General features: G+C 39.7%; 2 protein-coding genes across 9 annotated transcripts; one reads left to right on the top strand and one right to left on the bottom strand.

Annotated features, from left to right (window-relative positions):
- Window positions 1-30,193: 30,193 nt before the first annotated feature.
- DTL (denticleless E3 ubiquitin protein ligase homolog) lies at window positions 30,194-96,627 on the bottom strand. 8 transcript variants are annotated; one of them, XM_059675293.1, is made up of 16 exons: window positions 96,423-96,627; window positions 90,061-90,186; window positions 88,833-88,931; window positions 87,528-87,589; window positions 87,325-87,445; window positions 85,213-85,278; window positions 83,324-83,436; window positions 82,174-82,247; window positions 80,257-80,360; window positions 79,849-79,953; window positions 74,564-74,676; window positions 66,627-66,716; window positions 64,279-64,411; window positions 55,037-55,869; window positions 52,787-52,897; window positions 30,194-30,844 (listed from the first exon to the last, which is right to left on the bottom strand). In XM_059675293.1, exons 1-15 carry the CDS (start codon window positions 96,472-96,474, stop codon window positions 52,799-52,801), a joined length of 2,190 nt encoding a protein of 729 aa, XP_059531276.1. In that variant the 5' UTR covers window positions 96,475-96,627; the 3' UTR covers window positions 30,194-30,844; window positions 52,787-52,798. The 8 variants fall into 8 exon arrangements, with proteins under 8 accessions (XP_059531276.1, XP_059531275.1, XP_059531274.1 ...); XM_059675292.1 differs by lacking the exon at window positions 30,194-30,844 and adding an exon at window positions 30,938-34,186; XM_059675291.1 differs by lacking the exon at window positions 30,194-30,844 and adding an exon at window positions 50,905-52,684.
- Window positions 96,628-96,805: 178 nt separating this feature from the next.
- INTS7 (integrator complex subunit 7) lies at window positions 96,806-140,610 on the top strand. The gene is made up of 20 exons (XM_059675270.1): window positions 96,806-97,021; window positions 99,730-99,859; window positions 101,081-101,227; window positions 103,120-103,257; window positions 107,157-107,203; window positions 107,834-108,033; window positions 108,999-109,121; window positions 112,198-112,315; window positions 114,677-114,811; window positions 116,425-116,522; window positions 119,167-119,406; window positions 121,097-121,234; window positions 122,153-122,359; window positions 123,979-124,173; window positions 124,713-124,816; window positions 125,563-125,631; window positions 128,577-128,709; window positions 134,369-134,467; window positions 135,740-135,925; window positions 139,167-140,610. The coding sequence occupies exons 1-20, from the start codon at window positions 96,928-96,930 to the stop codon at window positions 139,452-139,454; spliced, it is 2,889 nt and encodes a 962-aa protein (XP_059531253.1). The 5' UTR covers window positions 96,806-96,927; the 3' UTR covers window positions 139,455-140,610.
- The last annotated feature ends 3,569 nt before the right edge of the window (window positions 140,611-144,179 follow it).

Here is a 144,179-nt window from a genome sequence, read left to right as displayed (position 1 = left end):
TTGCTTTAACTTTTTCACATGAGTATATTGAGGGTCAGAGTATTTAAATAACTTGCCCAAGATCCCATAGCCAACAAGAGGCAATCCTTTTCCTCTGAGTCCAGATCCTGTACGGTTCACCCTCTACCAGCCTGCCTTGTCCCCTTCTCTACTCATTGGAGTATTTTTGTGTCCTGACGTTCAGGGCTGAGTTCTAAATTCCTGGAAAGGGCTATAGGGAGTGGGTCATCTGTAGGCTCCTGAAAGCATACACACACACACACTCTCTCTCTCTCTTAAGGGGACCTTACTACACTTATATCCCACCATTCTTTATATTAGGGTACAGTTCCCAACTTCCTGGACATAAGCAGCATTTCTTTCTCTGCCTGATAGGCTCCTCTGTTGCTCCCAACATGGCAGGCCTTCTCCATACCAATGAAAATATGGTCAGATGTGTGCCTTCATCAGGGAGCAAAAGCACTGAGCCCTTGAAACCCCCAGGGCATGTGGAAAGTGAATGGGACATCTTTGGCCAATGTCAATGTAGAACACATGTTTTTTGGTGGGGTTTATTTTTTTAGATATGTTTTTATTGATTTCAGAGAGGAAGGGAAAGGGAGCGAGAGAGAGACAGAAACATCAGTGATGAGAGACAATCATCCATCGGCTGTCTCCTGCACACCCGCTACTGGGGATCAAGCCTGAAACCCGGGCATGTACCCTGACCAAGAATCGAACCGTGACCTCCTGGTTCATAGGCCAATACTCAACCACTGAGCCACACTGACCAGGTGAACACATTATTTTATAAAATGCCCCACTGTCTCCCCTCCTCCCACCCACCCCCTGTACTCCACCTCCAGAGCTGTCTATCTAATTAACCTGGGATGATGGAATGCCATTTCTTTCTCTCATTACCCTAAATTAAAACATCATTAGGAAGGTAAATGCTCTGCTAAAACAAACAAATCCCCTAACACATACCAGAGACAAATTTAAATTATTTTAAGATAATCTGTGCCTTTGGATCATCCAAGTAAGTATGGCAGGAGTAACTAAGAACTGACACAAAAAGAAACTCAACTGAAGCCCAAAGCCAACTCACAGACCAGGTGTAAAGCCTGCTGTGGGAGGGAGGCTACAGTGAGAGCATCTGGGAGAGTGTGTCATGCCGAGGCACAGAGGCTCATGGTGGTAGTCATTTCAGCATTTGTGAGCTGTGACTCATAGCAGAGCATGCTGCATTGTGGGGATAGACCCAGCTGCGGATTGGATGGCTTCCCAAGGCAGAGTCGCTGAACAGGCCCGGGGAGCTCGTTAATCCTCACCAGGGTGTGATTACTGTTGCCAACTGAAGCCCTCACTGAGCACAAATGCCCTGCTGAGATTCCCAGGCTAGGACGTGTGGGGACAAGACTGTCCACAAGAGGTTATGGAACAGCCTCTAGACTGAAGGCCCCCTTCCCCTGCTCACAGGAATGGAGGCAGCTTAGTCTAGAGAGGAGAGGGCTGGGGCTATGATGGGGCACAGGGGCAAGACCAGAGGAGGACGGATGGCTTGACCCCAGCCCCCCAGAGAAGTCATGCCTACCATTCCTTGGCACCACAGAAGTGGGCTAAACAGCCATGCCTGTGCCTGCGGTCTGTTGGCTAATCTAAGAGGTCCCCTGAGGGTGATTAGAGCTAGAAGATTCTGCTTCTCTGGTCAGCAACATTGAGCACTGACTGTGAAGAGCCTTGCCTCTATTTTGGAAGCAACGAGGCAGAGATGCAAGGAAAAGAGGAGGCAGTTCCCCTAGGAGCTGCTGCGGTAACGCGAGAGTTCTGGGTCAAAGACCCAGGAGGTAAGCATTTAGAAGCAGGCCATGGAGGTGCTCTGTGAACTAGAGGGCCCGTAAGTTCCTCCCATTCCTAACACTCTGTGGTCCAGTATATAAGAGGGGACTGGATAAACACATTGAGAAGATGCAAATGCTAAGCAACAGGACCTACAGTGATGGAGTCAAACCTCGACTTTCTGCCTTGAGCATGATATTTATAGGTTGTGGTCCACAGTCAGGCCCCAGGCCACTGACAGCAGGGCCCAAGACTGGACACATCCTACATAGGGTGTGGGTGTGAGAAGACAGATGATTCTCACCAAAATGTCAGAAAGGTGTTCATAGAACAGATTGGAAGTAAAAAAAACTCTATAAAAAGAACCCCCTTTTTGAATGAAACCTTACCATTTGCCGAAGCATGGATGGGCCTAGCAGGGGTGGGCAAACTTTTTGACTCCAGGGCCCCAATGGGTTCTTAAACTGGACCGGAGGGCCGGAACAAAAGCATGGATGGAGTGTTTGTGTGAACTAATATAAATTCAAAGTAAACATCATTACATAAAAGGGTACGGTCTTTTTTTTTTTTTTTTTAGTTTTATTCATTTCAAACGGGCGGATCTGGCCCGCGGGCCATAGTTTGCCCACGGCTGGCCTAGAGGGTATTATGCTCAGTCAGTCAGAAAAGGACAAGTACCATATGATTTCACTTATATGTGGAAGCTAAAGAACAAAATTAACACAGCATGAAGGCTGAGGGGTGGTGTCTTGGCCCTGTGGTGTGTCTCCTTGGCATTGAGAAATGAAAAATAATTTCCAAAGGGGAAATATTACTTAAGATAATGTGAACAAACTTCCAGCAGAGATTTCTTCTCACTTTTCAGTATTATTTGTGTGTCCGTGTATGTCAGGGCATAAACGTGTCAAACAATAAAGAAGAATCAAAAGTCATGGATCCCAGCTCCAGTTTTTATTACCCGAGAGAAACCTTGGGCAAATCCTTTAATCTTGTTGAGCCTCAATGATATCATCTATAAAATGGGAGACCAATGCCTGTCTCAAAGGGTTGTGGTTAGGGTCAAATAAAGTAATAAATGTAAAAGCCCTTAGTGACTGGAGGCAAAAGTGATACAACGAACATGGCAAGTGTTCATTGATCATATGCTTGAAGCATCTATAATTACTGGGTTGACTTCCTAGGCTCTCCAATGATATCTTGACATCTGCGCCTGCCTCTTCTTCTCTGCTCATTCAATCCCTACCTCAGTCCCACCCCTCCATGAGGTCAAAAGAATTGAGACACTAGTGTTCACTCCATTGTGCCTGGTGCAGGTCAGCTGTTCCTGAATGGTCATTAAGGGCTTTTAGGGACAGAAGTGATTATTATTTTTTGCGGGTGTAAGTGTGGGGAGCCTTTCTCTGCTTGCTTTGCAAACCCTCTTAAGGCTTGTGTCGCTTCCACCTTTCCCTCAACAAGTATAACAAAGGAAGATGAGAAAAGATTCATGGAATAAGATGATGCATAGCCTGCAAATTGTCCCACCCACAAAACTTCCATAAATTGTCAAGGACCAGCTATGAAAGCCAGTTGGAGACACAACCCAGCCATCTGTCTGAATGTAAGTTTGCTATTAGGTGCTCATCCTGTCTTGGGCATAAACTCTCTTGTCCTATCAATTTTGTTTTATTAAAAAAACTAAAACCATTTTCTAACTGTAGAATATTTGGAAAATAAAGGAAATGATAAAGAAGAAAAAAAAGAATTATCCATAATTTCACTGCTGCAAACATCTTGGATATATTGCCTTTCAGTGTTCTCCTGGCCACAAAATGTAGGTGATGTGAAAATAGTTTCGTTTTCACTTACTGTTAGGACATGAAAAGTTCCCATAAAGATAAAATCCTCAGAAAAACATGGATTTTCACAGCTGCATAATGTCTATTATACAGATGAATCATAAGCTATTTCACTTATTCCCTATTGTTCAACATTTAGGCTGTCTTTATTTTTTTCCATTAAAAATAACAATGCTATTAATATCCTCATAAATAAGTGTCCAGGTCTCTGATTATTTCCTTAATATAAGTTACTAGAAATAGAACTACTGGGTCAGAAGAGTAGGAACATTTTTGAAATTCTTGATATATGGTGTTAAATTGCCTTCAAGAAAATGTGTATCACTTTACTTTCCACTAATAGTGTAGAATAGTACTCCACCACACCCTCACAAGGGCCGCATATCATCTCTATTTTAATCTTTGCTATTTTAACAAGTGAAAAATGGATTTACTTTATTTTTATGTTGCTATCCCATCCTGTCATTCCAGGATCTGCTTCCACAGTGAGCCCAGAACACCATTCCCCTTGAGCACTTTGGCCCAAATGTGGGATTTGAGTCAATGGCCTTATCTATGATGACTTAGTTCTCAGGCCCCACTGCTTAGTATCATGCCTCCCCCAGAGCCACCCCCGACCATCAAACGACTGAAATCCAACCTGGAACAAGGTTCAGACTGTTTCTCATAGGCTATACTGTTCAATCTGTGTGTAAATCAGTGGATGTAAATGGGCACATGGAGAGAAGGGACTTGCCTAACTGTTCTTATCAAAGGCATCTGAGCACCATCTCCTGCTCAGACAGCACGCCTGGCTTTGTTGAAGTACTTGGGCTTTATTCTGTAGGCAAAGAGGGTCCAATAAAGTTTTTATGAAGTATATTAGTATACTAATTGCACTATACCAATACATGTCTTCCTGTGATGGGGAGGAAAGGTGGTGAGTAGGTGTAAATGCAATAATTTGTAGGTTTGGAGACAGGTACGAGTAGAGGAAGTTCATGGCTAAAGTCTTGACATCTATTAATGAAGCCAGCAAGGCTGTCTTCTGAGCAGGGAGGTTTTGAATAGTCACCATAGGGAATGGAAGAGGAAACTGACACACAGAGACATTGCCAGTGGCAATGAGCACCTGGCTTTGGATGGGACTCTACTGTGGCCCTGACCTATGTCACCTCCAGTGTAGCAGATGTATTCACTGTTCTGCCACACAGTCTGGTGCCCTTGTGGCTTATTCTGGAATCTTGACTGCGTGGCTTTCCACATGAATTCCACTCCTTCTCCCTCTTATTTACAGAAATCCTACTCAATTGGCAAGGCCCAGCTCAGGTTTGTTTATTCACTTATTTAGGTAATAACTCATCAGTCTCCAGTTGGTCTCTCAGAACCCCATTGCTTCTGGGTTCAGACAAAAGTCTGAACTTGCAAAAGTTCCATCTATGCTGTTTCTCTTTGATACCTGTGCTGTTTGATCACGAGTCATTTCAGGACAGAGGCTTGCCTTGAAGGCTGACTTCCTGATGATTTTTGATTGGGGGCCAGTATTATATTCAGTCTGTGTATGAGTGTACATGTGCTTCCTTTACTTCTGTTATTAGGGGTTTAATTTACTGGAGGGGAAGCACCTGTAATCCCTGTTTGGAAAAATGTCCATTTAATGACAATTCTCCCGGATGTGACCCACTCGACAGTAAAAGTTCCAATGGAACCAGGTCTCACTACAGACCAGTTCATGTGTAGATATAATCAGATGTTTGGCTGGCTAGTTGGAAATGTCTGGGTTCTCCAGAGAGCTTAGCTCCCACCATGCCCATTCTCTGACTTTATCAAGATCGCCAGTGCTTCCACTCCTCCATTTTTTAAAAAACTAATTCAGCACACCTCTTGGCATATTTTCCTTCTATATCCTTCCTGAAACACATGGCATATCCTCTGGCATTCTTAGCATCCAAGATCCCTGATTTTCCCGTCATATTTTCTTAGAAATCACTAACCTTGGATCAATGCAGCCATCATGTCTGCTTCTATGTCAGGGATACTGAGCCCCTTTCATCAGGGTCTAAGTCTTGACCAGAAGAGATTAGAGGGGCTGAAGAAGAAGGATTTAGCCCTGATGTCACTGGTGGTAATCAGTGGGACTGTAGGACCAAGGACTGGTCCCAGTGTAGCCAGAACACTGGTAATATACAGGGGGAGCAAATATGTAGTTAAGCAAGTATATAATATAATGAAGATAATGAAAGCCATTTTTCTCACTATTAGTGAAGGAAGTTACAAATATAGAAAGGAGACAGCTAAAATAAACCATATATATATATATATATATATATATATATATATATATATATATATATATAATTTATTTATTTATCCTAGCTCTGTCCACTGAAGCACAAGGATCTAGAAGCAGTGAATGACATCCCAGTAGCAATGAGCACTCTGATTATTCAAATCCTGGTTTATGAATATCACCTTCTACTAACATGAATCAAGGCTCTTTAGAGAAATTATTTCAGAGCAAGAGTAGGGAAGTATAAGATGAGCCTAGAGTCTGTTACCAAAAGTAACAAAGTACTCAAAGAATGATGGAGACATACCAAAAAGTACACAGGAGATAACTTGAAGGGATTCCTACTGGCCAAATGTGGGACAATTTAAAGATTAAAAAAAAGATAGTAATAGATTAAAAGTCACTGAACAAAATTAAAATCCATGAGTCCATACAACTGACTTTAAAATTTAACAATTTGTGGAACTTATAACATATGTAGAAATAATTAAATGTATTACAACAATAACACAAAAGCCAGAAAAGGGATAAATATATTATTGTATATTTCTTAACCTAAACCTAAAATTATATAATATTACTAGGGGCCCGGTGCACGAAATTCGTGCACTGGGTGTGGGGGGGGGGGGTGTCCTTCAGCCCAGCCTGCCCCCTCTCACATACTGGGAGCCCTCAGGCGTTGACCCCCATCACCCTCCAATCGCAGGATAGGCCCCTTGCCCAGGCCTGACGCCTCTGACAGAGGTGTCAGGCCTGGACAGGGGACCCTCATTTCCCCCCATCACTGGTTCTGCCCCCAGCCCAGGCCTGATGCCTCTGGCCCAGGCATTAGGCCTGGGCAGGGGACCCCCAGACCCCTCCGATTGCTGGCTCTGCCCCTTGCCCAGGCCTGATGCCTCAGCCAGAGGCGTAGACCCCCATCACCCTCTGATCACCTGATCGGCCCCTTGCCCAGGCCTGACGCCTCTGCCAGAGGTGTCAGGCTTGGACAGGGGACCCCCATCTCCCCCTGATCACTGGCTCTGGCCCCCGCCCAGGCCTGAGGCCTCTGGCCCAGGAATCATGCCTGGGCAGGGGACCCCCATCTCCCTCTGATCGCTTGCTCCACCCCCCGCCCAAGCCTGACGCCTCTGACCCAGGCTTCAGGCCTGGGCAAGGGGACCATCATATCCCCCCAATCCCCGGCTCAACCCCCCCGCCCAGGCCTGATGCCTCGGCTAGAGGAGTTGACCCTCATCACCCTCCAATCACCAATCACCGGATCGGCCCCTTGACCAGGCCTGAGGCCTCCGGAAGAGGTGTCAGGCCTGGGCAAGGGACCCCCAGCTCCCCGCGGTTGCAGGCTCCGCCCCTGCCCAGGCCTAACGCCTCTGGCTGAGGCGTCCGGCCCGGGCAGCGGGGACCCGCAGCTCCAGCGGCCCCACGATCGTGGGCTCCGCTTTAGGCCCAGGCAAGGGACCCCTAGCTCCCGGGACTGCCAGCTTCGACCGTGTCCAGCTCCCATCGCTGGCTCCACCCCTACTTCCTGCTATCACTGGCCAGGGCGGAAAAGGCACCTGATTCTCTGATCATGGCTGGGGGGCAGGGCAAAGGCAGCCCCAGGGCCGCCTTTGCCCTGCCCCCCAGCTCTTAGCTTCCCCCTGGGTTTCCGATCACTGTCAATGGCAGGGGGCTTCTTCCTGCTTTCCCTTTCGCCTCCCTGCATTGTGCCTACATATGCAAATTAACCGCCATCTTGTTGGCAGTTAACTGCCAATCTTAGTTGGCAGTTAACTGCCAATCTTAGTTGGCAGTTAACTGCCAATCTTAGTTGGCAGTTAACTGCCAATCATAGTTGGCAGTTAATTTGCATATAGCCCTGATTAGCCAATGAAAAGGGTATCGTCGTACGCCAATTACCATTTTTCTCTTTTATTAGTGTAGATAATCTTATTTCAAGATAAACCTGTGATAAGTTATGAATGCATATAATTTCCAAAGCAAGCATAAAATTATCAAACAAAAATGAATAGCTGAAATACCAATAGAGAAAATAAAATGAAACACTAAAAAAATTTTTTTTTCTTAATGCGAAAGAAAGCAAGAAAGGAGATAAAAAGGAACAGAGAATAGAAGGGCTAAATTGAAAATAAACAGTGAGATTTAAATCCAGCTGTATCAATAATTATACTAAATATAAATGGTTTAAACACTACAATTAAAAGGGAGGCTAGATAAATAGGATGATTTAGGAAGGTCTCACTATGATGGTAACAATTGAGCAAATATTTGAAAGAAAGGAGGGAGAAAGACATGCAGATAATTAGGGTCAGAGTGATCTAGAGGCACGAGCATATGCAAGACCGAACCTGACCATTTTAGAGAAGAGAATGAATTAGCAGACACTGCTCAGAGATGAGGCTGCTTGGATTCTCAATGACTGAAATTTCCAAGAATATGATTAGTGCAGATTCTCAACTATGCCTTTTCTGAGCATATTTGTTCACTATATTATACGACAAGTCCCATTTGGAGAAACTGCCCAGTCTAGCCTTCAAAGTTTATAGAATTAGGGATTGGAAGATATTTTAAAGGTCATCCTGCTCCAACCTCATACCCATGGCAAGGATGACAGATGAGTTGAAGTTACATCCAAATGGAAAGGATTTCACACCTCCTAGGGCCAACTTTTCAACTGATGGGAGGCTAGATCTATTAGAAAGATTTTTCTTCTGCGGGGGAACAAACCTACCTCACTGTAGTTGAGTTTTTTCGGCATCTAAGCAACCCTGATGTCTTACTACAACCAATGGATGAGACACAGAGTGCAAGAGTTTCAACTTGACCATAAGTTTCTTAGCTTTCACCACCTTCATAGACTTGTCAAATGATTTAGGTTTCACAACTTAAACCCTTGGTCTTCACTAAACCTTCTCAATATCTTCTGTCAAGAGGCTTCCTGAACTTTTGAAGGGAAAGTAAACCAAAGGGGCGTTTGTTTTCCATCAGTGAAAGCAAAGCGCCTTGCAGAGGCCAGCTGGTCTATTTTTGTCTGTGGGTCATGGGTGGCTGCCAAGAATGAGCAGAGGTGTTTGTCTGTGGTAAAGACCAGCGACAGGGGTTGGTGGAGGTGGTTATTGATGCAGGAGATGGAAGGCTCGTGAACGGGATTTAGAACCTGGGAGTCTTATTGAAATGATCCTAGCTCTACCTTCAAGCTCAGACCTCTCATTCTCCTTCTCACATGCATTCTCAGATCTGTGGGCTCAGGATGGAGAAGGGATTCATTCCTCTCCTAACAGGAAGTAGATAGCAAGCCCTTGGTTGGGCCATGTCTAGTAATAGCCTTGTCTTACTGTATAATGCTCTGATTGTTGGTACCCTGAGTCTGAAGTGTCCCTTCCCCCACCCTCACTGCTTTAGCTGGATGCAAAAAAGGCTGGGGTTGGAGGACATAACCATCTGAGGTAGCACAAAACATCAAAGAAATCAAGTTCATCCAAGGATATGGGGACTGGCTCAGATTCAAAGACTGAATGTAGTATGGAGAAGGACCAAATTCCACAGGCCCCAACACCTTGGGATCTCAGTCACGAATTTAGGACCAGATTGAGCTGGGGTTAAATGAAAGCAGTTCAAGAATAAGCCAAATTTGCACTTTCTTTAAGGGCCCATCTGTATTCAATACATGAATGAGTGCGATTTCAGGATAACTATTTAAAAAACAGAGATTTTAAAATATAGGTTAAAATACAGATTTCTGGGCCCTGCTCTTAGAAATTCTGATTCAGTCAGTCTGAGGGGGACCCAGAAGCTGTCTTTTGCAAACTTCCCAGATGAGTCTGGACTTGATTACCTCCCTGCCCAGTCTTAGAAGCGGTCAGGGCTGCTGTGGGGAGTAACTGAGCTTATGTTAAAGAGTGCTTAACATAGCACCTGGTAGTCAGTGATCACTCAATAAAAGTCAATTGTTCTTATTATCTCTGGTTAAAATCATATGATGTGCCTGAATTGTATGACTCACTGGACCATGCAATTATAATCCTTGAAGACAGTGGAATTAGTTCAACCTCCTACCACCACTAATCCCTGGTCTCTCTCCTCCTCCAGGCAACTTCCTGTTTGGCCCCATTGGGTTGTCACTTGGTGCCAGTCTTACTTTCCTGGGTTTTCTTTCTATGCTTTTGGCAAGATCCGGAGCAGGTGTAATCCCCTTTGTTTGTTTAGAAATGCTCTTAACCAGTTGAGAGGAGTTGGGCCTCCTACTTAGTGTTTTGGTGGTTTCTTTCCATTCCTTTGTGGTTGTGTTTATGATTGTGGTACAGCTACTTGGAACTGAGATGTAGTTTCTTTGGAGACTATGGTACTCTGTAGACACAGTGTGAAATTTCTTGGAGGGTCCCCAGAATGTAATACAATATGCTCTACTGGGTCTAGAACTACCCAGAGTGGATAGGACCCTCTGTTATAACTAGAACTAGGGTAAATGCAGGATTCACTACTTCATTCATTTATTGAGTTAATGTTTATGAGCATTTTTAAAAAATATCTTTATTGTTTTCAGAGAGGAAGGGAGAGGAAGAGATAGATAGAAACATCAATGATGAGAGAGAATCATTGATTGGCTGCCTCCTGCACGCCCCCTACTGGGTATCAAGCCTGCAACCCAGGCATGTGCCCTTGACCAGAATCGAACCTGGGACTCTTCAGTCCGCAGGCTGATGCTCTATCCACTGAGCAAAACCAGCTTATGAGCACTTTTAATGTGCTCAACACTATACTAACACTGGGAAGAAAAAGAAGGTCCTACCATTTGAGTCTAAATCCTCTTTGTCCCTTCCCAGTCCTTTGATTACAACACTGCCAAGTGGGTGATGAGTTACATTTGAGGTATCTGTGCTGTGTCCTTCCACGATACTTATTTAAAGCAAAAAGGTAGATTCATTTGGCCAGATAAGTAGAATGACCAGGAGATTTATCCAAATCAGGATACTTTTGAGAGTGGAAAGGGATTCTATTGATAATTATACAAGACAGAAGGTATAAACCAGAACTTAGGCAAATGGGGACATGACTATACCAGTGATTTTCAACTGGTGTGCCGGAAGAAATTTTAAAACATGCAAAGTCTGACTATTTAGTCAGGGCACTGACCTCTTTTCCTTTAGATTGTTAAATTTTTTAAAAATGACAACAGCTAATACAATAATAGCTGTCCGGTGTGACTGAATCAAAATTATACCTAATTTTTTGTCAGATCGGCAATCTATATATATTTTTGGTGTGCCACAGAATTTTAATAATTAGCTTATGTGTACCATCAGATGAAAAAGGTTAAGAAATCACTGGATTATATTGATAAAGGAAGATTTTTAGTTGAAAAGAGCATGATGTATAACGATATATCTAGCATGATTCCAATTGTGTGTGTGTGTGTGTGTGTGTGTGTTTAAATACATTCTCATAATTATGTAGTTATAAATGCTTTTTTTAAGCATAAAACTATATAAGGAGCTGATTGGTCATGCTAGGAAACAGAATAACTTCACACTAGGTACTTATATTAATTTTATATTCTATACTACATACTTCAATTCCTTTTACAGTAAAAACCCAGAGTTGACCAATTACATATATTACTTTCATAATACAAGTGCAAATTCAAATAAAGTCATGGAAAGCCAAACACATTTTACTTAGGAGTTTGCTCTCAGTCTTCCTCTGGTTCTTAGGTCAGCTCCCTCACCAGTCTCTTCCCTCTCAGCCCCGGCCTCATGTCCTCACATACTCAACAGTTGCAACAGGAGGTGATGGGAAAACAAAATATAGTAAATAAATAAACACATCAATATTACATAGGATAAAAGTCCCTCCAGGTTTCCAATGGGAACAATTATAAAAGTAGAGGCTCACTTTTCCAGAGAAGGGTCTCTTTAAAGCTGCAAACGCTCTACTCAGAGTAGATAGGAGGAAACAGGTGCCCACTGGTAGAAAATAGTTTTCCTCTATATTCCAAAACCTACTGCAGGACAGTAAATCATTCCTCCCACTCCTTTTTTCCTTCTGCACTGGGAAAGGTGCACATTTTAAAGCTTTCCTCCTCTAGATGATAAGTGCCTTCCAAGAAGGGAAGGGTTGAATTTAGGTCAGTCGTCCACCCACTTCCTGAGAAAAGGTCACTTCCTCGGTCCTTATTGTGGACCCCGCCTGGAAGCAAGGATTGTTCTTTGGCTTGGTGGTTTGGTCAAATGGCCCTAGAGGGGTCAAGTTTGTCTGAAGAACTATCGATTTCCATGAATTTTTGTCACCCTGGAAATTCTCTTTCCGGGAAAAGGAGAGGCCAAAACAACTAGTTCAAAAGATTGAGAGGATGTAGGTAATTTGTTTTCCTGAACGACTCTTTAATAAAAAGAATCCCTGTCAGCCCTATCCGGTTTGGCTCCGAAGATAGAGTGTCAGCCTGCAGACTGAAGGGTCCTAGGCTCAATTCTGGTGAAGGCCACATGCCTGGGTTGTGGGCTTGATCCCCAGTAGGGGGCATGCAGGAGGCAGCTGATCAATGATTCTCTCTCATCATTGATGTTTCTATCTCTCTCTCCCTCTCCCTTCCTCTCTCTAAAATCAATAAAAATATTTTTTTTAAATTGACATGAGACAGATTAACAAGAGAAAATAATCAAATTTAATTACATATGTTACGTACGTATGGGAACTTCCACATACATAAGAGTCAGAGACTCCACATATATGAGAGGTTCAGGACAGAGAGTTAAAATGAGGTATGTATGGCATGTTGAGCAGAAGATGACGTATGGTGCCTTGGGGTTTCAGAGAGGAGGAAAGTCATTGTACTTAGATAAGAAGAGCAAATGTTCAGTAAGTTTATCCTACATATAGATAGGTCAAAAAGGTTATCTCTGATTACCTCTGGTCATGAGCAAGGCCCCTAATTTAAATCCTTTTAGGTAGTTAACAGAGAGAAAGAGGGTGCAAAAGTTTCTCTTGAGCCCAGAGTCTCAAGTTGCCTTAGCTTAAAATAATCTGAATCCCACAGAGGCACATCTTGGGGTGACTCATTCTAAAACCCTACAGAGAGGTACCCTTCTAGTCCTATCTCTTTCACGAAGATTTTCCTAAGCACTGATAATATGCAAAAAATATTCTAGATTAAAAAAATTTAAAAACAATGTGCAAAGGACTATTACTATCATCCTATATAATAAAGAGCTAATATGCAAATGGCCATCATGCCCTCACACCCTCATGCCATAACGGCTCAGACATTCAACACTGGGGATAGGGGAATGGGGACCAGCCAGGCACAAATGAACTTGCAAGAGAGGAATGGGAACCAGCCAGGCTGTGGTCCAGGAAAGGGACATGCCGCACACCCCACGGTCCTGGGTGCCAGCAGCTGTGCCTGAGCCTGCAGCCTAGCCCGGGAGAGGGACAAGCCACCCGCCCCGCAGTCCCAGGTGCCAGCAGCTGCGCCTGTGCCTGTGGCCCGGGAGAGGGACAAGACACACGCCCTGCAGTCCCAGGTGCCTGTGGCTGCGGCACAGGTGAAGCCGCCCGCCCACGGTCCCCTGCGGCTGCGGGCGGCCCAGGCGAAGCCAGCCTGGGTCCTGGGTGCCTGTGGCCAGCCAGAGGGAGGGAAGCTCAAGTCCCAGGTGCCTGCAACCAGCTGGAGGAGATAATCCTGGGTCCTGGGTGTGGGGCGAGGCAGAGGCAGTGAGGGATGATTAGGCTGGTAGGGGAGCAGTTAGGGGCAATCAGGCAGGCAGGCAGAGGTGGTTAGGGGCGATCAGGTAGGCAGAGGTAGTTAGGGGCGATCAGACAGGAAGGCAGGGGGCTTAGGGGTGAACAGGTAGGCAGGCAGGCGAGTGGTTAGGAGCCAGCCCAGATTGTGAGATGCAGTCAGGCATCCCCCGAGGGGTCCCAGATTGGAAAGGGTGCAGGCCAGGTGAGGGACCCCATCCCATGCATGAATTTTGTGCACTGGGCCTCTAGTTGATAATAAAATCATCGACTTTAGCTGTAGGCACATTAAAGCTTCAGGCTTAGCCCAATGGCAACCTGTGGTAGACCCACTGTATTCTCCAGGCTGCTTTTCCAAACTGTGACCAAGTTCAGTAGGGGAGTACTGATGTTCTGGGAGGCAAGAAGCTCTCCAGCTCAGGGCAAAAGCTAAGCCAGCCAGAACCAGCCTGATGGCAGGTTGCAGTTTGCATATCAAATAGCAAGCTGTTTTGCCTCAAATATAAAGAATTCTAAGAGGAAATCATTTCTTCCTGCTGCTTACTTGAAACCACCAAAACAACTCTTAGTCACTCTCTCTCAGAATAAGGCAAGGTCTTGGGACAGGACCTGGACATTCTTTCAACCAGCTGCTCTGACCAGGGCATTCTGGCCATCACTGCCCCAGACACAGGAGTTCCCAACTATAGCTGTGTTAGTAGAAAGGGAATCTGGGTTTGAGTCAGGAAATCATAAAATGTTAAGAGGTAGAAGGAATCAAGGGGAAATCCAACACCCTGTGATAAGGTAAATGAGGCCAGAGAGATTTCAGAAGTGGTTCCCAAATGCCAATCCTGATATGTCAGTCTTCAGAAAAAATGAGGGCAAAGCAGTGAGTTAAAAAAAAAAAAAAGAGCCCTAACCGGTTTGGCTCAGTGAATAGAACGTCGGTCTGCAGACTGAAGGGTCCCAGGTTCGATTCTGGTCAAGGGCATGTACCTTGGTTGCGGGCACATCCCCAGTGGGGACTGTGCAGGAGGCAGCTGATCGATGTTCCTCTCTCATCGATGTTTCTAGCTCTCTATCCCTCTTCCCTCCTCTCTGTAAAAAATCAATAAAATATATATTTTTAAAAGTTTATTTAATTTAAAAGACATGCCCTTTATTCTGACATTATGGTCTTTCCTTATTTTTAATGTTAAAATACCTTTTCTTTTATGAAATGATGTTGATAGTAGATGGCAGGTGATTTTTAATGCTCTGGAAAAGAAAGTAGTTGAAATTCCAATGTTTAGATACCCCAGGGTTAGGTTACTCACTAATGGCCCTATACATCTAGTCAAGGGAGGAGCTGAATTTGAATTTCTATGAGTCATTATTCTTCTAAATCACAGACACATTTCTGTATGACTTGGGGAAAATGACTTTGCATCCTGAGCTTCAGATTTTGCATGTGTAAAATGAAGGCTAATAAAATCTGCCTTGTGTCACAAAGAAACCATGAGGCTAAAATGAGATAATAAATAACTCTGAGAAATAAAATTTTTGGTCTTGAGATTCCAGCTGTGTGGATTATTTGTTTTGAAGACTATATGTTTTTAAATGTTTTTACTGACTTCAGAGAGAGGAAGAGAGATGGAGAGAGAGAGAGAAACATCAATGATAAGAGAAAATCATTGATCGGTTGCCTCCTGCATGCACCCTAATGGGGGTTGAGCCCACAATCCAGGTATGTGCCCTGACACAGAATCAAACTGTGACCTTCTGGTTCAACACCAGCCAGGTCAGCCTGTTTCCTAGGGCTGCAGGAACAAAGTACCACAAACTAGTGGCTTAGAACAACATAAATTCATTCTTTCACATTTCTGGAGGCTAGACATCTGAAATCAAGGTGTTGGCATGGCCATGCTCCCCCCACACACCCCCCCCCCCCCCCCCGCCCCAAGCCTCTAGGTCCTAGAGCAGCTGTGGGCAAACTACGGCCTGTGGGCCGGATCCGGCCCATTTGAAATTAATGAAACTATTGAAAAAAAAGACCGTACCCTTTTATGTAATGATGTTTACTTTGGATTTATATTAGTTCACACAAACACTCCATCCATGCTTTTGTTCCGGCCCTCCGGTCCAGTTTAAGAACTCATTATGGCCCTCGAGTCAAAAAGTTTGCCCACCCCTGTCCTAGAGTCTAGGAGATGATCTGTCCTTGCCTCTTCTAACTTCCAGTGGTTCCAGTCTTCCTTGGCTCCAGCAGCATAACTTCTTTCTCTGCTTCTTGTTTTCCCATGGCTGTCTTCACTCTGTGTGTCTCTGTCACTTCACTCAACTTTCTTTTCAGAAGAAAACCAAGTGATATTGGATTAGGGGCCCACCCTGCTCCAGTGTTACACCATCTTAACATGGTATCACCTCCAAAGACCCTATTTCCAAATAGTCACGCTCTGAAGTACTGAGGATTAGGACTTCAATGTATCTTGTTTGGGGAGCACAATTCAAGCCATAACAAAGACCATCTAGGTAAATTTTAAGGTGCATTTTAAGTAGCACTAGCTGCCCTGACTTTATGGAAAGCAAACATCACTCTTCCTACTCTTCCAAGAAGAAACCCTGTGAAGGGAGAAACAAAGGGAAGTAGAGCGATGTTCTGGAGGAAAATCAAAGCAGCTGGTTAATAAAAAATGGAATCTTGGCTCCTGAGAGGAGGAGCACCTAGAGAGTCAGTGACCAAAGCTTGAAAGCAAATTCCAGGCTGCAGCTCACTCCTTGGAGAGCTCTTAGCTGGAGTGTGGCTCCCCCAAGCAGTCTGCACGGCCAGGGAAAGGTGAAGGAACCACAGCTTCCTCAGTCAACACACTTGGGCCTGAGTAATATTTATTCATGGAGGGTCTGAGCAGCTCTGCTCTGCCCAAAGCATGGACACATCATGGCAGGAGCATTGCTATGCAGTCTGGCCTTTCCAGCCCTGAGGCCAGATGAATCAACACCACAACTCCGCCTTCCTAGCTGCAGGTCTCTACTGCCTCCCTAGAGCTTTTCTGTCTTTTATTCTGAATCAAGGTCAAAGGCAGCTGTGTTCAGGTCTCTCAAGAACTGGGCCAAAGAAGGACAGGGTCACAGCAGCAATTCTGCTCAGATCTTGGGACGACTCCATTCTCCATGAAGTTTTCAGACCCTGAAATACGTTACTTAAGAAAGACAGGGCTGGCCCGGCTGGTGTGGCTCAGTGGTTGAGCCTTGACCCATGAACCAGGTCATGCTTCAATTCCCGGTCAGGGCACATGCCTGGTTGTGGGCTTAATCCCTAGTAGGGGGCATGTAGGAAGCAGCTGATCAATGATTCTCTCTTATCATTGATGTTCCTCTCTCTCTCTCCCTCTCCCTTCCTCTCTCTGAAGTCAAGGAAAATATTGAAAAGAAAAAAAAAAAGACAGGGCTGGGCCTGGCTAGTATGGCTCAGTGTTTAAAGCATTGGCCCATGTACCAAAGGGGCATAGGTTCAATTCCCAGTCAAGGGCTCGTATCTGGGTTGTAGGTTTGATCCCTACTCTGGTTGGGTGTGTACAGCAGGCAACAAATTGATGTGTCTTTCTCACATCAATGTTTCTCTCTCTCCCGGCCTCTCTTCCACTCTCTCTCTAAAAAAAAAAAAAGACAGGGCTGCATTATGGCTTTCCCTAGCCCTTTGCACTTTTGCCTTTGTGGGCCCCTTTTTCCATAAAATATATTAAAATTATCTTATATAATAAAAGCCTAATATGCTAAGTGTCTGGTTGTCCAGTCGTCCATTCAACCAATCAAAGCATAATGATATGCTAAGGCCGCTCAACTGCTTGCTATGATGCGCACTGACCACCAGGGGACAGACGCTCAATGCAGCTGCTGTCCCCTGGTGGTTAGTGCACTCCCACAGGGGGAGTGCCATTTAGCCAGCAGCCGCAGTGGCAAGAGCCTCTCCCAGTGCTAAGGATGTCCGACTGATGGCTGAGGGGAGTGGGTCTAAGCCAGCCGTGGGCAAACTACGGCCCGCGGGCCAGATCCGGCCTGTTTGAAATGAATAAAACTAAAAAAAAAAAAAGACCGTACCCTTTTATGTAATGATGTTTACTTTGAATTTATATTAGTTCACACAAACACTCCATCCATGCTTTTGTTCCGGCCCTCTGGTCCAGTTTAAGAACCCATTGTGGCCCTCGAGTCAAAAAGTTTGCCCACCCCTGATCTAAGCCATCAGTTGGACATACCCTGAGGGCTCTGGGACTGCGAGAGGGCGCAGGTCGGGCTGAGGGACCTCCCCAAGTGCACAAATTTTTTGCACTGAGCCTCTAGTATCCTATATAATAAAAGGCTAATATGCAAATTGTCCCCTCGACTAGGAGACCGGGAGTTTGATCACTTGCTATGATGTGCACTGACCACCAGGCGGCGGTGTGGAACATGGTGGGCAAGCAGCAGAGGCGATGGGGTGCTAAGGGAGTGAGGGAAGGAGGAAGCAGGAAGGTGGGAACCTGATCGGCCCTGATCACTGGACAGGCCTAGGGACCCTACCCATGCATGAATTTCATGCACTGGGCCTCTAGTATTATATACAGTGGAGCCTTGACTTACGAGTGTCCCAACTAACGAGTTTTTTGAGATACCAGCTGTCTCTCGGCCAATTTTTTGCATTGAGTTGACAGAGTAATTTGAGTTAACGAGCCCCTTAATGAGCTTGGTCTCGGAACGAATTAAACTCGTAAGTCAAGGCCCCACTGTAATTGGTATAAAGGTGAGTGTAATCTAGGCTGGATTTGTTATTATATATCCACTAGGGGCCCAGTGCATGAATTCGTGCACCTTGAAAGGAATGGTGGGCTGTGAGGCTGCAGTGGGCACAGGGGCAGGTCTCGGCCCATATTCTGCACCCCCACCTGGCCCCTCCTGCTGCAGACCCCAATCCCCTGTCTGCTGGCAGCCCCCCCCACCGCCGCTGCCATGCGCTGATGGCGCCAGTCCCGCTTGCACCTGCTGACAGCGTGGAGTGATTGGGGTTGGCGCCATCAGCGGGTGCAAGCAGGGCCAGCGCTGTCAGCGGGTGCGAGCAGCAGCTGCTGCCCCGATTGCCCCTCAGGAGCAGGGGGAGGTGGAGAAGCCCTCAGGGGCAATCAGGTCTGGCAGCCGCCACTCACACCCGCTGACAGTGACGAGCAATCGGGATTGGTGCCAGGCGCCAGCAGTGGGTGCGAGCGGCGGCTCCGGCGCTAGCAGTGGGTGCAAGAGGCAGCTGCCAGCTCTGATCGCCCCTCAGGAGCAGGGGGAGGTGGAGAAGCCCTGAGGGGCTATTTGGGCCAGCAGCCACCACTCGCACCTGCTGACAGCACCGAACAATCAGGGCCAGCACTGAGTGCCAACAGTGGGTGTGAGCAGCAGCTCTGGTGCCAGCAGCAAGTGTGAGTGGGGCTGGCGCCGGCAGCAGGTGCAGGTGCTGGCAGCACCCGGCGGGACTACAGTGTGCTGGAGCAGAGAATTTTCAGTAACCACCAGAGGGTCACTCCGATGACAGTGACCGGCACCCTGCCTTGGTCTGGCACTCCTGCTCACCTGCTCCACCATCCCACAGTGCCTGCCATGTTCCATGTGCGCCCCTTGGTGGTCAGCGCACATCATAGCGACCAGTTGTTGGGTTGTTCCACCATTTGGTCTATTTGCATATTAGGGATATATATACCATAGATTATTATTAAAGTATATGTTATATTTAGGCATGTGGGTGTGGGGTACAGTGAGGTGTGAGTGTATTAGATCTAGGAGATGATGTAAAATTAATCCAGCCTGGACACTGGGGAATGACCAAGATGACCTTTGGAGATCCACATAAGCTGAAGAAATAAGGTTTAAGGCATTAAGCCTTTTTTCTTTATAGTTAGACTAGAGGCCTGGTGCACAAAATTCATGCAGGGGGGTGGTCCCTCAACCTGGCCTGCACCCTCTCCAATCCGGGACCCCTCGGGGGGATGTCTGACTGCCAGTTTAGGCCCAATCCCTGTGGGCCTAAACTGGCAGTCAGACATCCCTCTTGCAATCCAGGATTGCTGGCTCCTAAGCCCCTCTGCCTGCCTGCCTGATCGCCCCTAATCCCCTCTGCCTGGCAGCCTGATCGCCCCCTAACCACTCCCCTGATGACCTGATCGCCTCCAACTGCCCTCCCCTGACATCATGATTGCCCCCAACTGCCCTCCCCTGCCGGCCTGATCACCCCGTTTGCTTCCCCACGCTGGCCTGATCGTGCCCCTAACTGCTTGTTCCCCTGCTAGCCTGATCGCCCCTAACTGCCTCTGCCTCGGCCCCTGCCACCTCGGCTTTGTCTGGAAGGAAGTCAGACATCCGGAACATGTCTGAACGATCTGGTCTAATTAGCATATTACCCTTTTATTAGTATAGATGCTCCCTTTCCTCCTATGGATATATGAGTATATATTCATAATGGAAAGTACATTCACCTTGTCAATGGCTCCCTGATGTCCAGTTCAATATCTGGACAGCTTGCTCCACCCCAGGACAAAAATGTGGAGGAGCATGCACAAACAGGGTAATGAGAAGTGGAGGCCTGGAGGAATTACCTGGACCACTTTTATCCAAACAGCGGCCTAAGGCTTGACATTATAGCTTATCAACAAAACCCGTTTTGCTAAGGATCCCAAAAGAACACATTTTTCTCTGGGACCAGAACTATTTACGGTTTTGAGCATAAAATATTTCATTGAACCTAGCACTCATCTACCTTTTCCTCCATCCAGAAAAGTTGTACCAATTTTACTGAGTCTAGGGAAGCATTATTGAGTCAGTAGACTCACCTGGGAATTGGCAAACTTTCTGCAAAGAGCCAGGTAGTACATATTTTAGACTTGCAGGTCTTTGTTGCAACTATTTAATTCTGCTGTTATAGTACAAAAGCAGCCATGGATAATATGTAAACAAATGGGTATGGCTGTTATCTAAAACTTTATTCACAAAAATGGAGGGCCGGATTTGGTCCGTGGGTTGTAGTTTGCTGAACCCCAGACTAACCCATCTTTCATTTGCTGACCATATCCTGTTTCTTCTTATGTGATATGCACAGTGTTAAGGACATTATTAGACCCTGTGATATTTAACTGTTCCAGTTTTTATCTCTTGTTCCTTCAATGACCTCAAAGGCCCTGTTTTCTTCTGTATCCTCTATGAGTGCTAAGCTAGGCATACTTATGATATTTACCGAAACTTGCATTTTTGGGGCCTTAAAATCAATGGGAGGAGGGCTCTAGTTAAATTCACTAAAATCTACCCATTTGTATTTGGTGTTCAATCACCTTTCCTTCCAGGCCTCTGCTTTCCTCATGGAGCAACCTTCATGTCTTGCCTGCAAGGCCCATTCCACAAAGCTTTGCTGGCTGTTAACTACAGTCACCACGCATCAGTCAACAAATATTTACTGAGCACCTGCCAAGATACTCTAGACCAGCGGTTCTCAACCTGTGGGTCGCGACCCCTTTGGGGGTCGAACGACCCTTTCACAGGGGTCGACTAAGACCATCGGAAAACACATATATAATTACATATTGTTTTTGTGATTAATCACTATGCTTTAATTATGTTCAATTTGTAACAATGAAAATATATCCTGCATATCAGATTATTCACATTACGATTCATAACAGTAGCAAAATTACAGTTATGAAGTAGCAACGAAAATAATTTTATGGTTGGGGGTCACCACAACATGAGGAACTGTATTAAAGGGTCGTGGCATTAGGAAGGTTGAGAACCACTGCTCTAGACTATGCTGGTAAATATAAACATTTCAAAACATAACTATGCAATCTCTAATCTAAGTGTTTATGAACTGTGGTAGACATTGTGTCCCCCGCCTCCCACCCAAATTCCCAATATCCATACCTCCCACTACTCAAACCTCCTGCCCTTTTTAAAAATATATTTTTATTGATTTCAGAGAAGGGAGAGGGAGAGATAGAAACATCAGTGATGAGAGAATCATTGATTGGCTGCCTCCTGCAGGTCCCCTACTGGGCATGTGCCCTGACCACAAATTGAACCACTTAACCAACTGCTACACAGGCCGAGCTTCTCAAAACCTTTTGAAGTCCTTTCTCATACTGACTTTGCGGTTGGTTATGGACTTCTTTAGCCAATAAGACATTAACAGTCCCTCCCTCTGTACACTTTGTAAAAAAAAGTAAAATACATAAAAAGAAAATCATATTGGGATGTGTGACATTATTGTAATTGTGTACTTGAGAATAATGTGCAAAAATAAAAGTCAGAATATTTTCATGTTAAAAAAAAAAAGACATTAACAAACATGAAGCAAGTAGGTAAGTGCTTGTACACTGGGGCTCTATTTCTTGAAATGCTCCCTTTTAAAACTTAGCTGTAAGGAAGCCCCTGGAGAGGAGGTCCTGTGCAGGCCCTGATGAATGAGACACCACACGGAGAGGTGTGCCAGCTGTTCTCATCTCCTCAGCTGAGGTATCAGACACATGAAGCCCTCTTGGATCCTCCCATCACAGTTGGGCCTACAGATAACCACAACTGCAGGAGCTACCTTAAGCCAACCAGTTGAATACCCATCCAACTGATCCCAGCCCACATTATAGAGTTAGGAGTAAATAGTCATTTTTAGTCACTCACGTTTTGAAGTGGTTTGTCATGTAACAATAGTTAATTGATAGACATACTAATTAGGAAGAGTGCTTGAGTGCACATACACATACACAACCCAACCCAGAAGCCATGCAAGACTTATACCAGCAACACCAAGCCTAAAGATAGGAGCAGGCCAGGCTGGAACAAAACCACTGAGGAAGTGTTCTGGGCCTGAATGACAGATAAGATTTGAATATGTGGAAAAGAGCAACCTAGAGAAACAGCCAGAGCAAAGGCTCATCTCTCTCTGGACTATATGCCTTTAAGAGGATTCTGAGGGCTAAACTGTCCCTAAGGACTGACTCTAATGATGGACTTCCAGGAAAGTGACGCAAGGAAACATTTTGGAATTTGGCTGAGGCACCCTCTCATTTCTCTCAGAACACACATGTGGTTGGCAACCTATTCCCCTTACTATAGAGCCAGCCCTGATAAAAATAAGTACCATTTTAGAAAACTCCTAAGGCTAGCCTGGCTGGTGCGGCTCAGTGTTTTGAGCGTTGACCTATGAACCAGGAGGTCACAGTTCGATTTCCAGTTGGGGCACATGCCTGGGTTGCGGGCTTGATTCAAATAGGAGGCATGTAGGAGGCAGCCAATCAATGATTCTTTCTCATCACTGGTGTTTCTCTCTCTCTCTCTCTCCCCTTTCCTCTCTGAAATCAATAAAAAATAAAATAAAATAAAAAGGATATTTCTAAAAAAAGAAAATTCCTAAGGCTAAATCCCTGGGACCCTTCTAGGGGATTCACTCTTAAATGGAATAACCAGAAACAGCTAGGACTATACATTCTACTTTATATAAAATGGACAAATTATTATTATCTACTAGAGGCCCGGTGCACAAAAATTTGTGCACTCGGGGGGGTCTCTCAGCCCGGCCTGTGCCCTCTCGCAGCCTGGGACCCCTTGGGGGATGACCACCTGCTGGCTTAGGCCAGCTCCCCGGGGAATTGGGCCTAAGCTGGCAGTCAGACATCCCACTGGCAGCCCGGGAGCCCTCAGGGGATGTCCATTTGTCAGCGGGGAGCAGGCCTAAGTTGCAGTCGGACATCCTTAGTGCTGCTGAGGAGGCGGGAGAGGCTCCCACCACCACTGCTGTACTGGCAGCCGTCAGCCTGGCTTGTGGCTGAGCAGAGCTCCCCCTGTGGGAGCGCTCTGACCAGCAGGGAGCAGCTCCTGCATTGAGCATCTGCCCCCTGGTGGTCAGTGTGTGTCATAGTGACCAGTCATTCCCAGTCATTCTGATGTTAGGGTCAATTTGCATATTACCCTTTTATTATACAGGATTCTGGTCCATCTTGTTTACTAACAGGATTGGTTTCCTGTTGTTTATCTATGCACTACCTGACCTTTGAAGGCTAATTGCTTTCCTACCATCTGACTTTTTGGTTCCCTGATGGCAACAGCATCAATTGAGATCCAAAGCTGGACAATTACCACACTATACTGGAGATGACTGTTCACCTCTCTACACTTCCCATTAGAGCACAGGATCCTCAAAAGGCAAAGATTTCTTCTTTTCTACATCATGTCTCCAATGCTCACATAGTGGCCGAATACCGTAAGTGTTTAATGAATGTGTAACGAATTAATGAGAAATCCAGAAACATGACCACCACAAAACCAGGCAAATTAGAATGGAAGGCATACTAGGCATAAAAAATCACTAACATTTATTGGCACAACTCTATTCCAGGTTCTGTGCTAACCACTTCATGGACCTTTTGTTCTTTTTGTGATTTAGCACGTTTTATTTACATTTGGAAAAGTTATTTATCTGCAGAGCTGGAATTCAACTCAGTTCTTCTGTTCCCAAGTCCATGTCCTTTCTAGCTCTCCTGGATACTGAACACTACCTGACTGCTCCTATTTCAGGATTTACCAAATAAAAGCAGAGACTGAGGAGAGACTGATAGGGGGCCTCCCTTAGAGAGCCTCTGCTTGGACCTCGGGAAAGAACTTCCCCCTGAGCTTGCTTGGGAAGGACTAGGTGTCTAGAAGAGGCCCTCAGTCTTTGCAGACCTTTTTATGGGCATAAGCGGGGAGAACCTGGCACCCAGCCTGTGGTGGGAATAATAAGGATGAGTCCCTCCCTGGCTGCTCTTCTCTTCTGCGGGCCAAGTTACTGTTCTCTGGAAGGACTGACGGGCAGGGGAGGGAGCCAGACCTGCCCCGTCATAGGGTGGGGTATTACCATTTGACCTTATTGCTCCGAAGTTTCATGATTAAGACGAAGAGCTAGGGGTGGGGCACGGGCTTGGCATTGGGGCTGAAGTACACGAGGGGAATCTGGATTGCAGGGTGGAGCAAGGGTGAGTCAGGGGGGCAGGACCCAGTGTGGGCAGCCTTTGGCAGGCAGAGGCAGATCGGAGAGAAGTGTCTAACACCCTCTCTGAGGCTTTGCAGGCTCCATTTGGCAGCTGCAGTGTGGCAAGGTAACCTGTGGCTTGGTATCCCAGGCTCAAATCTTAGCATGGCCATTTACTATCTTGATGGCCCTGGCAAAATCATTTACCTTTCGGGGCTTCAGTTTCCCTTTTATAGCATGAGACTAAAAAGCTAGGCCGGGCGGCAAGTGAGAAAGCACGCTGAACATCAGTTCTTCTGTATCTCCCTGTCCGGCTGGCACTTGGTATTAGCCAGAGCCTTTTAGGTGAGCTGTATCAGGCAGGGGCCCATTGACTTTCAATCTAGATTTATTAACATGTACTTATTATCATACTCATTTTTCTTGGGATTTAAACAAATTAAAATTAAGAATTTTTTTTTGTGGGCCCCTAAAATCATGGGTCCTGGCATGCCTAACAGAGAGCTCGGCTCTGGTGTCAGACTGTGAGCCATTCCCATGGGTTTGGGTCCCTTTCTTCTTCCTGAATCTTTGAGTTCCAGATGGTTCAGGAGAGTATTCAAAACTGAAGCAGCATTTTACCCCTAACATGTTTACTGGGTCAGTAAGGGTGTGCGCTGCATATGACTACTGGTATTCATGTGGAGGTCCCAGTGTATGTGCATTTCAGGATGTAGCTGTTTTGAGTAGAGGACATAATATGAAAGCTGAAATTACAAATTTTATTGGTTCATCCAATGAGAAAAAAAAATATATATATATATATAGTATTTACTACATGCCAAGCCCTCTAACAGGAACTGGAGACATAGTGCAATGAACAAAAAATTGTAGCTTATGTTCTAGTGGAGGGAAATAGACAAGAAACCAAAAAATTATGTCAGTTGGTAAGTGGGAAGGGAGAGCAGGTGGTGATAAGGTGGGAATGGAGTTTGCCATTACTTATAACATGGTCAGGAAACATGTTTTTGAGATGATATTGGAGCAGAGCCCCAAAGGAAATGAGGGATGGAGCCATGCAGTCATCTCAGGGAACAGCATTCCAGGCAGGAGGCGAGGCAAGTACAGAGACCACGAGGCAGCAGCATCCTTGGGGTGCTTGAAGAACCGCAGACCAGAGGCTGGGCAGGGACTGGGAGTGGCAGAGGGGCAGGAGATGAGGTCAGACAGGTGGCACAGGGCCAGATCATGTAGGGCTTTGTTGTAAAGGTTTTAGCTTGTAGTCCAAGTGTGATGAGAAGCCACTAGAAGAATTTGTTAGAGTGATGATCTGACTCAGCTCTCAGATCACTTGGCAACTTGCATGGAATAGACAGGAGGCAAGCGCAAAAGCAGGGAGGCCAGTTAGGAGGCTAGTGTGTTCCAGGTGAGAGCCTTTAGGGATTTGTACCAGAGGGTTAGCAGTTGTGGTGCTGAGAAGTGGTCAAATTGTGGATATGGAGGTAGAGACAACAAGATCACTGGCATATTAGATGTCCAGGTAAACAGATAAAGAGAGGAGTCAGAGAAGACCCCAGATTTTGGACTGAATTACTGAAGCATGGAATTGGCACTTATGGAAATGGAGAGACAGGTTTAGTGAGGACTCCAAGAGTTTGGTTTTGAACAAGTTAATTCTGAGATGCTTCGTAGATATGTCCCAAATGGAAGCACTAGCCCCACAATGACTCATTTTTGGATGTGGGCTGCCCCCAGTGGGGGGGGGGGGGGGGTGTAGAAGTGAGTCAAGGAAGCTCCCTCAGTTGACAGCATTGCCCAGAGAGGGATACAGCTGTGAGCCATCAATTGGCAACTCTACTCGAAGTTGTGGGGAAGTGTGTCTTAGTCCTGAAGGGGGGACCTGGATGGCACACCATAATATCCACTACAAACCACCTCTTGTGCCATTCAAATCCATTCCACCTGGGAACAGATTCTCCAGGATTCTGGTTGGTCTGTTTGCTTGGGAAACTTATGAAAGGTTAGTGGCATGAACTAGTCATCCCTACTTCTATCCCCACTACTGCAGCTAGTCTTGAGGCCCCAACCAATACTGATAACCTCCCTCCTATACTACCCATTCCAGAGTCCCCTCATCCTTGGTGGGTACCTCCACTGTTCCAAGTGGCTTACCTGCTGGTGTGATCCAGATTCTCATCCCTAAGGATCTGAGCAGTGGGTCACCATGCCCTTCCTTCTCAGATCAAAGCTGCTGCACATTTCCATTTACCTTTTTAATCAGGAAGGGGAGTGTTAGGAGATATCCCAGTGGATCACATGAGTGCCAATATTCTTCCTTGTCCCCACAGGGTAACACAGGCTATCACATCCTGATGAACAGGTCAATTACCTCGGCCTTGCGGTGAGCCTTTCCTTTTCTGTCCGTCTCTTGGCATTAGGATTCTGAAGTGACCAGGCAGTAGCCAATGGCTTCTAGCTTACTGGAAATCCTACTATACCTCATCCTGGTAGAAGCAGTCTTTCTTTGGCAACCAGGTCATTGGAATGATGGTGAGCGGGCCCACTTCCTGGTTCCTGGACCTATGTATTCTGCTTATTGGAGACACAGTACCACATAATGGTTGCTGGTTAGGGTGAGACCACATCCTAGAGAACAAGACCTCAACTTTGCAGGATATCAACTCCATGTTGGTGCCGCAACTGCATCTGTAAGCAGCCACTTCACCACTCTATCACGCCAGCAACTTTTGGGCATGAGGTAGGATTAGGGGATACCATGGTCATGTGACCACTCCACACCTTCTTTGCTCAAAAGTGAGGCACATGGTCCAAAGCAAGGTTATGCTTGACCCCATGTCAGCGGATCTAATGCTCAGTAAGCCTCTGGATTGTGGTGTTGACCAAGGCTCTGCAAGTAGGAAAGGCAAATCCAAATCTGGAATATTAACCAGGCATAGGTTGTTTTTATTAAATCTTTATTTGGTAATTGTGAATGCGCATGCAGTTGTAAAAATTAAAACAGAAATCCCATGTACTCTTTTACCCAGTTTCTCTCAATGGTACATCAGCAAAACTATAGTAGTGTCACAACCAGGATATGAACATGAATACAATGTACTCATTTGTGTGTGTGTGCGCGCACATGTGCTTAGTTCTATACAATTTTTATTGTGTAGGTACCTATCACCACAGTCAACATACAGAATAGTTCCATCCCCACAAGAATTCCTGTGTTGGCCTTTTATAACCACACTTGCCTCTCCCTTCTCCCATTCTTAACCCATGACAACCATTAATCTGTTTTCCATTCTAAATATTTTTCATTTCAAAGATGTTTTAGAAACAGAATCATATAGTATGTAACCTTTGGAATTGGTTTTTTAAATTCAGTATAAATTCCCTGAAGATTCATCCAAGTTGTGTTCATCAATAGCTCATACTTTTTACTACGGAGTATGAATGTACCAGTTTGAAGGACATCTGGGGCTGCTTTCAGTTTTTTTAGCTGAAGTGAATAAAGCTTCTATAAACATCTGTGTACAGGTTTCAGTGTGAACATAAGTTTTAATTGCTCTGGGATAAATGCCCAAGAGTGCAATTGCTGGGTCATATGGTAATTGTACATTCAGTTTTGTAAAAAAAACCTGCCAATTTTTTTTTCTACTGCAGCTGTATCAATTTATAGTCCCATCAACACATGAGTGATCCAGTTTTTCATATCTTCATCAGCATTTGATGTTGTCACAATTTTTAAAATTGATTTACTTCAGAGAGGAAGGGAGAGGGAGAGAGAGCAACATCAATGATGAGACAGAATCATTGATCGGCTGCCTTCTGCACGCCCTCCACTGGGGATTGAGCCCACAACCTGGGCATGTGCCCTGATCAGGAATAAACCATGACCTCCCGGTTCATAGGTCAACGCTCAACCACTGAGCTAGGCAACTACTTTTTATTTTAGTGTGTAGCAATATCTCATTGTAACTTTAGTTTGTATCTCTAATGGCTAATGATATTGAACACCTTTCCATGTACTTATTTGCCATCTATATATATTCTTCAGTAAAATGTATGCTCATATCTTTTACCATTTTCTAATTGGATTATTTTTCCTAGTGAGTGCTAAGAGTTCTTTATATATTTTGGATACTAATCCTTTGTCAGATATGTGCCTTGCTTATATTTTCTCCCAATTGTACTTGGTCTTTTCATCCTTTTCACAGGGTCTTCCACAGAATGAAATTTTTAATTTTGCTGAGATCAAATCTATCAATTTTCCCTTGTATGGATCATGCTTTTAGTGTGAAGTCAAAGAATTCTTTGCCTAGCCCTAGATCCCAAATATTTTTTCCTGTTTTGTTTTCTAAAAGTTTTATAGCTTTAAATGTTACATGTAAGTCCACGATCCATTTTGAGTCAATAAAATGTTTTAATCCTAGTCAAGATAAACTGTTTCCTCTTCCAGGGTGAAAAGGCCCAGTGTAATCAACTTGCCACAAACTAAAGAATGGGGCCACATGGGGTGCTGAGCACCAGTTTCTGTTCCTATCATGTTAGTCATCTGTGGTGAAAGTAGATGGACTAGCCTTTATGATTGGGAGTTTACACTGAAGTGGCCAATGACAAAAACTATCTGACATCAACTGGTTGAGTCATTCTGTCTATGTGGGGGTTTATTGGCAGCTGCTCTCTGGTGGTCATTGATATGTAGTAAAAAAGTCTTCATGCTTCATGCCCACTTCCATAGGTCTATCCATATGCCTCTCCTCCAGGCCTCCTTGTCCCTTATCTTCTTTTTCCTTCCCAGATAGAGCCAGGCCATTCACCACCACCTGTGAGTCCTTTTATATTCCTTACCTTAGGTTATTTCTCTTTGCTCACAAGAGAATGACAGATACATGAATGCTCTACCACGAAGATTTCACCTCACCCGTTTTCCTTTTTTTAAAAAAAAATATTTCTTTATTGATTTGAGAGAGAGAGAGAGAGAGAGAGAGAGAGAGAGAGAGAGAAACATCAATAACGAGAGAGAATCATTGACTGGCTGCCTCCTGCATGGCCCCTACTGGGGATCAAGCCCGCAACCCAGGCATATGCCCTTGGCCAGAATTGAACCTGGGACCCTCCAGTCCACAGGCCGACACTCTATCCACTCAGCCAAACCAGCTAGGGCATTGCCTCACCCGTTTTTCACAGCCACCCCTGGATGGGCTATAATGAAGCAGTCCATTTGTGGCTTGACCCATCCATAAAGCAAGTGTGGCTTTATCCTCTTCTGTCAGTTGATCATAAGGCTCATGAGGCTAAAAGTGTGAGCTAAGGGAGAGGTGGTATAGATGACAAGGGTATCTGGAAGCTACAGAGCATTTCCAACCTAGCCTCCAAGTTAACATGGCAGTACTGCCATATTCAATTTGTAGAAGCAGTCACAAGCCTTCCAAGAGAATCAAACTCTACCTTAAAAAATTTGATTTTGAGAGAGATTTGTTGTTCCACTTATTTATGCATTCATTGATTGATTCTTTATGTGCCCTGACTGGGGATTGAACCTGCAACCTTGGCAGATGATGCTCTAACCAACTGAGCTACCTGATCAGGACAAGACTCTACCTCTTGATGTGTGAATGGCAGGGTCACACCGTAGAAGAGTATGTGGGAAATACTGAGTCATCTTTGGAAAACACAATCTGCCACAAGATTTCTCTACTCTGGCTGATGAGAACTTGAATGATTCCCAGCCCTACATGAACTCTAGTAGGAATTTTTCAGCTCCCAGCTCCCTAGTAACTGCTCTTTCCCAGCAGTTGTTCTTTGGCTTGACCTTGTGAAGTGTCACCTTATGCATGCAGACTGTATTCAGCCAAAGACTCAACTTCTTATATGAAGTTCTTCCTCTGTGTAGCTCCATCCCTTTTGGCATTTCTATAGTGAATTCTAGCCAACTCAGCTTCCCCAAACTGTAATCTCTTTCTCTTCAACTCAGCAAGACCACTGGGCTCTGTTAGGGTTTTTCCTAAACAAAATGTAAAATTGCAATGGTGCCATATTGGGGGCTGAGCAATCTGAAAATTGCTTCCACAGTTGAGGGCTCACCTCATTTGTTTCCTTTCCCTTAGGGATCACAGTCCTGTACTGCCTCTCATCCAACGTCTGGAAATAGTTTCATATCTTCGGTCCAGTTTTTCCATTGTTTATGGTGAGAGAGTGAGTCTTGGTTTTCATGGGTGGAAGCACACCCTGAATATATTTTAAGAGAAAGCCAACAGGATTTGGTTGAGTTCAGGAGGTAGGTTGTCAGAAAAAAAGAGACGCTGAGGATGACTTCAAGTTTTTGGCCTGAAACTAGAAGGGAGTTCTTGCCATTATGTGCAGTTAGATCACAATTGGGGAGTGGGAGCGAGATAAAATTAGGGGTTTAGTTTTTAAAATGTTAAATTTGAGATGTCTGTTAGACATCCAAGTGAGGATATATCAACTTTTCAGTTAAATATATGAGTCAGGTGATCAAGCTGGAGATCAGGCTAGAAATATAAAATTGGGAACTGTCCCTGTATAGATTGTGTTCGAAGCCATGAGTCTGAATGAGATAACTGAAGAAATGAGTGTAGACAGAAAAGGGAAGTCCAGAGACTGAGCCCTGGGGCACTCCAATATTAACATTTGGGGAGATGAAGAGGAACCCTTGAGTTGTTTGTGCCACCTCTCCCTCTCCCCCATCCACACAATTTTCTCACTCCCATGACTATGCCCCATCCTGTCTGCTCAACCAGCCTACTCTTGACACTTTTCTGGCAGAGACTTCTGCTGACCTGTTTTGTCCTGTGGTCATCCAAGTCTAGCCCTAACAGAGCAGTTCCAGGACTGCCCTCAGGCCTTGGAAGCTGTTTTAGCCAGTTCATGTCCTCACAGTCCTCTGGAGTCATTTGAGATCCATCTGGCACCATCAGGACTGACTCCTCTGCCAAAGTATAGGGTGGGAATAAGGCAAATGGCTCATGGCTTCCAGAGTGAACAGTGCCTTGGCCAGAATCCTTATCATCTGTGGTGGTACCTCCCAGGTTGAGTGCTCTGAACAGGGATATAGCAGATACATCTCTTTAGAACATGCCAGTTTCTTCTGCCTAAGATTCAGTCCTGCACAGCACTGCTGTGTGCGCAACCTAGGTAGTTGTCCTCTATGTTACTGACCTCCAATTTCCTCATAGCAATTTATTATTGACTGAATAGTAGTAATTAATATTAGCATCATTCATGTAGTCACGTGGGAAAAGGATTGTATAAAGATACTGAACATTGTACTATTCATAAAAGTAAAAATATTAGAAATGACCCACATGATCAACAATAGGCGATTGAGTAAATAAGTTATGGTACATCCATAATATACACTCACTAAAATAATTTTGCAGAAGATGTTCGTAATATACTGATGATTTAAACATTTTAACAAGGCAGGACAGAGTATAGTGTTTATAGCACTTTAAAATAAACAAACTTAAAGAGAACGCTGTATCTTGAATTCTAACATTAATGGCTAGGTGGAGATGGATGGCCTGCACAGGAGACTGAGAAAGAGTGACAAAGATATAGAAATTACACAAGAAGCATGTTGAAACATAGAAACCAAGGGGAGATTTTTTTTTTTTTAAAGAGGGAATGATCATTTAACAATTCAACAGAATCAAATGCTGAAGAGGCAAGATGAGGACTGAAAGATGACCACTGTATTAACCATGGATATCACTGATGGCCATGGCAAGAGTTGTTTCCGTAGAACAATGAGAGCAAGAGCCAGATTGGGTAAATGGGAGGTGAGAAAGTGGAACTATTTTGAGGAATTACATTATGTAGAGAAAGAGAGAAAGAAGGCAACAGATAGAGGATGTATGTCAGGTATTCTTTTATTATTGAGAGAGATATGAATTTATTTAAATAACCATAAGATGGATTCAGTAGAGAGGGAAAGACTGTATACACAAGAGAGAAATTGGATAAATTACAGATAAGGTTCAAGAAAGTTGGGGGAGGATAGGCTATAAAATACAGTGGTGGAATTGTTCTTGGTTAATAAGAAGAAAAACTCTTCATTTGTAACAGGAAGCAAGAAGAAAGGATGACAAGTGCCCATCAATAGATGAGTGGATAAAAGATTGTGGTACATATGTACAATTAAATATTACTCGGCCATTAAAAAGAATAAAAGCTTACCATTTGCCACAATATGGATGGACTTATAGGGTATTATGCTAAGTGAAATAAGTAGTCAGAGAAAGGCAAATACCATATGATTTCACTTATATGTGGAAGAAGGCCACATATATGGAATCTAAAGAACAAAATAAACAAATTTAAAACAGACTCATAGATACAGAGAACAGACTGATGGTTGCCAGAAGGAAGAAGGGTTGGGGAACTGGATGAAAAAGATGAAGGAATTAAAAAGTACAAAGTGGTAGTTACAGAATAGTCACAGGGATGTAAAGTACAACGTCAATAGCATTGTAATAATTATGTATGGTGCCAGGTGGGTACTGGGAATATTGAGGGGAATACTTTGTAAAATATAGGGTGTCCCAAAAATGTATATACAATTTAACAGCTGATTCTACTACATTTTGAAAATGACATGTATTTTAATAAGCTGTCTTTATAATTATTCAAACTGTGTATACCTTTTGGGGGGACACCTGTGTATGTCTAACTAACCACTATGCTGTATATCTGAAACTAATATAAAATAATATTGTCTGTAAACAGCAATTGAAAAATTATTTTTTTTTTAAAGAAAAAGTAAAGGTGTAAGTAGGTTTGAAACATTTGGTAGCATAAAGGAAGAACTCAAAGATGTGTGGAGAGCGAGGTGGGAGTCCCAGAGGCCTTAGGAGAGCAGGAAAGTGGAGAAGGCTGGAAACAGCTATTGATGGGTAGGAGTGCAAGCTGACCAGAGAAATGTAAAATTTTTAGCCATCCCATGTGGGGTTGGTGATCCTGAATTGTTCTGGAAGCAAACTGCCTGATGGTGAGACTTCCTTTAGTAGTATGTGGTTGTTTGGGTGCAAGAAATAAGGAAGCAGATAGGTTGATTCATCTGGGGTTGGAATTTAGCCATACAGGGGAGACGAAAAATTTCTCCCACTTGCTTTCAGGGCTGGGGATTAGCAAGCTGCCTGGCTCTTCTATGGAAGCACAGCCAGAGGGAAAAAGGAAAAGGGTGGTTCCTCTGTCCCCAGTAAATGAGTTTCCCTGCAGTTCACCTTCCAAACTTCCTGTCCCTGGGAGAGCTGGCCCTTTGTTAGCCTGACACATTCCCCACTAGAACTCAGTTACCCATAAGCGGTTTGCTTTTCCTGCTGACTTGTCAGGAACAATCCCTTTCAGTCTTCAGAAAGGTCTTTTTATATGTGCTGCTTCTTGATCCATACTGTGCCTGTGAGTACACAGGAGGGACAGGGCTTGACCTCACTGTTAACATCTAGTGAGGACAAAACAGCCTTCTTTAATGCTCCAACTCACTTGATACTCCGGTGCCAAGACTGCCTAAGAAGCAACGGGACTTCACTTTCCATTGGCTCTTGGCTTCTGTGGAAAGCAACAAAGAATGGAGACACTTATTGTCCTCAGCTCTGCTCTGGGCTTTTTATCCAAGGAGGAGAAACAGGGCAGCCAAGTTATAATTTGTGCAAGTGTGACATTCCTAACTTGGTCACTGGGCTAGAGTTGGCTTTGGGAGGGAAGGGCTGGTAGAGGAGGATGAAAGGAGTAATGAAATCAGGTTCCAGCTCAGGCATAAGCCTCAGCCACAACTTCTACTAGAGAACAGAGGAAAGACAGAGTGAACAAAGGAGTGAGCCACTGTTGGCTCAACTGATGTGTGAATAATGTTCCCTAATCAGGCCTTGGAAATCATCCTGTTCAACTCTTAGGGTCTAGATCAGTGATGGCGAACCTTTTGAGCTCAGTGTCAGCATTTTGAAAAACCCTAACTTAACTCTGGTGCCGTGTCACATATAGAAATTTTTTGATATTTGCAACCATAGTAAAACAAAGATTTATATTTTTGATATTTATTTTATATATTTAAATGCCATTTAACAAAGAAAAATCAACCAAAAGAATGAGTTCACGTGTCATAGGTTCGCTATCACTGGTCTAGATGAAGTAACAGGCCAAGAGATGGCAAGTGTACCAGTTCTTGTCAACTGGCCATTGGCTTATCATTTAAATTGGGTTCCCTGCCCAGAGGAAGGAAAGACACACAGAAAAATGGGGTTGGCATTTCCCTGGTTGGTTGGAGTATATATGTTGGGGTGATAGTGAGGGATGGGTTTCTTTCCAAGGTCAGCCTGTTCCCAAAGCCATCAATGGATGAATAACTAAAGAAGATGTGGTATATACAGAATGAAGTATTATTCAGCCATGGCAAAGAAGGAAATCCTGCTTTTGAAACAACATAGATGAAACTTGAGGCATTGTGCTAGGTGAAATAAGCCAGACAGAGGAAGACAAATGCTGCATGGTATCACTTATATGTGAAATCTAAAAAAAAATAAGTTAAACTCATAGAAACAGAGGGTAGAAAGGAGGTTGCCAGGATCTAATAGGGAGAGGTTGGTAAAAAGGTATAAAGTTTCAACTGTAATATGAGATCTACTTATACCTCAATAAAGCTGAAATTAAAGAAAAAGACTGTACATTAAATTATAACATGCCTTCTAATGAAAAGGCATTCCTCTTTTTATCAACAAGAAAAAAGTTTTTAATTTGAAACAAAAAGTTATGATCTAAACAAATGACAAATATTAGTGAGATTATCTATGTAAGGTATTTAGCATAGCGCTGCAAAGTGATCCTAAAGAAGCCCAGCTCTGGGAAGGTGACTCCAGATTAGGAAGGGTTCAGGACAGCTGGCCTGAACTGATATGACCCTGGCTTAATGCAAGGTCACCCAATTGAAAGTCTGTGTGTACACAGAACCTGCAGTGGCAGGAGTACAAGCATAGCCCATTGTCTAGGCCTAAAAGTGACGCTTACATTTCCAGGAAAAGGCTCCTGGTGCAGGTGGAGTCAAGTCAGGATGAGAGGTTTGCATGCAAATGAAAGAATGTCAAGGAGTGAGGGAGAACAAGGAGGAGCAAGATGGTGGGATACACAGGGCAGGATCAGAAAGGGTCCTGCAGCTTGCTCCAGGCACTTATAAGAGCTAGTTCTCCTGCACTCATTAGGGGATGTGTCTCCCTTGTTGAGTTTGTTTAGTTTTCACATTACTTAAACTTTTTGAGTTTCTCTGTTTCAGAGTCATATGCCCACGTAAGACAAGTTTGGAATTGGCCTGGCCTAGATGGTATAGCACAGTGATGGCGAACCTATGACACGCGTGAACTCACTTTTTTGGTTGATTTTTCTTTGGCATTTAAATATATAAAATAAATAACAAAAATATAAATATTTGTTTTACTATGGTTGCAAATATCAAAAAATTTCTATATGTGACACGGCACCAGAGTTAAGTTAGGGTTTTTCAAAATGCTGACACACCGAGCTCAAAAGGTTCGCCATCACTGGTATAGCACCTTAAAACTGTCTCCCTCCAAATCAATTCATGACATGAAAAAACCCTGAAGCCATAGCCCAGGAACCTAGAATGTGGACAGGATTTAAATTGATATCTGTGTGTGGTGAGAAGAATATGCCGTGTCATAAAAGGGGATGCTAGCACCAAACTGTGTGTGTGTGTGTGTATATATATATATATATATATATGTGTGTGTGTGTGTGTGTGTGTGTTTTGTTAATAATATGTTAAGGAAGGTTTGAGCCTTATTGTAAACAGTACTTAGCATAGTGTTTGGCACATAGAGTACATTAGATATGGTTTTTTAATAAGTGAATAAATGAACAGATGTATGGTAGACACTGAATAAATGTTGGCTGTTTATCTTGGTTCATGTCTAAAAATGAGACTATAATCATGTGTTTTCCTCTATATACAAAGTTATATTCCTGATACACCATTAAAAGACCATTCAATTGGTATTTATGTGTTGTGACTTGGGCTCTAGGCCTGCCACTAATTAGCTATGTGACTTCAAACGAATGACTAATTTTCTTTTTTCCTTTTTAATCTATAAAAAGGAGAGGTTGAATGGAGTACATGCTAAACTTACTTCCAGGTCTGAACTTTTGAGATTATTCTGTGGTTCTGAGATAAATGCTCCTGTGTGCAAAGTCAACTCAATCACAGAGGGACCAAACCCAGGAAACCTTGTTCCATTAGCACCATGCAGGAGCCAAACTGCCCTATAGTAGCTTGAGTCAGCATCCTTAACATAGACCAATGGAGACCCCAATGTCCACAGTGGGCTTCATAGGGTCTATAAACTTGCATCCTCTCCCCACCCTCTTATAAGCAACATTTTATGTAAAAGTATCTTACGATTTTCTTCTGAGGTGTGTACCCCTAGATTTCAAAGATTCTAAAACACATGGATAAGCCCCAAATGGTTAAGAAATCCTTGAATTTTTTAGAGAGGTGTAGAAATTTATCCTCCTAACACTATTGCATTTAATCTGATAAATAAGTTCTGGTTGTAACCATGGAATTCTAACGGAATTCTGAACAAAGAACTGAGCATGTCTATGCCCGAGGTAGCCATTCTACCTACAGGTGAGTTTGCAACCCTCTTGACAGAGCAGTGACAGAAAAGAACCACCAGAGCCTAACTGCAGGACAGTAATCTCTGAGCTGGGTAGAATCCCACCCAGGTGAGGTTATCACAGAGGTATGTGTAAGAAAAGTTCCCCGGTGTAACGAAAATCTCTGCCTGATGTAATGATATCCAAGATTGTCACAGTGAGACAGGTGGCAGGGATAGAAAAGGGGCCTGTACCCATCAATGGTTTGGCTCTCAGCAGTTGAACAAATCAGAGGCAAACAGGTGGAGGCTGGGCCAACTAAAAGATGCAGAAACCCCGTTGGTCTCGCATTATTGCTGTGCTGTAGAGTTCTTGTAATTCAGTGCAAACCACTCAATGTGGTAGGATCCCAATTCCCTTATTTCACAGGGTATTTAAGGTAAGAAAAGAGAATTTGAATTCCCAAGAGGTAATCCCAGGAAATTAACAAGGTTTACTTTTTAAGAAAAGGGGGAGGTATATAGGAAGTTGAGGTATTAATGAGGATTCACCCAGACTCCAGGCTTGAGGGCCTCAAATGGATCTAAAAATTATTAGAGGTTAAAGGCAACCAGATGTACTATCAAAGATCCACAAGTGTCTCCAGGGTCGAGTCTTCAGACCTATCTGGTCAGCAGCAACTCACCCACAGGCTTGTTCCAAAGTCTCTCAGAGCCAGTTGGCTTAGTTGCCAGAGCCCTGTGCACATGGGGTCACAGGTTTGACCTTTGTGTACATGTGACTGTTTCCACATTAAACTGAGCCCTAGCCCAGCTAGAAGTCACACATGTGCATCACTGGGGACTGGGTGAGAGAGTGTAGGTAGCTCCCCACCTTTGGAAACTGGCTCAAATTACATTCTAGCTCAAACTGCATACCTCAACACCTCAGTTTAGAGCAGAGTGAACCTATCCTGCATGTCATGGTCATTGCACAGTAACTTAAAGAGACACGGTTCACTCCTAAGAGCCCTTTAGGCTGAGGCACTAGCCTAGTGGATTGACCAATTGGACTGAGTGGCGATTCTCCCTTGGGAAGTGCTCAGAATTCACGGTCTTCGGGGAAACCGCAGAGCTCTTCTTTCTCACAGGGCCCGTCTCTCCAGGCACCTCAGCCACAGCCTGCAGGACTGCTTACCCAGGCTCCCAGGGAGAGCTGGAGCTGAGTGTCAGGCACACAGAACCAGAGGGCTGGGCCTTTGACGACAGCTCCCAAAATAAGGTGCCAAGCCCTACTTCTCACTTTCCCCTTGTGCCCTGTAAGATGCTGGCACTGCCTTTGGAGCCATTACTCAGCAGCCTGAATGTACAGAAATAGGCCGAGTGCACTGACCCAGGAGGCTAGCACTCTTTCCTCTGGCAGGGCCCTGTCCTGGGGTGGTGGGTTCAGGCAGAACTGTTTGGGGACATGAACTGGCCTCCCACTCTCACTTTCTGTCAGGCAGCAGTCTCATTACAGGACAGGGCTTCACTCCCGTTTCTAGGCCTTTGAAAGTATCCCCCCCCCCCCCCCCCAACCCGGGGCTGTATAGCACCAGTTAACTGTAAACACACTTCCCTACTTTCTCCATCTTTCAACACACACTTTTTTCCACCTTATCCTAAATGAAAACCTAGTTTGCCCTGTTATCCAGCCCAGCCTTCTCCAGAGTAGGCAGCTTTCCTTCCTTCCCTGGTTCTCAACTGAGATCAGGAAAACAGGCTGGCATTCTCCAGGCCACGGCTCCCCCATCCCTCCTGGGCACATCAATCTATCTTACAGCCGCCCTGTCCTTTAGATCTACTCGTCTCCAGCACTCTCTTACCCTCCTCAGCTTAGCACCTGCCTCACAGCTTTCCTGGCCACTTCACCCCTGCCGCCTATTTGTGCTCCTTCTGATACCATGGCTTCACCATCATTTTGAAAAAAACTACGTATGTCCCTAAATTCTGCCCAACTTGTCACTCACTGTGCCAACATTTGAAAGGGTCCATGTCATCTCAAATTCTCATCCTACTCTGACCACAATGTACTTACTAGTATTTCTACACGAGGCATTTCTTCCTTACCTGTTCACTCTTTCCTGAATCTCTTACTTCCTCCATACTGAGCCTGGACCCATTGGGCTAGTTTCCAGAGTACTCATAGATTCCTTCTTCCCTGGGGCCTTCTTTGCTGACTTCCCAACTTGGGTAATCCCTAAGTCAGCTTTCTTTGCTTTTGCTCCCAGATTGCTGAGCTCTGCTGGAAATTTATATGCTTTCTGTGGTGTTTGAGCCATTCCATTAAGACCATGCATGTCTGACTCTTCCCCACTACTTGCTCTTCAAGGTAGGAATTCTGAAACCACAAAACAATTATAAAAGTTAAAACTTAGTACATGCCTGGCACTTTACATATACCAACTCCTAGAATCCTCCCATGGCAATGAGAAAATTACTGTTATTACTTTTCTCATTTTTTTTTAAATGTGGAAACTAGAGCTCAGAGAGATTAAGTAAATTGTATCAAGTCATAGAATTAGTAAGTGGCAGAGTCAAGATTAGGGGACCTGGTTAGGACATTATAGTACGTCTCATCATAAGATGATCATACAATCTGTAGAAAGTTTGAATTTCATCAGAGCTCCTGCTCAATAGTCAAATGCAATTGACAATATTTTTCTTCATATTGCCTGGCTTTATTCAATTTTACTCCCTGAAACTGTCCTAGACTGTCCTTTCCTAAAATGGCTCCTTTTCAATCACTTCAGTAAGCTCTTTTTTCTCTAATCATCCCAAAATGCTGGCTTTTCTCCACACGACTGGCTCTCAAAGTGTGATTCCCTGACCAGTAGCATTAGCCTTGCCTGGGAACTTGTTAGAAATGCAAATTTTAAAGCTCCACCGCAGACTTCCTGAATCAAAAACTGGCAGGGAGAACTGCTGTGCTACACATTCTCCCTGGCCAATCTCCTCTAAGCTCCACACTGAACACTCCCCACACTGTACACTCTTAAAATTTCTTCCATTCCAGTGCTCTCCAGAGTTCCAATCCTATACATCAACCACTGATAGGGCATCTCCACTGGCTATCCATTAGGTGTCTGCTAGGAAAAGAATCTCCTCCCATAATCCTATCATTTCTGTCATCTCCTTTCCCCAAGTGATAATACCATCTACTCAGGTCCAGTGTCAGTACCTGTGATTCATTTGACACCTCTCACATTTACCTACCTAAAAAGCCACTAGTTTGTCATTTCAGAAGTATCTCTCAAATTGGCAATAACCTCGCATCTGCACTGTCATGACTACTTCTGACCCATCCTCCTCACAGCTTGGACTATGACAATTACCTTCTAATTGGGTCAACTTCCTGAAGTCTGGTCTCTTTCCAATCTTCGCTCCACATTGCTACCACAATCATCTTTTAAAATGAAAAATCTAACTGTAATTGTCCCCTGCTTAGTCATCCAGTGGGTGTCCAGTGCCTTCGAGATAAAGTCCAAACAGTACGGTGACACTGCAGGTGCCCTTATGCCCTGACCCCTGCTTGCCTCTGCAGCCTCATCCCCTGCTGTTCTTTACATGTTCTCCCTGCTCCGGCCCTAGGGGGAAACGAGTTAAGAGTACCATAGACAGGCCACTCTTTCTCACACCCACACGGATGTTCATGCTATTTTGCCATTTCCTTTGTGAGGAATGCCCTTCTTTCACTTACCCGTCTGGACCATTTCTGCTAGGGCTCAGTGAGTCAGCTTCTGTATGAAACCTTCCCTGGATGCCCAGGTTGTTTGATGTGTCCCCACAGAGCTCCTGGGACACCATGTTGTTCTTTTGTTTGTCCTGGGAGCAGCTTGAGGACAGGCCGGTATGCTATCTTTGTTTACTGCAATCCTGACATATAGTAAGTGCTCAGCAAATAGCTGCTTACTAAGAGAAAGACTCCCTTCTCTTTTCTTGAAAGGCATTTGCATTTACTGCCTATTTCCTAACACCCCTATTTCTTCATCCCAGCCATATTTCACCCCTATCATACTACTGAAATAGCCCTTGTGGACAACTGCCCACCAATTAGGCCTTATTCAAGCTCTCATTTTCCTTAATTTCTCTGCAGCAGCGAAACACCCATTTCTCAAAAAATTATTTTCCCTGGGCTCCTGAGCTGACACTTTTTGAATTCTCTTTACTTTCTGGTCTGGTCTGCATTTTCACTGGTTCCCTTTCTTCTTCATGCTTCTTGCAACTGCTATGCCAGATGCGTGGTAAGCACAGGGGTGGGTAGTGATAGTGGGGTATCTGCAGTAATGTGCTGGTAAACTGACTCTTTGGGGTGGGGAGGTGGGGGAAGGCTCCTAATTTGTACCTTTTGTCTATTCCATGGTGTAGATACTCTCACCACAACTGATTTCAGGGTAACATTTTAACCAGCTCACAAAATTCCTGAATATTTAATAATTGGCTTTCATGAATATGAGCCAGCTCCAGCACATCACTGGGTATATAGACAGAAGTGAAAAAGACCAGTTTGATACCTAGGAGGGTATAATCAGAAGGGAATTTATGTATATAAAAGCCTAAGCGACTGACCAACCAGTCAACCGGTCGCTATGACGTGCACTGACCATCAGGGGACAGACGGAGACCGAGGGGCAGCAGGAGCGGTGGTGGTGGCAGGCGCAGTGGGGCCGGGATGAGCAGGAGTGGCAGGTGGTATCCGAGTGCCGGTTTTGGCCCAATCTCCACAGGCCATGCCGAGGGACCCCACTGGTGCACAAATCTGTACACCAAGCCTCTAGTATAGAAATAATTCTAAGACAAATGTGATAGCATTATTGTAATGTTTAAACAAGGCCCTACAGGGTTGAGTGGAATGAAGGCTTAAGTAAGAAAATCTGTATTTCCCATACAAAGGGAGGAGAGTTTGAACTGGATCTTAAAGAGTGAGGACTTTAAAGGCAGGCATAGGGGGTAAAAATGATGCCAGGTAGAGGGAACACCTTGAACAAAGACAGGATAGTACAGTATTTAGAGGAATAGCAATACATCAGCAGGACTGGGATGCAAAGAATGTGGGGTACCAGAATGGATTGTCATACTTTTGTGAACCTGTTCAAGTTGGTTAACTTCTCCAGGCCAGTTTCTGCATCTTTAAAATAAGAATTTGATGTCTATGGCCCATTTCTGCCTTGATTTGATGACTGACCTTGGGAATAGAAATAAAATACAAGAGTGAGGAAAAGGAGAGAGGAAGAAATGTATATAGTGTGAAACTTTTAAGAGGCTAAATGCTGTGGGACCCATTGCTAGTTAGGCCTCCCTGATACCTGCAAATATCTGGCTTAGTCCCAACCCCATATCTGAGCCATCATATGGTTTGCTGAAGGCTCAGTTCTGCTTTTTCCAACTGAATGAACATACTGAATCATGACAGTATATGTAAGGCAATTTGGTCCATCCTTCTGCTTTAAGGGAAAAAAGGATTCTCCTTTCTCGAACTCTCCTATCCACCCTTTGTGCATCTTCTCTAGAGAATTTTCACTCCTTTTTAAAAACCTTTAAAGCACTATGAATTAAGAGACATATGTAGAAAAGTGCATAAAACATAAATGCAAGATATTATAGAGCAAACACGAATGTATTCACAACCAGAGTGAGACAGACTGCCATAAACTAGTTAGCTCTCCAGGTGTTACTTCCAAAGCACTATTTTCTAGAGATAAGCACTGTCTTGATTTATTGTAATAATAATCTTTGTTTTACCTCTTACTACCTATGTATGTATTCCTCAATACTAGTTCAGCATTGCCTGTTTTTTTTTTGTTAACACATGGTGTTAACAAAATCATACTGTATAAATTCTTGTTTCTTTTGCTCAACATTCTAACATTTTACTTTGTCATGTGGTAGCTAGTTCATTCTTTTTCATTTCATGGTTATATGGTGCTCTGAGTATCTTAGTTTATCCATTCTACTGCGAATGCATATTTGGGCTGTTTCCAGCCTTTGGGTAGTACTGTACAAACAATGCTATGAACATCCCTGTATGTGCACACATCCCTAAGATATTGGGGTGGAACTGTTGGGTTGTACGGTGTGTCTTCATCTTCATTCTTTCCCATTATATTTGTGGGTCTTTCTTTACTTTTTTTTCTTCTAAAGAATTTAACTTCTTTGTTTTTGTCCCTGTTTTTTGAACTTTTGATTGTGTTTGTCAATCTTCTTGTGTTCCTATAACATGTTTCAGTACTGATTCTAGACCTGTATACCACCTCCCTCCTGTAGTTAAGAGTGGTTTCCTCTCCCAAGAAGTAATTTCTTTTGTTTATTATTCAAGTAGCAAATGTATTTGGAACATTTTGAGAGTTCTTTTTTAAATATACACAAAATAGAAAACATATATTTGATTAGAACAGGGCCAGGGACAGACTTCTGCAAGGCATTATAGTATGGGAATTACTACTGTAGGCTTTTGAGTCAGACCAAATCCACAACCTGCTACTTGTTGGCTGTGTGTCCTTAACTTCTTTTGTGCTTTAGTTTCCTTATCTGCCAAAATGTGGATAAAAGTTATGTCACTTGCAGTGGTTCTCAACCTGTGGGTAGCGACCCCTTTGGGGTCGCCTAAATACATCCTGCATATCAGATATTTACATTATGATTCATAACAGTAGCAAAATTACAGTTATGAAGTAGCAACGAAAATAATTTTATGGTTGGGGGGTCACCACAACATGAACTGATTGCGTACCGCATAGAAATCTCTAAGACATACGCCAGGGACTGCACGTTTTGGGGCAAATTGCATGTTATTTAAATCATCATAATGCACTTTAGGTGTTGTTTTTCAATAATTATAACATTTTTATTTACAAAAACAATTAAACAATTAAAGTTCCTAGTACTTTTTTTTTAAAATATATTTTTATTGATTTTTTACAGAGTGGAAGGGAGAGGGATAGAGAGTTAGAAACATCGATAAGAGAGAAACATCGATCAGCTGCCTCCCGCACACCTCCCACTGGGGATGTGCCTGCAACCAAGGCATATGCCCTTTACCGGCATCGAACCTGGGACCCTTCAGTCCACAGGTCGACGCCCCATCCACCGAGCCAAACCGGTTTTGGCAAAGTTCCTAGTACTTTTTTAACGTATGGTACTGCGTAAAACATTTTCCTCTATGAAGAGGGACCAAACAAAATTTACATAAGTATCTAGATTTGCTCCTTTTTCCATGGGCGTGAAAAACAAGAACACTCGTGAGCGGTCCTTAACAGATGGCACGCGCAACACGAGAAAACTCCTGAGTGGTACAAAATGTGTTAAAGGGTCAAGGTATTAGGAAGGTTGAGAACCACTGACTTATAGCGTTATTGTCTGTGTTACATGTAATGATCTCTAAGTTTGATCAAGAGAGGTTTATAAACTTGGTCTTCAGACAGGAAAGACAATCATTAATAATGCCTTCAGGTTGTGTAGTGAGGATACATACTATAAGTTTGTATTTACACTGAGCCTAAACACTCTGTTCACCCATTCTTGTGGGGTGGCTGGCCAGGATAGGCAGGTGAAATGCTCCCTGTGTAGCCACAGAACACAGAGTGAAGTGAACTGATCCATTTGGGAATCAAACCCAGAACCCTGGCTTCATGACTATTCAACTGGCCAAAATGAAACCAAAAAGGAGAAAGTGAATGGGATTAGAAATGCTGTCAACAAGAAGGCAAGAGAACACCACAGGACAACTCAACAAGCTGTTCTACATGGCATCCTGTCTTTGTACAATTTATTACAGGAGAGTTGGCTCGGACCAAAACTTTTCCTAATCTTAAAAACCCCCCCACCACATTCTAATTTTCCTTATCCTGTAGGCACTGCATGTATAATTCTAGGGCCAGATTCTACATGTGCAACACTTCAAGGCCAATACCTCATTACCTAATTAGGGAGCTAAGAAACGTTAATTATAACCATCGTCTTCCTACCCCCAACCTAAAATTATTATTATTCACTTCGACTTATCTACTTGTCAACCCCTTTGTGAAGACATTGGCTTTTGGACGCTGAAATCTTACTCTCACATAAAGCTCTCTAAATCCATTAAGGCTTTTGAGGAAGCAACATTTCCAACTTGACATGACTGTTGGGCTGATTGCTGACCCACTGCAGAAGCAATAATACCTAGTGAACTTTATTTTTTTTAGTTCCTGTACCACTACTGTTATTTCAATTACACTTAACAAATCCTCCTATTGTGTTTCTTTTCATACAATTCTTGGAAAATTGTGTTTGAGTGTATTACAGATAATGGGGAAAAAGTGGAAGAAAAAAAGGGAAAGATTGGTGCTGAATGATGGGTTATTTGCTAACTTTATGTCAATATAGTGAGGCCAAGTGGTTTATTTATAGTATCAGTAATACATATTATCTGGTAATACATTGCTAGAGGAAAGGGCTCATTATTTATGTAATTATTTTTAGTCTGTGACTTTAAAAGCAAGGCTGTTAATAGAAGGAAAAAAAATCACCCCTTAACATGTTCATTAGAAATAACTTTGGCGAATACCCAGGAAGGAGATCCAGCATGGTGGGACTGTTTTTCAGAGGTGCAGATGCCAACTCCTAATAAGAGAATGCCACATTCTCTAAGTTCCTGTAAACTGGAAGCCAGGGTCTTGAACAGCAGCAGTGGCAGCATAATTTGATGCTCAGATGCCATTGAAACCCCAATGCTAGTCTTATCCACCAAAATGTCAAACACATGGCTGATATTTTGTCACTGATGTGACAATGGCAACAAGTATTATTAATATTTTTAAAAATAAATTGCTTTTAGAGAGAGATGAGTGGTGGGGGGGCGTGTGAAAAAATATCAATTTGTCATTCCACTTTTTTAATGCATTCATTGATTGATTCTTGTATGTACCCTGACCGGGGATTGAACGCACAATCTTCTAGTACATGGGACAACATACCAACCAAGCCACCTGGCCAGGGCCTGGCAACAAGTATTATTGGCATCATAAAGGAGCCCAGGGAAGAATCTCATTAAGTAAGTAAAGAATCTAGAGTCTACATAATACTCCTCAATCCAATGTTTGACTCATATCCTACAAAATCAGAGCTACTAACTGAGCACCTCCTCTTTGATTTTATTTGCCTACAGACAGCCAGGGAACACAAAAGCCTAACAAGTGATCAAGTACTGGGTCTAAAGGCCTGGCAGCTGTAGCTTCCTTCCTAAAGGTGAACACATCTTAGACACTGTAGGAGAGCTGGAGGCAGCAGCCAGGAAATGGGAGGGTGGGCTTTGTGAGCGCAAAGGCTTTGGCTTGCTTAAGAGTCCAGGATACAGATTTGCAAAAGATAGCCTCTTTAAACAGTGGCTGAGACCATATATATGAAGTAACTTCTATTCTTTTCATGTCAACCTGGTGCGAAAGAGTCATGAGTTTCAAACACTTGAGGACCTGGAGATTTTCCCCCTCAGAGGCTTCCTTGACCTTTTAAAAAGTGCTACAACTGGGAGGCCCAGGCAACATACCTTTGAGGACCACAGTTCCAGTAAAAATGAGACAGGAATGAGTTAAGAAAACTGAAAAGTTACTCAAACCTTTACATCCATTTATTAAAACCCCTGCATTCCCTACCTTATGAGAATAATTCTAATAATAATTGTTTAGTAAATGTTAGCTATTGTGTACCAGGAACTGTCCTAAGAGTTGTACATGCAATAACCACCCAATCCCATTTTACAGAACAGGAAACCAATTCACAGAGGTTAAGGAACTTGCTCAAGGTCATACAGTTAGGGCTTGGGTTCAAAGCTAGATGGCTTGTCTTTAGAGGTCCTATTTTTAATACTATTTATAATGTTGTAAAGAATAAAAATATGCATGAGGAAAGCATTTTACTTTGAAAAGTTAATAGCAGCTGAATCAAGTTCTGGAGGGAAGAGTCTGCATCTAGAATCTAGATAGCACTTGCTATATAATAGCTATTCACAAACAACTTCACTCAAAAGACTTGCAAATCTGATCTTTACCCATTGCTCTTAAATGCTGACCTTAGCCCACTGAAGTGCCCTAGATAAAGTGAATGCTTTGACAAGTGGAAATAAAGGGAAGAACTCTTTGCAGACCAGGTACCTCACACAGGGCTTGGCACCCAAGTGATGAATAAGTGCTGGCTGAAATGAGTACTTTCTAATCAAAGGCATTTTGAAATGTGCTATTTATATTCCACAAAACAGACTGAGTATAAATTATTTAGAATGTCCAGACAGGAAGGGGGCATGTGACAAGTTAAGGAAATTAAAGAGAAATGGGGTTATAAGTGAAATATTAAAACTTTGAAAGTCAAAATAAAGATCCAGGCTATATATCTTTGAAATCCTCTTTCCTGGCTTAGCAGGGAAGTGGGAGGGATGAGCTTTTTGGATGAAACAAGCCTGTTCTTTAACAGTATAATACCTCTGTATTGTACATACTTGCTATAGGCATACTGTTCTAAACAAGCTACTTAATATGTTCAGGTGATTTTTTAAAAAAAGGCTCACTTTATCTTACATCATTCTTTAACAACCCCTACACTTTTTAGCAGAAATAAAATGGGATTTTCTACCACTTTAGACAATAAAACGGGTCCCTTATAACGAGTTGGGCTTAATTCCTGGCATCAGATCTAATGAAGTATTACACTCAACCTCATGTTCAACAAAATGCTATGTTTGGCCTGCCTATAATTTCCAACCAATATCTAAGGACCTAATGAATAATGCAGATTTTCCCATAATTCCCAAGAATGTAATGAGTAACTGAGGTTAATTCATGATATGGCATGATCTAAACCCAGCCAGGCAAAGAATCTCCTATGAGACCTGTGTGAGAAGCAGTGAGATTTGACAAACAAGAGCTCAACTGGGCCTATATTCAGCCCTTTATAACAGCGGTTGCCAACCTTCAGACCCCATGGACCACTGGTTGGTGACCGCTGCTTTATAAAACTGTGAAGCAGAAACCACCTGTGCTTAATTGCCATAAAGAGGACAATAACTCAGTTTCTCTAGTAGTCATCCCTTGGTATTTGCAGGTGATTGGTTCCAGGACACCCCCCCAATCAAAATCTGTGGGTGCTCAAATCCCTAGATTACTTCTAAAACCTAATACAATGAAATGCTATATAAATAGTTGTTATACTGTATGTTTAAGGAGTAATAATGAGTAAAAAGACTGTACATATTGAGTATGGACGCACTAATAGTAGGCCTAACTACATAGTGCATATCCCCAACAACATAACATTGTTCTATCAGAGATTGGTTGAACCCATGGATATGGAGCACCAACTGTATGACATTCTCACTCAGTCTCTCTTCTTTGCACGTCTGTAAAATGTTGCCCACACTACGTAGTTGTGGAACTGATTCTGTGAGACCACTGGGTCTTTGCTTTAAGAGCAGTGTAAACAAACCCACAGCAAAACAAAAAAGCAACCAATCAAATAGGAGATAGTATTTGCAAACAATAGCTCCAACAAGGGATTATTATCCAAAATATATAAAGAACTCATACAATTCAACACTAAACAAACAATCCAATAACAAAAATGGGCAGAGGACCTGAATAGATACTTCTACCAAGAAGACATACAAATGGCCAAAAATATATGAAAAGATATTCAACCTCACTAGCTACTAGGGAAATGCAAATCAAAAACTACAATGAGATACACCTTACACCTTTTAGAATGGCTATTATCAACAAGACAAGTAGTAACACATATTGGAGAGGCAGTGGAGAAAAGTGAACCATCATTTACTGCTGGTGCGAATGTAGAATGATACAACCACTATGGAAAATGATGAGAAAAAAGTCTTAAAAAATTAATAATAGCTCTGGCTGGGTGGCTCAGTTGGTTGGAGCATCGTTCTGTACACCAAAAGGTTGTGGGTTTGATTCCTGGTCATGGCACATACCTAGGTTGCAGGTTCGATCCCCGGTCTGGGCACATTGAACCTGCATCCTAGGGAGGCAACCAATCAATGTTTCTCTCTCTCTGAAATCAATTAAAAGTAACCTCGGGTGAGGATTAAAAAAAAAGTAAGAATAGAGTTACCATATGACCCAGCAATCCCTCTCCTGGGTATCTACCAGAGAAACTAAAATACATTTATTAACAAAGATATATGCACCCCTATATTCAATGCAGCATTACTCACCATGGGCAAGACATGAAGACAACCGAAGTGTCCTTCGATAGAGGATTAAATAAAGATGTGGTACATATAGGTACTACTCAGCCATAAAAAACAACAAAATACTGCCACTTTGACGTGGAGGGACCTTGAAAATATGCTGAGTGAAATAAGTCAGTCAGAAAAAGTTAAAAACTGTATGATTTCACTCATGTGTGGGATATAAAACTGAAACTCATAGGCACAGACAACAGTATGGTGGTTACCAGAGGGAAAGGGTTGGGGATGGTGGTGGGGGTAAAGAGAGCCCAATATTTGGTGTCAGAAGATGATTTGACTTTGGCTGATAAACACATAAAGCAATACACAGACCATATATCATAGAAATATATACTTGAAACCTATATAACCCTATTAATCAGTGTTACTCCAATAAATTTTTTTTTAAAAAAAGGAGGAATGTGAAAGAAGTTCAGACCATCTTGGGACTAGGAAAATAGAAAAACAGACCTAAGAGCGGCAGTGGGTTTGTTACATGATAGGCTTCTAAACTCAAATCTTTAACTGATATGTGACCTATAAGAGACCATGGCCATAGACACACACACACATACACTTAAAGGCATCGATATTACACAGTGGAGGCTTTAAAAAATGCTTCCTATACAGGCTGTCCCAAAAGTCTTTGGTGAAGTTTTAAGCTATTAAGGCTGAGTGTGGGGGTAAAGGGCTGAACCCACCCTCTGCCAGTCCAACAGGGTTAGCTACAGATGGTCTTGATTATCATCAGTTAAATGTGCAGCCAAGACGACAAGAGTCATTTTAAAGGATTAATCAGTGAACCCTCAAAAAAGTAAATTAAGGGCCTGTGTTAAAACAGCCAAAAGGAAACTAATCCAGCTCGCAGCAATAGTACTTGGCTTGTATTCAAATGGAAAAGCTTGGGCTGGAGATAATTGTTTAGAAAAACAACTACATCACTCCGTCCTCCTTCATCCAGTAATCCAAGCCATGGTAGTGCTCAAGGTCTGATTAAGCAAGATGTACTTATTTATTTATTTATTTATTTATTTATTTATTTATTTATTTTATTATGTTAATCCTCACCCAAGGATATTTTTTCCTTTTTTTTTTTTTTTTTTTTTTAAGAGAGAGTGGAAGGGAGTGGGAGAAACATCAGAGTGAGACACATCCATTGGTTGCCTCCCAAGCCTGCAACCCAGGTACGCAAGCCCCTACACAGAATCAAACCCCAGTTCAGTCCGTGGGCCGATGCTCTAACTACTGAGCCAAACTGGCTAGGGCACAAAATGTATTTTATTAAAACAAAACCTCTTTCAGCTTGACCTAAATCATATCCTTGAATAACTTTTATTCAATGAACAAGTAGAAAGGATTCTTGATTACTACTATAGTTCTTTTGTGTAGCATGCTTCTAAATTAATGCAAAAAGCTCAGAAGAGGACATCAGATAAGGTAAAAGGCTTTATTATTCAGGATCAGCTCAAAGAATGACATTGACACAAACAGGGATAATTATCTCATTACATTTGACCTTTGGCACCCATTTGAAGTACTAGTTTTCCAAGTGAGACATGTTATACCCAGCAGCTTCTCAATAGCTTCTGACAGCCACATTTACCCCAATTTCACTCAGTAGAGCTGTCAGGAGATGTGCAGGTATACAAAGAACAAAATCATCTATTTTAGTTATCCTTTTCTTTTTCAAGGATTATTTTCCCTACTGGCTTTCAAATCAAAAGATGGATAGATGGATAGCATTACCTGCAAGTATTGGTCATAAATACCTTCCCACAGTTTAATACTCAAAAATAAAAACACAAATATATGTAGAGTTCCTAAATATTCAGTTAATACTAGCGTGTGCTTTGCTTTGAAGTGACAATTTTATAGCTTCCCTTATTTTTCTCCTCGGATAAAACCAAGAGAACCCATGCTTAATTGACCTTTGCAGTGACAAGCTTAACTTAGAAGAATCAGAGGAATTAAAGAGTTTTCATTAAGAATAGACTTGAAAATTATCACAAATATATGAATGAAGTCTCCATAGTCCTCAGATATATAGATAAAATGAGTCAAGTTTCATGATTGGAAGGGGACTCCCTTGCAAGGACAACAGCGCATAGAAAGTACATGAAGCTTGTTTCTATAAGGTTATAATGGGGGAAAATATAAAACAGTTCATCTCAAGATGATCGATATGTAACTGTTGATTAAGGGAAGGAATGTTCAAAATATTTTGCACATTATAACTTAGAGTTAGTCTATACACTCTATATTAAATATCTACAAAAAAATCCGATAACTTTTTGACTCAGGGCTATATTAGAAGGCCACTGCTTTTTATGTATATGAAGAGAAGCCAAAAAAAGCAAGTTAAAGCCAAGATTTATTTTTGAGGTTCCGGATTTTCAGCTTAGAGCTACCTACTTTTATAAAAGTATCAATAAGAAACTGTTACTTTTTCTTAAAATCTGATGACCTATTTTTTTTTTTTTTTTTTAGTTGCAGCACCTGGAGAACTGAGGACTGAATTCAAACCCCAGCTTCAGTGTATGACTACTAGGTTTATAAACATCTCCTCTTGTGAATGGCAAAAATCACAACCTCTTACAGAACATGATGTTGAGTTCGTAACATAGTAGATTGCGTAGCAAAAATATGAGGAACTTAAATCTTGTGTAGGACATCTATTTTGGGGAAAAAAGACAAAGTTTCTAGTGTTTTTCTACTTTCTCCAAAGAGTTGGCTGTTTTTAAAATAAAGATGATTTTAACTACAGGGACTGTATCATTGAATCACGTGCTAAATCAATGTAAATGTACTTATCTGAACATAACATTTTTACACATACTTAAAAAAAAACCCAAAAGTATAGTGAAAAGATTATATATTTTAAATGCAAGTATATTAGCTTGAGGCAGCACAGATCCAGGGGTCTTCAAAAGAAGACTTCTTTAGCAGTGGGCCTTCACAGACAGGCTTCCTGCTATGGCCAGCAGATACTTTAAACTATGGATATAAAGTCTCAGAGTAACAAGAGACAAGTCTTGTTTTTCATCTCTATAGTTTGGGATGTCATTATTGTAGAGAAGATGCATAATTTAAAAAGTGAAGACTACTTATTGAAAATGTTTATGAAATTTAAACACAGCATTCATCGTGAGGAAGCTGCATATACATTACGGCAGTAGAACCAGACTAGGTAAATTTCAGTTGAAAGGATTGTCTCTAAAAATGAAAAAAAAGGTAGTTTTCTTAAAGACCAGAGTTATAGAGTCACTCTGTTGTATTTCTGTCTTGTTTTAATGGGCCAAAGTTCAGTTAACTTACTCAGATTAGGATCTATAATTCTGTTGACCGTTCAGGACTACAGTAGTCATCTTGGGACTTTCTATGGAAGTATGTACAAATTTTCCTCATGGAGTTGGGAGTAATAGTGACCTAGAAGAAGAAAGTTTAAATTTCAGCCATTTTCTAAGATAAAGCCCAGTTGTTACTCAAGCAAGTCATCATGAACAGATATTTTAAAAGTTAGGATGCCTAGAAATTTGATCCAAATACTTGGATGACAGCTAATCTTTTGGTTGATTAGTACTGAATATAGTAAAAATTTAATAGACAGTATGCAAGGAATAAAGGCACGGACTTTTCTTGTGAACAGAAAATATTTACCAGTTAAACCTCCTAATAGGAACCAAAGAGATTAAAATTACCATCCTCTTTGAAATGAGTAAATGACCCTCCCAAACGTACAAACTAGACAGGTATGCAAATGACAGCTGCTACTCTTTTTTAAAGAAGTCTACATTATTGTCATGTACATAAAGAAAAATCTTTTAAAGAACCTTTAGCTTCAAAGATTAAAAAAAATAAAACCAGTGTTAAAGAGACAACTGGCCCAAAATGGAGTCACATGTGCTAAGCTCCACCACAGCCAACTACAACTAGCAATACATAACCTATTTGCAGTTTCAGCCTCTCCCAGGAATGTACCTTTAACCAGTCAATCTGGAATTTCCTGATCAGTACCAGGGAGGCAATCTGCTTGATAGACCCCCTGTCTTCCTTAGGAAAGGTGACCTTGCCTGAAATAATTCATTCTTTTAATTTTCCTTTCCCTTCCCCTTTCTGTCTTAACAGAAATTTTGGCTAGGGGCAAAGAACAGATACAGTGATGATACTGAGAAGGAAAGACTCCTTATAGCATTAAAAAAAAAACTGTTCTGTTGCAAGGTTTAATTGGAGTTTGTGTTCAAAGAATCTTTAAAATATTTCTAGTTTACTCCTAAAATATGGGATAGGCTTCATGACAGTAGGTGGGTGGTATAAACATTTACTGACCTGGCCCAAGTTATCCAGCTTCTATCTTTTAAAGGGCAGACTGACACCCAGCTGGGTGGCTCTGTTGGTTGGAGCACTGTCCTGTACACCAAAGGTTGCGGGTTTGATTCCCAGTTGGGCATGTACAAGAGGCAACTGATTGATGTTTCTTTTTCTTTCTCCCCCTCCCTTAAAATTGATAGACATATCCTCGAGTGTGGATTAACAAAATAATAATACAAAATAATAAAAGGGCAGATGTTGCTGATCATGATTCCTGGATTGGATTTTAATCATTCTACCACACCTTATTAACTAACACAGAGCAAGAGCTCCCATGTACGGCGGAAAATTCCTTAACTCACCTCCCCTTAACTTACAAACTGATTAACAGAATCTTTATTCCCTTTGATTGGTGCCCACCGCTCACCTAATGCTCACAGCTACTTCTGCCTCCACCATTATGAGTCACTTGCTTTTTAAGGTTCATAAACCAGCAGTATCTGTTTTTGAAATTATCTAACTTAAATAGTACATCAACCAATTAAATATGAACCCTAAAGAGATAAGTAAAGCTAAGCTGAATGTTTAAAAAAGTATAGATACATATGAGTTGCCAAACACTGACGTGAGCAAGATGACTATAAGAGATTAGGGATAATCATTAAAATCTAAAAGGATTCTGCACTTAAAATTGCTTTGCAGATACCTAAGTTTGACTTTATTTTAAATAATCATAAACTAATTACAAACTGGTAATCTATTTATGGATACTGGCAACTTGCCCATGAAGTACAGCTTTATCTGTAAAACCGGGAGGGTGTCTACAAAAAGGGGTTGCCAAGGGTTTGGGGTGGGGGGAAGATGAGACAAAAAGGGGACAGGTAGGAAATAATGTCAAAGGACAGGGAAGATATTTTTGAATTGATATCCTGGAGGATGAGGAGGCTTTGATGAATCAGGCAACAGGGTTGAGGGGCATGGACCTTGACAGAAGTGATTTTCATGGGAATAAATAGGGTTACCAGATAAAAATACAGCACACACCCAGTTACATTCGAATTTCAAACAAACAACAAATAATTTTTTAGTATAAATATGTACAAATTTAGTATAAATTTGTCCTGTATACTTATATATGCTAAGTCTAGCAACCCTAAAATAACTAGCTTAAAAAAAAAAAAAGCATCCTGATTTCTGAGAAGGAATCTGTACCTGCCCTGTTCAAATTAGGAAATGCATCTTCCCTCTGCTGCTTACCGGGCCTGGAGAAGTCTTTCCACTCTGTCTCCTGGAATTGGAAGTCTGGGATGATGGACTTCGTGGTGACGAATTTTCAGCCTTCCGTTTGGCCGCCATGGCCAATAACCAGTTTTTATTCTCTGGGGAGCTATTCTCTTTGCCCACCAATTCAGACCCTTCTCCACAAGATCCCAAAGGAAGAGGCAGTGTCCCACAGCCTTCTGAAGCATAAGGACTGGCAGGAGAAGGAGGCTCTGAGACACTCATACTGGCTCCTTCAATCTTGCTTGATTTGGTAGGACCTAGAGAGTCTTTACCAAGGTCTTCCTGGTTACCAGTAAGGCAGCACAGATCCAAATGAAGCTTTTCAACTGGGTCATCAAGCTCAGTCACACAGCTGCAACTCTTCACACACTTTTGCTTCACATTCTCCAGACAACTTGAGTCTAGCCTCCTCTTTACCCTATTTCTAGACTCAGAGCAAGCCACTGCTTGGGATGATTTCAGGCTCACAGGAATGAGGGCTTTTCTTGGAGATGTGATCTTCGTCTCAGAAGCAGGTGGAGTGATGGGTGGTGATGAGGAAGGTGTTTGAGTGATCCAATGTCTAATGGACATCTTGAAAGATGAAGGTGGCTTGGGAGAGATGGAGGAGATGGAGCCTCTTCTGCTAATTGGAGACCGGGCCTTGCCAGGAGAGGTTTTAATAGAAAATGTGGGAGTATTTGAAGGAAGAGGGAGGTCTCCAGCACAGCTTGGAGCACAAGATGCTGAGGAAGGGGAGGAACTAGATGGACTGCTCTTTACTCTGGGGGCTTTGGCAGGAGTACTCTGGCTATTTGTCACTGTTACTGAAAAAGAAAAGAGGGTCACAAAAATCAGAAGTGAAAGCCAAAGAAAATCCCTGAATTAGCATCAAAGAAAATTACAGCTAACTTAATCATCCAAGGGTTGATTTCCCAGTGAGTTGATCACATAAATCATTTGATTCTTACCACATCCTCTTAGCATTTTCCTTCCCCTTTCCTAACTGCCAGCCTCCCAACCACCCCATGGTAAAACATGTATTTGTAAAAATCTAGAAAATTCAGAAATTAGATTAAAAGCATCTAGGTGAACCACTTTTAGTGTTTTTTTCCTTTACTTGTTCATGTAATATATATTATACACTTTAAATTTTTCTCTCTAGAAAATGGGACTAACGTATATACTATTTAGTAACCTGCTTCTTAACATAGTATGAACATTTCCCACATTAATACAGACTTATATAACTTTTAGAAGCTACAAAGTACTCTTAGGTAACAGTAAAACATTTCGGTTGCTAATGATATTTTGTCTTCATAAGGAAAGTTGCCATTAGCATTTCTATATATACTTCTGAACAATGTTAGGGCAGAGAGGAGCTGTCAAATAAGAGCGCACAGGTCTAAAATCAGGCACAATCGCCCGGTTTGGCTCAGTGGATAGAGCGTCGGCCTGAGGATGCAGGGGTCCCAGGTTCGATTCTGGTCAAGGGCATGTACCTTGGTTGCAGGCACATACCAAGTGGGGAGTGTGCAGGAGGCAGCTGATTGATGTTTCCCTCTCATCGATGTTTCTAACTCTCTATCCCTCTCCCTTCCTCTCTGTAAAGAATCAATAAAATATATTTTAAAAAATAAATAAAAATTAAAAAAATAAAATCAGGCACAATCATTTACTATGTGACTTGAGAAACAACCCCTTACTCCGCTGCCTCAGTGTCCTTAGGTTAAAACATAGTTTTAAAAAAATAATTTAAAAAATTTTTTTTATTGATTTTAAAGAGAGGAAGGGAGGGAGGAGGAGGGAGATTGACAGACATCGATGTATTGTTCTTCGTATTTATGCATTCATTGACTGACTCTTGTATGTGCTATACCCGGGGATTGAACCTTCTGCCTTGGCATGTGGGAACTGTGCCCTAACCAACTGAGCTATCCAGCCAGGGCTAGAGATGTTTTTAATTTCCACAAGAATTCCATCAATTACTTAAGGTTACCAGGCCTCATGTGGTTTTCCACCTTAATTTACACATGGCTACTCTACTCCACAAGCCAAAATATGCCAAAGAACATTTCAGAAACTCAATGTTTGCTCTCTTAACGCACATGAAGCAGTGAAGAGAACTCTTTTCTATATGTCCTGGCACTTGTTTACAGGCAACGGCAAGTATTTCAGGCAAATTCTTATAAACTTCACATTTCTTCCCCCTAGGCCTCACCACAGACAACACTATATTTTCTCAAATTTCCCCTGAACTTTCTAGATTTCTAGTGTAGTGTTTCTGTCTTCAAATAATAAGGTCACCTATTTCTCAGTCACTAAGTCTTTAAATTATAACTCTGATATTTAACTTAGTTTAATTATTGAATTGCATTTATATGCAACTGAATTTAGAATGGGCTGACATAAAAATACAAACTTTTATTTGGAATAAAAATTTACTAATTTCAGTCATTTAGTTACTCTGTGCATTTTACGTGTGCTTTTCACTTCTCAATATGCCTTGCCTTAACACATTGCAGACCAGTAGTTTTATTGCAAACTTTACCCAGTGGCCATATAGTTCAAGTTTCTATTGAATGAGTACAGAAAACATTTTACATAAATGTTAAAGGCACGCTTTAAAATTAAATACCCAGTACATTTTGAAGTTATTTATTACATATTCTTACAAACTAATATCTTTTTAAAGTATGATGCTTTGTAAAACACTGTAATATGAAGCGAGAATTCTTATGATCTGTCTGCAATGTCTTAAGGTAGAGAAATTCTACAAATAGAATTTTGCCTAAACTTTTCTCATCAACTATGTGTTTAGAAATGGCCAAAATGATACTGCACCTTCAATAAAGATCATTACTAGAAAACCCCATTTTGTTATAATGTACTACACAAGGGGAACTAGAGATAGGGACCTGTCCATGGAGCTACTGGTGATAGGTCTCACATTCCTGCTCTAGAGCTTGATTACAGTCATTATTTCAAAAGGAAAGAAATTTTTCATTTGCTTCACTTCTCAGTGCAAGTCAACAGTCACTGCACAACCCCGCAGTCATTAGTGTCATTAAAATGGGATGAAGTGTACGTTTAGGGCAGAAAGTCCTAAAATAGTATGAGTCTTACAACACGAAGATTCATAGGCAGGATTAGGGGAGAAGGAAAAGCTGGGCCAGGGACGAGGCAGGTGTGTAAGTTTCTGTTACTTAAGTGACAGACACCTGAAGTGTTTATTAAAGGTCAGCGGGAAGTCTGATGTGGTGGAAAACTGGAGCATTACTTTTTCCTTCAAGATGTTATAATGAAGAAAGGAGTAAGCCATGGGGGTCAAAGATAAGTTTTTGTTAACTTTGAAGCTTAACAGAGCTTAAACTCTGGGTCAAATTCAAATCCTTTATTTTTAACTATAATGAGATTATAAAAGTCTTCTCTTCAACCTTCTCATTTCTCTCTTATGTGCATTCCTCAATTTTTTATGTGGTTATTACTAGCACAAATAAAGGAATATGTATATACCTTAAAAAGACCACAATGGATTATTAAACACACATGCTCTGCAGTTTGCTCTTTTCTCTGAACAGTATATCTTTTTCTCTTTATATCGTTTCCTGAAAGAACACTTAGAAATACTACTCTTTTTTATTTTTTACAGCTGGATAGTATGTCACCTTACTGGCATATAGATTCAAATAAAATTTAGTACTTCATCTACTTAAGTGAATCAACCCCTATTAACCTTAAACACTACAAGAGGTCTGATGACACAGTATAGACTGGGTTATTGCTCTAAAGGCTTCCTAAAAGGTAGTTCCTTCGAGAAATTATGGAAAAGCTTACAACAATCAGTTAATTTGTAGTTTCTTTCTACATAAGGGTGTGCCATCTGGCCTGACTCTACCTTTTCAACCTTATCACGAACTATGCTACTTTAGGATCCTGTTACAGGAGACGGACTACTCACTGCTTCCTGAACAAGCTGTGTACTGTCACATCTCCGTCTTTATTTACGTGGTTTTCTTGCCAACTCTGCCCCTTTTTTGCCAGGCAAAAATTCTCCTCATGTTTCCAGGCTCTGATGACAACTGCATAGAATTCACAAACTTCTTTCCTTTTCTCCCATAGGAAATGCGTTTTCAGAGCCTTTTGTTTATACAGCTAGGAGTGATGATGTTTAGAATGTACTATATAGCTTTTTTTTTCCCTTTTAAATCTGCCTCCTGGACTAAATTGCAAGCACCTAGAGGGCAGGTGATGATGCTTTAGTCATTTTTAGGTCCAGTGCCTAAAATGTAGCTAGTCAGGAATTATTAAACAATGTTTGTTAGATCTCAGGACTGCTGAGAGGGATGAGGGTGAGGTTCCAGGCATTAAGAAAAAAAAGTCTTTGTAAGTATTCTGACTTTTGAGACTGCAGCAAGCACTTAAGATAGAACAGGTAAGGTTTCCTTCTCTTCAAGATAAGGGTAATCATTTTTGTACTCAATAATGCCTAGACTAGAGGTTCTCAATCCTGGCTGCATACCAGACTTGGAGTTTTATAAAAATACAGGTACTTGGCCTCCACCCCAGACCTACTGAACAATCTCTGGGACGCTCAAACGTTTAAAAAAACTCCACAAGTGGTTCGGATGCACAGCCAGGGTTGAGAACCATTGGCCTTGTCAGATCTCTGGCTGAAATAGTGAAATAATAGCCACAGAGCAGGTATTGGCTAGGAAAAGTAGGGCAGAGGGTCCTGGGATTTAAAGCCTTTCAGCTGGTGTGTTAAAAGGGCCAGAGAGAAGATATGCAGTCCAGGACAAGCAAGAGAAGTTGGGGTGGCCATTAGAAGCTTGGGAAAGCAGAGGAACATAATTCTCAAAATGGCAGTGTGATTAGCAGCAGCCAGTCTGCTGCTGGACGGTGGTTTACAGGATTTAATGGCCAGTGTGCCAGCCTTTGGCACTCATGTCAGGTTGTTACCCTATAGTGCTCTTCAGAATGACTCCGGCATCGCCCAGAAATAAGAAAAATCTAGGTATAAGTCCTGGTCTTAACTTGAACTTAGCTTTGCTGTGTGGGTTTCTAAAGAAGGCAATACTGCAGTGTTTCCAAGTATATGCTCTAGAATCAGACTGCAAGCTTTGAACTCCGGTTGTACTTCAACTTCACAGCTGTGTGATCTTAGACAAATCTAACTTCCTTGAGCTTCAGTTTCAGTTATTTTGGGAATTAAATAATCCAAGTAGGTCCTTAAAACAATGGTGCTAGTACTCAATAATGGCTATATGTTATTATGATGGTCCAAATTTGGTCCAAATGAGGAACTTGTTGTGTGACTTGGCTTCCAAAAGTAAGAAGAATTAATGACACACTAAATATTAACATTAAAAGCAACATACTTTTCATCTGAAATCTTAAAATGGTTATAGCCAATGACATAAAATTCCACCACTGGGAATTCATTTTAATGGAAGGGGGGACCCTAAATTCAGAAAAAAAATTTCACAGAATATTTGGAACAAAATGTCCAACTACAAGAGAAGAATGGACTATTTTACACGTTTTGTTAAAAAGATAACAGAAGGTGCTTAGAAGAGCATGTTCAGTGGAAAAAATCCCCAAGAAATGCAAATGTATATATGATATTACTATGAGTCAGTTAAGAATCTCTGTGGATAAAGGAAAAAAATTGGAAAAACCCTCAAATTGTTAAAATTATATGTGAATGGTAGAAATACTAATAGCCCTTTCCTCATATAATTCTTCTCTTATGTTTTCTAAAATTAGGGAGAGAAAAGTCCATATAAAGACAAGGCAGCAGCCAGACATCCCATATACATGAATCAGAAGACAACATTATTAACATGACAATACAAATAAAACTGATCTACACATTCAACGCAATCCCTATCAAAATCCCAGAGAGCTATTTTTGTTGTTGTTGTTGTTTTAATTTTATTTTTATTTTTTTATTGCTTAAAGTATTGCAAAAAGTATTACATATGTCTCCTTTTTCCCCCGAACCTTGACATGTTGGGTTTTTTTGTTACTCCAAACCCAAGGATATTTTTCCATTGATTTTTAGAGTGTGGAAGAGAGAGGGAAACACAGAGAGAAATATCAATGTGAGAGAAACACATTGATTGGTTGCCTCCTGCACGAGTCCTGACTAGGGCCTGGGCCAGGGAGGAGCCTGCAATAAAGTTACGTTCCCTTGACGGGAATCAAACCTGGGACCCTTTGGTCCACAGGCCAACCCTCTATCCACTGAGCCAAACTGGCTAGGGCCCAGAGAGCTATTTTGCAGAAATTGACAAAATGGTCCTAAAATTTGTATAGAAATAAGAGAGACCCATAATAGTAAAAAAAATCTTGAAAAAGAAGAAAATTGGAGACTCAGACTTTCCAATTTCAAAACCTACTACAAAGCTATAGTAATCAAGACAATGTGGTACTGGCATAAGAACAGACATATAGATCAATGAAATAGAATTGAGAGTCCAGAAACAAAGCCTTACATTTAGAGTCATTTGATTTTTGGCAAGGATGGAAAAACAATTCAATGGGGTAATGAATAGTCTCTTTAAAATAAACGATATTGAGAAAAAACTAGATATCCACAAGAAAAGAATGAATTTGGATCCTTGCCTCACATTGTAGACAAAAATAATACAAAATGGACTAATTTTAAAATAAAACAACTCTTAGCTAGAAGAAAAAATAGGAAGTAAATCTTTGTGAACTTAGGATAGGCAATGGCTTCTTGAATACAGCATCAAAAACACAAATGACAAAAGAGAGATAAATTGTACTTCATCGAAGTTAGAAATTTTTGTGTGTCGAAGGACACCACCAATAAAGTGAAGGAAAAAACAACAACCTACAGAATAAGAAAAATGTATTTGAAAATTATTATATGACAAGGAATATACCCATAATATATAAAGAATGCTTACAACTCAACAATAAAAAGAGAAATAACCCAACTAAAATATGGGCAAAGGATCTACACAGGTTATTTCTCCAAAGAAAATATCCTATCTAATAAAAGAGAAACATGGTAATTAGCGTATGACCGCTACCCTTCCCATTGGCTAATCAGGGCGATATGCAAATTAACTGCCAGCCAAGATGGCGGCCGGCAGCCAGGCAGCTTGAAACTAACATGAGGCTTGCTTGCTTCAGTGACGGAGGAAACCAACGTTCCCCACCTGCCGCTGCCGGCCTCTGAGCTTGCAGTTTGAAACATTGTAACAAATATAGAAGCTAAACAAAACCCCAGAAACCCGCTTTCAGCCGGCCTGCCGGGATCTCAGAGCTGGAGTTGATACAGTGTCTCGATTATAGAACCCAAACAAACCAGATACCTGCTTTCAGCAGCAGAGGCCTCAGAGCTGGAGCCAGAGCTAAAGCTGGCCCAGAATTAAAAAAAGAAAAAGAAAAAAAGGAGCGGTTGGGAGCTTCAGTCACCCACCAGCCTGAAAACAGCCCTCAGCCCCTTATCCAGGCTGGCCAGGCACCCCAGTGGGGACCCCCACCCTGAAGGGTGTGTGACCAGCTGCCAACAGCCATCATCCCCTCATCCAGGCTGGCCAGGCACCCCAGGGGGGACCCCCACCCTGATCCAGGACACCCTTCAGGGCAAACCAGCCAGCCCCCACCCATGCACCAGGCCTCTATCCTATATAGTAAAAGGGTAATATGCCTCCCAGCACCGGGATCAGCGGAGCTGCAAGGCCTCCCGGCACAGGGATCAGCATGACAGGGGGCAGTGCCCAAACCCCCTGATCACCCTGCAACTCTGTGTGTGACAGGGGGCGGGGCCACAACCTCCCTATCCGCCCTGCTCTGTTCGTGAACATCATCATCATCAGCCATCAGGGAAATACAAATCAAAACTGCAATGGGATACCACTTCACTGAACTCACAAGGATAGTTAAAATCAAACAGATGAACAAAAACAAATGTTAGTAAAAATATGAAGAAATTGTAGCCCTCATTTCAGGTGCTGAAATACCCTAAAATTAGACTGTGCTGATGACTGCCCAACTCTGATATATTAAAGACCACTAAACTATAGACTTTAAATGGGTGCATTTATGTATGTTAATACAGGGTGAGTAAAAGTAGGCTTACAGTTGTCTGTATGGGAAACAATACAATTAATAAATAATAATATAAGAATAAACTTTGTATTTTTCATACTCACAACTGTAAACCTACTTTTGCCCTAACCTGTATGCCAGGCCTACTCCTGCTTCAGGGCCTTTGTATTTGCTGTTATGCCTGACAAAATATCCACATGGTCCACTATTTTACTTCTTTTTTTTAAAAAAAAAATGTTTTTATTGATTTCAGAGAGAGGTAGGGAGAGGGAGAAAGGGATAGAAACATCAATGATGAGAATCATTGATCTGTTGCCTCCTATATACCCTCTACTGGGGATTGAGCCCACAACCCGGGCAATGTGCCCTAACTGGGAATCAAAAAGTGACCTCCTGGTTCAACCACTGAGCAACATGGGCGAGGTTACTTCCTTCACTTAAATACCATGTTTCACTGAGGTTTCCCTGGGCACCTAATTTAAAATTTTAATAGCACACTTTGCCAATCTCCCTTCCTTGCTTTCATTTTTCCTAAGCACTACTGTGATCTGACATAGTACATAATTTACTTCTTTAACTTGTTTATTGCCTTTCACACTAATATGTAACCTTCATTAGCATTTTTTATATTCACGACTCTTTTGTTCAACTTAGAACAGTGCCTAGCAAGTGTTCAATAGATATTTTACAAATAAAACCACCACTGTATTGAAGTATCTTATATAGATGATAAACAGTAGTACTCAGAAAATAGTTATTGAAAAGAATGTCAAGAAGATGCTTTTCTTTAAAAATATACCAAGTCCTAACTGGTTTGGCTCAGTGGATAGAGTGTCAGCCTGCAGACTCAAGGGTCCCAGGTTTGAGTCAGGTCAAGGGCATGTACCTTGGTTGTGGGCACATCCCCAGTAGGGAGTGTGCAGGAGGCAGCTGATTGATGTTTCTCTCTCATTGATGTTTCTAACTCTCTATTCCTCTCCCTTCCTCTCTGTAAAAAATCAATAAAATATATCTTTAAAAAAAAAAAAAATATATATATATATATATATATATATATACCAAACATCAATTCTAGCTTAATACTCTGTACTGCAGAACTAAACCAATCAAACCATAAAACATGTAGGAAAAATGTACAGGATCCTTACCTGGGTCAGCTCTAGCCTCTTTTTTCTTCTGAGAGGCCCAACCCACTGTGGACAATTTGTCTCCTGATTTCTCCTCTAAGCCTCTATTTAAGCGCCAGATTTTCAGTGTATTGTCATCAGAGCAGGTAGCAATCTAAGAATCAGAAAGGGAGTTAAGACATTTTAATGAAACATTCACAACAAAGTAAAAAGTAGGTATGTCTAAAGGCTCATCATGACTGGAAAATTATTTTGTTTGATATAATAGGATATAGAAAATGGCATCTGAAAGATTATATATTCCTCTTCCTTGCTTTGAGGAATCATTGCAGATTTCCAAAGTCAATTCTCTAGTTTCATTTTAATATACATTCTGCTGGTATGTCTTTTGTTACCAGTCATTTCTTATTAACCTAAAGCTCTACTATAAACCAGGTGCATTTTATTCTCAAGAAGTTGGGCAAGTCATTATCTTTATCACCTCCATGCAACTATGAAATATTTAATTAAGATATTCTTTTTGCTTTCTCTTTCTCTTAAATGATCAATCAGTGTATGCCCCCAACATTCAATTTCAATGACTTTCCTCTGAAATCTGCATGTTCTGGCTTATTGCCAAAGTAATGGGATAATTTCCAAGATCAGACTTAGTACATGACTCTAGTAGGCTGTGATAAGCTGAATGAAACCAATCTTTTGATTTTTCTTCAGATAGGTAAAGGAGCAATCTGGGAAAACAAGTTCACTGGGCTGAAAGAAGTTAAAAATAACCTTTGCCCCTTTAAAAATATCTGACCATTCCTGATCTTGGTCCCAAGCCTTTTATGGCAGAGAAAGTCCAACTAGAAGAGCTTGTGGCAAATGGCCACTGGTACCAGAGCATTTGTTTATATAATTTCTCTATTTCAGTCACTAAAGAGATAGAAAAAAAAAGAACACACGTTCTCTTAAGTCTTGGCCCCAAGAGACTGGCAGCTTTTTCCTTTCCTTAATGGGAGGCCAAAAGAAGACACACATATTTAACTGCTCAACAAAAAATGCCTGGAATCTCCAGTTACTCTACAGTCTGTTAACAAGAGTTATTATTTATAGGGCACCTACCGTGTGTTTGACAATTTGCATTCTTTATCTTATTTAATTTTCACAATATAAAAATACTTGTACTTAAATAATCTCATCTACAAAATAGGAATAAAATTATTTGCCAAAGATAACCATAGTTGAGCGGCAGATCTAGATACAAATTTTTCCAATTTCAAAGGCAAGACCTTTTTATTTTTAAAACCATATTTTACCTTCCTAACTCTATGCTAGGGACAAAATTATTTCAAACTTTTTAAAAAGGAGGTTATTAGATTAGTATTGGTAAACTACCCTGCCACTTTTTTGAATCCTTTCTGTGTGTAGAGATAAGGGCAACATATGACGGTTGCAAAGAGATGACATAACTGAATAATTTAAAAACCATCTAAGTAAGTTCTAAGATGACACAGAACTTCAGTTAAAAGGAGATATTTTACTGTAAGAATGGAATCTCAAAGGACAAATGTCACTAGTGTAATGTCAATGTAATTATTGGTAATTAAAGTAATGATTTCAAAAAAAGGTCCATCATGAAGCTGACCACAGAAATGGTCATACAGGGCTACTAGGAGGGATGCCGCCAGGAGTAAACTAGACCATGAAAAGTTCCCAGAAGATAAAAAACAGATGGTAAAATAGGCAAATGTCAAAATGAGAAAGTAGAGATCTCTACATAATTGAGATTTCCTATAAACCTAGAATAACCCAAAGACTAGAGGAAGTAGAGGGTAGAAGAGTGAGTGGAACTGGGGCTAGTATTATATAAAATCCCTACATATATATACTCATAGGGATTTGTTTGTTTCTGGCCTTTCTATATTTCAGGGTTTTAAAATTTGTTTTCACTATTAAAACAATTTAACTGAGAGTATTTTCTTTTTTCCAGTGTCTGAACATTTTGGAACTACTTCTTGTGTAGTTTAATCACAGATAACCTAACACAGTAAAACTTCACACTAAGCATTTTTTAGGCATGTGAAAAATCTAAGCTGGACTGTGAAGAATAGTGAAGATGTTACCACATTTATATGTAGAAAAGTTAAAAACAAACAAACAAGTTCTCACCTTAGATTTTTTTACCTTATAAAATTTAATTTTAATTATGTTAAAAATGGAATTCTATGTTTAGGAAAGGAATAACTCTGATGCTGATATAAACACTGGTTGGCCTCTAGATCCTTTAAATATTTAAGCATGAAAATCTATGTAACTCAAACTAAACCTTGAGAAAACATACAAATCTATGATCTATTTTTTAATCCAACTATGGAGATTTGTTTACAAACCTTTGTGAAATCTGATGGACACCAGCACACAGATGTGACCTCTTGAGAATGACCCAGGAGCAGAGTTGGAGGATGCCAGGGTGTGGACACCTAGCAGACCATCAAAAAGAAATGTCAGCAGAACAGTGTTAGGAATCCCACATAAAGGCTTTGACTCTTTTCATATTTGTGCATAGAGATCTTTAGGGTTGTTACCAAAGGCCCCTAGGCATGCTTTAATTATAGCTTAGTAAAAGAGTCCCAATGGGCAATCAAAGTATTTTCACCATTGATCTGATAAAACAGCCAAATAAGTAAATAATGAGTTTAGATACCAGTATAGGTCTTATTTCTAATCAGGATTATCTATATTTTATATATATATATATATATATATATATATATATATATATATATATTTTAACTAAAACTCAAAATGGTATTGTCCCTTACCTCTAAGCTGGTAAACTTTATGGAAGGATGAGGTTCATCTGCTAGGTAGTGCACTTCAAGTAGAATCCTGCTTTTACATACCCTAGACATTTTTAGATCTTCTCTAGCCAGCTACCTCCGGGAATTCTATATGAACTATATATTTCCTTAAGGTACCTGAGACAAGCTATTAACATTCTTGGGATAAGAGGATCGTCTTTCTTCCAAAAGAAGACTGACTGACTTTTACCAAAGTCTAAAGTTATGTCCCTTCATTTTGAAGGATATAAACTCTATTTTACATGGCCCTTTGATATCATTTTTGGAAGAAAAACTCCTCCAAAATTTTATTTCAGTTAATTTGCTTAAAGAAACCTTGAATTTTCAAGTAAGTATTGCCACAATTTAATGTATAAAAAAGGTCACACTGTGAAGTATTACACATGTGATTAAGAATCCTATTTCCCCCCTCATTGGATACCAATAGTAATATCTATTTGACAGCTGTCTGATTCAAGAGCTATTAATCTCTTTCAGAGGCCACAGGAATTGATCAGCACAATATGAAGAACAAACTCACATAATTATTATTAGCACGTTTGTTTGAAAAAGAGAAATTATTCTTGTCAATTTCCTGAGGCTCTGAATCATTGCTCATTTTTATAGAAAAAGTGGAAGCAACTTTGGAAAGAGTATTTGTGAATATGGCTAAGAAAACTTAATAGATTCCTCAGATTGTAGTGAAAAGACTTGACACACCGAATCATAAGGTTACCCAACTTATTACTACTCCTCTCTTGGGTTAAATGTCACATATATAATGATTCAAAGAGCAAAAGAAGACAAAGAACAGAGTCTACTTTGCCTTGCTGTGTCAATAAAAGTTTAACAGAAAGGAAGCTTTTTCTGAGTACTATCTGAAAGGATTTCACTTACTGCCTACTCCTACAATGTCACAGACAACAATAACTTATTCTCCTACGAGTTAGCATATTTCAAGATAGTCTTTAACTATCTGAATAGCCACAGAAATTCTCCTTCCTCCTCTACTAATGGGTCCCAGCCTATTAAGTTTCTAATCACCCAAGACCCAAGCAGGTCTGATAGCAGCAAATTTAAAGGAAAAGGAAATCCTCATGCCCTCTTGACCCTCCCTGGTAGAAACGTATTATTCTCCATTGGTTTACTCTGCTTGTTGCCTCTAGCTTTTCATTTCATGATACAACCCCTTCCTCAGTTTCCAGGTATTATAATACCTAGAAGAACCTAAACGTGTACTCAAAGATCAAAATAAATTTCCAAAAGAAAATCAAACATCTACCAGTAGAATGAACGTACATTACTGCATTTATCTATAGGATCTAAGAGAAAAAACAAAGGCTAGATCCCCTAGAAAAACTTTTTTTTTTTACAATTTCATAATAAGGTAGGAATAATAATGATAATAAAAGCCAGCATTTGTTGAATAATTACCATAGGCACTTTACACAGAATTAAAAATGAAAACATCAAAAAGCCAAACATAGAATTACCATATGACCCAACAATTCTACTCTTAGGTATATTCTCCCAGGAGAATTGAAAACATCCTATCTAATAATAGAGAAACATGGTAATTAACCGTAACTTCGCTACCCTTCCCATTGGCTAATCAGCGAGATATGCAAATTAACTGCCAACCAAGATAGCGGCCGGCAGCCATGCAGCCACGCAGCTGAAGCGAACAGGAGGCTTGCCTGCTCCAGTAATGGAGGAAGCCAACATTCCCCGCCTGCCGCTGCCGGCCTCGGAGCTGCAACTCTAAGAAACAATGTTGCAATTATAGAAGCTAAATAAACTCCAGAAACCTGCTTTCAGCCGTCAGAGCTGGAGCTCAGAGCTGGAGTGAGCAGGACCGCAACAGTGTTACAATTATAGAACCCAAACAAACCCAGATACCTGCTTTCACCAGCCAAGGTCTCAGAGCTGGAGCCGAGCCTCAGAGCTAAAGCTGGCTCTCAGCTCCAATGACAGCCATAGAAGGTAAATAAATCCCAGAATGAAAAAAAAAAGAAAAAAAGGAGAGATTGGGAGCTCCAGTCACCCGCCAGCCTGAAAACGGGCCTCAGCCCCTCACCCAGACTGGCCAGGCACCCCAGTGGGGACCCCCACCCTGAAGGGAGTGTGACCAGCTGCTAACAGCCAGGACCCCTCATCCAGGCCCCCAACCCTGATCCGGGACACCCTTCAGGGCAAACCAGCCGGCCCCCACCTGTGCAACAGGCCTCTATCCTATATATTAAAAGGGTAATATGAAAACTGACCCTAACAGCAGAAAGACTGGGAATGACTGGTCACTATGACACACACTGACCACCAGGGGGCAGACTCTCAATGCAGGAGCTGCCCTCTGGTGGTCAGGTTGCTCTCACATGGGAGGAGCTCTGCTCAGCCACAAGCCAGGCTGATGGCCGCCAGTACAGTGGTGGTGGTGGGAGCCTCTTCTGCCTCCTCAGCAGCACTAAGGATGTCCAACTGCAGTTTAGGCCTGCTCCCCGCTGGCAAGTGGACATCCCCAGAGGGCTGCCGGGCTGCCAGAGGGATGTCTGATTGCCATCTCAGGCCCAATTCCCTGGGGAGTGGGCCTAAACCAGCAGGTGGTCATCCCCTGAGGGGTCCCAGACTGCGAGAGGGCACAGGCTGGGCTGAGGGACCCCCTTCACCCCCCAGTACGCAAAGTTTTGTGCACCGAACCTCTAGTCTACACTAATAAAAGAGAAAGATGCAAATTGACCATACCTTCATGACGCCCACCTGCCAATCAGGAGTGAGCATGCAAATCACCCCAACAAAGATGGCAGGTTAATTTGCATACGCAGGCACCAAGTGGTGGGGGTGGAGTGGGGCGGGACGCCTGCATCGTTGCCATGGCGTTCCGCACCACCCCAGCCGCTCCAGGCCTCTGGGCAGCTCCGGGCCGGAATGAAGGCAGAAAGGTGGCTCTGGGCCAGAGTGAAGGCGGTGCCGGCAGCCAGGGGAAGGAAGGCCCATTCTTGCACGAATCTTCGTGCATCGGGCCTCTAGTGTTCAAATAATAAACCTGTACATGAATATTCATAGTTTTATTCAGAAAGCCAGAGTAGAATAAGTCCAATGTCGACCAATAGATGAATGGATAAACAAAATGTTTACTAGCTATACAATGAAATATTCAGCCATAAAAAGGAATGAAGTACTGATACATGCAATAATAATAATAAATCTTAAAAACATGTTAAATGAACCCCAGTTGGTTTGGCTCAGTGGCTAGAGCATTGGTCTGAGGACCAAAGGGTCCTGGGTTTAATTTGGGGTTGCAGGCTCAATCCCCAGTGTGGGGTGTGCAGGAGGCAGCCAATGATTCTCTTTCATCATTGACGTTTCTATTTCTCTCTCCCTCTCCCTTCTTCTCTGAGATCAATAAAAATATATTTAGAAAAAGAACGTGTTAAGTAAAACAACTCAGATATAAAAGATCACATATTGTATGATTCCATTTATATGAAATGTCCAGAATAGGTAAATCCATAGACAGAACATAGGTTAGTGGTTGCCAGAGGCAGGTGAGTATTAAAGGGTACGGAGTTTCTTTCTGGAGCGATAAAAACGTTTGGAAATGAGATGGTGGTGACAGTTGCATAGTATTGTGATTATACTCAAAATCACTGAAATGTACACAATAAAATGACTAACATAGGTTATTTTATATGAAGTCTATTTAAATAACAAAAGTGGAGGGAAGGGCATGTTGTGAATTGAAATAAGAACTAATGTCCAATAAGTATTTATGAATGCAGGTTAAGACTATCCTAGTATGGTATACTTCAAGGAAGATTAGTTTCCTCGAATGAAACTCAGGTGGCTTTTAAATCCTTCATTTTTATTCAAATAAATTTTTATTTATTGTCATTTCATTATTATAAAAAATTACCATAATTACATTATTTTTTTTAAGCCTTCCTCTACTTTTAAAAAGAGGAGACCATTAAGTCCAAGAGACATTTACATCTATGCATTCTGGGATGGTCAAAACACAGAAAATTGTCCTCTTACGTATTCCACTTGTTATAAAGACTTTATTTATTTTTATTTTTTAAAATATATTTTATTGATTTTTTACAGAGAGGAAGGGAGAGAGATAGAGAGAGTTAGAAACATCGATGAGACAGAAACATCGATCAGCCGCCTCCTGCACATCTATTGGGGATGTGCCCGCCACCCAGGTACATGCCCTTGACCGGAATCGAACCTGGGACTTTTCGGTCCGCAGGCCGACGCTTTATCCACTGAGCCAAACCGGTTTCGGCTGTTATAAAGACTTTAATTCAAAACATAAGAATCCCAAAGTTAAACTCCCAGAACTACGAAGGTACTTCTAGTAGTAACTGGCTCTAACCTACAGACCTCATAAAACATTTATATACTTAAACATGCAAAAAGATCAGCACCCTTCCTCAAAAAATCTCCTTACTCTGCCCAGTGAGAAACCAAATATAATCTTTATTTCTGCCATGAGATCATTTACACTTCCTAAAGTGTCAGGCTCAATGTTTCACCAGTCAGCGGTACAATGACTGTGCCAAATCAGTTTATTTATAACCACTTCAATACTATTCAGTCGCTACATCAGAAATGAACCAGGGAAGGAGGGAGTAAGGGTGACGGTGGGACAAGGGGTAGGAAATTACGAAGAAAAAATATAATATTAAATCTTTTTTTTTTTTAAATATATTTTATTGATTTTTTACAGAGAGGAAGGGAGAGGGATAGAAAGTTAGAAACATCAATCAGCTGCCTCCTGCACACCTCCCACTGGGGATGTGCCCGAAACCAAGGTACATACCCTTGACCGGAATCGAACCCGGGACCTTTCAGTCCGCAGGCTGACGCTCTATCCACTGAGCCAAACAGGTCATGGCAATATTAAATCTTTTTAAGTCTTGGATGTTAGTATCAAAGAGTTTATATTACATCTCCCATTTGCTGAGCAGTGGTGAGAATGAAAAGGCCATTCTCCTACCTCTCAAGATCTAAAACTTCCTTGTTTCACTGTCTTCTTATGCCCATGGAATTTTTAGTGTAGAAAAAATACCAACACTTGAGAGAATTAGGACTTCTGGAAATGTAGCAGAGTTATGGACAACCAAATAGGCTGGATACTTGGCTTGTGTGAAATTTTCTTTTAAAATCCCAACCGCCTTGTTTTATCATGGAAAAGAAAAACGGAGCCACCCCACTAGGCTAATTCAATTTTAGGTGCAGTAAGCTTGCCAGGATCTCAAATATCAGAGCCTGCACACTGAGTTATGTGTGGACAGGCAGAAGAACATCATGTCTGACCCACGTCATTCAGTACTAACATGTGACCCAGCCTAGGAATTCAGAGTCACCCATATATATGATAGCCATTAATTAGATATCTGAAAATGGGTTACTAACACCAGCCAAATAATTTTATTGCATGTCTTTAAAGAGGGGGAGCATCCTTCAACCCTCATTCTCTGAAACAACCACCACCACCAAAAAGGCCTTTGTACTAGTGAAAAGGGCTGTAAGAATTGCCAATAAAACTGTATTTGTATCTTAATTACGTATGTAATTAAGAAACTTATTTTAAATTATTTTTAAAAATGATCAGGGCATAAGTATTTTTTGGATAATCTCTTATCATGCTTTTTGATGTGTCGGAAAATTTTTTTTTTTTTTTTAAGAAATAAGAAATTTAAAAAGATAAGATTTTGGTAGGAATAAAATCTTACTGCTAAGTTGGGAGCCAAAGTTAGAGGAAAAAAGGTAAGGAGGGAAGGTGAACGGAAAAACCAAAAGATAGTACAATAAGACCTAATCTGAAACTCAAAATTTAAAATATAAGACAGAAATATTAGTGCTAGTGACACATATTGTTGAAGTTTAAAGCTCTTCTGAAAAGTTTTATAGATAAGAAACTAGGTGAAAACTTTTATCACAAGATGGGGGTCTCAAATTTATGTTTCATAAACAAATTTTCACTTAAAAATACAACAAATAGCCCTAACCGGTTTAGCTTAGTGGATAGAGCATCGGCCTGTGGACTCAAGGGTCCCAGGTTTGATTCCGGTCAAGGGCATGTACCTTGGTTGTGGGCACATCCCTAGTAGGGAGCGTGCAGGAGGCAGCTGATCGATGTTTCTCTCTCATCGATGTTTCTAACTCTCTATCCCTCTCCCTTCCACTCTGTAAAAAATCAATAAAATATATTTTTTTAAAAATACAACAAATAAAAGAAATATATTATAGAAAAAGAGACAAGCCAAATACAAAAGCATCTTGGACAGAACAATATCTCCACCATGTGACCATCTAGGATATTGTTACTGAAAGCTTTTGATAAGGTAGCGTTTGCATCTTTGCAACTCTACATATATAGAAAAATCATTTTTAGTACTCCCCCCAATATCATATGAAATGTAGCTGAAGATTTATGCTTCATACCTGAAAGATTCTAGCACTGTATTAAAAGAAAAAAGATAATGACTTCCTAGAGGTTGGCAGGACTAAAAATGATATAATTTCTCTTGAGAAAAGATTTGATAATATTGAACTTATGGACCTATAAAGTTTTAGACATTATGACTCTAAAACCCAAAATGTATGAACTCTGATCATTCAATTCACCAATGTCAAGGACATTTATGAAATTACAGGGCAACCTAGGAGATAATTTCTAGCCCTAGGAAAACAATGCCTCAATGCTCTTCTCTCTTGAATTCCCAGACATTTCTATAATTAATTGTTACAAGAGCCACTTTTCAGTGGTCAGCAAGTGCTATTTGAGTGTAACATTTCAATTTTCTCCATTGGACTTCAAATGAATAGCTTTAAATTTCCTAGCTTACAGTAGTCATTTTAGAACCACATATCTTAAAAGTAATATACTAGTTTATATGTATATGTTTGTGTAGCAGAAATGAGAAATCTGTAAAACCAAAAAAAATTTAAATAATGCTATTAAGCCACGTTTATTTTAGTAGCCTGAAGATTAAATCACTTTTAGGAAGAGAGTAAGGAACACAATTACTATACAAATATTGAGTATTTTGTGCAAGGTTCTATGGCTGATTTGGGTATAGACTGAATCCTAAAGATTAAAATACTCCATGTATGCTGATTGAGAGTTTGAAAACAAAGGGCAGAAAAGCAGCCAAGTATGTTTTTCCAGGAAGCAGGACGAAGTAATTAAAGTTCTTTCCCGTTTTCTGAATTCTCAATTTCTGGATAATCTGAATCTATAGAAGGCTACAGATTGCCAATTTCTGAGAAGCTCTGGCCATGAAAGTGTGATGTATTTTGTGACAACAGAGTGAAGTTTTGGCTATATTAAAAGGCAAGAAGCAACTTTTACTAAACATCTGAAGTAGAAAAGGTTAATCATTTATGTGTTTACAATAAACTTACCTCATCTTGGAAAAAAAGAAGTATTCGCAAGAATACTTTATTTTCATGTTTGTGGGGGAAATTTAGCAACTTACCTTCCAGATATAGGCAGCTTCATCACTTGAGCCACTGATTAAAAACTGGTCATCTGGACTAAGACTGGATTTAATATAAAAGGTAGAGTTCTGATGTCCATTGAAGACAGCCACTGCCAAATGGGAAAAAAATCAGTGTTTTGATTATTGAAACAGATGTTCAAGCTCTATTCACCAAAACTGGACAATGTCAGAAAATAAAGGAAATTACATTATTATATTAGATCCAATCTCATGATTTGAACCCAAATACTCGGTATGGAGCTGAGTAAAGGGAAGTAGTGAAAAACATTCTTAAAGAACAAAAATAGAGCCAATGTCTAATCTTTCAGTTCAGTGCCTTTATAGACCCTCTCTACCTACCTCAAGGCATGGCCTTCCCCATTATATAACACACTGATCTTTCTTTCTCTTAGACTTTTGATCTATTGAGGATAAATTTCATATCTTGTTCTTTCCTCACTATCCTTACAGTGCTTTGAATAGAGTAGACCTTCAAACATTTGTTGCATGAATAGGTAAAAATCAGTAAAAAGAGTTAAGATTTATGGGTAGCTTATCTGGGATGAGGGAATCTTTTTAACCTAGCACTTGAAATAGGCTGAAGAATAAAAGTTGCTATTGTGGCAAACTATATGTTCATATGTAAGATACTCCAACTAGGTCAGGTTAAGCCTTTAGTTTTAGACTTCTCACAGTACATGATACAAGGGCAAGTAATCCAGTCTAGCATAATGTGCTTGATAGGTTCATGTAACCTATGGAGACCAAAATTTGAAGTCTCCAGCATCAGAACATTAGAAAATAAAAGAAAAAAAATGTTTTGGAGAATTTAAGAAAACATTTAGGCAGGAAACAAATCTCCACTCCAATCTTCTAACAGAAGGAAATAAATTAAGAAACTTATACAGTTGTCATTCAAGAGGATAGTATATCATTTATTGATTACACAGGATAATGGATGACACATAAGCTCCATATCCATCTATAACTTTATCTGGTACCATAATTTAATTTAGGTATATTGCACAGGATGTGCCGACAATCATTAATAATCAAGTAACTCCATGACTCTGCTTGGGTGACCCTTTTAATGGTAAACTCCAGGTCACAGCACAGTACAACAGCTTCCCTTAGTGCTCACAGAAATCCCTTCCTTTTGCTAGAATAAAACTAGAAAAATACTTTTCTACTTATACCTTTTCAAGAAAAAGCCTACATATCAAATACTCTCTACATTAAGCACTTTCACTGTGACGTTAAGCAGGATATGAATCATTTCAGCTACACATATTATAGATCTACTATGTTTGGGTCTGTTAGTGAACTATGTTTCTGTGCTTTAGTAAAAGACTATACTATGAACAAATACGTTTCTAGAAATTATGGAATGGGTTCACAGTTTGCTAACAAAAAACACTGTTATAACAGTCCACAATTGCTTACTTCTTATTTTTCACTAGAAATTAAGGCTTCTAAGGGTTGAAAATTCTAATTAACATATGTAGTTAAAGTTACTAAAATAAGGGAAACATCCTAGTATCCAAGAAAAATAAGATTTATGTTTTCAGTGGAAAAAGAAAAATGGTATAAGAAATGAAGATATATTTTGTTAAGGGAAAAGAAAGTAATTTTATCTTAAAGCCTGGTTAAAAAAAAGAGAGGAAAAAGCATAGGGCAAAATTTCAATGTAAAAAAGAAAATTATAGAAGGTTTGTGAGAAAGGAATCTTAAGAAAATAATTTGCCCTAGTTGGTTTGGTTCACTGGACAGAGCGTTGGTCTGTGGACTGAAAGGTCCCGGGTTGTTGGTTTGATCCCCACTAGGGGGCATGCAGGAGGAAGCCGATCAATGATTCTCTTTCATCATTGATATTTCTATATCTCCCTCTCCCTCCCTCTCTGAAATAAGTAAAAAAAGAAAAGAGTTTTATGCATGGTCAAGCTGGCTAACATATAGATAAAATTTAATTAAGTAAATGTTTTAATATCAAAAGTAAGCTGATGCAAAATTAGAATTCGATTTTCCCTGTTAAAAGAATGAAGTGTTATTGGACATTTGGTCTGCTCTTGATAAAGGGATTATGAATGGCTTTTTTTTTTTTTTTACCTTTGAATAATCTACCTAAAAAGTAGGAATTTTATGTTTTATCTAAATAATCTCCTATGATGTTTTATCAGATTTTTTATTATAAGAGCTAAGTTTTACTTATAAGTATTTAACTTTCCGAATTTGCCTGCAAAATCTTTGTCATTATGGTTAAATTAATAGCTAAGTATTGTTTCACAGTGACCTGTGATCCTATTTGATTATTTTAAAAACTTTTAAGTTTTGACAAACTTCCTGTAATCAAATTCTAAATGAAATCTTTTTATTTCAACTAACTAATTTTTCAGAGGGTCTCTAAAACATTTCAAAAGATTTGTTCTCTTTTTATAAAAAGGAAGATATTAAACTAATTAGACTTATTTGGCATGTTAAATTATATAGGAAACATTGCCAAATAAGTTATGCTAAGTAAGCCTTCTTAAGTTATATTGCATAAGTGAATGTTATTAATATAAAAAATGTTCTAAAAATTACATGCAATTTCTAAAACAATGTCCTGGTTTTATCAGTCATAATTCTACTTGGGAAAAGTGCAGCTCTAGTTGCACTTTAAAATGTGTGCTACAGAAATAAGCAAATTTCCCTGTCAACTGCATGGTAATCAGATCTTTAACCATGATATTTTAAGTCTTCTGTCACTTACAGTCATTGTTTCACTCTGATGCTTTTGCAAAATGTGTTTTATCTTCAAAGAGATTCATGAAAGTACTTTGGAATACAAGGTTCTAATATCTTTCAGATCATGCTATTGAATTAGTAAGAATATATAGATTTCTAATGGAGAAATTGATGGCTTCATAAAACTGCTAACAAAAGATGAAGATCAACAAGAACTACACGAGACTAAATGAACTAATGAAGATGATAATATTCATGATTTTTTATTTTAAATATTATTGGTTCTTTAATCTTTGTTTTTCAGATATAAGGACACGTTTTTTCCCTCCTGACCTACCTATGACCCATAGCAATTTGATAAACTATACCTTTCTAAGCAAAATTGAAAGTTGTCTTTTTCTTCCTACCTGATCCCTACAAAATTTGGAAAATCTTAGTGAGTATTCTTATTTTCATGCAATATAGTTATTTACATACATTCTCTAAGAATCTGTTCTCTTTGTAACAGGACACAATTGGAAACATTGGCTATATTACCAAGGATTTGACTAAAATGTCATATTGGAGAGAGACATGCATAGATTCAGATATGACCAGACAGTTTTAAGGAACCAAGATCGACTTTATGGAAGCCAATAAAATCCCCTTGGGGAAAAAAAAAATCAGCCTAATAACCTCCCTAACAAGAAATAAATTCCCACAAAATAAACAGGCTCCTTTATTCAGAATACAACTTTAAAACTGTAACTGTTCATCTTTTTAGCTCTAAACTATGAATAGAACACTACAGACCAGCGGTTCTCAACCTGTGGGTTGCGACCCCTTTGGGGGTTGAACAACCCTTTCACAGAGGTCGCCTAAGACCACTGGAAAACACATATATAATTACATATTGTTTTTGTGATTAATCACTATGCTTTAATTATGTTCAATTTGTAACAATGAAATTGGGGGTCACCACAACATGAGGAACTGTATTAAAGGGTCGTGCATTAATAGGTTGAGAACCACTGCTACAGACCAAATTTCCCACTAAACCTATAAGTATTTATTGCCCTCTGCTGGTGTAAGAAAGGCTAGCATAAAGTACACTATTAATGTTTCAAACCATGCAAAAAATCCTTCTAAAACCTATATTGGGGTCAATTTAATTTTTCTTTGATGATTTGGGCTCTTAAAATGCCTCACTAAAGTACTTCAGAGTCATCCTTATAAATATCACTTAGTATAATAAAATATTGTAAATTAAAAGTATGGGAGAGTAGCCCGGCCAGTGTTGCTAAGTGATTGAGCTTCGACCTATGAACCAAGAGGTCACTGGTTCGATTCCCAACTGGGGCACATGCCCAGGTTGTGGGCTCATTCCCCAGTAGGGGGTGTGCAGGTGACAGTCAATCATGGATGTTTCTTTCCCATTGAGGTTTCTATTTTTCTATCCCTCTCCCTCTAAAATCAATAAAAATATATTTAAAATAATAATTTTTAAAAAAGTATGGGAGAACAAGTATTGAGCCCAAGACCCTTTCTGAAGTTTTGAAAAAAGCAAGCAATTACCATATGTGCCATGCATACACACATCTGTCACTGAATTTTAAAGAAACATAATATCTATATCTGTATCATTCTATTTGTGACAGCCAATTAAGTTATTTTAGGAACACAGTAAAAAAGGTTGCTAAATTGTTAGTAAAGTGGCCTTGGACATATCTGTTTGATCACAGAAGGATAATCTGAACTCAAGGTTCCTTTTCATGCCACAGTATAACAAAATGATAACTAAATTAGAAGTTGTCTAAATTCGAATTCCATTCAGGAAAATAGCAAAATTAGTTACAAAAACTCTTTCCTTTCCAAATATTCTTGTCCTTGTTTAGACCTATTTCAGAGCATTAGAAATACCAACTGTAATGCTGTTACAGATAAGAAATCCTAGTAACGGCTTTGGGGGCAGTCTTTGGAAACTTCTGTTAAGAGCCCTGCATAGTGTATACTATTTTGAGATTTATTTATCAGCACATCTTACTTTAGTGGGCACTGGGTAGATATGGGGATTGGTTATAGAATTCAAAGTCTGTAAGAAAAAGCAGGTTACTAATATGTAGCTTGCTTAAGCAATTAATAATGTTCTAGAAATTATGTAACCCAAATAACCCTCTTAGTGTATGCTTGAGAAACCGGTTTCTTTTTAAAAATGTTATTTATCAACTTTAAATATCAGATTTTACTTTTAATTTTCTTGAAGTATAAAACAGGTGAGGATAAGGAAAACATAAAAGAAGAAATTGTCCAATATTGAGAAGACTGGTAAGAATTATTGTGGGGGATTAAAAAATTCAGCCCCCTAATTTAATGAACAACCCCCAAACAGAACAAAACCTGAGCAGAACATCCTTCTCTGTCCCACAAGATAATTCATCAGTAGAACTAATCAAAGATTCTAAAATTCTCATATGTCTTAATAATAAATTTGGCTTGGAAAAGAACCAACATCAAATTATCATTAACCAAAAAGACTGTATTAGTTTTCTGGGTAAGAACTTGAATGACTAAGATCTTACCAGGAGAAGTCTTTAATCCAGTCATATTAAACATGTAGATGTTGTCATCTGTGCAGTTAGCAAATAAAGTAGAGCCAGTGGAATCCAAAATCAGACTGGAGTAGCCTGGAAAAAGGAAACTCTAGTTAGCATGACTGGTGACAATGAGTAGAAATGAGATTAAAAATGCTGAGGCCAAATGATCATTTTACAAAAAGAATCACTAAAATTCATTTTCTCCAAAATATATGCAAACCAAAAATATTCTTGTTTTTATTTTTTTAACTTCAAAAAGACAGAACCACATATATTAGAGTTTTCCAAGTCTATGTTGCTGAAAACTAGCATATTTATTTTAAAATTTTAACAAAAACTTACACTCCCCGAAAAGTCCTTCCAAAAAGTCCTACAGTCTATAAAAAGGCTTACCTAATTTTCGAGTGCTGCTACCTGGGTACGGGAAATACTTGGATGCTATAGGTTCTTGTCGATAAGCAGTATAATTCTTACGTAAATCCCATATTTTAATTACCCTAAAAATCAATGTAAAGAGATAGTTATTTGATAGTCCTTCTCCAACCCCAACCAGTTTCAACTATATTGAACGTAAAATGACTTTTAATCTAACACCTCTGGCACATGAACCAGGTACAATTAGGTTATCTCATTGGGAAACAGAATGAAATGTCTCATACTGTTTTTTCTAGTATCAGGCTTACAATTCTGGCATAACGGAAACAGATGTGATCTGACCCAGTGATGGGTTACCTTGAGTTTACATCAAGGGAGCGGAAAAGGAAGATGAGGGTAGCTGCTGATAGTCATTGTTTCATTGTTTTGCAGAAAAAAAAAAAACATTTCCTAAGCTTTTAACACTCTGCATGTAACCTTTGACAGCATAAGTAACAAACTTTGTCCATAAGGTTATATCTCTATATGTAACTCCTTAAGTAATCTAAACAAATTTTCCTGTGAAATAAAGTATTTTTTCATTTCATCAATTGTGATTATTGTCTTAAACACAAGCTTGTAGCAGGGCAGAATCCTTGGAAACAAACAGAGCAAGCTCTCACATCCATTCACAAGCACAACTAATAACCTTTAGATAATGCTTCATTTGTGCCTCAGGCTTTGGTCCACAAAATAAAAAGTTTTAGTGTCCAGAGGGCAACAAACACAATGGAAATCCTAAAAGTCATGATCTTCTTAAATTGCTTTTCAAAAAACATATTTTCATTGATTTCAGAGAGGAAGGGAGCGGGAAAGAGAAATAGAAACATAAATGAAGAGAATTATTGATTGGCTGCTTCCTGCATTCCTGCTACTGGGCATCAAGCCTGAAACCCCGGCATGCGCCCTGACCAGGAATCGAACCATGACCTCCTGGTTCATAGGTTGACACTCAACCACTGAGTCACACCGGCCAGGCTAAATTGTTTTTTGAAGGGAGGATGTCTTGGGAGATATAATGAGTAAATAAGGGGACAAAGACAGGGGCTTACAAAAGGGAGTCCCGCCCTGACTGGTTTGGCTCAATGGATAGAGCGTCAGCCTTCGGACTGAAGGGTCCCGGGTTTGATTCCAATCAAGGGCATGTACCTTGGTTGCGGGCACATCCCCAGTAGGGGGTGTGCAGGAGGCAGCTGATCGATGTTTCTCTCTCATCGATGTTTATAACTCTCTATTCCTCTCCCTTCCTCTCTGTAAAAAATCAATAAAATATATTAAAAAATAATAATAAGTATTAGGCACTATGCTACATGCTTTAAAAAAAAAGAATGAAAGAGTCCCTATACTCAAATAAGTTATATTTGAACAAAGCAACCAATCAAGAATACCACAAAATTATCTGAAGCTAAGAATTCAGACCAATCATGGATGGCAGGTATGTGAGTTGAAAGTCATCAGGACTTACTATTATTCTAGTTAGAGCACTCCCAGAAATGCCCCAAATCAGGTTTTTTCTTTTAGGTTATTATTAAACCATGAGAAGATAAAATCTAAGATACTAGCAATTTTACTTCTTAAATAAGAATTACTGACTAAATTATACTGCATAGATAAACAAGCTACCTATCCAGCTTCTCTATAACAGGAGCAGCCAATATGCTCATATGTGCTAGAAAATGTGCTAAGTGTGACACATGTATTATCTCACTTAATTATTTGAGCAAGAGTCCTAACTAGATATTTTCAGTGTGATCTGCAGGTCCTCTTCTCAGCTGGGTATTCACTATGTTGGAAAGTTAAAAGTGCACATATTCAATTATAATGGGACTAGGTGACTTCCCCATCACAGTTCATGAAAGAGACCTTGTCAAAAGAACCAAGAAATAAAGCTCTTACCCATCCACAGCTCCTGCTGAGACTAACGTATTCTCATCTTGAAAGAGGACCACAGTAACACTCTGCTGAGAATCCTAGTAACACAAAGAAGAAAAAAAAGGGAGTAAATCCTATTTTGGACAGCACAATCTTCACCATCAAGAGACCTGGTACTAAAATGGCTTTTTTTTCTCCCAAACTCTGAGTTAGACTAAATCTTCTTGCTGACCAAGAAGTAATTTTAGCTAGGAATCACTTTGACTTACACTTAAGAAACATATTGGTTATTAAAAGATTTAACTTGTTTAAGCTTACTGACTCTACTTAGAATCAGACCTACTAATAAGCTATGTATCCTTAGGAAATTCACTTAACTTTCCCATGCCTGTTTCATCTATGAAATATCACCGTCTATCTAGATTTTTACCTAGACTATCATATAAAAGTATCTAAAGAACTACCGATCAAAGATGGTTATTACATGCTCTGAAAAATTTAAAGGTGCTCAACGGAGTTTTTTTACCTAATTGCTGTTAACAGGTTTTCTTGGCTCAGAATCTGATTAAATGTCTGAAATATATTACTCATTTTAACTTCATCTAACCTCCAAAGACCTCATGCTAACCCTGCCAGTTCCCATTCTTGCTTGTGTCCTGTTCATGGTATGCAATTTTAAGTTCTGTTTTAACAACCATACCTCCCCCCAAAATATTAAGTTGGATCCTACAGACCAGGAGTACTAGAAAAGTAAACACATTAAGAGCAATGGTGAGAATAAAGATGTATTCTGGGCATTGTCTGAGCTTTGACTACCAGATACTAGAAAGGTACTATATGAAAACAACAGGGATTCCTTCCCAACAGAAACTATCATAGTACTTAATACACTTCTTCAAACTACTGCCCCTTTCCTAGTGAATCACATTATGCTGTAGGTAAGTGTGTGCATGGAAACCCTAAGGATGAGGCTTAGGAAGCTGAATTTTTAATATGCTTCCCATGTTCTTCTGTTGCAAACTAGGTTTTGAAAACCATCAATTAGCATTAACAAAAAACCCACTGATATCAAGAGGAAATGAAGATTCTCACTCAATCTATAGCTCCTGTTTTTATGCTCAACAAATTCCCACTGTTAAGATCTGCACACGTGTATATAGCTATAAAACCTTACCACAGAAGGAGCAAGTCCTTTTGAATTCTGTTTCTTCTTAGGTTTTGAAGGGGTTTGCTTGTCTAAGGTATTGTGAGCACCACTGATTTGATTCACTTGCCTATAAAATCCATCTGAAAGATATTCAGAGGAAATTTATTTAGTTTTCAGAACTTATTCTTATGCTGAATGTAACGTCCTATATAATAAAAGCATAATATGCTAAGTGTCCAACAGATAGATTGACTGAATCACTCAACCAGTTGCTATGACCCACACTGACCACCAGGGAGCAGATGCTCCAACCAGTAGGTTAGCTTGCTGCTGGGGTCCAGCCAATCTGGACTGGGTGAGAGGGCCGGACATGCCCTGGAGCCCTCCCACAGTCCTTCCCCGGCTAGCTGGCCCCCATCGTCCCTGATTGGGACTGGGCAAGACGGCGCTGATCAGGCCAATCAGGCCGACCAGGCCAAGGGACCCCACCCGTGCACAAATTTGTGCACCGGGTCTCTAGTTTATATATAAGATTTCAAGATTAATTACATTCTTTATTAGATTATTGAAATTCAAAGCCAGCAGTGCTACCACATTACATCTTTTGTGTTGAGATTATAATGGATAAAAAGGAATAAGCACACAGATGTTTATAGCAGCTTTATTCATAATTGCCAGAATTTGGAAACAACCAAGATGTGCTTCAGTATTTGAATGTATGAATAAACTGTGGTACATCCAGACAATGACATATTATCCAGTGCTACAAAGTGAGCTTCCACGCCATAAAAAGACACAGAAGAACCTTAAATGCATATTACTAATTAAGAAAAGCCAATGTGAAAAGGCTACATACTGTAATTATGACATTCTGGGAAAGGCAAAACCATGAAAGAAAAAAAAGCAAAGCCATGAAGAAAATAAAAAAATCAGTGGTTGCCAGGATTGGGGGAAGGGTAGGATTAATAGGTGGAGTAGAGAGTATTTTTAGAGCAGTGAACTATCCTGTATGATACTATAATAGTAGATACATGTCATTTTATACTTGTCAAAACCAATAGAATATACAATACTAAGAGTGAACCCTAATGTAAAGTACAGATAGACCTTGGGTGATAGTGATGTATCCATGTAGGTTCATCAGTTGTAATAAATTTTTAACTCTCGTGTGGATGTTGATAGTGGAAGAGGCTGTGTGAGATGGGGTATATCAGTACACAGAGAATGCTCTATACTTTCTGCTCAATTTTGCTATATAACTAAAACTGCTCTATAAAATAGTCTGTTAAAAATAATTTTTAAAAAAATATATTTTATTGATTTTTTACAGAGAGGAAGGGAGAAGGATAGAGAGTTAGAAACATCGATAAGAGAGAAACATCGATCAGCTGCCTCCCACACACCCCCTACTGGGAATGTACGCGCAACCAAGGTACATGCCCTTGACCAGAATCAAACCTGGGACCCTTCAGTCTGCAGGCCGACGCTCTATCCACTGAGCCAAACCGGTTAGGGCTAAAAATAACTTTTTTTTTTTTTAAAAGGGAAGATGATCATTAGTTTCTGCTTAATGGCATCAATGGGCAAGGTGAGCATAATTACATTTAATCTAACCTAATTCTTTAAAGCCAAAAAAATTATAAAAGATCATTTACCAATGAGCAATGAATTAATAATTTCAATTCCATCAATCATTTAGATAAATAATATAGTTCAGAAGACAATATGATTTAAATACAGAGGGTAATACTTGCAACAATCGCTAAGATCATGAGCATTAGAACAGTAAGCAGAAATAAAGGATTGTGAACTTGTGCCCCCTAGTGGTTATCAGATGAATTCAATAAACCTTTCATTCAAAACAATGAAGTATGGGACAGGCCACATTTATCAAAATTAAAATGGAACTAGACTACCTTTTTTGTTACACCTGGTGTCCCAGACCATAATGTTGCCATCTCTTCCACCTGTACAGAAGACAGCTGTGGGGAAATAGTTTATCAAGAAATTAAAAAACTGGTCAATGACATGTACATTACAACTTAAGTTTCCTAGAGTATCTATTATATGCTAGCTTCTATAATTGGCGCTAGAGATTAAAAATTAAAAATATATGGTTCAACAACAAGTAAGAGAAAAAGTTGTGAAGGTAAAGAATTACAAAAAACTCAAAACACATGTCAAATATTAAACAAAAACTCAACAGAATAATCCCTGTGTAAATTTTCTTAAAACCACATAAAACACTATATATATGGTAAAGTTATAGTAAGAATGATAAACAAGCAATAACCAAATATAATGAGTGCTTACTAAGTGCTATACACTGCCCTAAGTGCTTTATATAAATTATCTCAATCCTTGTTACTAATCCTATTAGTGGGTATTATTATTCCCATTTTACTGGGAAAATGAGAAAGCTAAGGCACAGAGAGAATGACTAATTTGTAAAGGTATTCTTGACAGTAGGAATCCAGAGCCCATACTCCAAACCTCCAAGTTGTACTGTCTCAGTAGAAAACCATGGAAGAGATCCAAACAAAATTTGTGAAAGGGGTTGCCTCTAGAGATGGAAGGGGGCAATGGGATTGGAGAAGAAAACATAGAAGAACTTCAATTTATCTGCAATGTATTATTCTTTAAAATTAAGCCAAAACAACTCTGCTTCTGTATGGAAGAGTGTACACTTACCAAACCAATCCACTTGCATTAGCTTTTAAACTCTGGAAAAAAAATATAAAAAATGACCTGAGGGCTCTATCAAGACTGAACAAAAACATGCAATTTTTGGAGGAGAGTCAATAACTGAAGCAAGTGATTGGCTTGGGCTAAGTTACTGGTCTTTTGTGGTTTTACCTTGAGGGCAGCCAGTGGGCAAGCAACTAAAATGCCAATAGAAAAACCTGCCATCTTCCAAGCCAGAGAAACTGGAAAAGGAGACGTTGGGCAACAAGAGCTGCCAGAGAAGGGGAAACCCTAGAGAAAGCCAGAGCAAGGGAAGGCCTGATTCTGTGTTTAACTCAGGATAAGTTTCTGGCTGACCCCTGAACCATCTATGAAGGGGAAAACTTAAAGCAGCTTGCAACTAAGACTTAAATTAACGAACAGAATTGAGATAGAACCCACTGCCCTGTTGCAGGTTTGAATCTGTAACTTGAGTCTTAATTAATTGCCCATTAGAACAAAAACATCAACTCTTCCCTCAGCAATATAACAGAACCCAGAGTCCAACATACCATTCACAATGCCCAGGATATAACTAAATTATTTGACATATAAAGAGTTTGGAAAAACGAGTCATCCTCAAGGGAAAAGAAATCAACAGAGGCCAACCTTGAAATAACTCACATGTTGCTTTATCAGATAAGATTGTAAAGCAAATATAACTATGTCAAATGAGGTAAAGTAGACATTTACATTGAAAAGATGAAAAATCTCAGCAGAGAGAGCTTATAAAAAAGGAAAATTTAGAATAGAAAACAATTTCTGAAATGACAAAATTCACTGGATAACTTTAAGAGCATAATGATGAGAACAGAGGAAAAGTCAGTGAACTTGAAGATACAGCAACAGAAATCATTCAACTTGAGGTAAAAAAAAATAAGATTAAACATTACACCAAGTGAAAGAAGCCAGCCACAAAAGACCACATATTATATAGTTCCTATTTATATGAATGTGCAGAATAGGCAAATCAGTGGCCAACACAGGGTTTAGACTTTAAAGGACACCCAGCATTGAATAGAGGTATAGTAGCTATTAGCAAATCTTTACCTTATTGGCAAGGTTATAGAAAAAAATTACCTGACAATGTTTGATTTTCAGGGACAAGCTGGAGATAATGTCCATAAGAATAAGGCTAAAACCCAACTTAATTTCATTTAAGTTTTCAGTCATATTAGAATCTCAATCATCTACATACATAAAATAGCAACTTTGATAGCAGAAAATGAGGAAACAATTATAATTTCTTATTACCCCATTGTAAAGGAGGCTGAGGAGATGAAAGAAGACAGGTACAAACCTACCTTTCTCAAACTTAGAAAAGGCAACTGACTTGAGGCTGCACTGATGACCTTTGCAAGTTCCAAGCAGCTCACCAGCTTTTACATCCCAAAATTTGGCCGATTGATCACCTGCTGCTGTAACCTTTAAAAAATATTATCACAATTGAATAAAGCAACCCTTAACCATTATCTACTCAGACCCAAATAAAATGAAAGCCACTTACAAGTTTAAATTCACCTGGGACCCAGGCGAGGTCAAAGACAGCATTCCAGTGAGCCATCCATTCTAAATTAAGAAAATGATGAATGTGAAATGTCTAGACTATGTTCTGGGGTAGTCATATCAATAGCAGTTTAAATACTTTGAAAACTGTAGTGAAAAAGTCAATGGTCAGCACCCTAAGGTCCATTGGCCAAAGAGCATTACAATGGAGAAGGAAGATTTAAAGAGTGATATAATACAAAACATCCCCACCATTACTACATAGAACTAACATTTGATATCAAATTCCTTTCCATGAGGTGACTAGTAATATATTCTCTAAAATGAAATCTTTCTGAAACATTTTCCAGTTCAAAAATCTTCATCCTGCTCTCTGAAGTCTAAAGTACTTTAGTTTGACACCTCAAGGTTTTGTAGGCTTTGTCCTTTATCACAAGATTTATCTTTCACTGTTCTCTACATACCACATTCAAATGAAACCGAATTACACCCTATTTCCTGATTATATCCTATTCTTTCATATTTCTAGGTCTTTGCTAATGCTTTCCCCTCCACCGGGAGTATCCTATTCTATCACCATTGGTCTAAATACCAGTCCAACTCAAATGTCCTATCCTTCAAAAAAATTTTCCTCCCCTTCTTTATCACATGAGGACTTGCTCTTGACTTCTATAGCATTTTCTTTGTATGTCTGTATCATTTACAGTCTTTGTTTTATTTTAGTTATTTCAACAGTTGACTTATTAGTTCCAAATTATCAGCTTTTTAAGGTCAATAGAACTTTGTCTTATACATGAAAGATGCTTGGTCAGTATAAGTATTTTAAAACAATGTTTCTCCCAATGATATTAAGTGTAAAAGATTGAACCTTTTTAAAAGAACTGTTTTTAATCCTAAAATGTATTTTTCTTAATTTTCAGTAAAGTCATGCCATAATTAAAATATATTGAAAGAAATAGCCTGGTCCTTAAACAGACTTAATCAGAAATGAATATAATTGGGAATGTAGTCAAATAATAATTTACTTGAGGCTATATGAATTTAAAACGGTAAAACAAAAACCTTAGACCTAGACCAGCCGTGGGCAAACTACGGCCCATGGGCCAGGGCCCGTTTGAAATGAATAAAACTAAAAAAAAAAAAAAAAAAAAAGACCGTACCCTTTTATGTAATGATGTTCACTTTGAATTTATATTAGTTCACACAAACACTCCATTCATGCTTTTGTTCCGGCCCTCAGGTCCAGTTTAAGAACCCATTGTGGCCCTCGAGTCAAAAAGTTTGCCCACCCCTGACCTAGACTTACCTTTAACACACTTCTTTCTATACGTTTGTGATTCTGTGTTATATAATCTAACGAAGCCTTCTTCATTGGCAACTGCTAGTATATGCTTCATATTTGGAGCTAAATAAAAAATAAAGAATAGAATGTATGAAGAGTAACATAATTTTAGAGCTTATTATAAAGTTATATACATATGTATAAATATATAAGTATATATAACCTATATATAACATAGATTAATTGAAAGCTACTGGGTAAACACAAAGAATCTGTTAGAAAAGAGGGAAGATGATTCTACCCAAATGGCATCTGATATGGTCCAGAGGTAATTTGAATTAAAAATTACTTAAAATTTGCCATATTTTCTAATTCAGTAAATGACTTAAAACCACCAAAGTTATCTTCAGATAACCTCTCATTTAAGAGAGAGATGAATAAAGAATGGTACTCAAACAAAACAAGAGTGGTACTGGCCAACGGCTAATAAAGGTATATAATGTAGGCCACCAGCAGGCTGAGTCTATTAGTTTAAAATCCCCTTTTCACAACCTTTTACTTTTCCTGTTTTAGAATATTAACAGTGGTAAAAAGTATTTCTATTTCTGTTCTTTTGTTCCCCAAGGCATTCCAGAAAGATAGATTCAATCAGATCAAAACAGTTTTCATGATGGCTGAACCTTTGCAACCTTTTCCCTATATTAGTTTTTTTAAAAGTGCTATAAGGTCCTATGCTTTAGAGCAGTGGTTCTCAACCTTCCTAATGCCACGACCCTTTAGTACAGTTCCTCATGTTGTGGTGAACCCCAACCATAAAATTATTTTCGTTGCTACTTCATAACTGTAATTTTGCTACTGTTATGAATCGTAATGTAAATATCTGATATGCAGGATGTATTTTCATTGTTACAAACTGAACATAATTAAAGCACAGTGATTAATCACAAAAACATTATGTAATTATATATGTGTTTTCCGATGGTCTTAGGCAACCCCTGTGAAAGGGTCGTTAGACCCCCAAAGGGGTCGCGACCCACAGGTTGAGAACAGCTACTTTAGAGGATATATATAATTATGCACAGAGATTAAGAAAAGTTTATTTCATGAATCAGGAAGAACAGTCTTAGAAAAACTCTATCACCTATCTTACTTTTTTTTGAAAGGGAGGTATCTCTGTATATTTTTCCTCTAAGTGTGAAATAGATTTTTTTTTTTTTTTTTACCAAGCCTAGCTAGACAGTAATTTTCTTACCAGAAGAGAAAGTGCATCCAAAAGGAGGAACTGGGACTCCTGTTTCTCCATAAGAAGTGTGCTCATCATTAGAGTTGCACTGATAACCAGTTAGAAGGGACTGTAGAGGGTATTGTGAAGACCATCCTAAAATAAGATACAATTCCTTATAGAAATCCAATATATCGTCACATCTTAGTACTTTTAACAAATACAGAAATAATTATTTGTTTTAAAAAACCTTAGCTGGCTCAGTGGCTAGAACGTCAGCCCATGGACTGAAGGGTCCCGGATTCGATTCCAGACAAGGGCACCTGCCTTGGTTGCAGGTTCCCCGGCCCTGGTCAGGGTACGTGCAGGAGGCAACCAATCAATGTCTCTCTCACATCAATGTTTCTCTCTATCTCTGTCTGTCTCTCTCTCTAAAAATCAATGGAAAAATATCCTCAGGTGAGGATCAACCAAAAATAAATAATTAAAAATAAATAAATAAAAAAGCTTTATATATCTAATATAGACCCAGTCACTATCTATAATCCTCTATAACACAGTTTTTGGTATTTTCCTAAGAAAGAATGAATGAGCACTCCCAAATTCTGGTAAGGTATAGTCTTTGGGCTTTTCATCTAAATAGAGACTCTTGCTAGTACATTTAAGATGGCAAAAAAACAAAAAAAAAACAAATGGCTTTTACACATTAAAAAAGATCTTCTCCAACCCTTTGGAGACTGTTTTTAGAGGTTCTAATGCAACATTACTGTAAACTCATAAGTTACTAGCAGCATCATACATAATCCAATGGTCATAGAATTAAAGGAAATAACTTATGTCAAATATGCCTACTGTAGCAACTAACGTATTCACAAGTTGATTATTAATTTCACTTCCTTTTCCCTTTCCAGTGCTGAAATTCAAGTCATAGTATCTTGAAGTATATTAAAGTAATTTTAAAGTAAAGCATTATGTACCTTCCCCTTGAGTACAAGCAGTTAGTCCTGGCATAGTAGGAGGGTCAGGGAAGTCTTTAGGGAGGTGAAATCAAACACAAATCTTGAAAGATGAATATGTTTTCATTGAATATACAAGACAGGGGAAGAATTTCAGGGTGGAGGAAGAGTTTACTCTGCTTGGGTCAGAAACCTAATTTGCACTATAGTCTAAAAAGTAAAACATCTTCAAAGATCTACCATTTTTATATGTGGGTCAAAACATTTTAAATATATATAAAAGGAACACTGATTCAATAAATAGTTATTAAAATCAGACTTTATTAAATGTAGGAGGAAACAATGAAATTATACTTTATATTGAGAGCTGTCTAAATAATTAACAAACTCTCACATTTTAAGGTACTTTCGATTCTCACTTTTCATGAAAAAACAAAACTGGAGAAGACAGCTAAGCCTGACATAACCTCATGTTCATAGAGATAACCTAAGGGAACCAGAACAAAGGAGGCAAATAAATTCAATCCAGATTTAGTAATTATTCCTGAGGATTTTATCTCAAGGTCAGATATCATTATAAATTAGCCATTAAAGGATTAAGAAAACTGTGGTACATCTACACGATGGAATACTATGCTGCTGTAAAAAAGAAGGAACTCTTACCATTGCGATGGCATGGATGGAACTGGAGAGCATTATGCTAAGTGAAATAAGCCAGTCAATGAAGGAAAAATACCACATGATCTCACTCATTCATGGATAATAAAGACCATTATAAACTTTTGAATAATAATAGATACAGAGGCAGAGCTGCCTCAAACAGATTGTCAAACTGCAGCGGGAAGGCCGGGGAGGGTTGGGGGGCAGGAGGGAGGGGGGTAAGAGATCAACCAAAGGACTTGTATGCATGCATATAAGCCTAACCAATGGACATAAGACACTGGGGGGTAGGGGAGGCCAGGGGATTGTCAAGGGCGGGGGGAAAAAGGGACACATATATAATACCCTTTGTAATACTTAAATAAAAAATAAAAAATAAATAAATTAGCCATTAAAGACCACCAAAAGAATACAGTAATTAGTTATGTTGTAGAGCTAAAAAAATATCCACCCACAGAAAGAATTTAAAAACAAAAGTTTCTGTTCTAAAGTTATATAAATGTCCCTAGCTGGTTTGGCTCACTGGATAGAGCATCAATCAGCCTGTGGATGGAAAGGTCCCCAGTTTGATTCTGGTCAAGGGCACATGCCCGGGATGTGGGCTCAATCCCCAGTAGAGGGCGTGCAGGAGGCAGCTGATCAATGATTCTCATCATTGATGTCTCTCTCTCCCTCTCCCTTCCTCTCTGAAATCAACAAAAATATATACTATACAACAGTAAAAAAGAATCTCTTACCCTTTGAGACAGCATGGAGGGATCTGGAGAGTATCATGCTAAGTGAAATAAGTCCGTCAGAGAAAGACAAATATTACATGATCGCAATCATGTGGAATCTAAGTAACAAAATAAACTGATGAACGGAGTGGACTGGAGACATGGAAGCATGGAACAGAGTGCGGAATCTCAGAGGGAAGGCAGGGGAGGGAGAGTGGGTGAGAGGTAATCAACCAAGGACCTTATATGCATATATGCATAACCCGTGGACACAGACAAAAGGTGCTGAAGGCCTGGGGTGGGAGGGGTGGGCTGGAGGGGGTCAAGGGGGGGGGGGAGAACATACATAATACTTTCAACAATAAAGAATTATTATTTTTTAATCAATAAAAATATATATTTTAAAAAGTTATAGAAATGCACACTTGTGGTTTAGGATTTTTCAAAAAAAGTTAATGACTTCACACTAATTCAAAAGAACTGAATCTTAAATAATTTAGGTGGAATTGAAAATAATATGTATGCTATGGAGATCTAATTCTTTACAATTAAACATTGACTCCTGTCAACTTTGCCTCATAACCTACAGACTAATATCCAAATATTAATAAATGGCCTAACACGACTTAGTAACTAGTCCCCTCCATTTTTGGACCAGACCCTTAAACTACTTTTAGATTAGTGTGTTATGCTGTTCCCAACATGAACTTGTAATGCTTTCCCCCACAACACTCATTTGAAAAGCCTATTACTTACCCAATGTACAATTTAAAATTACATGCAGATTTTTCAAAGAGTATCTGAGAACATGAGAGTTTTCAGAGAATCAATTTCCTGATACTCAAATTCCATGTATAAACATTTCTAAAAGTGATCGTCTGAAAAGGTTGAGGCTTTTTTCTCCTCTCCCTTTATCACTGTCTTCCACTTTCAAAAGAAAGGTATTTCCATGCCCCAATTTTACACCTTGCGGTACCCCAAGATGTAAAAACTTTTGGGGCCCCAAATGAGAGACAACCAGATACTCCCTTTAGTGAAGGCATAACGAACACACAAATCCATTGCTTGAAAAAATACACTTCCAATAAAATTTTAACTTTTTGCTTAGTAATTCCTTATCAAAATTAAAAATATATATTGTAAAAAAATATGTATATATATTGTTTTGATTAATTGCAAACTAATAATTGCAATGGTAAGTCAATCCAGATGAACTTTTAACACACAGAGCCTTACAATCACAGATAATATTAATTCAAATGTATTTTTTTTACAAAAAAAAGGGTGATCAATCCAATTTTCAAGCTTAAAATAAGTCAATATTTATAATATGGCCAGAAATTAAATCCTTTATATTTATTTAAACATACGATAAAAACTTTTAGGTACCAATTTTTAAAATACACAGAAGAGTAATCAGATTTCTATTTTAGAAATATCATTGGCAACAATGTGGAGAATAAACTAGAGAGAGGCCACTTGGGAGACCGGTTATAGTCCTGACCAGAAGGTATCAGGGCCCAAACTAAGGAAACGGAATGGTAAACATAGAACAGATCCAAGATATGGTGAAGATGCAAAATCAGCGGGGAAAGAAAGGTTAGAGTCAAGATATTATAAGGAAACTTTCTGGATGTGTAACTTGAGGAAAATGGAGAAATTCTGATTAGCTCAGGTTTCTGGCTGGGCAGACTAGTTTAAAATAATGGAACCACTGCCAAAATAGGTAATATAGCAGGTTTAGGGGAAAAGTCAGTTCAGTTTAGGTATTTGAGTTTGAGATGCCTATAGCACTGACCATCCGGATAAAGATACTCATACAACTTTTATGACTGGATGTAACAGTCTTGGGAAAGGAAGGTTGCAGGTGGCAGTGGAAGAAGCCCTGGTGAAGACTCTGATCATCACCGGGAGTGGATAGGAGGAGAAAGGGGGCCTAGGATGGAACACTGACAGGAAGGGGAAAAGAGAAAATGGTCCTATCATGTTCAGTGCATAATATATAAGGATGAATGAATTTCAAAGCCTAACACATAACAATGAATGAGAATTTATGAGAGAGAAAGGAAGATGTAGAGGATAAATTGGAGAATTAGGAGAGAATGTGTTACAAAATCAAGGCTAGAGTTTGCCTCGGGTCACACAGATAAGAGTAGAACTGGATTTAAAACTCAGGCATTAAAAAACAACAAAGAACGCAGGCATTTTATCTCCAAAGCCAAAGCTCTTAACCACTGACAGATAGAGAAGTTACTCAAGCAAGGTCCCTGGATAGACAAAAAGAGGGGGTATTTAAAGTATGATTTAAAATATTATGCAAGAGGGAAGTAGGTCAGGATGATATAAAGTTTTAGGTTGGTGGCAGAAAGTTGAGGGACTACTCAGTCTCCTTCTCAATATCCTTTTCCTAAAAGACCAGCGATTTTCAACCTTTTTCATCTCATGGCACACATAAACTAATTACTAAAATTCCGCAGCACACCAAAATACGTATTTTTTTGCCAATCCGACAAAAAATAAAAAGGTGTAATTTTGATTCGTTCACACCGGACGGCTACTGTTGTGTTGGCTGTTGTCATTTTCTTACTTGACAATCTAAGGGAAAAGAGGTCAGTGCCCTGACTAAATAGTCAGGTATTGCATGTTTTAAATTTTATTTTTTTGCAGCACACCGGTTGAAAATCGTTACCCTAGACCTATGCCTTAAATGTAAAAAGTTCCCTTCTCAGATTCTTTTCTTTTTGTTTTCCACGTGATTTTTCCCCCCACGTGGTTTTAAAGAGAAAGAAGACTCATCCTTCTTTAAAGGAATGAAATTTCATTTCTATCCAAGCTTAGTCTAGATAGTAACATCCTTATCAGAAAGTTTCTGAAGCATACCAAAATATGTTATTTTTTTGCCAATCTGACAAAAATTAAAAAGGTATAATTTTGATTCGTTCACACCGGACAGCTATTGTTGTGTTGGCTGTTGTCATTTCCTTATTTGACAATCTAAGGGAAAAGAGGTCAGTGCCCCGACTAAATAGTCGGGTATTACATGTTTTAATTTTTTTTTATTTTATTTTTTTGCAGCACACCGGTTGAAAATCATTGTCCTAGACCTATGCCTTAATTATAAAAAGCTCCCCTCTCAAATTCTTTTCTTTTTTCCCCCCGCACGTGGTTTTAAAGAGAAAGAAGACCTATCCTGCATTTCTATCCAAGCTGAGTCCCAGCAGTAACGTCCTTATCAGAAAGTTTCAGGTCGATGACACTGAAACCCAGGCTCAAAATTCTTACTGCCAAGGTTTTAACTTAAGGAACCTCAAGAACTCCAGAGAATAAGTGAGACTTCTGCATACCAATAGGGAAATATTCCCAAGTTACACCGTTAGAGTGAAAAACAAAACAAAACACTTTGATATCACCTCTGTAAATACCAATACATACTACCCCTGGCATTGAAAAAACATGTTGGAAAAATATAGTTCAATCTATTTAATAGTGGTATTCTCTGGGGTCTGTGGTTATGGGCACTTTTCACTCTATAATTTCAAATGTTTATGCATATGAAGTAATCAGGGAGAAAAAAAGCCTTCTTGGCCATGCTAGAAGCAGATGTTCCGTCTTCTCCGCTCGACGGAGTTCCTGAACAGCGGGTCAGATTCGCTGAAGTGCTATAATAATAAATATTAGGGCTCACTAGGATTCCACAACAAATTAATCAATGCATACGAGCCTCCTCGATCTCACACAGCTGACGAGAAACACACAGACACGCTCACACGCACGCACATGCACGCGTTTTCCACTAAAAGTGTACTATAGGCACAAGCCGTAAAGGAGGCCATTTAAGTTAACTTCGCTCCCTCCGCCCGCCTACATTTTAGTTTTAAAAATGGAGACTCCGATTAAAAGTGTCCCGAGGGCATGAAAGCGCAGCTCTCTTCAGTCGTCCGGCCGAAGGAGAACTCGGGGCTGGAGCTGGGAAACAACTGGATTCGGCCTTGGTCCGAGGTGTGGTTTCGGGGGAGGCGAATCCCGCCAGCAACAGGCAGCGGTTAGGGCCGTTACTCACCATGTCTCGGGACGCCAAACTGGGGCTGTCGGAGCACCGAATTGAAGAGCATCTGGGCCGGGGGGGAAGGCACAACGGAGAGGAAAGTCGTCGAGATGCCACCGGTTCAGCAGAAGTCGCAACTTGGGTCCTTGAGAAGAGGACTAGTTATAGCCTCCAACTCCCGCCACTGTAAGCCCCGGCCACCAAACTCCCCGCCAAACTGACGTCACGCCCTCTGATTGGCTCTCACCGCGGCGTCCGGGCGCCGTCGATTCACTTCCCTCTACGAATCCCCGCCTCCTTTTCTCCCAGCCGCGGGAACCTGGGGTTCTGGAGCTCCCAGGGCGCCTGCGCGGGGCGGCGCTGAGGTGCTGGCGAACGGCGTGGTGACCAGGGCGCATGCGTACCACAATTTGACAGAGCGCGGAGGAAAAATCCGCGAGAAGGTGGTGGAAGAAGATGGCGGTGATGGGGCCGAGTTTGCAATATTTCTGAATAGGATAGTCCAGTAACTATTGGGGCCATGGCGTCAAACTCAACTAAGTCTTTCTTGGCAGATGCCGGCTATGGTGAACAGGAGCTGGATGCTAACTCTGCCCTTATGGAATTAGACAAAGGTATTCAAAAGAGCGGGCTGAGCGGGTGTGATGGATGTGGGGGAAGTGGCGCCACCAGGCGGTGGTAGCCTCGGGCATGCGCGTTGCTTCCCTAGGCGGGGGGCGGGCGCCTGTGCCTTTGGTGAATTGCAGGGAAATTGCCGCGTTGCTCGATTGGCCTTGCACTAATCGAGCTCGTAGCGAGCTCTGGTGATGGGCCCGTTTTTGACCACTTGGGGGCACAAGTACCCCGATTTTCCAAGCAGGTTTTTTTTTTTTTAATTGAAAAATTATTTTTCAGAACGTTCAATTGAGAACAGGTTTTCACCAAAAGATGATTAATAATCGTGCACCGACTTTATAGCGATTTTTTTTTGTTCTGTAGCTGTTACTTGCAGGTTACTGGACAGGTTAAATACAGCTGAGACCATCCGAAAACCATCCCCTGCTCCTTCTCTGCAGACAATTCCTAGAGTCTTATTTCCTTACGAGGACGGGGAGTGGGCATTTGGTGTAGTAGAACGAGCTTTGAAGTTAGATTGAGTTGAATTGCAATTGCACTGATTTATTATCATGGACAAGTCACCTAACCACCGAACCTCGGTTTTTTGTCTGCAAAGTGGTACAGAACCATTGAGCTGACAAGATTGTTGTAAATATTAAGAGAAATAAAATAGAATTTATGGAACAAAAATATACTAAGTGATATAATGGCAGGCAAAAGAAGCCATTATATTAAGTGCTAAAAAGAGATGTCTTCTTCTTAGGTATGAATATGGAAGACAAAGCCAGATATTTGTCAGTATAGAACTCAAGTATTAAAATGAAATTTTTGTTTCAATGTACTTCAAGGATTTTTATTGAATGAGGAAAGTATTTTGTCACTTGCTATATATATATATTTCAGAGAGAGGGATGGAAACATCAGTGATGAGAAACATCGATTGGCTGCCTCCTGAACGCCCCACAACCCAAGCATGTGCCCTGACCAGGAATCTAGTAAATGTGACCTCCTGGCTCACAAGTCAACTGAGCCACATCTGCCTGTCACAGATAATTCTTAATTAACTGTAGTCAATGTATAGTGTATTCAGAACCGGACTAAAGGTTAGAAGAATCTAAGTCTACTATGAACCATTTCCCAGGTCTCTGACGTGGATACTCTGTTAACTTTGGGAGGACTTTCTTTTGTGAGTGTGTGTTTCTTTTTTAAACTGTAAAGATTTTTAGTAGGTTGGTCTAGATCAGGGGTCCTCAAACTTTTTAAACAGGGGGCCAGTTCACTGTCCCTCAGACCGTTGGAGGGCCGGACTATAGTTTAAAAAAAAACTATGAACAAATTCCTATGCACACTGCACATATCTTATTTTGAAGTAAAAAAAACAAAACACAGGAACAAATACAATATTTGTATTTGCGTGTGGTCCGCGGGCCGTAGTTTGAGGACCCCTGGTCTAGATAGATAAGAGTTCCTCAGCCTTTTAAAAAACATTTTTGTTGTTGTTGGTAACCCTCACCTGAGAATAGTTTTCCAATGATCTTTAGAGAGAGTGAAAGGGCAGGGGAGAGACAGAGAGAAACATTGATGATGTGAGAGAGATACATCGATTGGTTGCCTCCTACATGCGCCCGGATTGAGCCTACAGCTGAGGTATGTGCCCTTGATGGGAATCCAACCCAGGGCCCTTCAGTCTGCCGGCTGCTCTATCCACTGAGCTAAACCAACGAGGGCAGTTTCTCAGACTTCTAAAAAAGAATTTCTCAGACATTTTAGCCTTTAACTCCTTTTGATCAACAAAAAAATGTCACAGCACTCCAATTCAATATTCTTTTGGTTGAGTCCCAGAATCTTTTTTTTTTTTTTTTTAATATATTTTATTGGTTTTTTTACAGAGAGGAAGGGAGAGAGATAGAGAGTTAGAAACATCGATGGGAGAGAAACATTGATCAGCCGCCTCCTGCACATCTCCCACTGGGGATGTGCCCGCAACCCAGGTACATGCCCTTGACCGGAATCGAACCTGGGACCCCTCAGTCCGCAGGCCAACGCTCTATCCACTGAGCCAAACCGGTTTTGGCAAGTCCCAGAATCTTTAGTGCATCCCCACCAGTCAAAAAATAATGTGAGCCCTAGCTGATGTGTCTCACATCGATGTTTCTCTCTCTGTGTCTCTCCCCTTCCCTTCCACTCTCTCTAAAAATCAATGGAAGAAATATCCTCAGGTGAGGATTAATAACAACAAAAAAGAAAATAATGTGAGCTCTGCTTTCTCTTTCCAAAGCTATAGGGCTTTTCCCCTTCTGAAGTATAAAATCATAACACTAAGTGTTTTTTAAAAACTGTACAATCTTGGCTCTCCCTCCAGGAAGCATGCCTTTCCCTTTCCCTTCCCCATCCCTGTCCCAGGCATGTTACTGTCAGCTTTCTCACTCCCAACCTCCAAGGGACCTTCCTTCACCTCTGTAGCTTGTTTCCTAAGCCCACTTTTTCTACAAATTATTTCTTCTACCTCTGTGATTTTATAGATAAATGTTTTCTTACTAAAAAAATAAATAAATAAAAACCACATAATCTTTTCCTCCCCGTTCTGATAATTCCTTGCTTATTCCCCAGGGAGAGTTGCAGGTCCAGATATATAATATTCTTACCAATTCTAAAGACATTTGCTATGTTTTGCCTTATTGTAGCCACAAGTGTGTAAGCTGTTGTCTTTTTATGTTTTTCATAGGTCTAAGATCTGGCAAACTTGGTGAACAATGTGAAGCAGTTGTTCGCTTTCCCAGGCTCTTTCAGAAGTATCCATTCCCTATTCTCATCAATTCTGCATTCCTAAAGTTAGCTGATGTTTTCAGGGTTGGGTAAGTCTTTTGAAAGCCTTGGTGTCCTGAAGCACTTTGTTCATATCTCTGTTTTATATTGTGGTCTTTATTCTTTTTGACTTTTAGAACTTACATATGGTTGGTTACCATTTTAATGGACACAGAGTATCTAATACCTTTTTGTGGGAGATTTAGTGGTGTTTTAAGCAAAAATGAAGAGTATAAATTAGAGAGTACTTATTTCTTTGTGTAATAGGATAAATCAAATTAAGGCAACCTTGATATATTAGTACTAAAGGCCCGGTGCGGGAGGTGACCCGGAGATCAGGGGAAGGCGACGCCCCATCACTCAAGCAGCGCAAGCTTCGGCCGGCCCTGGTTACCTGAGCCTCGGGCAGCTGGGCAGCCACCATCTGAGGCTTGCCTACACCTTGGGCCAGCCCTGGGCGGCGGGGGGCTGAGGGGACTGGGGGACTCTAGAGGCAGGTGTCCTGGCGGGGCTGAGGAGACTGGGCGCCACCATCTTTGAGGGCGTGGTAGTCAATTAGCATATTCCCTCCTTATTTTCTGTGGGTGCTGCCATCTTTGAGGGCGGGGTAGTCAATTAGCATATTCCCTCCTTATTGGCTGTGGGTGCCACCATCTTTGCGATGGTGTGAGGGTCAATTAGCATTTTCCCTCTTTATTAGATAGGGTATGTTTTGGAAATACCTGTGGCTTTGTACTGATTGTTCTGAGCAGTTTTGGAATTAATAGCTTATTTTATAACACGAGCTAACATGTTATTGCGAAGTGCTCGAAGCATGTAAGCACTGACTTAAAAAACCCATTTATTTTTTTTCCCCACCGGCCTTTCTCCCATTTCTTTCTACCATTCTTCAAGCTCTCATGTACTTATGCACACACCAAATCAGACTTGAAGGGGAAAAGATGTTGTAGAAGTAGCTCTAGAGGGGAGGAAGACCGTCTGACCTCTTGGCCTTGGTTATTATATGATGAGATTCAGTTCTGCCTCAGGGCTTCTGCTTGTGTCACTGCCATTTTGGTGTCTGGCGGCAGGACTGCAGGCATTGCTAACTGCTTATGCTGAACGCCCACCTAAAGTACTATAGATTTTAACTCCTAACGAGAACACAAATAATAAGATTGAAAAACATTTCCCTGTTGCTACAATTTAATATTAATAGTGTAATTTTGATTCCTAATTAAACATTACTTTTCTAAAGTGGCCTAATTTATTCTATCCCTGGTTTTTCGTAGAAACAATTTCCTGAGGCTCTGTGTTCTTAAAGTTACTCAACAAAGTGAGAAGCATTTGGAGAAGATTCTAAATGTGGATGAATTTGTGAAGAGAATTTTCTCTGTGATTCATAGCAATGATCCTGTAGCAAGAGCCATCACACTCCGGTATACTGCATTGCTGTAATGATTCACCACAAGATTGTTTGAGTTGTAATTATGTAACCAGAAAAGGCAATATACTTACTTTTTCATTTTGATTATTAAAAATTAAAAATTTACTTTTGTTTTTTCAACTGAGACTCAGTGCAAAAATATGGTAACTGTACTTACCTATAAATACTTTTGTTTTTCATCTATGATACTGTTTGGGTTGTATATTGTCACCTAACTTGTTTTTGAAACATTCCTTTCTGCAGGTAAATGTTCTGATCAAATAGCTAGGATCTGAATGTAGCTTAGCTTCAGCTCATTTTGAACTTCCTGACCTTCTTCTTACTGTTTTGTGTTAATTTTCTTTATTCATCCTTAGTTATGTACTCATTTTTGCATGCAATAATTTGTATTTGAACTCCTTGGAGAATGCCAGATATAACCACTGAAGTTTCATCACCCTTTTGTTTCTTGCCACTAAAAACATTTTTTAAAAATTTTATTAGTCTATAAAAAAAATTTATAAGCCTTATCTCCAGCTTGAACCATGTTCTTTTTTTAGCGCTGCTGTCTATGGAATCACTTGTATAATTATGGGATTTTTTTAAAAATTCACTTTTCTAAATTATAGGATTCATTTCTGACTTGCTCTTTTTAACTATGAAGTCTAGGATATCACTTCTTCCCTATGTTTCCATATTTTCACACCTGGAACTGGTTCTTCCCTCTTATTCATAATTAAGTGCTTTTGTCATTCATATTTTGAAGTTTTTTTTTTTTTTACCCATTACTTTAGACTTATAAATTACAACAACAAATGGTGGAAGAAGCTGGGAGATACTCACTGCATTTGAAATGTAGTGCTACAAATTATATTATTACCAGAAATATTTCAGAAAGTAGAATCATGGGATTATGCATTTTTTGCCCTTTTATATTACATAGTAACAAACTGCTAATCAAGATATGTCAATATTAGCCTAGTCTAATCTTTTCTTGTATAAAATATTAGATTAATGGTTATTTTTTATTTACATATTTTGGGGGAAAATTAAATAATTTTAGAATTTTTTTTTCTAATTGAAATTAAATTACCTATTTAGTCCATTTTAATATCTTGTTTCTAAGAACTCTACTACTTGTGTCCAATCGATTATATCTCCATAAGATAATTGGGAGATGATATGTCAGGTAGCAAGGTAACTTAGGACATTGACTTTGAGGATGGTTATCATTGTAGGAACTCTGTTTTGTTTATTGAAATGTTTTACAGCCTTCTAAAATTCATGCCTTTCTGCTGAAAAGATTTTTCAAGCTTTCCTTTCTGTAGTTTATGTTACAAATAATAGGGGTTTTTTTCCTTTCCTGAATTTATAATTTTTTTATAGAGTGGGCTGTATTTTTTCAAATTATACGTTCCTCACCCTTGCAGATTCTGATATGACTATCAGGGGGCATTCTCTGCATCTGTTCTTTTGATTTTGAGGATGAATTTGAAAATCATGGTACCAGTATTTACTGATGTGGCTATACTTAATACCAAAAATGTTAAACTCTTAATGCTTTGCTAAATTGGACTTCTCTATGCAACATTGGAAAATTGATATTTTAATGCTTTAATAATTCAAAAATTTCTTTGCTGGGCTGTGTTTGGTACCTGGGATGTACTTCAAGATTATTTTTTAAAATTTTGCTTGTATTAGATAATCCATTTAATTTTTCTGACATGCTAAAATATGGAAAAGTGGTTAGATTGTCAGTCACTGCTTGTTTCCTAAAGTTAATGCTTTATTAACCTGGGATTATGGAATTACCTACAAATTTCAGTTTTGATTAACGAGGTTTGCCTTGCTTCTGACCTCGAGTGTATTGTTTTTGCGTTTCTCCTGGTTTCTCTGTTTCTGTAGGATGTTGGGGAGTCTGGCATCAATAATTCCTGAGAGGAAGAATGCTCACCATAGCATTCGTCAGAGTCTGGATTCACATGATAATGTAGAAGTTGAAGCTGCTGTGTTTGCTGCTGCCAACTTTTCTGCACAGTCAAAGTAAGCATAGGCTTTTCAAATGAATCATTTGGATTCCCAAAAAGAGGTTTTGAAGGAATAACTCAGCAATATCTATAAATACTGAGCAATACAGGAAAATGTAAATGGCAAGGGATGTTTTCCAAATGGGTTTATATCACATTGAGAAGCAGAACTTAAATACATAGAACAGAAGGGTTAAGTACAAATGTTGGCATTAACTATAAATGAAATACTAAGAGTTTCCAGAAGGACAGGATCAGCACAGTAGTTGGGGAAGGCTTCATTGGGAGCAGAGCTTTGTTTCTTGAGGAGCCTCCCCTAGACACGCACAGCCCTAATATGAAATTGCTGCTTTCTTACTGTCTTCTCAAATCACGGCATTAGAGCTGTACATGATTTGACAAAGACAGTAATAACTTGAGTTAAAACCAATTTTCACCTATTTGGGAAGTCATGTTCTTACAGAACAGTTTTTTTTGGGGGGGGGGGGGGAATGTTGATCGTGGTTTTATTACTGTGTTTGACTTGTTTACTTATTACTCTTCGCAAAAAGCACTAATATATTATCCCCTCTAGTGACTGATAACAAAAGTAACATTGCTTTCTGGAGGGCATTTGATAATAAGTATTTTGCCAGATATCCCTTTGACCTAGAAAATCCACTTAGAACTAATCTTAAGAAATCAGCAATGTGTATTGATATTTATTTGCAAGGATATTAGCTATAGTGTTATAATAACAAAAAATAATGTTAGTAGCAACCTAAATTTCAACCAGTGTGTTTGGTAAATATGGTTGTACTATGGAATAGTACATCAACTTTTAACAACTATATTTTAGAATTGTATTTGGAAACAGATTATATAATAACTTATGTGATATTAAATTTATTTAATAAAACAATGTATATATGGAATAGAAAAAAGCTAGAAGGATATAGTATATCAAAACATTGTCTCTGGGTTGGTAAGATTCTATCTAAATTTTTATTTTCCTTTTTATAAATTTCTGTCTCCTGCTATGAGCAAGTTTTGGTTTTATAATCAAGTGAATAATAAACGTTATTTTTTAAAATAAAAATTAGTATTTCTATTAAGAGCTTGTGCTATATTTGGGTAACTGAAATAATCAATTTTCTTTCTTCAGCTTTTAAGTATGTGCATATTCTCTACAGCTGCTTTTTCTTTCTTTTTTTCTTTAAATATATTTTATTGATTTTTTTACAGAGAGGAAGGGAGAGAGATAGAGAGTTAGAAACATCGATGAGAGAGAAACATCGATCAGCTGCCTCCTGCACATCTACTGGGGATATGCCCGCAACCCAGGTACGTGCCCTTGACCGGAATCGAACCTGGGACCTTTCAGTCCGCAGGCCGACGCTCTATCCACTGAGCCAAACCGGTTTCGGCTACAGCTGCTTTTTCAAACCTTTAGAAGTTCGAGATTACTCATTGGGAAAGGAAAATAGAGAATAGAAAGCATATAATTTTTAATTTACTGCTGTAAATTAGTAGGAATGGCAGTAATGGAAGAAGAGAAATATCTGAATAAATACAGTTCCTATTGGTGCTTTTGAAAATTGGCAAATGTTTTTATTATTGAGAAAATCATTGATATGGAGAGCTTTTTAAAAATTGCTTTTAAGATCGGAGATATTATCTAGTGAGTTGTTAACACCTGATTAGCACTATCAAGGTCTCAGTACTTTATAATGTCAGATTAAATATAAACTTCCAGTGACTCCAAAAGTAGTTTTTTAAATGTAGTTTCTAAATGATAAGTTTATAATTTAGAGATTAGATTTTATTTTATTTTATTTTTAAATATATTTTATTGATTTTTTACAGAGAGGAAGGGAGAGAGATAGAGAGTCAGAAACATCGATGAGAGAGAAACATCAATTAGCTGCCTCCTACACATCTCCTACTGGGGATGTGCCCGCAACCAAGGCACATGCCCTTGACCGGAATCGAACCTGGGACCCTTCAGTCCGCAGGCTGACGCTCTATCCACTGAGCCAAACCGGTTTCGGCAGATTTTATTTTTGAGAATCATTTTTGATTCACTTTTTTCCTTCTGTTATCAGAAGGTAATTTTTTCAGCTGTGGAATTTCTGATCTGTGTTGTGAAATGATTAAGACTAACATAGAAACAGCAAGATTCTTCATTTAAAGAATTGATGACATTTAAATTAACAGTTATGTAGAAGCAGTTTTTAACATACCAGGCTTCGGTATACACTTATAATTTCTAATACTAAAAATACCAAATTAGTTCAATAGAAAGCCTAAAGGACCTAGCTACAAGTATGTGAAATTAACAAAATGTATCTTTTTAAGATTGTAGTTTACCTCTTCCTCCAGAGAAAGATGACCTGGCGGACGATCAGATATCTCAACTAATATGATGTATTTTTATCTTAGTATTTCAATTTACCAATTTTGGATCTTAAATAAATAAGAGTAATTGGCCAAATAAGACCTTGAGAATTTAATTCTATTCTCCCCCTGTCTACTACCATAACCACATCTGACTTGTTCTCAAAAAGGTTAAGATTTATACTTTCAAAGAGCTAGTCCAAGTCATAAAACAGGAGTTGCATGCAAGCCCAATCGCTTTCAGGGGCCCGGGGAGCATTGTCAATGAGAGAAGTGCCCTCTAGTGGCGACTGTGATGAACTTAGTTGCATTCAGTTGAGAAAATGTCTTCTAATCTCTCAAGCCAACTCTTAAGTATAAGAAAAATAATTTGCAAATGAATTTCATTTTAGAATTAAACATTCTAAATTCTAAAACAAAAGCAATTTTATTTTTAAAAAATATATTGTTATTGACAAAAGAAATTTTATAAAAACCTTTCAAAATTTTACGGGAAAGCACAACAAAGTATAATCTTGATGTTTCTGTATAGACATAAGGAAAACTTCAAGATTTCAGAATTATGATATACTGAATGATAATACGGTTACAGAGATAATGCATGTAGTTAAAGAGAGAGCACAGTAGAATAATTGAGAACAAACAATTTCAGAAAACACAATTATACACTAAACTAGCAGAGAAAATTCTAGAAAACAAATGAATATACAATCATGCAGTCCATTAGTCGTCAATAGATGATATCATATATTATGTAGCCTATGAAAAACTCTACTGTTCACTTGTGAGAATGAAATTTAAAATGACAAATCATATCTTAATAGCAGGAAATATTTTATTTAGACATCCATTGAATTAGTTTAGAGGAGAAATAGTTTATGTCTTATGTATCATTTATTATGGCTAAATAAGCCAGGTTTGAATCTATTACTCTATCATGTTTCTTTATATATTATATTTTATATTCATGTTATTAATACTTTTGCAATATTCTGTGAATCAAAAGCAGCACCTTATAAAATACTTAACACATATATAATGCTAAAAATACATAGCTAACTTTAGTTTGGCTTTTATAGTAAGAGTCTATTCATATTTCCTACGGTATTTCTATTTGTTTTACTAAAATTCAGAATATTAGAAATAGGTTTTTTTGCTTATGTAATCAGCTTGTGTATTAAGAGCTTTTCTTAATTTAAAATATATCCTAAAACATAATAGACTGAGATAGTGGCCTGGAATCTTTCAGAAGGTATCACTCAGTGATGCGAATTGCAACAGCACTCGTAAATCAGAGCATCTTTCCTTGAATACCAAGTGAGAACAGTGTTGGCAGGACCCCCTTTGCCGGTTGGAGCTTTGGTTTCAGTTTCATTTCTTACCCCACCCCCAGCACCTGACCTTTGGAATATTAGTTATATTTTGGAGTACGTGTTGGCATTTCTCCTGTGTTGATTGTGTTGTGTTCCTTTTAAGTTCTTAGAAAAGCTTAATTTAATTATTTGGTTTTAAATTTTTTTCTGTTCTCTCTTTCCAAAGGGATTTTGCTGTGGGAATCTGTAACAAAATCAGTGAAATGATTCAAGGTGTGTATGTTTTATTTAGTATTATGAAGTGACTTAATGGGATTTACTAGTATATTAAAAATAGCTGCTAACATTTATTAAGTACTTATTATGTGCTAGTCACTAGTCATTCATTTATTCATTCAAATAATACTTACTAAGTATCTTCTAAATGCCAGAACTGTCCTAGGTGCTTAGGATACCATGGTGAATAAAACAAAGTCCGTGCCCTCACATAAACCTGCATTCTAGTGGTGGAAGGAGGAGGGGTGGCAATAGACAAATAAAAATATGACATACTCAGTGCTACGGAGAAAAAGTAGCACTGAGTATGTGTGTGTATATATAGATGCTTTTTAGTATGCTATGAGAAGAAGTAGGCAGCAAAATGACTGCTTTCTACTGTGCCTTTTAAAAGCATTTTCTATTGGATGTAGTTTTATAGTCACTGAAAAATTAATGTTAAGATAAATACTTTTGGGAAAAACTATTGCACTGATGATTATCTCTCATAATTATCTTTAATGTTATAAACATAACATTAGTACACTATTTGTTTTTAAATGGATATTGTGCTGATTCAGACCTTTTAAATGTGAACTATTATCAAGGATGATGGTCAGAAATCTTAAGAATCCTTTTTGCGTCTAGGCTTAGCCACACCAGTCGACCTAAAGCTGAAGTTAATCCCAATCCTGCAGCACATGCACCATGATGCCATCCTGGCCTCCAGCGCTCGTCAGCTTCTACAGCAGCTAGTCACATCCTATCCTTCCACCAAAATGGTGATTGTTTCTCTGCACACTTTTACTCTGCTGGCAGCTTCATCTTTGGTGGATACACCTAAGCAGGTGATTTCAGTTTTCTTTAAACTGTCTTTTCTTCACTAAATTTGCATATTAAATATATGATTAAAAAAATAAGTAACCCATAAATTTTAATGTTATTAAGATTCTCTTTCTCTAATAAGGATCTGTTTAATTACCTTTTGCTTATTTTTTCTTTCTCTATATTCACAATACTAATTTTGGGGATCTCTTGAGGAAATGAGGTAGAGGTGGGTACATGGCAGAGCATGGAGCATAAAGAAAAGAGAGGATTTAGTGTTAAAGGCCAGGTGCTGTGCTGGAACTGTACAAGTTAAATGATAGTATCATTTTATACACAAACAGAAAGAGGCCTAAACTGCCGGGATTCTTGTTCCAGCATTAAGAAGGGTTCAGCAATCTGGAAAAGGGGCTGGTGTAACTTAAGAGTCCAGAGATGAAGCATAATTTTGAAAGGCATTTGGGAGTCAGAGGAGCCTAGTTAAAGAAACTAAGATCCCTTCCTCTCAGGATCCCATGCTTTTTATTAACACAAATTGTCCTGAGGTGAGGTGGAGATATACACTTCAAAGGGTCAGGGTATACAGAGTTCATTGTTGGAATGGGGAGAATTAGCCTACGGCTGTTCAGGTGTTTGGCCAGTAGGAGGCAATAGCATGTAGATTAAGATGCCCTGAGCTGTCTGGCAGCGAACAATCATCCCTTTTCAGGTTTGGGGAAATGCCCTCAGCCATTCCCAACAGGTGACAACATATGTGACTCAGCCCTTGTTGATTCCCCAAGTTCCATCAACCTTTTGATGAAACTCTTGTAATTATGACATGCTGGAATTGGCTTCTGGCACTAAACATGGGCACATAGCTGGTAAATGACAGAGCTGCAATTTGAAATGAGTCCTGTCTCAAATCTAAAAGTTTTGCTAAACTACATTGCATCCATAAAGATAGTTTCAGTGACAGTATTGTTAACTGAGTGACGTTCTTTTATAGATCCAGCTTCTCTTACAGTATTTGAAGAATGACCCCAGAAAAGCAGTAAAGAGACTTGCTATTCAAGATCTGAAATTACTTGCCAATAAAACACCACACACTTGGAGTAGGGAAAACATTCAGGTATGTTTGAACATTAATAACTTTGAACATTAATAATTTATATAGAAAAATAATATATTACCATAAACATTGTTTTGCTTTACATTTTTATATCATCTCTGTCATTGTTCTAAGTGTTTGAATATGAAAAATTCCTAAGAGCATTGTTGAATTTACAGAAGTTATTTTATAAGTGGCAGAGTAAATACATAAAACTTCTGTTATTTAAAGTTTGTTTTAGTGAATTCAACTTGCCTCTCAGTTTCTTATTAATTTTTCCATAAGCAGCACTAAGGCTAGTTGAGAAGCCCAATTAAATTGTTTATTGTATTCTTGTCTTCTGTAGTCAATTTAGGAGAAGAATTTTGGTGGGCATCACTCATGGCTCACTAAGCCAGAGCCAACTCAACATAATACACATCAGTTTATATAGGTGTTATATAAAGGCATGAGACTGGATGAGTCACTTTGGGAGAGAGTATAGATTGAGGAGACTTAGGAAGTGATAAAAAAGAACCAGCAAAGGAACCTGATCAGAAACACGATTGTTTTACAGGAAGAGGGCTGTGATCATCCATGTGAGACACTGCACTATATTCTCCAAGATGAGGACTGATAATTCACGTGTGCACTTAGCAATAGGAAATCTTTAATGTCCTTTACGAGAGCAATTTTATTGGAGCATTGTGGATAAAAGACTGATTAGAATGGAGAAAAAGAAGAAAGATATTAGAGACAGTGAGCATGGACATGTTTTTAAATGAGTTCTGCTCTAAACTGAGGTGGTCATTGGTTGCTAATTGTGAACTCTAAGTCTGTTCCAAGTCTTCCCTCAAGTCCACTCTGCAGGGTGATCACCATTGCTAGTTTCTCAGGTGTTCTTACTGAATTTTTCACCCAGATGCGAGGATGTGTATTTTTCTTTTTTCTATACATATGAAAATACACAATATGCATGTTCTGAACCTCTTACCACTTAACAGTGCACCTGTGGGGGAACTTTTCATATAAGCAGGTAGTTCTGCATTCTTTTACCAGCTGTGTGATGCTCCGGTTGTATTCCCAGTTCTCCCCTGAGGACATTAGTTTCCAGTACTTTTACTGTTATTGTTTACGTTGCTACATTGACTAGTTTGTAAAAAAACAAACAAAAAAAAATCACCTTTGTGAACATATATTTCTAAAAGAAGAATTTGGAGGTCTAATGATACACACATTTAAGTTTTTGAGATTTATTCCCACAATGAAGTTTACACCATGTTATGCGTCTGTCAATAGGGTATAACTATGCCTATTTCCCCACACTGTTTTCAGTGCTGTGTATCATTAAATTTAATCTTGGCCAATCTGGCCGGTGTAAAGCCACTCTTATTTTAATTTACATTTTCAGATTATAAGTGAGGTTCAACATCTTATATTTAAAAGTGATTTGTTTAATATCTATGAAGTACTGACTTCTCTATTGGATTTTTTGCCTACTTATTACTAGTAACTTTTTATGTATTAAGTTATTGGGCCTTAGTGATATAAATGATATAAATACTTTTTCCAGTTTTATCAATTGTCTTTTTATTTTTTATTTTCCCATGTCAACTCTTCATGCTTTTTGTAGTTTTTAACTTTAAAAATATGTGTGATTTAAGACAGGAAGGGAGATGGAGAAAGAGATAGAAACATCAATGATAAGAGAGCATCATTGATCAGCTGCCTCCTGCACGTGCACCTCACTGGGGATTGAGCTCACAACCCAGGCATGTACCCTGACCGGGAATTGAACTGTGACCTCCTGTTTATAGGTCAACGCTCAACCACTGAGCCACACCAGCTGGGCTTTTTTTTTTTTTTTTTTAAATTTACCATAAAAAAGAAATAAGGATCTAGTTTGATTTACTGAGATGACTGGGCATTTCTACTTTGTTTATTGAATAGTCCCTTTGATTTGAAATGCCATTATTGTGTATTAAATTCTAGTGTGTATTTGAATCTGTTTCTGGGAAGGTCTCTTTAATTGATTTCTGTGTTCATGAGTAGGAAAAAAACTTTTTATTTCTATGGATTTATTATATATTTTGATATTTAATAGGGCTTGTTTTTTAGGTCCCTCATTATACTTTGTCAGAATTTCTCTGGATCTTTAGAAGCAGATTATCCACCTCCCCTCCCCAATTTTGTCAGTTTTATATTTGGGTCATATTACATTTATTGTTTAATTTAACTTTTCTGAAATTTTATTTTTAATTTTCCCCCTAGTCTTTAAGTTTTATTCACTTTCTGAAACTTTGTGAGAGAATGGCAATTAGTTCAGTTTAATAGGTAATTAGCTATTTGACCATTTATATCACGTGCAGTCTGGTCAGAGTTCTGAGAGTAAAAATACAGAATGAGGCTGAACATACGTTTATAGCTCACTGCATTGAAAGAAACTAGCATCTTGTTTTTGGTAACACTTCAGACCACCTGAGTCAGGAGCAGAGTAGAGGAAATGTCCTGAAATGGGAGGAGGGTAGAGAGCTCACTCATAAACTAGATAGGATGTCACACTCTCTACTATTTTAAAAAATACATACATATATGAACTGCTATTCATATCTCTTAGGTAAACAAAATATGGTGGATGTTCTGCTTGTGAAGACTAAACAGTAAACATTATTACTTTCTAAGAAATAGTCTGTATGTTTTAGAACAGGTATGGATTTACAGAAAAATGGAGACGGTAGTACAGAGGATTTCTACACACCCCATACCCACTTCCCTGTTATTGATATTTTATATGAATGTGGTACATTTGTTAGAATTTACCAGTATTGATACATTATCATTATTAACCAAGCTTCATACTTTATTCAGGTTTCTTTAATTTTTACCTTTTGTCCTTTTTCTGTTCCACGATCCCACCCAAGATAATGCATTATATTTAGTTAACATGCCTCCTTAGGCTTCTCTTGGCTATGGCAGTTTGACTTAAGTTTTTTATAATGGAAAAAAGACATTAATACATAATTTTTCAAAAAGCTAGAAAATTTAAAATAAGTAGAAGTTGTAAAGTATATTGAAACTAGCATCTTGTGTTTTGTGTTCCTTTTCTTCTGCGTTTCAGGCCCTCTGTGAATGTGCCCTCCAGACTCCTTATGACAGCTTGAAGCTGGGGATGTTGTCTGTCCTGTCCACACTCTCAGGGACCATTGCTGTCAAGCACTATTTCAGCATAGCTTCAGGTAAGGAGAAGATATATGGGTGGTGTGCTAGTCCCTTGATTCATGTTGATGTTTCAGGTGGTTTCTTTTTTTTTTTTTTAAATATATTTTATTGATTTTTTATAGAGAGGAAGGGAGAGAGATAGTTAGAAACATCGATGAGAGAGAAACATCGATCAGCTGCCTCCTGCACATCTCCTACTGGGGATGTGCCCGCAACCCTGGTACGTGCCCTTGACCGGAATCGAACCTGGGACCTTTCAGTCCACAGGCCGACGCTCTACCCACTGAGCCAAACCGGTTTCGGCTCAGGTGGTTTCTTTTATCAAGCTTTAGATTCGGGAAAGGTTTCAGTCTCCTGCCTTGTTATATGGTAGTAATTTATTTGAAAATTATTTCTCAACTACTGCCTCTGGTAATAAAATCTTGCATCCTTGATCTTAACTCAAGGATATTGTTTTTCTATATTTGTTCGTTTTTGAATTATATGTGGGTGCAACAATATTTATGAGGATGCTTAATATAGCTGGTTTGCTTTTGTGTGTCTGTGACTCCAAGTGCCCTTCGAATTTAAGTACATTTCAAAGGCCAAGTGATGGTGAATTTTAAAAGCAAATGTCATGCTACTTTTAGGTGTATGTTATCACTGTGGAAAATGATTAAAATAAAACTTTACCCCAATTCAGTAATGCTTTCCTGGTTGCCTCATTCAAGATGAATTAACTCCACAACACCTTTAATAATGCCCAGTGAGGAGTTTACTTACCTAACAGACTTCAGGCTAAAGTGTTTCGTTGTTTTGTTTTAATGCAAATTTTGTGGAATCTTTATTGCTTCCTTTTGTAGTCAATTAATTTGAATTGAATTAATCAAAGAACTGTAATGTACATTGTTCCTTGTTATGGTTTCACTGCATATGGACTTTCTGGGTAAAGAGAATTCCCTGACACATAAGTCCTGATAGGAAGCTGAAAAGACCTGATATTCTATTGCCAAGCCTTCCTGCCACTAGGGTGCACACATGTGCCCTGGACTTACTAGTCATTTGCATACCAAGGAGTTGTGATGTGGAAGAATCCATTCTGGTGTTATAGCACTGACCACAGCAACATCTGGTTTCCAGGGTACACTGTAGCAGTGGTTGTTTGCTATATCTTGTACCTTTGGCAGCATTGTAAGCTGTGACATCGATGTCAGTAACAGTGGCATTAATGTCTTCACTGGAACTAATTCCATGGATAGTTTGGGCTGTGATCTTGGTTGGTCTCTCGCCTCCCCTTTTTTCCAAGCTTAGTTTTCCAGTCTTTCTAGTAATTTTGTGAGGTGCTCTGTATCAGTTATCTGTTGCTACAGAACAGATCACCTCAAAACATAGTGGCCTAAAGCCATGACCATCTCATTTGCTCTGCGTCTGCAAGTCAGTAATTTTGACTGGTCTCAGCTGGGCAGTTCTGCTGGTCTCACTTTAGCCCACTCATACGACTGCAGTCATCTGGAACCTTGATCAGACTGGATAGTCTACGATGGCCTCATTCACCTGCTAGAGGTTGAATGGCTTTTAGCTGAGGCACCTTGGTTCTCTGCACCTTGTGACACTCAGCAGGCTTGCTTGGGTTATATCATGTTCTCAGGATTATAGCAGCAGCCGAAAGAAGGCAAAACAACACACAAGCACTTTTTAGCTTTTTGCTTACACATATTTTTTTAATATCTCATTGGCCAAAGCAAATCACATGGCCAAGCCCAAATAGGTGGAGAAATAAACACCTCTTGATGTGAGCAATTGGAAGATTATATTGCAATGATGCACACCTACAAGGGCTAGGAGAGATTGTCACAGTCTCTTTATCAACAATCTGCACAAGTCAACCAATCTCAATTTCTTAGCTTGCAGTTATTTAATATTTTTGATTGACATCACACTTTGAAAGAGCTGCAAGACAGAATATTAATCGCATCTTATAATTTGTAAGAGCCTTTCCATACAAGGTCTCATTGCTTCTGTAGTGAGGCACATGCAAGGGAGTTTGTATGTTTTGAAACTGTGGCTTAAAATGTTTTGATATGTTCACAGTCACATACTTATGAAGTGCTTAAGCCTAGGCTTGAGCCTAGGGATTCTGACTTAGGATTCTTTTTTATAGTAAACTGATCTGATGCAAGATGACTTTCTTTTTCTTTATTTTTTAATTCCAAAGACATTTTGTAAGCATTGTGTCAGGTTATAATAATCAAGCATTTTTCGTTCTAGATGTTTTGTCTTTTTATTGAATTTCATTAAATTGCAGGTTATATGTGCAATTAAACAAAAGGCATAAGTAACTAGACTAGGTAATGTTCACATGAAATAAAAGCCTGTACTACTTTTCTCTGCTTGTTTAGGAAATGTGGGTTCTTCCCCCAGATCCTCTGATTTAGTCAAATTAGCCCAAGAGTGCTGTTACCATAATAACAGAGGCATTGCAGCTCATGGGGTCAGAGTCCTGACTAATATAACCGTCTCTTGTCAAGAAAAAGGTAAGCTTGATCAGAACCGATATGTACACATTTTTGGATTGAAGCGTGGGCAGATTTCTGTATGTGTTTGGTTTTTTAATCCCTTATTATTTTTAACCAGTGTGCTTAGATCTACTAGTTGCCTCCTTCTGAAGGATTCTTAGAGCAAGTTTTCTCAAAACTACTAAATCCTTCAAATTAGTTTTTAAGATATGAGGACCTTGGAATTGGGATTGTGGAATTGAAAGGTTGTGTGGACTATTTCCTATTTCCTTCCACTGTTTACCTTTACACATATGGTTCTGTGGATAGGGACTGCTTATGACTGACTACCCTTGGTATAAAGCAATTTGTCCAGCTGTATAAAAATCTGGAAAATTTAGTAAAAAATATCTTAAGTTATCAAGAGGCTTAATTAACAAATAGTTTCATCTAGAGGCAAGTGAATTAACAGAGCAATGTGAATTAAATTTTCATAGAATTTATTTCTAGGTATCTAGAGCATTAAACTGATTTGTATAATTAAGAAAGGCATGCATAGAAAATAATGCATATATTTTATTGTATTCCTAATATCTTTTAACCAAAAGGCTTGGAGAAGTTTAGATTGGTGTTCAAAAACAGGAAATGCATTTTGGACATTCCACCTGTTTCAGTGTTTGTTTTAATCTTTAGTAAGGATCATAAGCTTAGTGCCTTCACTGCTTGTTCCTGGTATTGACTTTTTTTCTAATACCCTAACCTTCACCAGCCTTTACACTCTTTGCCAAGCCCTATACTAACTCAGGAGACATTTCTTTAAGTTATTTATATTGATTCTGATTTGAATACTTAAACCTGTTTTATTTTTGGCATAGTAATGATTATTTTCTAACATGTAACATAGAAAACTGCAATATGTTCTTAAAGCTGACATATATTAACCTAAATATAGTCAGCTAATGTATTTAGAACTTTCTAGAACCTCCGGAGAAATTTTAGCTCTCAGGTAGTGAAAACTGCTGAAAAACTGCTATTACATTAGACATATAAGGGGTTTGTTCTTTATGGTCCAACTTAAAACATTAATATGATTATATGGGGTCCTCATTACTTTCTAAAAGTGGCTCAGTGCCCTGGCCGGGTGCTCAGTGGTTAGAACGCCGGCCTACAGGTCGCAGGTTTGATTCCCAGTCAAGGTCATGTACATCGGATGCAGAAAAATAATAAATAAATAAATAAGTGGTTCAGCTTTCATTAGGAGCTGAAAATTATAACATTCTATATGAAAATGTATCTGCATAATTTATATCTGATTAGAAAGTTTAACACATACTACATGGTTTGCTTTCCCTAGTATTTTCCTCAGCTAATCTGGTGACAGTATTTCAGTTATGAGTTATTTAAGCCTTTGTGTCTTTAGCTTTTCATTTAATGTGCATATTTTTATAACCTTCTATAAAGTAGTAAAAATACAGAAGTCTGAAAATAGCCTTTACATTTCAGAAATATTGTCAGATTACTTTTTCAGGAAGGTTAGCTTTGCTTATTGAGGTATTTCCTGTATCTTAGCTTCCTTGATGTTTTTCATGGGTGTGTGTGTGTATTTAATCTTTGCTACTTGACTGCTATAAAACTTAGTGTTTTTCCTCTAGACCTATTAGCACTGGAGCAAGATGCTGTTTTTGGCCTGGAATCCCTTCTGGTACTTTGTAGTCAAGATGATAGTCCAGGTGCTCAAGCCACTTTAAAGGTGAAAACATCACTTATTTTAATATAATGCTATTTTCATTGCCTAAGCTAGGAATTGACAATCTCTCTATAAAAGGTCAGATAGTAAATACATTTTGCAGGTTATACACTCTATACACTCTTTGTTCCAACTACTCATTTCTACCTTTGTAGAACAGAGAGCCATGGACATTATGTACAAAAAAGGGGTGTGTGTTATTTCCAAAAAAAACAGACCAGGAGTTGGCCCCAGGACAGTAGTTCAGTGATTTTCAACCTTTTTCATCTAATGACACATACAGACTAATTACTAAAATTCTGCAGCACACCAAAGAATATAGTTTTTGCCAGTCTGACACAAAAAAGGTATAATATTGATTCATTCATAGTGTACAGCTATTTTTCTGTTGGCTGTTATCATTTTTTTTTATTTGACAATCTAAGGAAAAGAGATCAGTGTTCCTAACTAAATAGTCAGGTATTGCATGTTTTAAAAATTCCACACCATACTGGTTGAAAATCGCTGCAATAGTTTATTAACTCCTGGCTTAGAGGAACATTTTCCTTGGTCTTCACTCTCAAAATAGACATTTTTACCATTGATGTTTCAAAAGATAGAGGAAGTAAAAACCTGAGCTTTGACCTGGTTTGCCATTGTTGACAGTATTTATTAAGTTGTAGTAGATACATATACTAGTAATGGTCGCAGACAGTGTAAAGCAAAGTTAAATAGAGCTCCTGCACTCTTCGAAATGTATAATCTGAGGTAACACTGATAAGATCACAAAAAGCTGATTAACTGCAGCCAAACTCTTTATACATAGGTTTGTATTAATTTCCTGAGTATAGACACCCTAGCTTTTAAGCAAAGTGAGGAACTATGAAAGACTTCACTTTCACTTAATTATAGAAATTATATTAGATATATTTAAGATTTTTAAAATGTGAAATGAGACTCCTCTTTTTGGAATAAAACATGAAATGTAATTTGTGATGGTACAAAATAAGAAAAGCAGGGTCAATAGCAGCAAATGCTGTTAAGTAGACATTGAAGAATATAAGATTTATAGCTTGTCTGAGGTATGGTTTGAGGGTATAAAGATATTAGTACAATTAAGTAAAAGCTGATAATCAAGAAGTGTTCATGTAAAGGAAGTAAGCAACCCGTGTTCCGCAAGTGATTCATCCCAAGTCCCTTTGAAACCACAGTATGTAAAAGTTTGTGTGTGTGTTTTTAAAGAAGAAAACCAAATTATTTTTCCTCTAAGTGTGGATGTCAGTAAAACATTAGCCTCATAGATGGTCAAGAACAGTTCCCATGTTAAAGGAGCATCCCATCTAGAGGACACTGACATTTACATGGTTGCCGGTTAGATTCTCAGTCAGGGCACATGCCTGACTTGCATACTTGATCCCCAATAGGGAGCATGCAGGAGGCAGCTAATCAGTGTTTCGCTCTCACATCAATGTTTCTCTTTCTCTCTCCCTCTCTCTCTAAAAAATCAATTTAAAAACTTTTTTTAAAAATTATTTTTTTAATACATATTTTATTGAATTTTTTACAGAGAGGAAGGGAGAGGGATAGAGAGTTAAAAACATCGATGAGAGAGAAACAGCTGCTTCCTGCACACCTCCCACTGGGGATGTGCCCACAACCAAGGCACATGCCCTTGACCGGAATCGAACCTGGGACTCTTCAGTCCGCAGGCCGACGCTCTATCCACTGAGCCAAACTGGTCAGGGCATAAAAACTTTTTTTTTAAAAAGAGGTAGGTGTTAGAGACTTGACAAAAGTGGAAATTACTTTATTTAGTGATTAGTTGGCTCTGTAACAGTGAGAGGACTTCTGGGCTTCTAATTTTGATTACTGAATGTTAGTGATGCCGCTAACTGCCCTGAATAGAAGCTCTACAGCCAGTTGGTTTTTGTTTCACCTCAGAAATAAGAGAAAATTAGAAGCCTCTTCTCCCTTCATTGTGCTTAAGAGTCACCTAGGGCAGTGGTCAGCAAACTGCGGCTCTTTGGCCCCTTGAGTGTGGCTCTTCCACAAAATACCGACTTCTGCGCGCGGGGCACGAAGTTTCAATCGCACTGTACGTGCGCGCCCGCACATGGTATATTGTGGAAGAGCCACACTCAAGGGGCCAAAGAGCCGCATGTGGCTCGCGAGCCGCAGTTTGCCAACCACTGACTACGGTATGTGCACACACCGTTAATCCACTAAGTTTGGGATGGGTAGGACCCAGGAATCTATATGTTTAGCAGCATAGGAAGATGATGGCATTGATAAATTTTCAAACCACATTTTAGAGGCATTTCTTATAAGTAATGAAAGCATAGAAATGATGACATTCAGTTTGGCGTATATTTTGCCTTCTCAGCATTGCTTTTTATGATTTTCATCTCATTTTTTTAATAGTCTTAGATTGCAATAAGTGATTAATGTGCAGTCCTGACTTGTTATTTGCTATTAAACATGGTACATTTTGCATATCCTAACATGGGATCCATTATGTCATGTGTTTCTTATGAAGAAAAATGTTATGCCTACAAAAAAACACCTTTTCCTTGATTTTTCCCAGTAACTTAAACAAAGCTCTTTTTTTTTTAAAGCTTTACTTAATACCTTCAAAATGTAAGTGGCCTATTTTGTTTTCAATGTGCAGATTGCTCTGAAGTGTATGGTGAAGTTGGCCAAGGGCAGACCCCATCTTAGCCAGTCCGTGGTTGAGACCCTGTTGACTCAGTTGCATAGTGCTCAGGACGCTGCCCGGATCCTTATGTGCCATTGCCTGGCCGCTATTGCCATGCAGCTGCCAGTGCTGGGCGACGGAATGCTGGGCGACCTCATGGAGCTCTACAAGGTTATCGGGCGATCAGCCACGGACAAGCAGCAGGAACTTCTGGTAAAGAGTCACCTTTTGATGGTGAATAAGATCTGGTCTAGTGAGAATTACTTTAAGTAGTTAACTTTACTTACAAAGCAAAACAAACAACAGGTTAAACTAATTATCTAAGACCAAGGGAATGCTGAAGTCAAAATAGAATTGGAACCATGAGCTTTTTACGATTTCTACTTTTGATTTAGAAAGTCCTATTTAGTTCAGATCTAAAAGTTCTTTCTTCCTACACCCTGTCAAGTCAGCTTAGTGTAGCCAAAGCCTTCAATTTGATATGTTTGTTCTATTACAAAGGACAAAATGATAATGGATTTTTCTTTTTTATACGAAGCAAATAATGAACTAAACCCTGTTTTGTACTTCCAAAAATGTAAGTTAAAGACCTGATGATAATAGCAACCATAGATTAGCACAGATTCCTCTTTTCCAACCCAGGATTTCTGTAGCTGTTTAGGATCCAATTTAGGTTTCAGTGTAATCCTGGAGTTGGGAAAGGTGTGTGCTTATTAAAAAACAGAAGCTATGGAAGTGATCATATTGTCTAGCTGAAAGTTCTACCAGACTGAGAGTAGGCTACATGCTAAATAGGCATAAATTAGATATAAGCCTTAAGTTGGCCACTCCATAATGTTTCTTGTCATCTGAATTTAGGGAGTGGGAAAAGCTTAATGAAATTGTTTACTCAAACCTATTTTATATTTAATCTTCCAGGTCAGTGGTCGCCAACCCTTCGGACCTCACGGACAACCAGTGGTCCGCGGACCACCAGTTGGCGACTGCTGCTCCAAAGGTTTTCTTAAAGCAGCGTTTGCCAACCTTTCGGACCTCACGGTCTGCAGACCACCGGTTGGCGACTGCTGCTCCAGGGCATATTCTGTAAAAGATTACCCCAGTTCATTATTTGCTATCAGGAAAGGGGTTACCCTGAGGTCCAAGTGGCAGTGGTCATGGGAATGACATCATGCAGTTACCACAATATATATGGTCCTTTGTTTATATCAGCTTTGGAATACTAAGAAGCAATTGGCCAAGTTTGTTTTTTATTGAAGCAGCATTTTCAACCAATGTTCTTTATCCCTTTTTTGTTAGTATTACTTTAAAGCCATTTTAAATTATGAAACATAATATTCAAAAAATGTAAAGAATGATATGTTGAAAACCCTTGCATCCATCGCCTAGCTTAAGAAAAAAAACATTACCAGTACAGTTGATTTATACTTCCCTGTACACCTCCCTTCTGGAGGTAACCACTATCCTGAATTTGGTGTTTATCACTCCCGTGTATTTGTTATATATTCACTACCATAGTATATATACAAAGTAGCATGCACTATTATTTTGCATATTTTTAACTTTATATAAATGCTACCATACTGCATGTAATCTTTTGTATTTTTCCTATTTTGTTTAAATCATCTATATTGAAAAGTGTATCTCTAGTTTACTCATTTCACTGCTGCATAGCATTTCATTGTGATTTTATAATTTATCCATATTTATGGGAATTATAAATAATTGTCTGAATAAATTGCTCTATAACTTCAAAGTGAAAAATTAGTAAATGTTAAAGGAGAACAAGTTTTGTGCTTACTTGATGGACTGTCATTAGTTTTCCTTCCTTTTGGGTAAAGCTATCTGTGACATTGAGTAGAATTACGTGATTTTTGTCATCGTCTGTCTTCTTGCTCAATGTTAGGTGAGTTTGGCCACTGTGATTTTTGTCGCCAGTCAGAAAGCACTATCTGCTGAAATAAAGGCAGTCATTAAGCAGCAGCTTGAAAGCGTCTCTAATGGATGGACTGTGTACCGAATTGCCAGACAGGCATCCAGAATGGTATGTGTGATCCATATATGTTATGGGAAAGTTCCATGTGAATTCCAAAAACCTGAGCTCTTTCTGGCAGCAGGTTGTTAGTACCAGTTTCATTTCGCTTGATATTTTCATAACCACAGTCACCTCCCACCCACCATTTCCCGTCCCCCTTTGTCAATACACCATGGTTTATTCCCTTTCTCTCTCAGAACTTACCATTCTTGTGTAGAAACAAGAAAGTTTTAGTATGCTGTTCTCTTCTCAGCCACATGCAAAGCCCAACAATTTTCATTAATTTTGTTTGAGAGGAAAGAAATACAGAGCTTTGGATAGTATAGAAACCTTAAGTCCAGAAAGCGAAGTTGGAAAAGCATTATTCTAGGGGATTGAAGCACATGTTCTCATTGTTTCTCAAATGGAAGGAGGACCACTACTGACAGAACAGGATTCTTTATTATATACCCGACTGTCCCAAGCATCCAAGCACGACAGGGCACTTAGCATCCCTGGCCCCAGCAGTTAAATGACATTCACACTCCCCCCAACCAATACCCTTCCCCCCAGTCATTTCCAGAGGCAAGCACAATACTTTTCTTGATAGTCACGTAATAGAGCTTACTGGAGTTTCCCCCCACCCCCACTAAATAGCTCATACCGAATGACATGTGATAAGTATTTATACTTTCCATATTTGGAACTGAAATTCTAGACTCAGGTTATAGTTAATTCCTTTATTTTCTCTTTGGAACTGTCTTAGTAAAGAACTGTGGGCATTAGGTTACATAAAAGCAACTCAGCATATGTTGTCTGAGAAAATACTGAATCTCAAAGAATTATATAATACAAAGAATGATTGTTATGGTTATCCAAGATTTCAGTTTGTCTTTTAACTGCTAATTCAATTGTAAGAACTTCATCATGTGCCATGATTTTTTTTAGGGTAACCATGACATGGCCAGAGAGCTCTATCAGAGTTTGCTGACTCAGGTTGCTTCAGAACACTTCTACTTCTGGCTGAATAGTTTGAAGGAGTTCTCACATGCAGAACAGTGTCTCACTGGGTTGCAAGAAGAGAATTACAGTTCAGCACTTTCTTGCATTGCTGAGTCTTTAAAATTCTATCACAAAGGGATTGCATCCTTAACAGTAAGTCCTCTTAATTCTCCTTTGGTGATGATGACATGTGTGAGAATGGCCCCCCTTTCTTTTTATTATCCTATTTTAACTACCTTGAAACATCTGACATTATATATGTATAAGTATATTTAATAGTCTTTTAATGACTTTTGTGGTATGTGTATTTAATAAGGTTTGGCAGTAATTAAAAAAGTACTCGGTTGACAGACAGAAGGCCCTGTCTTTACTTTTCTTAGTCTTTACTCTGCCATTAACAAATTGTGACCTAAGCAGGTTTTTGAACCTCAGACCATCTCCTTTTGAAATGGAGTTCTTGTCTTTAATTATTACTATTTAAAAATTTTAAAAATATATTTTTATTGATTTTAGAGAGGAAGGGAGAGGGAGAGAGAGATAGAAACACCAATGATGAGAGAAAATCATTGTTCAGCTGCTTTCTGCATGCCCTCTACGGGGGATCGAGCTTGCAACCCGGACACGTGCCCTTGACCAGAATTGAACCCAGGACCCTTCATTGAGCAACTGGTTAGGGTGAACTGGAGTTCTTTTATTCAACAGACTATAAGCACTTGCTCCGTTTTAAAAAGATTTATTTGTAGTCTATTCATTTGGCAAGTGTGGATCTGACACTAGCTGTGTGTCTTTGTAACTGAGAGAACATGAACATGGGCTGCCCTTTATACTCCCTGACACATGAGTGGTCTAACCTGAGATAGTACATCTATGAGGATTATGCTTTTTACCTGCTTCAACCAAACTAAACAGGAGAAGTTCAAAATTCTCTGCTTACGGGGATCCGATAGCAATGTTGGGTTTCTAATTTCCCAACACAGTGATTAATGAGAGACTCACCTTGTTTCTCAGGAATAAAAATTGTAAAAAGTGTTTGTATTTATTTTCTGTGGTATGTAACAAGTTACCACAAATTTAGTGGCTTAAAGCAGCACCTGTTTAGTGTTTCAGTTTCCATGAGTCAGAAGTCTAGGTATGGCTTAACTCATGTTGTCACAAAGTTCCAACCACGGTGTCAGCCAGGGCCAGTCTTAATGAGGCTCACAGAGGCTTAGGGTCCTCTTCTGATCTCATGTAGTTGTTGGTAGAGTTTATTTCCTCACAGTTCTAGAACCTGTGGAAGCTTTGAGGCCAACAGGAGAATTGCTCGCCTCCAACACCCTTTTCATGGGCTCACCAGATTTGGGGAAATCCATCCAGAATGATCTCCCTTTTCAGTAATATGAACTTACTTCATTAGGGACCTAAATTACATCCTCAAAATTCATTCATTACCTTTGCCATATTTCATTAGTAAGAAGCAAGTTACAGGTTCCACCCACACTCAGAGAGGGGAGATTTCACATGGTGTGGATACCAGGGTACCAGGGGGTGTGACTCACAAGCCATTTTAGTATTCCGCCTGCAGTGGTGGAATTTTAATTTATTTTGATTTTTCTCTTTATTAATTATTGAATAGGTATAACATCTACATGTTTTTATGTGGGGTATATAAAAAAATACAACATATCCCAGTTTAGGAAATAGGGCATTATCATTGCCTTTAAAATTTGTGTATTGCACCATTTTGCTGCCATATTTATTTTGTCTTAAATATATCTTTTTTTTCCCCCCAGGCTGCCAGTACACCACTGAATCCTTTAAGTTTTCAGTGTGAATTTGTAAAACTCAGGATTGACCTTCTGCAAGCCTTCTCTCAACTTATCTGTACTTGTAACAGTCTAAAGACAAGCCCCCCTCCTGCAATCGCCACAACAATCGCCATGACTTTAGGAAATGAACTTCAGAGGTGTGGTCGCATCTCTAATCAGGCACGTGTCAGCCTATTTTCAGTGTAGTTTTTGTTTACACTTTAGAAGTTTTTGAGGTTAGTTGTGAGATGAAAAATCCTGAAATTTATAAATCAATGGTCTGACTCATGGACATTCAATATGAAATGCTTATTAACTCATCTGTCTTGCCAAAAATAGACTGATGTCTTATTAGAATGACAAAGTGATTAATGACATCTCACTTAATGCTACATATTTATATAAAGAAAAAGGACATAAATTTTAAAGAAACTTTGGGGTGTCAATAACTATATTAATTTTTTAGTAGAACTTAAAAGAAGCTAAAAATGCAAAATTTTTTGTTTCCATACATCAGATATACATTACCATAATCTTGTGCACATTTGTATTTTTATTTGCCTTCTGTTAATTTTATTTAACAAGATTTATGAAAATGAATGGAATGAAAATGAAAAGGAGTTGAAGTATTTTTTACATATTTTTGTTTGTTTTGATTTTTGTGTTTATACAATAATGATAGCATGTTTATCCTAATTAATATTTTTCCTTCTTTGTAGATGAAACAATCTATGGAAGAATTCCGAAGCCTTGCTTCCCGATATGGGGATCTTTATCAGGCATCTTTTGATGCCGATTCGGCAACTTTGAGGAATGTAGAGCTGTATCCTAAACTTGCCCCAATATATCTTGTTCTTTTGAAGTATTCTTTTAAACATAAATACTTCAGATATGCTTGACTAATATATTAGATAAGCCTATAAATTTATTACAATGAATAATTTCTACTTTGAAATCTAGTATAAGCAATATAATTTTACTTCTTGACTTAAACCAGGCTTTTTTTATATATATATATATTTTATTGATTTTTTACAGAGAGGAAAGGAGAGAGATAGAGAGTTAGAAACATCGATGAGAGAGAAACATCGATCAGCTGCCTCCTGCACATCTACCACTGGGGATGTGCCTGCAACCCAGGTACACGCCCCTGACCGGAATCGAACCTGGGACCCTTCAGTCCGCAGGCCGACGCTCCATCCACTGAGCCAAACCGGTCTCGGCTAAACCAGGCTTTCTAAATAAGCGGTGACTCAATGGTGGTCTTTCTCCACCTCTAGGAAAACAGGTTGCAAACATAACCCAGATTGAATCACAGAGCCTGTTGCTTGGTCCCCCTCCCTCACCCTCTTTGAAGTATCCTTCCTGATAAAGAATTTGAGAATCACTATTTCAGACACCATATATTCCTTAAAAGAAAAAAAATAAAGCCCCAGACTATTTGAGTCGATAATATATGGTTACCTTCACTAAAAATACGATCCTCACCTTGACTTATTTAATATTCAAATAATATAAAGTCTGTAGTAGATTTCTTTATTTTTAGGTATAACCTTAACATTAATCCAGACAGCAGCAGAGCTGTTTACTGATGTCTCATGCAATAGAAGCTCTGATTTTAGATCCAGAATCTGCAAGGTATTTCTAATAATACTTTACATTAAATAATGCTTTTAACTATGTTATCTAACCTAATCATCACAACAGTGTTTTAGAAGAGGAATTGTAGAAAAACACAAAACAAAATAGAGGAAGAATTTCTCCAGCATTTGTCTAAGATCGCATAGCTAGTGATGAAACCTGGATTTTCTGACTGTTGTTTACTTACCTCCTGCCTCCTGTTTTCTCAACGTTGACTTGGCAAATTAACTGGGAAGAAATTCATTGAATTTGAACATTTTCTTCTTACATATTGTAACTAAACTTTGGTATGAAAAATTAAGTTAGCCCTGGCTGGTTTGGCTCAGTGGAGAAAGCGTCAGCCTGCGGACTGAAGGGTCCCAGGTTTGATTCTGCTCAAGGGCACATGCTCAGGCTGCGGGCTTGATCTCTAGTGGGGGGGCATGCAGGAGGCAGCCGATCAATGATTTTCTTTCATCATTGATGTTTCTGTCTCTCTCCCTTTCCCTTCCTCTTTGAAATCAATTAAAAAATATATTTTTTAATTAAGTTAATAATATAATTAAACTTGTACTTGAAATTTTTTTCTTTGGGTTTCCCAACCAAAAAGTATTCCTGTTTTTGCTTTGTTAGAAATTATTCTTCCCTCCCCCATTAACTAATTAATTTTTCAAAATCCTATATAATAAAAGCCTAATATGCTAAGTGTCCAACTGTTCATTCAACCGTTTGACCAGTCGCTATGACGCGCACTCACCACCAGGGGGCAGATGCTCTGACTGGTAGATTAGCTGCTGCTGGGGCCCAGCTGATTGGGACTGGGCGAGATGGGCTGGACACACCCTGGAGCCCTCCCGGCTGGCCCCATAAGGAGTGGGCAAGATGGCCCAATCGGGACTGGGTGAGATGGGCCGGACATGCCCTGGAGCCCTCTGACGGTCCCTCCCTGGCTGGCCAACCTCCCATGGTCCCTCCCTGGCCAGCCAGCCTGATCACCCTACTCAGGACTGGGCGAGACAGACCGGACACTCCATGGACAAATCCGTGCACCAGGCTGGTTTTGGCCCGATGCCCGCAAGCCAGGCCAAGGGACTCCACCAGCCTCTAGTATTTTTATAAAAGAATGACCATTGGTTTTTCCTACGATATTATTCTATTTTGGAATATGAATTTTTAACTATAATTTTCAATCTAGTAAGACCTATGATTCCAAGATCAACTTCCTCCACAAAAAGAATATAATGGACAATGCCTTTTTTTGTTTTGTTTCTTTTGTTAATCTTCACCCAAGGACATTTTCCCCATTGATTTTTAGAGAGAGTGGAAGGGAAGGAAGGAGGTGGGGGAGAGAGAGAGAAACATTGATTGGTTGCCTCTCACAGGGAATCAAACCTTTAACTCTTCAACGCAAGGACTGATGCTCTAACCACTTGGCACACCACTCCAGGGCTCAATAATGCATTTTAAATTTCTTTACCCTAAAGCAGTAGTTGCCACCCGGTGGTCTGCGGACCACTGGTGGTCTGTGAGGTCTGAAAGGTTGGCGACCACTGCCCTAAAGTGTTGACTCACATTTCTTTACAGGGCAATACCAAGTTCCTTGTCTTCTCTTTTAAAGTACTACCTACTCTCAGATTACTCTACTTGGCAAAATTTTCCCCACTCATCTGATCCATTTTAATATTTTGGTGACATGCTAACCTTTACTTATTTTTCTACTTATCCTTACCTTATCTATGTTTATTTTCCCTAGTTTGCAATGTTTGACTTGCTTTTTTTTTTAATTTTTATTTACTTATATATTTATTTTTAAAACAAGCTTCTCCCTTTAAAATTTGAAGATGTTCTTAAACTGCCGTAATTTTCAGTTTTTGCCAACTAATTGATACTTCATGCTCACATCATTTCTCATTGTGCAATACTCATTTAACTGCTTACAACACATGTCATTGTACTGTTGGTCGACATAATAGAAATTAGTGTTTTTCTTGCTTAACTTTTAACAGAGAGATAGGCACATTGTCAGTGGGGATGGGGTGAAGTGAGTTACCTAGCCAGCTCGCACATGCTGCTCTCTGACCCTCCCCCCTTCCTATCACTTTTCTTCACTCTTCTCCATCACCTTTCATCCTTCAAACCCATTCCCCTAATCTTTGTCCTTCATAATAATGAAAAACTGGAAAAGAAAGCATGTATCTTGAGGGAGCGTTCTTTGAGTTTTATTTGCAATAGTGTGTAATTGCAAGGAGTAGATTCCTTCTAAAACTTCTCTTCTTGGTAGTATATATTTTGTGCCTTCCAAGTAAAGAGAAACCTATTGCTGAAAAGAACCTCAAGAGAGTGAGGCATGACATTGATATTTCACTGAATTTTTTACAGAAATCTGTGTATTTCTTTCACAGCCTAGAAGGGTTGGGGAGGTGAGGGGAGATCTTGTTTCATTCAACTCTGTATCTCTAGCAGCTAACATAATACCTATGCCAGTGTATCAGTAAATGTGGGATAGGATGGGGAGATGTTTATAATCATGAATGTTATTATCTACCTTATATCAACTTTTCAGGATTACCAGGAAAAAATATTTTTAAATACTTGTGCATTTCATTTTTCTATTCTAGCTTCTTATTCAGTCTGTCATGATTCCTTTACACTTAATCTTTACTTCTACAGCCTAGAAAATAAGGGAATGACTAGGGACAAGGTTTATACTACCTAACAACCAAAGTGATTGAGTGAAGTCAAATCGAGGTTTGAATTCCAGCTTGTCACTTACTGGTTACATGAGACTGAAGGCAAATTACTTAACTTCTTCAAGCCTCAGTTTCCTCATCTATAAAGTGGAAATAACAGTGGGTACTTCATTATTTTAAAGATTAAATGAGAATGTGTGGAAAGTGCCTGATGCATTGAGACATTGAAATTGTTACTGTTGTGGTTTTAATCGATATTAATTTTAACTTCAGTTCCCAGGAATATGGATCTATAGGAGCAGCCCATGCTGATAGTGAATATGAGAGAAGAATGATGTCTGTATATAATCATGTCTTGGAGGAGGTGGAATCACTCAATCGGAAATATACCCCTGTTTCTTATATGGCAAGTGGCATTTGTTTTATTGAGTTTTTATTATGTGCAAGTGGTTTTTACTCATCTCTGCCACTTACTGTGTGACTTCAACCTCTCTGTGCCTGTTTCCCTTTGTGACTGTTTTGTAGCCGGGTTACTATAGTACGTGCCTCACAGCATTGTTATGAGGATGAAATGAGATGATTCATGAAAGCACATGGCACTTCTGTAGCTGCTGCATACCAGTAGTCACATTAACATGTCAAATCTGCTCTACCAGAATGCAGATAAAACTTTTTTTTTTAACAAGTTAACTGAAGTTGCAGTTGTTCTCAACCCTGGCTATTACATTAGAATCACGTTGAAAACTTTTTTTTAAAATGCATCAGTATTCAGGCCCCACCCCAGAGCAGTTAACTGTATCTGTGCAGTCGAGGCCTGGGCATTCGTATTTTTAGAAGCTCCCAGGTGATTCTGTCATGCCACCAGGGTTGAGAACCACTGGCCACTTGAGACAGAAAGAACTGGGCTTGTTATCTGACTGGCACTAAATCAGTTCCTGCGAGGTGATGCCATTGATACTTTTTAGTATACTTGCCCACCTTTCGTCTGCTGAATCTGCTGCCTTTGGCACTGTTGAGCACTCGCTCTTTATTCAGTCTTGTCCCCTGACTTCCCAGACACAGGACAGATGGAGACACTCTCACCCAAATTCTCTCCTCTATGTCTGGCCTGTCTCCGGTGTCTTAATTAGCTCAGGCTCCTGTAGCAGTATACTATAGACTTGGTGGCTTAAACATTTATTTCTCACAGTTTGGGAAGCTGGAAAGTCTAGGACAGGGGTGGGCAAACTTTTTGACTCGAGGGCCACAATGGGTTCTTAAACTGGACCGGAGGGCCGGAACAAAAGCATGGATGGAGTGTTTGTGTGAACTAATATAAATTCAAAGTGAACATCATTACATAAAAGGGTACGGTCTTTTTTTTTTAGTTTTATTCATTTCAAACGGGCCGTAGTTTGCCCACGGCTGGTCTAGGATCACTTTTTTTAAAAAATATATATATTTTATTGATTTTTTACAGACAGGAAGGGAGAGGGATAGAGAGTTAGAAACATCGATGAGAGAGAAACATCGATCAGCTGCCTCCTGCACACTCCCTACTGGGTATGTGCCCGAAACCAAGGTACATGCCCTTGACTGGAATCGAACCTGGGACCTTTGAGTCCACAGGCCGACGCTCTATCCACTGAGCCAAACCAGTCAGGGCTAGGATCACTTTTTTAACAAGTTAACTGGTAAGGGCCCTTTTGCTAGCTTGCAAATTGGCTCTTTCTTACTGTGTCCTCACATGTTCTGCAGAGCTCTGGTCTCTCTCTTTTTATAAGGATACTAATTCCATTATAGGGGGCACATCCTCATGACCTCCTCTAAACCTAGTTACCTTCGAGAGGCCCCATCTCCAGATACCAACACATGAGAGTTAGGGCTTTTCCATATGAAGCTGGAGAAGACACACACATTCAGTCCATAACACCCTGTCTTTGGACTTTACTCCTTGGAGAGCTTTTGCCCTGCCCACACATCAGATATTTCATGTAGCTCTCTTCTGGTTCCTGCTCTTCCTGTTCTGTACTCTTACTATTTATCAAGTATTTTAGAAGAAATTGGCAGGATGCATTTTTAAAGGGTTAGGTTAGATATTAAAGACAGATATACAGCTTTCCACATAAGGTCATCAGTACATATTTGCTGATTCGAACTGACACGGGTTTGACACTGAGATTGGTTGCTAAGAGAGATTGTAAAAATTATCTTTGAAGTAAACACACACATCTCTGAGACATTCATTATTTCATATTTCCTCTAAGCTGCACCCTAAGAAGTTAAGTAGATACCAAACAGTACTTAGTTTAATGGAATTGAACCCATTGAATATAATGGAAAGAAGGGGAAATTTCTGCTCAGTAGGCGACAGTACAGAGAAAGGGTCTAGGTTCAAATCCCTCCTCTGCCACTCATCAGGTCTGTGATTTTAAACAAATTACTAAAATCCTTTCCTATGACATGGAAAAAAAAATCTACCTCATAGAGTTACTGTGAACATTAAATGAAATAATATGTATTGCCTAGCACAGTACCTGGCATAATGCATAAGGAGTGATTAGTAAATGTTCATTTTCTTCTCTCCACATTGTATTTTATAGCTTTAATATTATCTGAACCCCAAATTCAGCTCCACAGGTGTTTATTGGGTCCTAGGAATAGAAAAATGACCAAGACACAGGATCGTCCTTCGAGTTGCCTGTAGTCTAATAAGAAATGAAGATTTTATAAACAAACCTGTGTGTATGCAGAAATAGAGCTCTTCCCGAGGTACAGATGTAGCATAAAAGAGAAAGTAATGCATGTCACAGGATAGGTGAATGGGGTAAGGGTGTAACTCAGAAGATGTGTTTGCATATGAGTTTTACAGGGAGATGAGGGTAGAGAATTTCAGGCAGAGAACAACACGTTTGAAAGCAGAGGCGTGAAATGGCATGTGTTTTCTGGGAACAGTTTGCTACTGTTGTTACAGCAGAGTGTAAGGTGGGGGCTGGAGAGGTAGGCAGAGGCCAGGTGACAAAAGGCTTTGAACACAGTGTTAGGGAGTTTGGACTTTATCCTATAGGCACTGGGGGGTTTTTTAGGAATTTTTAATGGGTAGAGGAAAGAAGTGGTTAAGATTGTACTTTATTGCCGAAACCGGTTTGGCTCAGTGGATAGAGCGTCGGCCTGCGGACTGAAAGGTCCCAGGTTCGATTCCGGTCAAGGGCATGTACCAGGGTTGCGGGCACATCCCCAGTGGGAGATGTGCAGGAGGCAGCTGATCGATGTTTCTCTCTCATCAATGTTTCTAACTCTCTATCTCTCTCCCTTCCTCTCTGTAAAAAATCAATAAAAAAAAAAAAAAAAAGATTGTACTTTATTGTTCTGTAGGCACAGAACATGGAATGGCTGTTCTGTGGTTACAAGGCTTCTCTCATAATCCAAGGTAAGGGCCTAATGTATAGGAATTAGAATGAGAAGAACAGATACATAAGAAAGATACTTAGGGGCAGTATTTTCAAGGCTTGGGTTTTTGTGTTGTGTGTGTGTGTTTATTAAATGTGAGAGGATGGAGACATGAGCTCCAGGTTTCCAAGTTACCAAGTGCAAAAGTGGTTGATCCTTTACTGAGACAGAGAATATAAAGGGATGGTGGTAGAAGGTGAAGGTTTCATTTTTAACGTGTGGCTGTTTTACAGGCAGTTGGAAAATAGGTCTAGTGTTGGAAGGAGTCGGGCTGGAATGCATGTAAGATGGTTTTGAACGTACAGGTTCTTAAAGTCACGGGAGTAGAGAAAATTGCCTCTTAGGAACATATGGACTAACGAGACTGTCAACCTTTAAGGAAGAAACAAAGGAAGAGAATCTTAGGAAAGAAGATGGAGAGGGGAAGAATCAGAAAAAGTGAGGACAGGGGCCATAAGTGGAATTCCTTGGAAAAAGAGACATATCAGGTGTCACAGTATTGTAAAAAGTACAAAGGCTGGAAAGTATTGGATTTGGCAATGAAGGGTGTTGGTTTAGGAACCATGATATGTGACTTCACACCTCCAGACTGTTAACTTTAATAGTAAATTGCTACTAATATACCTGGGAAGGTGTGTCCGGGGGGCTGGTGGCCTCAGAGGCAGTCCTGCTTTCCCAGTGGTGGTTGTAAAATCTGAATTTCTTCTTATAAAAGGGAGAACGGTGCCTTTTTGCCCGGGAACAGCCTGAGGTCACTTGGGGTCCTCTGAGTCCCTCCTTTAAAGATGTTTCGCTCCTGAAACACAATTGTGACATCAAAGGTTCCACCACAAGTAGAATGTCCCTGCAAATGCTTCCCAGGTTCCTTGCAGGAAGATGGATAGTAAAGTTTCAGCAGTTAAACCTGAAGAAATAGGCCCGATGTCTTTAAATCTAAGTTATTATTCTCTCAAGTAATTGACCTGGCATTTGTATTACTGCTAGTCTGTTGGGTACAAAATATTCAGTAGTCGGAACCCAGTGACAAGTAGTTTCTTCTGGCTTTCTGCCTTATTACCCAACTCTTAAAAAATGTTTACAGGGTAGGCAACTAGGTGACAGTTTACTTGAAAGCAGGAGCTTAGACGGACAGACAGCATGGTGTATAGTGGAGTGGTTTTCAACCGGTGGTACTTTGGAGGGACCACTGAGAGGGGAGTAGACTGAGGCAGGGATGGTAGACCAAGTTGGAATGGTTCTGGGTACCCCAAAGATTAAGTGTTCTGATAGTGCTGTAACTTTTTTTCTCCTCCTATTGTTTGCAAATCATTGGTGAAGTGGAACAAAAATCACTGAACTAAGTAAGGATTAGGCAATCTTGGTTCTAGTTCCAGCTTGTTCCATTAGCTGTCTAGATGACCCATGTCGTCATCAGAATTGAGATGATCTTTATCTGTGAAGCTTTTTGAAGGGTATCCTTTAAGAAGAAGGAAAAAAAAGATTAAAAATATGAATAAAATGGCAATAAATACATAGCTACCAACATTTAAATCTAAAAATCAAAATAAAGAACAAGAAATCTGATGAACAAAATAAACTGATGAATAAAATAGAACCAGAAACATGGAACAGACTGACGAATCTCAGAGGGGGAAAGGGGGTGCAGAAGAGATTAACTAAAGAACATAGACATATGTGCATTACTTAGGACACAGACAATGGGGTGGTGAAGGACTGGGGCAGGACGGGAACCGGATTGAGGGAGGTAATGGGGAGAAAGTAGGAGATATCTGTAATACTCTCAGCAATAAACAATTTTTTTAAATTGGGATGATCTTTAAATAGCTTTGATGGTTTCATGGGTGTATGGTTACCTGCATGCCCATCAAGTGGTATATGTTAAATATGTACAGCTTTTTGTATGTCATTGTGTATCAATAGAGTGGTTTTAAATTAAATAAATAATCTTGGAACTCTTAAATTCTGGTTCTATGATCCTTTTCACTAAGACTCAAAGCATTTATTAAAGTTTCATAATTCCCTAGAGTTGGACTATATAGTCATTCTTAATCTGAATTCCAGTAAGCTTTCACCATTACTCTCTCCCTGAGGCCTCATGGCCATAGGGTCAGGGAAGCTGCCTAGTGGGGATGGTTTGACAGAATGAGGCAACTCTAAGCTGAAGTTCCACATGGGATTAGTGTCAGCCCCGGGATGTCAATATACTGCCCCAGCTTCTTTACCATGTACTCTTTATCATACTTTGCCAAACTTTATCAAACTGGCAGTTACTCTGTAGTTGAGTGTCATAATATGTCTACTAGCTGGAAGCTCTTTAGAAATGCACAGTTTACATATTGCTTGCCTTGGGCAATGTGGATTTTCTCTCTTCTCTCATTTGTTTTTTATGGAATGTACTCCTTTACAATAAAGTATAAATCTGTAATTGTACTCCTTAACATGAGTTACTTGGGAAATGTGCACAGTTCGTGGGTTGTTGTATTTTTTTAACTATTTCTGGATTGGTGGTGTTATTATTGTTGTTTTTGTAATAATTTATGTGAGCATTTGTAGTTTTTAAACTTCTCCTGAAAGTACCATTTGTTGATGAAATTTTGAAATTCATTTTTATTTGATTCTATTTCTTTCCCCTCCAGCATACAGCATGCCTCTGCAATGCCATCATTGCTTTGCTGAAAGTTCCTCTTTCATTTCAGAGGTATTTTTTCCAGAAACTGCAATCCACCAGCATTAAGGTAATATCGGAAGAATGATAAGGTTAATATGGATTAAAAGTTCAGTTATCACCTACAGATTAAGCGGGACATAGCTCTGCTTCAGGAGCTTACCTTTGGTTTTGATAAAACTTATGCTCTTTAGTGATAAGCCTTTCCTGCCTTTACCAACTGGTTTGGTGAAGAAAATGGATACCTGTCAGTACCAAATGCAGTGAGACAGGTGTTTGGCTACCGGGAGCTCTGTACCTTGGCTCCCTATTCCAAAAATAAGTCGAGTGGTTTTCATCGTAGTAGCCTACAAGGATCTTAGCTGAGTCCACCTCTGGTCAGCCTATTCAGACCCAACTTCAAATGAAACAGGTCCAGTATCACATCACCAGTCCTACCTCAAAAGCACTTTTATCTTTGAATAACAAGCTTTGGGGACCTGGCCAATTAATAGAATTAGTATTTTAAAATATTTAAACTACTCAGAATTCAAAAGCTGTTCTTGTTCAAGGAATGGAATTGTTGGGAATGGGGGAAATCGTCACTTCTGAGAGATTACTTGGATAATCCCGGTCAGTAAAAATGTCTAGTATGTTTTGGCATCGGTCCAAATGCTTTTGATTGCAAATAACAAAGTAGGCTATGACAAATGACCTGGTTAATAAGGAAAATGTATTATATAGATAGGTCATAAGGTAGTAGGTCTCCAGAGTTGATTAGTTCAGTGGTTCAACAGCATTATAAAAAACAATTTTTTCCATCTTTTCCATGTTTTTAAAGAAAAATTACTCTAATGAGAGGTTAAAAATGTCATTTGGTTCATTTGTGGAAGTTGACTTTTATACCATGGTGACTTGGTTATGTTTGTAATCCTAGAATTTTAAATTCATTTGCATTTGAATTTAGTCCATTTAAAATTATCTAAAACCAAAGAGACAGCTGCTGGACATGAAAATTTACGTAGTGGATTTCCCTACTAGAATTGGTTCGTTATCAAAGAAGTGCCTCCCCACAAAAATTGGGAGAGCAGTACCTCTACTATTCTCTCTTACCCTCAAACAGTGCTGGGGCTTGGGGTTAAAAAAACAAATGGGTATTTAAAAGGAGGCATTAGAAATAAGGATCTCTTGACTTTAAAGGTACATCTATCTGGTTGTCGCAGCATAGTCAGGTCGTATGTGTGTGGGTCAGGGGGAAGAAGGGTAAGAAACATTTTAACCCGTAACCAGCAATTAGCAGACCTGTTGGTTGGAAGGAGGCTTGCTCTTGGTTGTTGGTGTTTATTTGATGTTGTTGTTCCAGCTTGCTCTGTCGCCATCCCCCCGGAACCCTGCAGAGCCCATCGCTGTCCAGAATAACCAGCAGCTGGCGCTGAAGGTGGAGGGAGTGGTTCAGCACGGATCTAAACCAGGACTGTTTCGCAAAATTCAGTCTGTCTGTCTGAATGTTTCGTCTACGCTACAAAGTAAATCTGGACAAGAGTACAAGGTAATTTACAAAAGAGGCAGAATTGTGATGCGATTTTAGGTGATGGAAGTTTTCCCATGTTTTTCATGGGTAAGTAGATTGCAGTTCTACCTCCTCAGCGATCAGATGGACATGAGTTAAAAGCACATATTGGGGTGTGAGAGGCTGATAACAACACTTCTCTTTTTCCTGCCTGAACATTTGATAGATGGAGATCAGACTATGAGTGTTATTACTGTTAAAGCCAGGGAGGAACCCTGCTCAGGTACCTGGTGGCAAGGACTTCTAGCCCTGTACCTCTGACATGAATTTTCCCATCTAGCTTCAGCCAATACACACAAAGCCTGCCCCCATAAAACATGGCAGGAAGGAGCACCCGGAGCTCAAAAAAGAAGGGAAAGAGAAGATGCTTAGCTCCCCATGCCCAGCTCCTACCCCGAAACTTAGCCAGTGTGATGCACCTCCCCTGCAGACCAGCACTGTTCATCTGATTAAAGGTTCTTTCACGCGGAGGGAACATCAGAAGTGGGGGATAAGTGTCTCCCTATGCCCCCTGCCCCCAAAAGAGCACATCAGTTTATTTTTCTCTATTTTAAGTAACTTTTCAAAAGGAAAGTATATAGCATTGACATAGCAATGGTTAAAGTAAAAATCTTTCCTTATGAGTATAACCCTAGGAATTTACTGCTTTGAGAATCATGAGACCAGTTAACCAAAACCATGCTTGCTTTGTTAGCCAAAGCTAAGATTCTGAATTCATGCCCATGAAATGCCAATCTTCCAAATGTAGAATGTTTCTTCCTGTAGACATCTCTTTCCAGTTCTGTGGCAGTTTATTCAAAGTAAATGGAGCAAGGGATCAGGTCACAGCTGTATGATAGAGTTGTTCAAATGCCCAGATTGCTGCTATCCAGGTTGATTGGGGGCATGCTTGAACTGTGGTTCATAGCAAGAAAAGGGGTATTAGTAAAGATAAAAAGAGCGTTTTAGTCTCTTCGGTGTTCGGCTAAAAAAGCCAAGGGGAGTTCTGGTTTGAGCCATCATCACTTTCTTTGCTTTGATAGCTTACTCTCTCTCGCACTCTTCACCCATCTGGTAAGGCTCAGACTTCATTCTCTTCTCTTCCTCTCTTTTTATTTTCATGACCCAAAGCATGGTGCCTTATGTAGCCACTCACTAGCTATTTGGTGACTGATGAAAAAAAAAAAATCAGTAGTTAGAGCACAACTATTATGTTTGGGTGATCTCTGATGTCACAGAAGATCATAGTGAGAATTTACATAGTTAACTGTCTGCAGCTCTCTCCTCACTTAGAGTTTGAAAGAACCGTAACCATGGTTCTCTTTGTTCCTTGTATAAAATGATTTCTACTATTAAGAAGAAAAACATTCAAACTGAGAAGTACTGGTCTCCTGCTTGCTGACTTGCCTCTTGGGAGACATTGACTGAAGTCAGGAAGCTGCTATAATAAGCCACACTGTACATCAAGCATGTCAAACTCAAAGGCTAACACAGGCCAAATAAATGAGGCATGCGGCCTGTGGGCTGCAAGTTTGACATGCTTGCTGTACATGATCACTTTATCATGTTACTTGCAGGGAGTTTGCAACTTAAAATGCATCATCCATTTAGAGTCATCAGGTCCTTTTCTGATCTCTTTAAGGAAGTTCTTGTTTAATAGGCATATTCTTTAGGAATATAAAAACCCTACAAAAGTTGACTATGCAAACAAAAAAATACCTACAAGTAATTCTAAGATGTTGAATTGGTTGGTGACTTCATTAATGTTACAGGTAAATGACTCTGGAAAATTGACCTCATGCTAACTGCTTATTGAGACAAGCTCAGGGCACATTTATATAATTAATTATACAACAGAAACACACATAAATGTAGATCAATCTAGTCAAACACTCATTAAGATTACCTGTATATGCATTGTCAGAAAAAGGGTCTCTCTGACATACTTCCTCATGAGAAGAGGTTGGGGTACATCAGCAGGTGTTATTCTGTTACTGAAGAACAACGGCCTGAGTGTGTCTAGCTAAATAAATGAATGAGCCTATAAATCCGTGTTTTGCAATATATCGTACTGCCAATCTGAACAAAACACTGATTAAGTGAGTGATGTACAAGTTCTGAAGTTAATTTAATGCTGAAGCTAATAACTAAAGCAGGGAGGAATCATATTAAGGAATATAAAATCAGACTAGCTAGGAGGAAGAAAACTCACATATAAACATAGTTTTATGTCCCTTTTCAGTCTTTTATATTTTAAAACCACTGAAACAGGTGGTTGCACCCTATTTCTTCAGAATGTCTCTTCACAGACTGAAGAAAGATGGGAATTGGAGTTGAGGTTGGGTAAGCAAGTGTAGGGAAGGAAAAACGTCTTTTCTGCTTTCTGTAGATCTCCAGTCAGGCCTAAGGGTAAACTGACATTAAGGCAGATTAATAGGAGAAAAACCTACCAGTGTTATTAGAATTTCACATGTAGGAATCTTCACAAGAGAATGAAGACCCAAAGAAGTGACCAGAACAGAATGCTTATATACCTTTACACACAGAAATGATAAGTTCATGACGAAATGACAAGACACAGGGATTTGGACTTGGGGCAGTAAATTGTGGGGGAATGTTGGGGCAGTGGGGGAGACCATAGAAGATAGCGGATATTTTAGTAGGTTTGTCTGTACAGGTCCATTTCAGCATCGATGGCCAGTCTCTGGTGATAAGGATGTTTTTCTCTTCTTGGTATAGGGAGGCTACCTTTCTTGTAGGAAATTTTATGGCCTGTTTTAGGTAAAAGGGGGCAGATCAGTGAGCCCCTCCTGCATCTGTTGTTTCTCTAGTGCCTTTAGCTCAAAATAGTCAGGATGCCAAAGCAGCACGTATGGGGTGGTGTGTCCTGAACTCCTTCGCCAGGAGGAGAGGCCAGCATATGAAGGGGCTGAGAAAGGCTTTGGGGGCTCATTCTTTAAGGATAGTAAGGAGTCAGATCAATGCATAACTAAGAGTATAGGCGCTGCAATTAGCCTACCAAGGTTCAGAGGCTATCTCCACCACTCATTAGCTGTGTGACCTTGGAGAAATTACTTAACCTCTCTGACTCAGTTTTCTCCTCTATAAAGCAAGAATAATAATTGTACCTACCTCTTGGTTGTTTGCATGGATTAAATAAGCACGTGGGCAGGACCTAGCTCATAGTAAGCATTCAGTAAATGTCAGCTATTGTTATTACCTAACAATTTTTTTATTCCAGATACCCATTGACAATATGACCAATGAGATGGAGCAAAGGGTTGAGCCCCATAACGACTACTTTAGTACACAATTTCTTTTGAACTTTGCTATCCTTGGAACACACAACATTACTGTGGAATCTTCAGTGAAAGACGCCAATGGTATCGTATGGAAGACTGGTCCCAGAACTACCATATTTGTAAAATCCTTGGAAGACCCGTATTCCCAGCAAATTCGCCTGCAACAGCAGCAAGCCCAGCAACCATTACAGCAGCAGCAACAACGAAATGCCTACACGCGGTTTTAACCATGTGACGAATGCACTACAGACTTTACAGGGATTGATTAAATTAGCAGAAATACTCTGCATTTTCATATGGGTTAAGATATGAAAGTTATAATGGGGAGTCCATTTACTCCTTGGTTTCTATAATGTAATATTCTAAAAAATATAGGGGTTTTTTTCCCCTTACAAATTTCTCATTTGAGAAAAATTGGGTTCCTAACCAGAAATATTTTTTTCCTTGTTCCTTTGACCAGGTCCCTTATCTCATAATTACCATTTTCATTCTTTTATTATTCTTTTTAGTGTGGCTGAGCCTTTTCTTTTTCTTTTAAGTCACATATTGGGATCATTGAATTAGTAAATTTGACTGCTTCTCTACCAAAATATATCACTAGCTGCCTGTGATTCTGAGAGCTACACCTTGGGAAGTTCTGACCAGTACTGACCCGTGGTGGTAAAACAGAGTCCTCCCATCGATGGACTTGGAAGTGTCTCCTGAACCATCAGTCTTCTGGAAAATGAGAGCAGGCAGACAAACAGTGTAGACAGTTCTGCTATATTATTTCAACTCCTTATCTGTCCTGTGCTAAAGCAAACTTAATTTATTGTTTTAGTATTTAATTGAACCAAAGTGCAGCTAAAAATTACATAGACATATTGGAGATTAATAATTTGTTTTTTCTAATATGTGTGTGATTGTGTAGACTTTTTACATTGTTTCTAAGAGTGAAAAAAATCGCATTTAATATCTTAATGTTTTAAGGTAGGAGGGCAGATCTTTGGTTTAGTTTCTTGGCATGTTATGTAATGCTAGACTTGATTGCCTAGAAAGAACAGTCTCTTTTTAACACAACCCCAATTAGATGGGATGCTCAGGGAACAGAAGTTTTCTGGTTAGCCAAAAAGCCCCTTTTTTTCTATTTCAATACTGGTTAAAAACATTATAAAATCTAATACTGATATACTTTCTTGTCTTAACACAGTATACTAGATATAATTAACTGTTCTTTCTGGATTTGGGATCATTCAGTTCTTTGGGATCATAATTTCTGAACATTGGGGATCACATCATTGCAGAGATTGATGACATGGGCAGTTGGGTTCTGAGTAGCTCCTAAGATGAAGCAGGCACATTCCTTGGAAATTTCTTTTTAAAATAAATATCTCCATTTCTTTGCTTGTGTTTGGCCTTTTCTCTTTGAAAGTTGATATTGGCTCAAAGGAGGGGTTGAGTTTAAAGGGAAAAACAAAGTGTGTGGTTTTTTTTCCTTGTCATCTGGCTTTTACGGGTAAGAAGTGATTGACAACTCAGGTCCCTTTAAGATCATGAGCTATATTTGCAGCACAACACATTTCCCTGCCAACAGCCAGATCATTGTCATAAAACGTAAATCTACAGTGGCCACTGTAGATTATATCTGTTTATAAGTGGCCCAGTTGTACCCATAATGTAATGTAATGTAGTTAGCCTCTGTCACCAACATTAAAAGTATGATGGGATGTATTGAGAAGTCAGAAAGTCTGGTGAGTTGGCTTAGATTGCCTAACAGCAGTCCTCCAGGAGGTTATGGTCTTTCCATTTCTTACCCAAAAACACAAAGACCTTTCAACCTCATGGGCTATGCTTTATGTTTTATTGGCTTGGTTGGAGCTAGTCCATTATCCTGTGGTATGCAGTCTAAAGTACTCATTCTATGAGCAATTTAATTTTTAATTGTAATTGAGATTTAAATAGAATGAGTCATGTTTTTTCCTTAATGACATACCAAGACCTGGAGCCATTGATTTCCACATTCTATTGAAGAATGCTAAACTTTTTTCAAACCTATTACAGTTACAAAACATTTTTCAGTATGTACCTTTTCCCAGTGCATTTCTCTCGTGCATCGTCAAGTTTGTTGTGCAGTTTGCCCTCTTTGCTTATTATTTAGGTCTGGTTAAAGATTGAAACTTGATGAAATATGTTTGGGCATTATCTTCCTTATAGATCATGACTACAGGTGTAGCTTTTGTTTAGTGATACCTGACTAAAAAGTAGTTTTGTTGTTTCCAGATCATTTTTTTAGTAAAATTATGAAGGTGAGATAATATCAAATGAATCAGAATGATCAGGAAAATGAGCCTCTTACCCAATCAACATCCTCAAGAGTCAGGATGAGTTCAAGAAAAACAGATTGTATGCAGAGAAGAAATAATTTATAGTTCATCTTTTGGTTTTCTTGGGAGATTTTATTTGTGTTTTTTTTAAATATATATTTTTATTGATTTCAGAGAGTAGGGGTGAGGGAGAGAGATAGAAACATCAATGATGAGAGAGAATCATTGATCAGCTGCCTCCTGCACACCCCACACTGGGGATCGAGCCTGAAACCCGGGCATATGCCCTTTAAAATGGAGGACTAGGACTGAATGAGACTGAGGAATTATGAGAAGATATTAATGTCTAGTTCTGTTTCCCAACACCATGGAAGGTGAAAGTAGGCTGTGTTGCCTCAAGAGTTTCATCCCACCATTGGAAATAGTGAAGCTAATGATGCTTTTTGTTTATGTGTCCTCTCATCTTGAGGAGATGAGCAAAGTGATGGTAAATTGTTAACACTTGTACCCCCCCCCCACCATGTTTTCCCTTCCCCACCCCCACCCACCAGTAAAGGCAGACAGCATGTGATCAGGAGGGCCAGCCCTAAAGTACTCCCCACATGGCAGGAGATGTAGATAAAATGCCTACTAAATAATGCAAGTAGGGGAGACTGCCTCTCCAGGGGCGAGCCCACACCATGCCAGGCCCTGAGCTGGCAGTGGGAAGTACAAATTAAATGGACAGAGCCCTCAATTGAGAGTATAGGACCTCTGTCTTCAGAGAGTGTGAAGAGGGCTTTATCAAAGCTGTTAACAGCAAAAAAAAGGTGCCATCTCTGAAATTCCAATAGTATCTCCCCTTGTACATAGCAGTCAGGACAGGCTCTAGGGTGATTAAAACTGGCCATCATTTGGCATTTTCTCCTTTTGCTGCTCTTGGAAGGCAAGTGTTCCTTCCTGCTCAGAGAGCCTCCTCCTGATATAATCAGAGACAAATGGTACCTACTACTGTTGAAGCCAGAGCTGAACAGAAAGAACATTTGGAAAAAAGGTTCACCCCTAAAGTATAAAGTCAATATTTAGCCTCAAGGAGATGAGCTGACATGCAAAAAGAAGTAAATATTGTCTTTCTTGTGTTGCAGAAGCGACTGCTGCTTCTGGCCAGGTTGTTGGATGACATGAACCCATCAATGTTACATTTCAAGTTACCAGGGCATTAGGGAGAAATGACTGTAATCACAGAATCACTTAAGCAACATCAGATCTGTCCTACTTAGTGTCGCAGTGTCCCCGGGGATGTTCCAGAGCATATTAGCCGTGGCTAGAACTGTCTCAGCACATCTGGAACCTCCTGGAGGGCCCTTGACACAGGAGAGGCCTATGAGTCGGCCCTAAGCACTCCCAACCCCCTGCCCCTCTCCCACGTGGCTGACCAGGAGTAGCTGATGGGAAGCATTTTCCCTTCACCCTGAGCACTGGAAGTAACTCCACTGGGACCACAGGGCACTATAGCTCAGTGAGCTTTTGTCTGAGCAGGAGTTTGTGAACTGGAGCACATTCCCCAGATCTATGCCGACGGCCCAGCCAACAAGGACACAAACAATTTTGAAAACAGGTGACCTTTTATTTACTCACCAAATGTTTATCGAACACGCGCAGGGTGCCAGGAACTGGGAATGCAATGATGGGCCAGCTCTTTGGGTTCACGGCTATGCCACTGCTTGTTTTTGCACAGACCATGGGAGAGGGAAGGCTGGGACCGTGCTGGGTGGGCCTGAGCTTCCTTGGTGGTTGATCATTTCCTCCTGTGAAAGGGGAAAGGAACGAGTTTGCACAGGTCTATCCAGGTCCTGCCATTTCCTGTGCGGCCCTTCGGAAAAGCTGTCAGCCGGAGCGTGTGCCCCTTCGGTAGCTAACCATCTTCACCGTTCACTAATATCCAACCTAAAGCCCTTAGGGTGATCTTAATTAACAGCCTGCTTCAATTCTTTGTGTTTGAGGGAGATGGCAAACTCCCCAAAACCTTGCCCCCAGGGAAATAGTACTAATCCGAATGCAGTCTTCTCTGACCCCAACTACTTCATATTGAAAAACATACTTGTCCCTCCAGACCCGGCAGAAACACACTCGCCCCCAATTCCTCCCACCAGACTTGACACTTTATACTGGTCCCTTTGTGACCAGTGTCAACCCAGTCTTAGACATGATCCACTGCCTGACCCTTGGGGTTGCCGTAAATGTGGATAAATGGTGGCTGCAGTTACCATGTCCTGGTAATGGGAACGAGCAGCTCCCTCCACCGTACCAGCCTCCACGTCAGCGCCCCCTCATAACGTTTTTGTGAGCCTTGGCTTCTTCCTCTGTAAAATGAGGCTAACAACTGCCCTGTTGTGAAGATTTAATGTAACAACACATGCACAAAGCCTGCTACTTGGCAGGGGCCCACCAAGTATTGGTTGCCTCTGCAGTTATGTTGCCGATCATCTCTGCCTTAGAGGAAAGTGATGTTCCAGGTCATCTGAGAACCTAAAGGGACTAAAATTTCTTAGACTCAAGAGAAATGTATTCTTTTCCCTCGGAAGGAGGGCATTTATATCTGTGAGCTTTCCTGTCCGCACAAGCCTTGAGCCCTAAGGGGGTGGGGGGCGGGGGGGGTGTAAAAAAGAA

This window comes from Myotis daubentonii, chromosome 18 (assembly GCF_963259705.1).
Source record: "Myotis daubentonii chromosome 18, mMyoDau2.1, whole genome shotgun sequence".
In the NCBI taxonomy this organism is placed as follows: domain Eukaryota; kingdom Metazoa; phylum Chordata; class Mammalia; order Chiroptera; family Vespertilionidae; genus Myotis; species Myotis daubentonii.
Note: the sequence above shows the minus strand (reverse complement) of the source record. Positions and strands in the feature narration are given on the sequence as shown.

Excerpts from the sequence above, each read along its gene's own strand:
- DTL (XM_059675293.1), bottom strand. The coding sequence starts at position 96,474 with ATGCTCTTCAATTCGGTGCTCCGACAGCCCCAGTTTGGCGTCCCGAGA. Across the intron at positions 66,717-74,563 it reads AAGCTGCCTATATCTGGAAG|GTGTCCACACCCTGGCATCC; the intron begins GTAAGTTGCTAA and ends ATGGTCTGCTAG. Across the intron at positions 55,870-64,278 it reads AGAGGCTAGAGCTGACCCAG|TAACAGTGACAAATAGCCAG; the intron begins GTAAGGATCCTG and ends TTTCTTTTTCAG.
- INTS7 (XM_059675270.1), top strand. The coding sequence starts at position 96,928 with ATGGCGTCAAACTCAACTAAGTCTTTCTTGGCAGATGCCGGCTATGGT. Across the intron at positions 109,122-112,197 it reads GGAGTAGGGAAAACATTCAG|GCCCTCTGTGAATGTGCCCT; the intron begins GTATGTTTGAAC and ends TCTGCGTTTCAG. Across the intron at positions 114,812-116,424 it reads CGTCTCTTGTCAAGAAAAAG|ACCTATTAGCACTGGAGCAA; the intron begins GTAAGCTTGATC and ends TTTTTCCTCTAG.